Raw genomic sequence first — 144,179 nt, forward strand, 5'->3', positions numbered from 1 at the left:
TAAATATTGTAATTGTACCAACATCCACCACTTCTCAGGAAGTCCATTCAAGTGAACCACCCTATGTGTCAAAAAAATTGCCCCTCATATCTTTTTGAAATCTCTCTCCTCTCACCTTAAAAATGTGCCCCATAATCTTGAAATCCCCCATGCTACGGAAAAGACAACCACTTTCTCCATTAGACATAGTAGGAACTACAGATGCTGGAGAATCTGAGATAAGAAGATGTAGAGCTGGGTGAACACAGGAGGCCAAGCAGCATCAGAGGAGCAGGAAAGCTGATGCTTTGGGCCTGGATCCTTCTTCAGAAATGGGGGAGGGAAAGGGGATTCTGAAATAAATAGGGAGAGAGGCGGAAGCAGAAGGAGGAGAACATAGGTGGAGGGGAGACAGACAGGTCAAAGAAGCAGGGATGGAGCCAGTAAAAGTGAGTGTAGGTGGGGAGGTAGTGAGGGGATAGGTCTGTCCAGGGAGGACAGACAGGTCAAGGGGGCGAGATGTGGCTAGTAGGTAGGAGATGGGGGTGGGGCTTGAGGTGGGGGGAGGGGATAGGTGGGAGGAAGGACAGGTTAGGGAGGCGGGGACAAGCTAGGCTGGTTTTGGAATGCGGTAGGGGGAGGGGAGATTTTGTAGCTTGTGAAGTTCACATTGAATACCATTGGGCTTCAGCATTCCCAAGCGGAATATAAGGTGCTGTTCCTGCAACCTTCTGGTGGCATTGTTGTGGCATTGCAGGAGACCCAGGATGGACGTGTCATCTGAGGAATGGGAGGGGGATTTGAAGTGGTTTGTGGCTGGGAAGTGCAGTTGTTTAGTGCCCACATCATAGTACTGCTGCGCTCCTCTGCAAGCATGCATTTTACATCCAGCCCCTCTTCCTGAACTCAATCCTGTCTCTCCTCTTCATGCTCCATGAGGGGGATACAATCATGTGTCTCTCCTTCCTGACTCATGTGGCTTACTCGGTTCCCACTATTGTTTTTAACCAGTTCCACGTGTCTGTCTCCTAGCAACAATGCAGCCTTACATTTGGCTTGCTGACTGTCCATAATGCCTGTCAGTTGCAAGCTTCCAATAACTGCAGTATTTATGCTGGGAGTGTAATATCACCTTCCCCTGTAGTGTCAAGGGGGAGGATGTTGTTAGCGTTTAGGTAGCATATTGAATTGTTCAAACACACGATTGTTGTCCCATCATGACTGGATCCATTTTGCCTGAGTAGTGTCCCACAGGCAAGAGCTTGTCTCCCATGTCCCTGTGGCACTACTGCAAACTGATAGAACATAGAACATAGAAAAGTACAGCACAGTACAGGCCCTTCAGCCCACGATGTTGTGCCGTGGAATAATCCTAATCCAAAAATAAAATAACCTCACCTACATTCCTTTCAATTCACTGCTGTCCATGTGTATGCCCAGCAGTTGCTTAAATGTCACTAATGACTCTGCTTTCACGACTACCACTGGCAAAGTATTCCATGCACTCACAACTCTCTGGGTGAAGAACCTCCCTCTGACGTCTCCTCTATACCTTCCTCCTAACACCTTAAAACTATGACCCCTCGTGGCAGTCAGTCCTGCCCTGGGGAAGAGTCTCTGGCTATTGATGCTATCCATGCCTCTCATTACCTTGTACACCTCGATCAGGTCACCTCTCTTCCTCCTTCTCTCCAGAGAGAAAAGTCCCAGCTCAGTCAACCTCTCCTCGTAAGACAAGCCCTCCAGTCCAGGCAGCATCCTGGTAAACCTCCTTTGCACCCTCTCCAAAGCCTCCACATCTTTCCTATAATAGGGCGACCAGAACTGGACTCAATATTCCAAGTGTGGTCTCACCAGGGTTTTGTCGAGCTGCAGCATAACCTCGCGGCTCTTAAACTCGATCCCCCTGTTAATGAAAGCCAAAACACCATATGCTTTCTTAACAACCTTATCCACTTGGGTGGCAACTTTGCTGCAATGATTGTCCTTGCTTTCACTGCAAAGGGGGTAAAAGGGTTTTATCAGGTCAGTGAGCCGTAGAGCTGGTGCAGAGTCCAGTGTCTGTTTTGACAAAGACAGTCGCTCTTGCTCAGGTCCCCATTCTATTATCTCTGAGCTAGCTCGCCCTGCCTGCACAACACCCCACTTTCATAAGGCCTTGCAGGAGTCCAGTTATTTCCCTGTAATTTTTGACAAAATTTCTGTAATAGTTAAATAGTCCTGAGGCTTGACTTATCCCTTTAAAAGTCCTGGTATTTTCATTCTTGATAATGCCACCTGACTGAGGGTACCAGAATATCATTTACATTTTTCAGTTAATTGCTTTAAAATTCAGTGTATTCCAGATTCGGATTCCTTAATTTTTTTTAAAAAATCCTCCAGTCTCCTATCTACGAATCACTTTACTCAATAACAGTAAAATAGCATCATACATAGACTCAAAATTTCTCGAGATCTCTTCACCTGTATCTGTCTTGAGGATACTTCTTCAATACGTTTTCTTTCTTGCCTATTTTAGATATTAGAAGATAGAATCCCTACAGTGTAGAAACAGGCCCTTTGGCCCAACAAGTCCACACCATCCCTCAGAGCACCCCACCCAGACCCATCTCTCATAATCTATTTAACCTGCACATCCGTGAACACTATGCGTAATTTAGCATGGCCAATCCATCTAACCTGAACATCTTTGGACCATGGAAAAAAAACTGGAGAACCTGGAGGAAACCCACGCAGACATGGAAGACTCCACACAGACAGGCACCTGAGGGTGGAATTGAACCTGGGTTCCTTGCACTGTGAGGCAGCAGTGCTAACTGCTGAACCACCATGCCACCCTCAAATTTTATGAATGATTGTATTGTTGAGTGGTAACTACCTCAGTATGCAAGTGCCCCTTTTGAGCTACAATATACATGATATCAAATGATGCTGTGCTAACATTCATCAGGCTTTTCCTTAAGCTTGTGCTTCCAGCCTTTTATTTTTCCTGGGGTTTCCTTATCACAGATTCATATTATCATTCATGTCTTGGCTTCTCCTTTTCTCACATACACTAACTTCCTTAACACATTACAATTTCACCTACTGGTTTAAACACTGGAGTACTTGCATCTTACAAGCACTCAAGGTGGGGAATCTGTATGTCATCCAAAGGGACCTTTTACTCAGTCTACTATTACTTCTCCCAGAGTTCATATTCTTTAATTTCTGTAACGTTCTGACACAGTAGCCAATCACAACTTTGATTTTGATTGTAATTCTTTTCACATCCATTTCACTAATACTACTTACATTGTTTTAAAGTCAGTTTTTGCCTCTCTAAAAGTCCATAAATCTTATCTTTTAAAGTCACCTCCAAAAATTTACCCACAACCAAAATCAGACTCATATGTTGATAGTTCCTCAGTTTTTCATTTGAACCTTTCTGAAACAAAACTACAACATTAGCTACCTTCCAGTCATCAGGCACCTCATTCATAGTTATGGATAATGCAAATATTTCTGCAAGAGGTCTTACATTTTCCTCCTTTAGTTCCCACAATGTTCAGGGATGTATTAGATCAGGTCCTGGAAATTTATGCATCTTTATACTCTCTATGACAACCCAAATCTCCTTTTCAGTAATGTGAACTGTTTTTAAAACAATAAAGTTTATTTCTCCACAGTTTCTAGGCTAATTTCTTTTTCCACAGGAAACATTGATGCAAAATATTCATTTAGTACCTCTCCAATCTCCTTAGGTTCAACACCAAGATGACTTATTTGATCTTTAAGGGTGTACAGGATGGGCTGAAAAGCAAAACTTAGCAAAGCAAAGCTTGACAGCTGCATGACCTTGAATAAGTCCTATAAACATTCCCGCAAGTGCTGAAGACAGCACAATCAACATGTTTTTCTCTAGTTGTTATTCCATGCCTTGCTGTTTGTTACATTGTATAAAAGAAAGAAGAGTTCATTCCAACTTCACCTCGGACGGGGTTCACAAATGGTGCCAGGAACAAACCTAAGCCTGCAGATCACCCATCGAGCGAGGTGTCCCCGAAACACAGGATGGTGTGAGGCTTATTATTTCTTTTCCTCTATAACAAAGTGTGGAGCTACAGGACACAGCAGGCTAGACAGCATCAGAGGAACAGGAAAGCTGATGTTTTGGGTCGGGACCCTTTTCTGAAGAAGGGTCAGAAAAGGGTCCCGACCCAAAGCATCAGCTTTCCTGTTCCTCTGATGCTGCCTGGCCTGCAGTGTTCCTCCAGCTCCACACTCATTTATCTCTGACTCCAGCATCTGCAATTCTTGCCATCTCAATGGTTTATTTCTTTTCCTTCCTTTTTTATTACTTAATAGAAGGTAATATTTCAGGGGTTTTTTTTTCTCTTTCTCTTCCAGTTTTTATGACTTGATAAATTTTTATATTTAAGCAAATTGTTGTTGTTAAGTCTTCTCTTAACTATATTTAACTGAATCCGAAAAAAAACCGCTTGGATACCCTCTTGTTCTGAATGTATTTATTAAATCTCTTTGGATTATCCTTAACCTTGTCTGACAATGCATACTCATGTCTCCTCTTTACCTTGCTGATTTCCTTTTTAAGAATGCCCCTATGCTCTTTATATTGATTAAGAGATTCAATTTAACAAAGTTTTCGGTATCTAAAATAAGATCCCCTTTTATTCTTGACTAGAGCCTCAATATCTTTACTTATCCATTATTCCTTAATCTTACCAGCTTTACTCTTCACTCTAAAAGGGAGATAATTCCTATGAACTATTGTATTCACAATATTGAAAGCCTTCCACTTGTCAAATGTCCTTTTACTTGCGGACAGTTGAGCCCAATCAACTTTTGAAAGTTCTTTTCTCAGAACATTAAAATTTGCCTTACTCCAATTAAAAACATTAACTTTTATGGACACTTCCGCCATTTACAATCCGACCCCACCACCCAAGACATTTTTCCATCCCCACCCCTGTCTGCTTTCCGGAGAGACCACTCTCTCCGTGACTCCCTTGTTCGCTCCACACCGCCCTCCAACCCCACCACACCCGGCACCTTCCCCTGCAACCGCAGGAAATGCTACACTTGTCCCCACACCTCCTCCCTCACCCCTATCCCAGGCCCCAAGATGACATTCCACATTAAGCAGAGGTTCACCTGCACATCTGCCAATGTGGTATACTGCATCCACTGTACCCGGTGCGGCTTCCCCTACATTGGGGAAACCAAGCGGAGGCTTGGGGACCGCTTTGCAGATCACCTCCGCTCAGTTCGCAACAAACAACTGCACCTCCCAGTCGCAAACCATTTCCACTCCCCCTCCCATTCTCTAGATGACATGTCCATCATGGGCCTCCTGCACTGCCACAATGATGCCACCCGAAGGTTGCAGGAACAGCAACTCATATTCCGCCTGGGAACCCTGCAGCCATATGGTATCAATGTGGATTTCACCAGTTTCAAAATCTCCCCTTCCCCTACTGCATCCCTAAACCAGCCTAGTTCGTCCCCTCCCCCCACGGCACCACACAACCAGCCCAGCTCTTCCCCCCCACCCACTGCATCCCAAAACCAGTCCAACCTGTCTCTGCCTCCCTAACCTGTTCTTCCTCTCACCCATCCCTTCCTCCCACCCCAAGCCGCACCCCCAGCTACCTACTAACCTCATCCCACCTCCTTGACCTGTCCGTCTTCCCTGGACTGACCTATCCCCTCCCTACCTCCCCACCTATACTCTCTCCACCTATCTTCTTTACTCTCCATCTTCAGTCCGCCTCCCCCTCTCTCCCTATTTATTCCAGTTCCCTCTCCCCATCCCCATCTCTGATGAAGGGTCTAGGCCCGAAACGTCAGCTTTTGTGCTCCTGAGATGCTGCTTGGCCTGCTGTGTTCATCCAGCCTCACATTTTATTAACTTTTATGGACACTTCCTTTCCATAACCATTTTGAAATTAATAGAATTCTGATTGCTTGACCCAAAGTGTTCCCTCACCTTTACCTCAGTCATCTGCCCTGCCTTATTGCCCAAAACAAGGTTTAGTTTTGCTCCTTCTCTAATATTTTCAATAACTGAAAGGGCAAAAGTACTTTGATCTAAATAGTACATCAACACTTGAATCTAACAGCCACTGTTTGTGATACACATTTAAGAAAATCCTGTCAGAGACAGTAAGAATAGCTGATGCTGGAGTCAGAGATAACACAGTGTGGAGCTGGAGGAGCACAGTGGGCCAGGCAGCATCAGAGGAGCAGGGAAGTTTATGATTCAGGTTGGGACCCTTGGTCAGAAATTTCAGAAGTGGTAATTTTCCTGCTCCTCTGATGCTGCATGGCCTACTGTGCTCCTTCAGCTCCACACTGTGTTGTCTCAGAAAATTCAGTGTCAAGGATATATTTGGAAAAACATGCAGATTGCTGTAATTGCAAATTTATTTTTTTAACAATGTGGAAATTGGTGACAAACCTGAGAGAATATTGCGATAACAGGAAAAATAAAGCATCAATCTATATCAATGTGAAACCTACAGCAGACTTGGTTGGGGTTAGCCATGGGAAATTCAGGATGACATGGATGGGGGTCGATCTGGGTTGGATGTTCTTTGTGTGGGGGTGTGGGTCAGTGTGGGCTCAATGAATAGCCTGCTTCGCACTGTAGGGATTCCACAATTCTATTTGTCAGCAGCTTATGTGCAAACATATTGAGAGTGCTTCAACCAAATGACCATTTCTAAATGTCTAAATTGTATTGTCCATGGTCCAGTCAAATGACCAGTCAGAGGGTGGTACTATGTTCAGTCTTTCCAATCTGAAGATTCAGCCACGGTCAAGCCTGCAGGTCAAGTCCTTGCAGTCCACAATTGCTGGTACATCAGTCAGGGTCCTCAAAAGAAATTAGTAAGGGACCTCTGCCATGCTCAATCGGGGCTGTCTTTAAGTCAATTCAGTCTATGTGTCACAGTCAGAACTGGAGATTTGGACATTAAATGTACAAGGGGTCCTTAGGGAACAGTGTTGTGTTGAGGAAGTTGGGGAAGTTAGGTCTGGAGATTAGAGCCAGTGTGCTGGAAATTAGAGGGTATTATGACTGTGAAGGGGGCATCTTTATATATGAAGGTGGGAGTTGGTATTGGTGGGCATGGAGTACCGCAAGTATAGGTGGATCTTTGGAAGTTACTGCATGCTGGTTTTAAAGTGGGGAACAGTAGATACCAATAGGGGCACGGTTATGCGATAGGTGTGGAATCTGGGGAAAAATATCAACAGATAACTATACAAGTAACTATAGATAACCATTTCTGAAGAAAGGTCCCGACCTGAAACATCAGCTTTCCTGCTCCTCTGGTGCTGCCTGGCCTACTGTGTTCCTCTAGCTCCACACTGTGTTATCTCAGACTCCAGCATCGACAGTTCTTACTATCATTAACTATAGACTGGAAAGCTTAACATCTGCTATTGGGAATTTGTCAGAAGAAGTAATGGCAAACCATTCAAGCAGATTCAGTGTGGCTTCATAAAGAGAAAATCATGCCTGACAAACTTATTAGAGTTCTTTGAAAAGGCAGCAAGCTGTATAGATAAAGAGGAAACAGTCAATGTACTATTTGTTGGATTTTCAGAAAACATTTGCTAAGGTATCGCACATTAGGCTACTTAATTAGATAAGAGCTCAAAGTGTTGAAGGTAGTATATCAGAATGATCAGAGGATTGATTAAGTAATTGAGGGATAAGGAGGGCATTTTTGGCATGGCAACCTGTAATTAATGGTGCGTCACAGGGATTGGTGCCGAGGCCACAATTATTTATATATATTAACAACCTGGATGAAAAAAGTGAATGTACTTTAGCTAAGTTTGTGGATGACACAAAAATAGATGGGAAGACAGGTGGGTGAAGATGATGCAGTGTCTACAAAGGGTTAGACAGATTAAGCAAGTAGGCAAAAACTTGGCAGATAGAATATAATTGAGCAAATGTGAGGTTTGCACTTTGGAAGGAAGAGTAGAGGAGCTGAATATGATTTAAATGGGATAAATCTGCAGAAATCTACACCACAGATAGATTTAAGAATTTTTTTTGCATAAATCACAAATAATCTAGCATAGGTCAGGGATCAATAACAAGCTTTTGGAGCACTGCTTCTTCACCTGGTGAAGTATCTTCACCTGACAAAAGAGCAGCCCTTTGAAAGCTCATGATCATAAATAAACTTGTTAAACTATAATCTGGTGTCATGTGACTTCTGACTTTGTCCAAAACAGTCCAACACTGGCATCTCTACGTCAAGATTAGCGGATAATAGGGAAATCAAATGAAATGTTGACCTTTATTTCAAATGAAATTGAGTATAAAAACAGGGAGGTCTTGCTTAAACTATATAAGGTAATAGCCAGACTACAATTGAAATAATGCAAATACTTTTGCCCCCTTTATCAAAGGCAAGATATGGAGACATTAGCGGCAGTCGAGAAAATGTTCACTTGTTTGATCCCTGGTATGGAGGGATTGACTCATGAAGACAGGTTGAATAGTTTGGGCCTGTGCTCATTGAAGTTTAGAAAAATGAGGTGAAACTTTTTTGAAACATAAAAAAGGGTCCTTTTCAGCATGGCACTAGTGGAATTCCACAGGGGTCCGTATTGAGACAACAACTATTCATATCATTCATTAACAATCTGGATGAAGGAACTAAAGGAATGAAAGACTTGTAATATGATGATTGAATTGAGGGCTCTCATTCTGCACTCCATGGAATTTAGAAGGATGATGGGGTGGGGGGGCTGCGTAGTGCAGAATCTCATTGAAACTTAAAGATTACTGAGATGACTGGATAGAGTGGATGTAGAGAAGATGTTTCCATTGGTAGGAGAGACTAGTACCCAGGGCACAGCATTAGAGTGAAGGGATGATCCTTTAGGGCCAAGTTGAGGAGGAATTTCTTTATGGATGTGAGTTTGCTCGCTGAGCTGGAAGGTTAGTTTTCAGATGTTTTGTCACCATTCTAGGTAATATCATCAGTGCGCCTCCGACGAAGCACTGGTGTTATGTCCCGCTTTCTATTTATCTGGTTAGGGTTCCTTGGGTTGGTGATGTCATTTCCTGCGTTGGTGATGTCATTTCCTGTTCTTTTTCTCAGGGAATGGTAGATTGGCTCCAAATCAATGTGTTTGTTGACATAACACCAGTGCTTCATCAGAGGCTCACTGATGATGTTACCTAGAATGGTGACGAAACGTCTGAAAACTAACCTTCCAGCTCAGTGAGCAAACTCACATCCAGAACCTCAACCTGAGCTACAAATCTTCTCAAAACTCACTAGGAATTTCTTTAGTCAGAGGGTAATGAATCTGTGGAATTCATTGCCACAGAAGGTTGTGGAAGCCAAGTCATTGAGTGTATTTAATGTTGATATATATTGGTTCTTGAAAAATAAGGTGATCAAAGGTTACAGGGAGATGACAGAAGAATGGGGTTGAGAAATATATCAGCAATAAACAAATGATGTAGCAGACTAGAATGGTCAATGTCCTAATTCTATTGCTATATCTTATGATTATATGGCCTTGTAAGAGTATTTGGAGGCTTGCCAGGGTATATGCAGAAAATTAGTACCCCCTATGAAACAGCCTATGACCAGAAAGCATAATTTCAGAGTGAGGAGTCACACATCTAAGACAGAGATGAGGGTGTTTCTTTTCTCTCTCTCAGGATAGTGAATGTATGGAATTCTTTACCACAGAGGGTTGTTGATGTTGAATTGATATGTTTTTTTTCCAGACAGAGATAGATAGAATTTTAATCAGTAAGGATATCAATTGTTATGGAATTAAGGCAAGAAATAATAGCTGAGATCAGATCAGAACAACCAGATCAGTCAAAATCTCATTGAATGGCAAGTGTGACTTTATAGGCCAAGTGGCCTACTTGTATTTCCAGACCTTTGGTCTGATAGTAATAGTCCTACATCTTCACAGAAGTCAAGAGCATAAACGTTGAAGGATATTTGCAGCCTGCTGCTTTCCAAGATGCTATTCAAAATAGGCAATGCTTCACCATTACAACTTCAATTCTCCTTGCAATATTAGAAGGCTACTAATGACACAGTACACTTTTAGCCTTGCCTTACTACTAAAAAGAGAGTCAATCAGGCAGGTGATGATTTAAAGTACATATACATTACAGATGTGATGTTCTATTTTCAATGAAGCAGGTGTCACCTTTGCCACATATGAAATGGCAGAGAGTTTATTTCATTTCCTCGTCATCCCAGTATGTCTAAGTACAGTTCCAGGGTCCAATGTAATGTGACATTTTTCCCAAAAAGAAGGCACATGGAGTGAGAGATATAAATTTGTCTAGAAGGGATGTTAGAGGTGATGCAGGAAAGATGGTGAGGCATCCCCAGTTAATGAGTAAGAAGTGAGCAAGTTTCGTAGAGTGGGCAGATGGGGTGGGTTAGACACATTGAGTGGAGATGCTGCATTCAATAATGAGACTGGTAAACTGTTAGACTTGGGGGTGAAATGTGTGAAGTAACAGAGATTGAGTCAGTGTGAGATAACAGGAAAAAGATGATGGCACTTAAACCTTGCAGAATACAGAAGGTCATTGATCTTCTTGCAGCATTGTTGGGTGATTTTTTTCATTGTGAAAATGACACTAACCCAGGTCTCTTTCTATGATCAAGATCGTCACATCTGGTCGCATGTATTCCTTTAGCAGTCTTTGGAAAAGGGCATAGCCCTTGGCATCACCATCTCAACCACCAGGAATACCAGGTCCCTGCCAGCAAAATGCAGTGCCAACCTATTCTCACAGATATGCCAATGAACAACTGCACACTCTGAAGGGCAGTTCCTGACTTGCAGTGTTAAAATGCTATGCCAATAGGGTTTCAAATATGGCACTCATGGCACAAAAATCCAAAGATCCTGGCACTGTGTGCTTCTGACCATAAGATTGTTCAGGAAAAGTGGCAAGAGGACCAAATGTATAATTACGTGGTGAACAGAAGAAAGTTGTTTGAGAAAAGTGAGAAAATGAGCCCTCCTGGGAACATTTTCATATCTTATGTGTTTGTAAGCCAAGAGAAAATGTTTGACGTTTTATCGTTGTGAAGATCCATTAGTTTGGAATGCTATTATGTTACTAGAAAGTAATATTTTTCCACTTGTTCTTTGTCTGGCGCTGAAAAGCTTGAGATAGGGATCATAAAAACATAAGTTTGTCTACACAATTGCAAAAGAGCAATGTAATAGCTTGTCTACCATTTCACGTCCTGCAGAAATATTAATCTGTCTGAAGGCATGAATCAGCAAGTACATTAGATAAGTTGGCAAAGCTGACATTACATAAGTAACTACTTGTTATCTATATAAAGTGGCCTTAAAATACCTATCAATCTGCACCAGAATGATAGTTTCATTCAGATCTTGTAATCTTTTCTCAGAAAAAGCACATCAGCTGAATGAACTAGTAAGAAATTAACAATAGACTGATGTAGCATCCTAAAATGCCAAACAGCTCAAAGCAATTCATATAATGAATTACTTGTAGAAAGCAATGAGTGATCTAGTGTCAGATCACAAGAGCTATTTTGCACTACCAACATTCCAGAGAGAACAATGAGGTGGCCAGATATCTAAACTGTTTTCTAGTGACATTAGTTTAGAGACATGCTTTGGGCGTCATTGGGAAAACTTGTTGTTTTTTTCTGTGATTGGTGTCAGCAGTACAAAAGAGATGGGTCTTCAGCTGAGCATCTCATAAGATGAATTTTCTCAAACAAGGCAGCATGCGTCCTATCTGTGCCAGATGGTAGGACTGAGAAAATAACCCTGCCTTCAAGTTGGACATGAAGCAGTGCTACTAAACTGAGCTAATTTCATACACAAATTTTTAGTAACAAAACCAAGATGCAGTTTGTGACTGATGAATTTTAAGAGCCAAGAAAGTAATAGAAGAGTAGTTGAAAAAAAACCAGAGTGAATTGGAGTCAGGTCAGAGACAGAAAGTGAGATAAAGAGATACAAAGAGGATTGGATTAGAGTGTGAAAATTTAGGAAAATCTCCAACATAGACAATAGGAGCAGGTGTAGAACTTTTGGCCCAGTGAGACCAGTCCAGCATTCAACATGACCATGTCTGAGTCATTATCCCAATGCCATACTCCCATTCTCGCCCCAAGCCCCTTCAGCCTCTACAAATCAATCTATTTCTTTCTTAAATACATCCAAATTTACTACACATAGGAATGAGACTTCCCAGTTTTAAATGTACTTTCCAGGGAGCCTGATTTTAGAAACACAAAACAAGCCAATAAAACGGTGCTTGCACTATTAAGCATCTGCGTTTTCTGTTACAAGTAAATGTCATAATTAATTTGTAAATGTGATTTTATGATGCTGACAAGGAGATGGGGTGAGTTATTAGTTTTGGCACGTTGACTCAGTGGTTAGCCCTGCAGCGTCAAAGCACCAGGGACCCAGATTTGATTCCAGCCTCAGGTGACTGTCTGTGTGGAGTTTGTACATTCTCCCTGTGTCTGCATGGGTTTCCTTTGGGTGCTCTGGTTTCCTCTCACAGTCCAAAGATGTGCAGGCTAGGTGGATCGGCCATGCTAAATTGCCCGCAGTGTTCGGGTGTGCGTGAGTTATAGGGGGTTGGGTCTGGGTGGGATGCTTCAAGGGGCGGTGTGGGCTTGTTGGACCGAAGGGTCTGTTTCCACATTGTAGGGAATCTAATCTAATCTTAAATGTGTAACGATGCAAATTCCGGCAATTTGTGGTGATGTGCGACTCCTGCCACATCTCTTCTGGATAATTTACAATAACATTGGAAGAATCACTGGACAACTTATGTCTCAAAAGCAACAATCATGTTAAACTAACCATTACTTTGTCAGCAAGTGCTCAATCTAAATGTGTGGAGAACATTACCTGGAACTTTTTAGACAGTAGAAGCTATGGCACAAATGATAAGAATACTTTTTGGCGCTGTTGTAAAGGCCTTCTCCGACTAAATAATGTGTTCTCTTGGCTCAGTTGAATACAGCAAATGCCCTTTTTATTTTTTTTCCTCCAATCACAGTCAACCCAACCAATATGTTTTTTTGCACATTATTCATAGTTACTGGCCATTCAATGATCCTCTCCTCTTTCCTTCCATGGGTGCAAGTTAACTCTGTGAGCACATTCATATAATTAAGGTTTTTAGAGTGACAAGACCATCTCTTAATTTTCCCTCACCTTTTCTGATCCACTAATGTTCTTTTGATGACATACTGCCTATTAATTCATACTAAGAATTAAAATACTACAAATTAAGTTTGCCCTTGGTTACAGTTCTCATCACAACTGTACTTAGTTATATCAATAGGCCTCTTTTGATCAGTTATTTGCCATTAATTATTGACAATCTAAGGCAAAACAAATACTTTTTTTGTCACTTGATGCACATTCATTGTTTCCACAGGTTATACGTTTTTGTTCTAATGACCATTCTGTTACATTTATTTCCATCAAATCCATAGAAGGGTCCCAACTCAAAATGTCAACTTTCCTGTTCCTCTGATGCTGCCTGGCCTGCCGTGTTCCTCCAGCTTCATACTGTGTTGAATCTAACTCCAGCATCTGCAGTTCTTGCTAACTCTCAGTCTTAGTTATTGCTACTATTAGTCAGGCTGAACTTTTTTGAATACTATCAGTACACTCAACACAGTTAACAAACACAAAAAGTAAATTTTAAAATGCTAAAGGTGGAAATGCTCTCCTGTGTGTTCATTATAAGCAGCATGAGCATTGTATCGAAACTATCTATTATTCATCACACTTGTAACCTGTATTCAAGTTCATCTTTAATGTAAATAGATAACTTGCCCAGTCTGTACTTGGAACAATTTGATGCATTTCCACATAAACTTGTTTTATTTGGGTACTATACTTGTGACATAATCAAAAGGGTCAGGTGACTTGCAAATTAAAGCAATTTTACCCACAAAATACACCAAAGAGGTCGTCCAGCTGAATGTTATCTAAAATCCTACTCTTTCACTATCAAATGAATAATTCTTACATTAATTATTCTACCACTCACAAAATTAATTCGCTGTCACGATTGTTATCTAAACTATTACGAGCTACCAGCCACGATTAAGTGCTACCTGTAGAGTTGAACTTGGCCAAGCTATGGAGTCAGTTCTGCTGAACTTGACTAAAATTGGACTCTTGTGTTCATCTTCTCTCTAACTCTCTCAGATAGTTGGAGCTCCACTGCTGGGCCAGGTTGTTTCTTAGATTGTGGTTTCAACAATTTTTCTTCCCACGGACAATTCTGCAATGAAAGAAGCTACCTAAGAAAATAATTACAACACCATTACTTTAAATCTTGAAGACCCGTCTTTAGAGTATTTCTATTTACAAATGTTCATTCTCAGAATAATCTTCTGAGCAAGGTATGCCTGGTTTATAAAGCACTAAAAAGATAAAGGCTATAAAAATGCAGACATTTGACATATCAATAAAACTAATGAAGCCAAAGGTTCTGGAGAGAATTTCCCACAGAGGGAAGAAATATACCTTGTTTATTTGTAAGTTGCTGTTTTCAAATAATCAGCTAAGTCTTTGAAGTAGAGGGAATGGAATTGAGATTGGAAGGACTGTGACACATATTGACAATTTACCAGTGGAATGGACTGTCTTGAAAATCTACGAATCTGTTTCTTTCTGTCTTACCTACTGCTTAGGTATAACAGAGAAGCATATTTTGCTTTTTAATTTATTTTGATTCTGATTTGTGTTAAATATTTAAAAAATGAAGTCTAATTGGTAATGCCTTTATTTTGAGTGTCAAACTGGAAAGTTTAGTCCTTATATGATTGTAGCATATTCATCTACAACAGGCTCTTGAAAGAATAACTGGAACTGGATACCCTCTTTTCCAAGTAAAACCTTCCTTCCTTGTTGAATCCTTTGAAGGTTGCATTCAATGGGATCTGATCTACACTTAAGACAACTCTATGTCCTCACTATTTCTGTCCCGCAGAAATTTTTGGACAATTACGGGTAGCAAGGAATAATTTAATGGCTGCCAGCACCCAATAATTCAATCAGCAGGCAAATAAAGTATGCAAATTATGTCTGATCTTTCATTATTCCAAGTATTTCCTTGCAATGCAGGTGCAGCACACAACATAGAGTATCATTGTTCCAGGGCTACAGTATCTAACACCATAATGATTTGGCTTCCTTCATAATAGAGCATTCCTATTTCTGAGACAAAAGCTTTCTGTTCAAGTTGGCTTCTGAAGTGATGGCTAATGAAGCTGCATTCATAACATGGCCAAACAGGTTAAGTTTCAACACATAATTCCTTTGAATGGAAGGAATTCCTGGTCAACAATATGAAATAGTAGTTACAAATTGAGACAATCATTTTTCAACTTCCATGATCGAACTTTAATATTTTAGACCTGCAGACCCACAAAAAAAGAGAATCGTAAATATAAAATGGCTGCAAAATCACTTCACCACAAATTGAGCCAAATTCTGGAAAGCAATATGAAATAAGCAAAATTGTCTGAGTTGAAACCACCATTTTTTTTTAAATTAAAACTCATTAGCAGAGTCAGGCAGCAAGAAACTTACATGAAATGTTGAACATATTCAAATTGAAAGGGCTGTTTGCAAATATACAGCTTGGAAAGTCAATGAAAACAGACTTGGGAATTTCACAAATTAACCATATTTTAGTTACTGCTTAGCAAACAGTAGAAGAGAAAAAGAAAATGAATGATCAAAGTTAAGAACAGAAGACTCTTTCTCTCTCAGTGTTTTTTTCTTATCATTTTGTAAGCCAGCAACAGTAATTAAATTAATTGGCGAAACATACACCCACTGAGAAACCTGCTGAGGATATGAGATATCAACATGGGTTTCCTCCGGGTTCTCCGGTTTCCTCCCACAGTCCAAAGATGTGCAGGGTAAGTGGACTGGCCCTGCAAAATTGCCCATCGTGTTCAGGGAGGTGTAGATTAGGTGAGTTATAGGGGGATGGGCCTGGGTGGGATGTTCTGCGGTTCGGTGTGGACTTGTTGGGGGCCAAAGGGCCTGTTTCCGCACCGTAGGGATTCTAATTCTAAACAGTCATAGGCCAAAGTTCCACTTTAACAACTCAAGGACTCTGTCAACTTTTCAAACTGCACATCCTTTATATTCTTATTAAATGATTCACCATTGCTTACATTTTATTAGCATATTCTTTTGCGTGTGTGCTTGATGATATCATTTATTATTTTTTGATGGGGTTAGTAACTACAAGAAAACCTTATTAATGTCTTTGTACTTTTGACTCATGCTATATTTTACTTGAAGTGTGACACAGCCATTTACTAAAAAGTATTTTAAAATTTTATTGAAAACAACTAAGAGTGTTAAGAAAGGGGAGCCAAACTCTTTCCTCACCTAGTCATAACACGTATGGTGCAAACTAATTATAGCCCCTAACCACCGTGGTAACCCATAGCTCAGGCTGCAACATAGAAGTACGAATGTATGCAGCCACACATATTTCGGCTTCCTGACATTTCAAAGTGCTAGTTGTCTCAGTCAGTTGGATGACTGGTGTGGAACAGGTTGCATGTGTGGATCAAAGGCATGTAATTCAATCACTGTTTTGGTTGTAATGGATTCATATGCTATTTGCTGCCTTGGTGGACATTGTGGCAGAAACTGAAGAAAAGTTATCTTCTTTCCATGTAGTGTAGGAGCAGAAGTAGACATACAGCCCATCAATTCTACTCCACTGTTTAGTGAAATCATGGCTGATCTGATAATCCTTAATTCCACTTGCCTGCCTGTTCTCCTTTAATGCCCTTATAAATTAAAAAAAAATGACGTATGTCTCTCCTTGTTCATTGAAGCTTACTGAATAAGGAATGATGTACTGCAGCAACTGAATAATTATTTAATAAAACTAAAATGATACAATAAAACAAAGAACTGCAAGTAGTTGGAGCAAAAAGAGGAATTGCTGGAGAAACAATTAATCCAGGAAGTCAGCTGATGGTCTGGGGGCCTGGGTTCAAATCCCACAACTGCAGATCATGGAGTCCAAATGCAATAAAAAAACCATTGGAATGAAGGATCAACTGAAGACCATGAAAAACAATTGTCAATGATAGGAAAAACCACTTTGGTCCACTAATGCCTTTCAGAGAAGGAAATCTGCCATTCTCACTTGGTCTGGCCTGCATGTGTCTCCAGGTCCACAGCAATGTCATTGACTCACAATTGTCCTCTGAATTTGTCTAGCAAGCCATACAGTTGTATCAATTGTTACAATGTCTCAGGAAAGGAGCAAAAATGAGCAGACCAAAAACAAATTTGCTGGGAAAGCTCAGCAGGCCCGGCAGCACCTGTGAAGAAAAAATCAGAGTCACCTTTTCAGGTCTGGTGACCATTCCTCAGAACTGATGGTAGCTGGGAAAAAGTCAGTTGATATGCAAAAAAATAGGGAGGGGGTGGGGTAGAGAGTAAACAATAGGGTAGACCCTAAAGAGAGAGAAGAATGTTTGGATAGACCAAGGAGTTGGTAACGATCAGACTGGGAGAGTGAATAATTGTTAATGGGGGCTATTAGTGACTAACAGCAGGTTGGACGTAATGGCAGGCAATGTGGCTCCAAGGCCTGGTGTGTGGGGTAGTGGGCTGGGGCATGGGAGAGTTTAGGGCATTAAATTATTGAACTTGATATTGAGTCTGGAGGGCTGCAGGGTCCCCAAGCGGAAAATAAGATGTAGTGAATGAACCACCTGGCATCCACTAAGGCACCAGAAAAGACAAAGGCAAAGTCCTTTTGACTAACATCTGGGGGCATAGTGTCAAAATTGTGAGAGCTGCTTAAACATGACTGTTCAAACGACAACCTGACTTGGTCATATTCATGGAATCATACTTGATAGACGATGTCCCAGACACCACAATCACCATCCTTGGATATGCCCTGACTGTCAGGACAGACCCAGTGAGGGGGCAATACAGTAGTTTACAGGTGGTGGGGGGTGGTGGGTTATCTTTCTCAGAGTCCTTAACATAGACTCCAGACTCCTGTTGATTACCATGTAACATATTCTTTCGGCTAATGAATCAGTGTCTCTTTATGTTGAATGACACTTAAGGAAACAGTGAGGGTAGCAAGAGTTCAAAATGTACACTGGATGAGGGATTTCAATATCCACCAAGAGTAGCTCAGCAGCAACACTACTGATCAAGCTGGTCGAGCTCCTAAAGACATAGCTGCTAGACTGGGTTTGTGACGTGGTAATGTGCCAACCAAAAGTGGGAAAAACATACTTGATTTCACTCTTCTTAACCTGCAGGCTGCAGATACATCTCTCCATGATAGTATCCATAACAGTGACCACTACACAGTCATTGTGGAGACAAAATCTGCCTTCACATTGGATATACCTTCCGTCATGTTTTGTGGCACAATCACTTTGCTAAATGAGACAGACTTTGAACAGATCTAGGAGCTCAAAATAGGTCATCCATGGGGTTCTGTGGGCCATCAACTGCAGCAGAATCATATTTCAGCACGATCTGCAATCTCATGGCCCAGCATATCCCCCACTCAATCATTTACATCAAGCCAGCAGATCCACCCAGGTTCAATGGAGAGAGCAGGAGGGCATGCCAAGAACAGCACCAGATATACCTAAAGATGAGGTGTCAACTTGGTGGAGCCAACAAATAAGACTACTTGCATATCAAACAGCATAAAGCAGCAAGCAATAGATAGCTAAGTGATCCCACAACCAATGGATCTGATCCAACCTCTGCAGTTGTGCTATATCAAGTCATGAATGGTGGTGGACAATTAAAAAACACATTGCAGGATGAGGCTCCACAAATATCCACATCCTCAATAATGGAAGACCACAACACATCAGTGCAAAGGATAAGGTTGAAGCGTTTTCAGCAATTTTCAGTCAGAAGTGCTGAGTGAACGATCAATCTTAGCCTCCTCCAGTGATCCCCAATATCACAGATGCCAGTCATCAGCTAATTTGATTCACCCCATATTGTATCACAAAGTCATTGGAGGCACTGGATAGTGCAAAGGCTATAGACCTGACAACATTTTGGCAAAAGCACTGAAGACTTGTGCTTCAGAACTTGCTACTCCTCTACCAAGTGGTTCCAGTACAATGACGCCACTGGCATTTACCCAAAAATGTGGAATATTGCCCAATTATGTGCTGTGCACAAAAAGCAGGACAAATCCGACCCAGCTGATTACCGCCCTATCAGTCTACTCTCAATCATTTGTAAAGTCATGGAGGGTGTCATCAGCAGTGCTATCAAGCAACACCTGCTCAGCAACACCCTGCTCAGTGATAACAAAGGGTAGAGCAAGATGAACACAGCAGGCCATGCAACATCAGAGCAGCAGGAAAACTGATGTTTCAGGTCTGGGCTCTTCTTCAACTTTCCTGCCCCTCTGATGTTGCCTGGTCTGCTGTGTTCCTCCAGCTCTGCACCTTGCTATCTCAGACTCCAGCATCAGCAGTTCCTACTAACCCTGGTCAGTGATGCCCTGTTTTGTTTTATCCAGGGCCTTACAACTCCTAGCCTCATTACAAAATTGATTCAAACATGGACTAAACAGCTGAATTGCATTGGTGAAGGAAGAGTGACAACTCTTGACATCAAGTCTATAGTCGACCACATGCAGCATCAAGGAGCCCTGGTAATGCTGGAATCAATGGGTCTCAGCAGGCAAACTGTCCACTGGTTAGAATTATGTTAGGTACAGAGGAAGTTGGCTGTGGTTGTTGGAGGTCAGTCATTGCAGCTCCAAGATATCTCTGCTGGGCTTCCTCAGTATGGAGTTCTAGGCCCAAACATCTTCAGCTGCTGTATTAATGACCTTCCCGCCATCATAAGGGGATGTTTGCCAATGATAGCAATGTATTCAGCACCATTTGCCACTCCACAGATGTCGAAGAGTCATAGAGTCCCTATAGTGTGGAAACAGATCATTCAGCCCAACAAGTCCACACTGCCCCTCCAAAGAGGACCCCACCCAGACCCATTCCCCTACCACCTGCACTTCCCATGTCCAACAAAGCTAACCTAAACATCCCTGGACACTATGGGTAAGTTAGCATGGCCAATCCTCCTACCCTGCACATCTTTGGATTATGAGAGAAAACCAGAATAACTGAAGGAAACCAAAGCAGACACAGGAAGAATGTGCAGACTCCACACAGGCAGTTGCCCAAGAGTGAAATCAAACCCTGGTCTCTGGTGCTGTGAGGCAGCAGTGTAACCATTGTGTCACCTTATATTCAAATGTAGCAAGATCCGGACAATATCTAGACTAAGCTGACAAGTAGCATGTAGCTTTTGCACCACGCAAAAGCCAGGCAATGACTATCTCCAATGAAGAAAAGTCTAATTCCTGTCCCTTGACATTCAGTGGTGTCACCATCACTGAATGCTCCCACTTTCAACATCTTTGAGGTTGCCACTGACCAGAAAGTGAACTGGACTCATGACAAACACAACGTTTACAATAACAGATCAAATGCTAGGATTTCTGTGGCGAGTAACTCACCTCCTGACTCCCCAAAGCTTATCCACCATCTATAAGATATATATTAGGAGTGTGATGGACCATTACCCACTTGCTTAGATGGGTGCAGCTCCAACAACGTTGAAGAAACTTGACACCATCCATGAAAAAGTAGCCTGCATGATTGGCACCACTTCTACAAGCATCTATTCTCTCACCACTGATGCTCACAAGCAGCAATGTGTACTGTCTACAAGACGCACTGCAGAAATTCACCAAAGGTCCTTAGTCAGCACCTATCAGACCCATAGGCACTTCCATCTAGAAGGACAAGAAGAGCAGATACATGAGAACACCTTGACCTTCAAGTTCCTCCTCCAAGCCACTCAACATCCAGACTTGGAAATATATCACCGTTCCTTCATTGTTGCTGGGTCAAATCCTGTAATTTCATCCCTAAGAGCATTATGGGTCAACCTACAGCAGGTGGGCAGTAGCTGTTCAAGGCAGTAACTCATCACCACCAACTTCTCAAAGGGAATTAGCGACAAGCAATAAAATGCTGGCAAATGAGTAACATCCATATCCCTTGAGTGAATAAATAAAAACTCAGCAGGTCTGGTAGCATCTGTGGAGAGGAAGCAGAGTTTAACAACACAAATGATTAACTCTACTTTCTGTTCACAAAATTAAAATGATCCCAGCAATTAGAACATAGAACATAGAACATAGAACAGTACAACACAGAACAGGCCTTTCAGCCCACAATGTTGTGCCGATCATTGATCCTCATGTATGCACCCTCAAATTTCTGTGACCATATGCATGTCCAGCAGTCTCTTAAATGACCCCAATGACCTTGCTTCCACAACTGCTGCTGGCAACGCATTCCATGCTCTCACAACTCTCTGTGTAAAGAACCCGCCTCTGACATCCCCTCTATACTTTCCACCAACCAACTTAAAACTATGACCCCTCGTGCTAGCCGTTTCTGCCCTGGGAAATAGTCTCTGGCTATCAACTCTATCTATGCCTCTCATTATCTTGTATACCTCAATTAGGTCCCCTCTCCTCCTCCTTTTCTCCAATGAAAAGAGACCGAGCTCAGTCAACCTCTCTTCATAAGATAAGCCCTCCAGTTCAGGCAGCATCCTGGTAAACCTCCTCTGAACCCTCTCCAAAGCATCCACATCTTTCCTATAATAGGGCGACCAGAACTGGATGCAGTATTCCAAGTGCGGTCTAACCAAAGTTTTATAGAGCTGCAACAAGATCTCACGACTCTTAAACTCAATCCCCCGTTAATGAAAGCCAAAACACCATATGCTTTCTTAACAACCCTGTCCACTTGGGTTTTCCTTCTACTGCCACTCGCTGTCTTCTGTTGGCCAGCCAATTCTGTATCCTAGCAGCTAAGTTCCCCTGTATCCCATTCCTCCTGACCTTCTGAATGAGCCTACCATGGGGAACCTTATCAAATGCCTTACTGAAGTCCATATACACCACATCCACAGCTCGACCCTCATCAACTTTTCTAGTCACATCCTCAAAAAACTCGATAAGGTTTGTGAGGCATGACCTACCCCTCTCAAAGCCGTGTTGACTGTATTTGATCAAGCCATGCTCTTCCAGATGGTCATAAATCCTACCCCTCAGAATCCTTTCTAACACCTTGCAGACGACAGACGTGAGACATACTGGTCTGTAATTGCCGGGGATTTCCCTATTTCCTTTCTTGAAGAGAGGAATTACATTTGCCTCTCTCCAGTCCTCAGGTACGACTCCAGTGGAGAGCGAGGATGCAAAGATCTTCGCAAATGGCGAAGCAATTGCATTTCTCACTTCCCAAAGCAGCCGAGGACAAATCTGGTCCGGGCCTGGCGACTTGTCAATCTTAATGTTTGACAAAATTTTCAGCACATCAGTTTCCTCTATCTCTGTCCATTCCAGCATGCACACCTGCTCTTCAAAGGTTTCATTCACTACAAAGTTCGTTTCTTTCCTGAAGACAGAAGCAAAAAACTCATTTAGGGCTTCCCCTACCTCCTCAGACTCCACACACAAGTTCCCTATGCTATCCCTGATCGGCCCTACTCTTTCTTTGACCATTCTCTTATTCCTCACATAAGTGTAAAATGACTTTGTGTTTTCCCTGATTCCTTCTGCCAAGCCTTTCTCGTGCCCCCTCCTGGCTCTCCTCAGACCATTTTTGAGCTCCTTCCTTGCCTGCGTGTAATCCTCTCTAGCTGAACTTGACCCTAGCTTCCTCCACCTTATGTAAGCTACCTTCTTCCTTTTGACGAGAAGCTCCACCACTCTCGTCATCCAAGTTTCCTTTATCTTACCCCTTCTTGCCTGTCTCAGAGGGACATATTTACTCATCACTCGCAACAACTGTTCCTTAAACAGTCTCCACATGTCTATAGTTCCCTTATTGTTTAGAGTAGGCAAAGGTCTTTTGGATGCTGTGAGATTGTGATGACTTTTTTTTTGGTTTTTACAGAACCAAATATTAACTATAGTTACCTTTTCACATTGTCGGCTATCAAGCTACTCCGAATGACTAGTAAAACAAGACACTCGATAAGCCCTGAGATCTATTGGATAAAGGTTTGAGCAATTAGTCACAAATGCAATTCAATTAAGCTATTTGACATCATGATATATATTTCCCGTTTTCAACACGATTGAGAGGTTCTTCAAATCAGAAAAGTGCTGTGAGCATTCTTTGGGCTTTCTGTGAGAAGACCGGGCCTAGCATGGCAAAGACTGATGAAATGTATTCCACTCTACATCAATTACACCTTTGGGATTTTCCGTTCACTGCATTTTGCAAAACATCTTTTTCAAATTACTCAAGGGGATACGATCACCCATGGCTTCTCTCTGGGAATTGTTCAATTTGTCAGCCTGATAATTTCTTTTAAAAACATTCCATCACCCTGATTCTCCCTTGAGTTTCAGGGTAATTAAAAAATATTATAAAAGGAGAGATGTGAACTTGCAGGAAGATTCCTGGGGACTGATGGTGAGCTGGTCACTGTTGGCATCTTCTCTATTGTTGCATGGCTTAAAATATTATTCATCTTTCTCCTGCCTCACACAATAAATGGGGTGGGGGGGAGGTTGTGGTGTGTGCAGCTGGCAAGATCCATTCAGGAGTCAGTGGCATAAGTTGAACTTATAGAAGAGTTTGAAGAACAGGAGCTGAATTTTTGTTAAGGTTTAGAGGCAGATTTCAGTGCAGGAATGGCCATGTTTAGCCTTTTTTTGAAAGACATTCTTTTTATATTTTACACACAGCATTAGCTTCAGACATTTTTGCAGGTCACAAATGGCTTATGTATAGAATGCACTATGGGGAGGTGATGGCCTAGTGATATTATTGTTGAACTGTTCATCCAGAGACCCAGATAATGTTCCATGGATCTGGGTTTGTATCCTGCCACAGCAGATGGTGGAATTTGAATTCAATAAATATCTGGAACTAAGAATCTAATGATGCCTCTGAATTGATTGTTGGGAGGAACCCATCTGGTTCATTAATATCCTGTAGGAAAGGAAACTGCCATCCTTACCTGATCGGCCGAAATATGATTCCAGATCTACAGCAATGTGGTTGACTCTCAACTGCCCTCTGGGCAATTAGGGATGGGCAGTATGAATCAAGAAAAAAAAATCACTCCTGACCTCCGCCACCACCGAACCACTCATCCGAAGTACACTACTGTGGTCAGGTTCTGAGTAGTATGTGTTTATCAGAAAGTGTTTTCACAATTTTAAATATCATTATTCGATTCTGTATTGTAATGTATTTTTGTACATGTATTTTTAATGCAACCATTCATCAATGACCTCTGCCCTTTAAAGATGATTTGGCCATTGTCCAGCCTTATCTGTTTGTTCACATTTTCATTGCAGTGTTTTGTCAATGAGAAGACTTTCATAATGTGGTGAAAAATGTTGACAGACTGGGCCATCATCTCTTCCATTGTATTTTAAAGGGCTCTAGTAGAATATAAAAAAAAGGTCTGATTTTGACATTCAAAGAAAACAAACTCATTTGCTTCTCTAAATTTACCGACATTCTGCTTTAAGAGTGAACTGAGCACTCATTCTTTCTATCACAGAAAGCAAACTAGTATTGAGACAACTATGACTATTATCAATTATAATGGGAACTGCAGATGCTGGAGAATCCAAGAAAACAAAGTGTGGAGCTGGATGAACACAGCAGGCCAAGCAGCATCTCAGGAGCACAAAAGCTGATGTTTCGGGCCTAGAACCTTCATCAGAGAGGGGGATGGGGAGAGGGAACTGGAATAAATAGGGAGAGAGGGGGAGGTGGACTGAAGGTGGAGAGAAAAGAAGATAGGTGGAGAGGAGAGTATAGGTGGGGAGGTAGGGAGGGGATAGGTCAGTCCTGGGAAGATGGACAGGTCAAGGAGGCGGGATGAGGTAGTAGGTAGGAAATGGAGGTGCGGCTTGAGGTGGGAGGAAGGGATAGGTGAGAGGCAGAACAGGTTAGGGAAGTAGAGACAGGCTGGTGTGGTTTTTTGTTGCAGTGGTGGGAGGGGACGAGCTGGGCAGGTTGTGTGATGCAGTGGGAGGAGGGGAAGAACTGGGGTGGTTTTGGGATGCAGTGAGGGAAGGGGAGATTTTGAAGCTTGTGAAGTCCACATTGATACCATTGGGCTGCAGGATTCCCAAGCGGAATATGAGTTGCTGTTCCTGCAACCTTTGGGTGGCATCGTTGTGGCACTTCAGGAGGCCCATGATGGACATGTCGTCTGAGGAATGGGAGGGGGAGTTGAAATGGTTTGCAACTGGGAGGTGCAGTTGTTTATTGCGAACTGAGCAGAGGTGTTCTGCAAAGCGGTCCCCAAGCCTCCGCTTGGTTTCCCCAATGTAGAGGAGGCCACACCGGGAGCAATGGATACAATATACCACATTGGCAGATGTGCAGGTGAACATCTGCTTGATATGGAAGGTCATCTTGGAGCCTGGGATGGGGTGAGGGAGGTGGTGTGGGCGCAAGTGTAGCACTTCCTGCAGTTGCAGGGGAAGGTGCCGGGTTTGGTGGGGTTGGAGGGGAGAGTGGAGCGGACAAGGGAGTCGCGGAGAGAGCGGTCTCTCCGGAAGGCAGACAAGGGAGGGGATGGAAAAATGTCTTGGGTGGTGGGGTCGGATTGTAGATGGCGGAAGTGTTGGAGGATGATGCGTTGTATCCGAAGGTTGGTGGGGTGGTTTGTGAGAACGAGGGGGATCCTCTTTGGGCGGTTGTGGCGGGGGCGGTGTGTGAGGGATGTGTTGCGGGAAATGCGGGAGACGCGGTCAAGGGCGTTCTTGACCACTGCCGGGGGAAGTTGCGGTCCTGGAAGAACGTGGACATCTGGGATGTGCGGGAGTGGAATGCCTCATCCTGGGAGCAGATGCGGCGGAGGCGGAGGAATTGGGAATAGGGTGATGGAATTTTTGCAGGAGGGTGGGTGGGAGGAGGTGTATTCTAGGTAGCTGTGGGAGTCAGTGGGCTTGAAATGGACATCAGTTTCTCGCAGGTTAACTGAGATGAAGACTGGGAGGTCCAGGAAGGTGAGGGATGGCCCAGGTGAACTTGAGGTTGGGATGGAAGGTGTTGGTAAAGTGGATGAACTGTTCGAGCTCCTCTGGGGAGCAAGAGGCGGCACCGATACAGTCATCAATGTAAAGGAGGACGTGGTGGTGTTTGGGGCCTGTGTAGGCGCAGAAGGTTCCACGTAACCTACAAAGAGGCAGGCATAGCTTGGGCACATGTGGATACCCATGGCCACCCTCTTTGCCTGTAGGAAGTGGGAGGAATCGAAGGAGGAGTTGTTGAAGGTGAGGACGAGTTCGGTTAGGCGGATGAGGGTGTCGGTGGAGGGGGATTGGTTGGGCCTGAGGGACAGCAAGAAGCGGAGGGCCTTGAGACCATCTGCATGAGGAATACAATCCGACCCGACCACCCAAGCCATTTTTCCATCCCCACCCTTGTCTGCCTTCCGGAGAGACCACTGTCTCCGCAACTCCCTTGTCCGCTCCACACTCCCCTCTAACCCCACCACACCTGGCACCTTCCCCTGCAACCGCAGGAAGTGCTACACTTGCCCCCATACCTCCTCCCTCACCCCTATCCCAGGCCCCAAGATGACCTTCCATATTAAGCAGATGTTCACCTGCACATCTGCCAATGTGGTATATTGTATCCTTTGCACCCGGTGTGGCTTCCTCTACATTGGGGAAACCAAGCAGAGGCTTGGGGACCGCTTTGCAGAACACCTCCGCTCGGTTCGCAATAAACAACTGCACCTCCCACTCGCGAACCATTTCAACTCCCCCTCCCATTCCTCAGACGACATGTCCATCATGGGCCTCCTGCAGTGCCACAATGAAGCTACCCGACGGTAGCAGGAACAGCAACTCATATTCCGCTTGGGAACCCTGCAGCCCAATGGTATCACCAGCTTCAAAATTTCCCCTCCCCCCACTGCATCCCAAAATCAGCCCAGCCTGTCTCTGCCTCCCTAACTTGTTCTTCCTCTCACCCATCCCTTCCTCCCAACCCAAGCTGTACCTCCATCTCCCACCTACTAACCTCATCCCACCTCCTTGACCTGTCCGTCTTCCCTGGACTGACCTATCCCCTCCCTACCTCCCCACCTATACTCTCCTCTCCACCTATCTTCTTTTCTCTCCATCTTTGGTCCGCCTCCCCCTCTCTCCCTATTTATTCCAGAACCCTCTCCCCATCCCCCTCTCTGATGAAGGGTCTAGGCCTGAAGCGTCAGCTTTTGTTCTCCTGAGATGCTGCTTGGCCTGCTGTGTTCATCCAGCTTCACACTTTAATATTATCAATGCTTTGTTGTCTTTTGAGTGCTCATGGCCATCAGCACCATGGGTTTTCTGCATACCTGGGAATGAGTGATTGTTTCAAGAATTTGTAATAGCAGCTTGCCCATTTGAAATGGTTTTTGTTTTGATTACTTTTTTCCCCCTCTCAATGATTTGCAGCCTTTTACTGGAATGCTAGAGATTAATTTTATTTCTGAGGGAAGTGAAATATTTTCCATTGATATTCTATAACTATTGATACAACTATATGTAAGACATAGTGGGTGAGTGAACAGGGAGAATTTATGGGAGCATTGAGGTAGCATAGGAAATCTGACATGCTGTGGAGGGTAAATGGGAGCATAGAAGTAGTATGGTTGTCCCATGGGGTGGGCTGTGGGAAGTGAGATTTAGAGATCCTGGAAACACAATTATGAGCAAGGATATTGTATTGGAGGAGTAATGTGGGCATTTTACGTGGACTGCCTCCTCACCTGTGCTCTCCCACACTGGTTCATAGCTTACAAACTGCACCATGAACTTAACTCCTGTGCACAAGGACAAAAATAATGCGACACATGATGTCACACATGGATTGAGTGTGTTGTTTGTGAACTGTGGAAGTCTGCAAGTCGGGTTTTACTGGACTCAGGGAACTTTTATCATCTGATGTCTAAATACCTAAGCAGGAACCTCAGGGTTAATAACCCCTGGATTACTAACAAGCATATGCAAATTGGCATGGGGTCAAGCAGATCAAAGCGTTAATAGGATGTCTCAAGAGTATTATTTTTCAATTTATGGAGTACTGAAAACTTCAGGATTGGAAAAGAAGGAGCAGACTCTTATCAGGGTCTTAACAATGAGGGCTATGGCTGAATTCATGGCAGAAATGGGTGAAAAGTCCAGCCAGGCCCATTTTGAAGTGGCAACAACTTGCTGCATTTTTTTGACATTTACTGAGTGTTGAGGTGAGTTGTCAATTCAGGTGGCTGATAGCTTGATCATTTAACCATAACAATGCCATTGCACATTTTATTAACATACATCCTGCTATCTTATCAATAACATTGAACAAGAGAGAAGTGAAAATTCAGAGCAATTGTCTGGCAAATGCAACCCACCACTGGCTGTAAAATGACTTCATGTTGCTAAGCACCAAACAATATCTCAGGGCACAATTGATGGGAAGCAGTCAGACCTGGTGAGGACGAAATTGTTCTTCCTGAAAGGACATTAGTGAAGAGAGTGGCTTTTTACTCCAATGGGTGAAAGTTATGGTCACCATTACTAAAGCCAGCTATATATTACAGATTCATTAACTGCATTTAAATTCCAGAAGTGGCAGAAGAATGACTATAAATCACATCCCCAGAGCATTACATTGGTGTCTCAATTATTAGTCCAGTGACATTATTACGATGGCACCACCTTCAACATCTCATGATTGCAAGATGACCAAGTTTAGAAGATGACTATTGCTGGGCACTTGATGTTTCAAATAGCTAGAAAGCATGGTAAGAAAGGGGTTTAGGAATCACTGTTACTAAATAATGGTACAATACAACAGTGAAAAAGGCTGTTGACTCTGACAATCAGAAAATAACATTTTATTGAAAGGAATAAGGAAAAACCCAGGGAAAGAAAATATTGGTGGGAGTGGTATTTTTGTAGACACATTGTTAGGGAGAGTACAACAAAAGTAAAGTCATAAAGGGGAGGACTTAAATCTCCATATTACCAGGATAGATTAAAATGCAAAAGATCATCAGAGGGCAAATTGATGAAATGCATTTGAAACAATTTTTCAAAGCAATGTGGAACTAACCAGGGATAAGGCTATTTTAGTTTTTTTTTACAGTGTAATAAGGCACATTTAATTAGTAATCTGAGAGCAAAAGATTCTCTGGGAGAGTGTCATAACATAATTGTATTTCACATTAAGTATGAGGATGGTAGCCTGTAATAAAAATGTTAAACAAGGCCAATGATACAACATTATGGGATGAGCTAATGAAGGTTGCATGGGAGAAGAAGGAATAATGGAATTGTTGATCAACAAAGAGAAGACAAATAATTTAATACGTAGTTAATTATTCTCAAGAAAGAAACATTGTGGTGAGACTAAAACTCTCCTGGAAAAACAATGCATATTTGACTGGATAAGAGACTAACATAATACTTGTAGAATGTCTTCAGGTTGGAAGCTGGTCATTTAGCTCAATGAGTCCACATTGACCCTCTGAAGAGCATGAAACCCCTACCCTATAAAGCTGCATTTCCCATAGCTAATCCAACTCGCCTGCACCTCCCTGGATGCTATGGGCAATTGAGTATGGCCAGTCCACCTCAGCTGTACACCTTTGGACAGTGGAAAGACACTGGAGCACCTAGAGGAAACCTACGCAGACACAGAGCAGCAAGAACGTGCAAACTCCACAAAGGCAGTGGCCCAAGGGTGGAATTAACCCCGGGTCCCCGTTGCTGTGAGACAGCAATGCTAACAAGTGAGCCATTGTACTCAATTTAAAGAAACAATTTACAAATTGTCATTAGATTAGTTTACCTACAGTGTGGAAACAGGCCCTTCAGCCCAACAAGTCCACACCGCCCCATGAAGCATCCCACCCAGACCCATCTCCCTACACCCACACACCATTACACTAAACACAATTTAGCATAGCCAATCCACCTAACCTGCACATCTTTGGACTGTGGGAGGAAACCGGAGCACCTGGAGGAAACCCACGCAGACACTGGGAGACTGTGCAAACTCCACACAGACAGTTGCCCGAGGCTGGAATCGAACCCGGGTCCCTAGTGCTGTGAGGCTGCAGTGCTAACCACTGAGCCACGGGGCGGCACGGTGGCTCAGTGGTACTCCATTAAGAAAGCCATCAATAAACACATAGAGCTAGACCCATATACACTCCGTTGTGGAGGAAAATCGGAAGTGAGGTAATCCAGCTCAACGGACACCAGAGTTTAAATAACAGGTGGGAAAACACAACTTCGTCGGAGGCTGCACTGATGATGTTACACAGCATGACAATGAAATGTTTGCGGAACAATGAACCAAATGGGTGAGTCAACCAACCAAAGTATCTTCTCCCATTAACTGCAGTATACTTCCCTTTTTTGGTTATTCGGAGAGCAGTGGTTGTGAAAATTGATAAGGTATGAGGAAAGCAGGGGCATATCTAAGTTGCCAAAAAAAATCCACCCTGGACCTGTGCTGTTATGTCCCTCCCAGTGAGGTATTGAGCTATTGAAAGCTTTAAACCATGCCTGCAGATATCCTACATGGCTGCTTGGAGTCCATGGACTGGTCCATACTCAAGAACTCAGGGCCAATCCAAATGAGTATGCCACCATCTTCACAGACTTTATCAGTAAGTGTGTAGAGGACTGTGTGCCAAAGAAACTAATCCCCAACTGGAAACTATGGATGAACCAAAAGATCCACTCACTACTGAAGTCCAGATCAATGGCATTCAAGTTTGGTGATCCTGCCCTGTACATGAAATTTACCTTCACAAAGCATCGGTGAAGCCAAGAGACAATACCAGAGTAAAAGAGAGTTCCAGACTAACCACACAAACCCACATTGACTCTGACAAGTCTTACGTGATATAACAGGCAACAAAGCAATGTCGAGTAGAATCACTGACATCAATGCATCCCTCTGGTGCAGCTGTATGCACAGTCACTGGCGCAGATGTCATATCAACCTTCTTGAGAGTGAACCCACTGAAAGCGATTGGCCCAGATAAAGTCTCTGGCCATGCCTCAGGCCCTGCACAGACCAGCCGGCAGAAGTATTTGCAGACATCTTTAACCTCTCCTTACTGCGATGTTAGGTTATGATTGCTAACATCCCAGTGCCATAGAAAATCAAGCAGTGTGCCTTAATGACTACTGCCCGGTGGCTTTGACATCCATTATGAAGTGCTCCAAGAGCTTAGTAATGGCACATATCAACTCCAGCCTCCCAAATCATCTTGATCCACTACACTTCACCTACTGTTGTGATAGGTCCATGGCAGACACCATCTTCCAAACCTTATCTTCATCCCTAGACCATCTGGATAAAACGAAACCTCTGGCTGGCTCCTGGTTATTGACTTGAGCTCCACATTCCACACTGTAATTGCAACTAAACTCATCTCCAATCTCCGAGACCCAGGACTCTCATCCCTGCTCTGCAATTAGATCTTCGGCCTCCTGACCCAAAGACCACAATCGGTAAGAGTAAGTGACAACACCTCCTCAGTAATCCTCAGCACCAATGCCCCACAAGGCTGCATACACACCCTTTTATTACACTTCTTGTATACTTATAACTTTGTGGCCAAATTCAGTTTTAACTCCATTTACAAATTTGCTGATGACACCACTATAGTGGGTCAGATCTCAAACAATGACAAGATAGAGTGCAGGAAAGAAATAGCCAGCTTAGTGGCATGGAATAAAGATGCCCTCAATGCCAGCAAAACGCAAGAGCTGGTCATTGACTTCATGAAGCAGAGTGGAGGCTGTACCTTTGTCTCTACCAATGGTGCTGAGGTCTAAAGGTTGTCAAGACCTTCAAGTTCCTAGAAGTAAAATTACCAACAGACTATCCTGATCTATTGACACTGGGGCTACAGTCAAGAAAGCACACCAACACCTCTAAATCCTCAGAAGGATAAGGAAATTCATAAATCCAAGGAAAGCATCCACTCCAGATGCATCACATTTTGGGATGGCAACTGCTTTGCCCAAAGCATCAAGAAATTACAGAGAGTTATGAATGCAACCCAGTCTATCATGAAAACCAGACTTCCTTCCATTGACTGGGTCTATGCTTCACCATTTCTCGGGAAAACAGGCAACAAAATCAAAGACCCTTCGCATCCTAGTTAAACTCTTTTTGACACTCTTCCACCTGGAAGAAGATACTAAAGTTTGCAAACATATACCAAAGAACAGCTTCTTTCCCACTGTTATCAAACTTATGAACGGACCTCTTGTATATTAGAGTCGATCATTCTCTGCTGTAGTGGTAATACTATATTTTGCATTCCATTCTGTTACCCTGATGTACATATATAATGTATTATTTGTCTGGTTAGCGCATTGGACAATACTTTTCACTGTATCTCAGTACATGAGATAATAAAAATATCAAATTAAATTATGGAGAAGCTTGGCAAATAGTGTAATTGAGTTAGCTACTCAAGGTCCCACAGGAAAGGGAAAAAAGCTAGCATTAGCATGGTATATGCAGTAAATATTGTGTGGGAGATTCTTTTAGGATTGGAAGGAAAAATGAGGTTAAAAACATAAAAGACTCAGACAAAGATGCATCTACCAAAGAGGTGAGAGCTGGAAGTTGGATAAGCAAGAAATGTGAAAGGACTCAGCCTTTGATGAATTGAAAGAAGCAAGTTTTCACTGAGCAATTGAAATTCTGAAAGGAGATCAAAAGCTATAATGATGCAAACTCTTTGGCAGTCAGCCCTTCACTTCAATGTTCAGGTGGTTTGCCTGAGGTGTTGAGGAATATTAAGGCCTGGAGTGATGAAAACCATTGGGATCAAGGATACAACAGGGAGCCTGGATGTGTAGTGAAATGTGGCATGATTTAAAAAGCAAAATTGTTTTGAAACCATCTTGTTAAAGCAATAGTGGTGCCTTGAGTGGTTTATTTTAAGACTAAACATGCAACACTAACAAATTATTAACAAGTAAACACTGTATCACTGCTTATTTTATCTTCATGTTACCTTGCATGTTTTCATAATTTATCAGAAGAGACTGTTGTAAATGTTTCCTTATATATTCAAGCAATATTTTCATGTAGAGTGCTTACATTCCAGACAGTTTGAAGTTATGGGTTAAATATGGGTTGACCTAAGACAAGGATGTTGAACTATTATTCCAAACTGTTTAGTTATGATCCTTAAAAATTCTGCACTAGATCATCCTTTCTTTTGTCTCTCGGTGCAAAAAGAAGGAAGACCTAGGACTTGTATAACTTGGTTTCTGTTTTCTACAGAGCAATGTTCTGCTGAAAATGGGATTGTACTTCGTCATTGTTCTTTTGGTGCATGTCAGTGGCCTCCTTCCCTCAGTAATCCTGCTCTCTATAACATTCTCCTTCACCCACTTACTTCTGCATTCATATAGGTAGGGGCACCACAGTTAACTGCAAGTTCACCTGAGAGCTGCCTTGTCCCTCTAGACCCATATGATTCCTACTCATGGTTGAAACTGGGCCTCATTATTCCCAATGGATATCAATTTGGAAATCTGGAAGCAAAGGCTCCTCTACCGTCCCACATAATATCTTCCCTCATTCTAGCCGAGATCCCTTGATGACAATACTCTGCTTTCTTTTCTCATTCATCACAAGCTGTGGTCTTTTTGAGTTTTTATATTGTGTACTTATTTCTCAAAGAAGACAATAATTACGTCATATTATGGCTTCTCACCTACAGTTTATTATTTATTTATTTTTGGGATATAAGAGACACTGCCAAGGCAATAATTATGATGTTGCCTGTCCCTACTTTCTCTTGGGCTTGAAACCTGTAACATTCAACTAAAGGAGGCAAGAAAGAGGGGGTTGGTGATATTTTTGATTAAGGAGTACATTACTGCTGAAACTAGGAAAGATATTTCTGAAATATCATCCAATGAGTACATATGGGTAGAAATTACAAATCAGAAAGATCATGTTGATGGGATTGTATTATAGGCCCCTCAGTAGTAAGAGGGAAATTGAGAAATAAATATTTAGAGAGACCTCAGCTATATGTATGCATATTAAGGTTGTAATAATGGGGATATTAATTTTTTCAAATTAAATTTTTCAAACATTATTTGAGGCTACCATAGTGTTAAAGGTTTGGACGGTGAAGAATTTGACAAAAGTGTTCAAGAATGTTTTTATCTATATATGTGGATGTTCCTACTAGAGAAGGAGCAAAACTAGACCTTCTCTTAGTCAATAACATAGGGCAGGTGAATGGAGTAAAAGTGGGGAAACACTTTGGGTCTAGCAAACATAATTTTATTAGTTTCAAAATGGTTATGGAAAAGGATAAGCCTTCCATGAAAGTTAAAGCTTCTAACTTGAATAAGGCGAACATAAAATGTATGAGGCAAGAGTTTTCAAAGCTGATTGGAGTAGACTGTTCATAGGTAAAAGGACATCTGACAAGTGGGAGTTGTTCAAGAGCATGATGACAAAAGTTCAGAGGCATTATGTTCCTGTTAGAGTGAAGGGTAAGGCTTGTAAGATTAAGGAACAATGGAAGAATAAAGATATAGATGTTCAAGTCAAGAATAAAAAAAAATTAATTTAGATTTAGGCAACTTGATTCAATTGAATTTCTTAATCACTATAAAGATTATAAGAGCATTCTTAAGACAGAAATCAGGTTGGCAAAGAGGGAATATGAGATAGCATTGGTGGACAAGTTTCGGGATAATCCAAAGGGATTTTACAAATAGTAACTAGAGAGAGAGTAGGGCCTCTTAATGACCAAGGAGATCATCTTTGTGCCGAACACCAAGAAACGGGAGAGTTACTAAGTTCATATTTCTTGTCAGTTTTTACTGTGGAAAAAGAAATAGAGTTGAGAGAATGCAGACAAATAAACTTCAATAATTTTAAAACAGTTCACGTTGCCAAAGAGGACATTTGGAGGTCTCAGAGAATGTGAATGTGAATAAATCTCTGAGATCTGATCCAATTTATCCCAGAATGTTGTGGGAAGTAAAGGAGGAAATCACAAGACCCCTTGCAGAAATATTTACATCATCTATGACTGCAGGTGAGGTGCCTGAATATTGGAGGGATGCTAATGTTATATCTTTGTTTAAGAACCTGAGAACTGTAGACCATGAGTCTGACATTGGTTGTGGGTAAATTGTTAGAGGTGATTATAAAATATAGGATTTATGGATCTTTAGAGGGAAAAAATTAATTAGGGATAGTCAGCACAATTTTATGTGAAAAGATATCAGCTCACAAATTTGATTGAGTTTTTTTGAGGAAGTTACCAAAAAGATTGACAATGACAGAACAGTAGATGTTGTTTATTTGAATTTTAGTAAAGCTTTTGACAAGGTTCCACATAGTAGACTAATTAGTAAAGCTAGGTCACATGGGATTTTGGGTGAGCTTGCCAATTGGCTATATAATTGGCTTAATGGCAGAAGATAGAGAAAAATGGTTGAGGTTTATTTTTCGGAATGGAGGCCTGTGATCAGCTGTGTTCCACAGGGATCAGTTCTAGATTCTCCTTTTTTCGTCATTTATATAAATGATTTGCATGAGAATATAGAAGGCATGGTTAGTTAGTTTGCATTTGACACTAAAATTGATGGCATAGTAGACAGTCAAGAAGGTTTTCTAAGATTACAAAGGGGTCTTGATGTAATGGGTCAATGGGCTGAAAAATGGCCGATGGAGTTCAACCTCGATAAATGAGAGGTATTGCATTTTGTTACAATTAACAGGGATAGGGGTTTAAACAGAAGGACCAAGAGGTGCAGGTGCATAATTCTTTGAAGATTGTGTCACATATAGACAAGAAGATTAAAAAGGCTTTTGGCATGCTTGTCTTAATTGCTCAAACCTTTGAGGATAGGAATTGTGAAGTCATATTGCAACTGTTCAGGACATTGGTAAGGCCACTTCTGGAATACCTTGTTCAGATCTGATTGCCCAGTTATAAGAGAGAATTATCAAATGGAAGGGGATTCAGAAGAGATTTACCAGGATGTTGCTGGGAATGAAAGGTTCGTGTTATAAAAAAAGTTTGGGTAGGCTGGGACTTTTTTCACTGGAGCGTAGGAGGCTGAGAGATGACCTCCTAGAAATTTTAAAAATAACAAGGGGAATAGATAGAATTAATGATAATTATCTTTTCCCTTTCATGGGGGATTTCAAGATGGGAGGAGGTGAGAGATTTTAAAAAGTCTTGCAGCAAATTTTCGAAAAAGCGTGTGGTTCACTTGTAGAATTAACTTCCTGAAGAAGTGGCAGATATGGGTACAATCACAACATTTAAAAGACATTTGGATAGACACATCAATAGGAAGATTTTAGAGGGATATGGGCCAGGAACAGACAGGTGGAACTAGTTTGGTTTGGGATTATGTTCGGCATGGATGAGTTGAACCGAAGGGTCTGTTTCTGTGCTGTATGACTCTAACTTTACAGAACTTCCTTTCTAAGAGCAGGGATGATTGGTTCCCTTGCAGTTTTAGTCCTCTTTCCTTAGGAAGGATACGTACAGGGAATGCAATACACATTCATCAGACTTGTTTCTCAGATGGTAGAACTGTCCTATGAAGAAAGATAGGAAAAATTGAGACAATATTCTGTCGGGTTTCTAGATCTGAAAGATGATATCACTGAAACCTGTATTTCAAGAGATCTAAGTGATTCTTTTTTCCCCAATTTTCAGTTAACTGGAATTTCATTCCAGTTTGAAAACTTCTGACATTCTGAATTTACTTTCTCATTCTTTAACTCATTCAAAGTCAAGTATTACTCACAAGAATTTAACTGAGTTACCAGTAGACTTCTTAATGGCTCAGACCATTGTGGCCTAAGTTGCTTTTAGGATGCTTCAGTGTCCCCTGGCCAACAACATGCTCCTTGTTTGTGATTCTGTTTGAAAGTCTACACACTTTGTGAGGAATTGGTGAAGGAGTGGTAATGTCACTGAAATCACAATCCAGCATCCCAACTTGTAGCAGGTAATGGACTTTGAATTCAGTAGAAGTCTTGAAAAAATGCTAGACTTTCCAACCATTCTAGATTGTTGTCAAACCATCACCCGACTCACAAATGCCCTTGAAGGAAGGAAGGGAAGTTGTCACCCTTATTTGGTCTGGCCTGGATGTGATGCCAAGCCCTCTTAATAGCCTCTGAGCAATAAATGCTGGCCCAACCAATGGCACCCCACATCTCATAAATGAATTTTAAAAATGCAACGTGCAATGCTGGGCGTTATATTTTCTGAAACTCTCAATAGCTGCAATATCTGAACTTTTGAAAATAAAACAAAGCTATTAAAATAGGGACTAATAGCTGTGGATTTCAGTACTAAATAAAATATAGGAGTTCCTGAAGCTTCTGTACAGCGAATTATTCAAAGGTCATCAAAACGCTTGAAAATAAAGCTGAATGTATTTGAAGGCAGGTTAAATAAATAAGTAACATTAATTCTATCGAAAGTTTGTGAGGTCAGCTCCATTTCAGGCCTTCAAATGAAGAAGCAAGGCCAACACTCTAATGCAGTACTGAAGGAATACTACACACTTCAATGCATCATCTTTAACAGAAGATGTGAATCCGAGCCTCCACCTAACCTCTCAAGTGAATATAAAAGATCTTCATGGTCACTATTCAAGAAAGAATAGAGGAATTCTGTCTGCATTTTGTCAGTGACAGGCCCAGCTTAGGTTCTGCCAGGGCTACTCACCTCCTGATCCCTTTACAGCCTTGCATGAAACATGGACAAAAGAGCTGAATTCCAGAGGTGAGGTGAGAGTGACAGCCCTTGATATCAAGGCTGCATTTGACCAAATGTGACATCAAGGAGCCCCAGCAAAACTGGAATCAATGGGTATCAGGGGGCAAATTCTCTGCTGATTGGAGTCATACCTGACACGTAGAAAGATGATCATGGTTGTGGGAGATTAATTATCTCAGCTCCAGGACATTTCTGCAAGAGTTCCTCAGGGTAGTATCTCAGGTCCAGCCATCTTCAGTTGCTTCATCAATGACCTTCCCTTCATCGTAAGGTCAGAAGTGAGGAAGTTCACCAATGACTGCACAATGTTCAGCACCATTCGTGACTCCTCAGATCCTGAAGCTGTCTACGTTCACATGCAAGATCTGTACAGTAACTGGCTTGGGTTGACATTTGGCAAGTGATGTTCACGCCACACAACTGCCAGGTTATGACCATCACCAATAAGAGACAATCTAACCACCGGCCCTTGACATTCAATAGTGTTACAATCACTGAATTCCCCACTATCAATATCCAGGGGGCTACCATTGACCAGAAATGCAACTGGACTCACCACATTAACACAGTGGCTGCAAGAGCAGGCCAGAAGCTGAGAATACTGCGGCGAGTAACTTACCTCCTGATTCCTCAAAGCCTGTTCACCGTCAACAAAACACAAGTCAGCAGTGCTATGGAATATTCCCCACTTGCCTGGATGATTGAAGCCCCAACAACACTTAAGAAGCTTGGCACCATCCAGGACAAAAGAGCCCGCTGGATTTCCATTACATCCACAAGTATCCACCAACACTCAGTAGCAGCATTGTGTACTATCTACAAGATGCACTGCAGAAATTCACTAAAGATCCTCAGACAGCACCTTCAAAACCCATAACCACTTCCATCTAGAAGGGCAAGGGCATCAGACATATGGGAACACCAGTACCTCTAAGATCCGCCTGAAGTCACTCACCATCCTGACTTGGAAATATATCACTGTTCGTTCACTGTCACTGGGTCAAAATCCTGGAATTCCCTCCTTTATAGCATTGTGGGTCAACCTAGAGTAGGAGGACTGCAGTGGTTCAAGACAGTAGCTCAACACCACCTTCTCAAAGACAACTAGGGATGGGCAAGAAATGTTGGCCAGCCAGCGACACTCACATCCCACAAATGAAGAGAAATAAAATGTTTATCCCTCAACTATTATTGTGGCATTATATTACCTGCTCATTATGTCCATGCTGTTTGCGGGAGCTTGCTGTGTGAAAACTGACTGCCAGGTTACAACATTAACAACACTTAAAAAGAATTATATTCATTTTGGAACATTCTGTGATGATGTAAGGTGGTGAAGAAATGCAAACTTGTGCTTTTCTTCGCCAAAAGTTTCACCCCTGCATCCCGTCATGAACATAAGGAGCAGAAGTAAAACATACAGCCTTTATGACTACTCAGCAATTTGATAAGATCATATCTGATCTGATTTTAACCACAAATGCACATTTCCACCTACCTCTGATAACCTTCCACTCCATTATTTAATAAAAGTCTATCTACGGTCTTCTGAACTAAATACTTTTTAAACAGCATTACAGCTATGCCTGTAATGCTTATTTGAAAATGAAAATGCCAATTATTCTCTCACTATAAACGTGAATTTGATGTGTGTGGATGTAATAAGCACATGCTCATAAATTTCCCCATGCATCAGCCCCATTATTTGTGTTTACTCATTCCCTGATGGGACAGGGGCAGGGACAGTGGACAATGTATTTCAGTGAACTTGACACAGGAGGCTTTGAATGCATATGACAATAATAACCAAATTTCTTTCTTTTTTTACTGGTACTTAAAGCAACTTTCCTGCATTATAAACATGGGAGTTTCATGGACCATGGCAAAAGTAGCCATCAGATGTAACCAAACTTGTGTGCATGTTTGACATTTTCTGTTCATATCTAAGGAAGTATAGAACATTCAACTCTGCCAGGCAGCTGAGCATTACACTTTATTTGAAAGATGCCTGTGCTGATAGCCAGTTACTTCTGTGAGAGTGAGGTGGTATGTGTTCTGCTGAATGGTGTTGGAAATAATTTCTACAATTTGATGCAGTTTGCATGTTGAGAGAAAGAAACTACGAGTGTGGCTGAGAGGCAAGTTATCGTGAGTGGAAAGCATGATAAGTGCAGTGAAGAGTCTCATTGTATTTGAAGAAGAGGCTTGTGTTTGAAGCAATTAGCAATGGAGGTATTGCTAGCAAAGGTACTACAACCTATTATTTCAGGGTTGCAGAGAGCACAAGAGAGATAGAAAGAGGGATTTATGTCCTGGTCATTAAATTTTTATTCGTTTAATGCTTGGGACTAAGAACTGTTCTTTTGATACTTACTTTTACAACCAAAACCTTTGGCCAAGGAAGGGAGACAATGGTTGTCCATCTGAAAAATGGAGCACCTTCATGACTTTGATACCACCAGAACCTCCATGCCAGTATCTTGTGAGAACCCAAGAAATCATTTGCCTTTTATTGGAAAAATAGGCTTTCCAGTGTATTCAACATTCTGCACTTAATATGAAACTTGTTGCAATCATGCCTTCTATTATCTTTTTGCCTGAAAAATCAATTCACAACCAAACACCTCACCAATAGGTCAGTTTGCTCAGGAGTGGGAGATACATTGGTCTGCAATATATTTTGCCGCTCCCTATGCTATTTCAGCCTGCAAGCCTATCTTTTGTTCTTTCTTATTGTTTCGGATAAAATGAGATTTTCCAATAATAAATTATTGTAGAGTATAACCTAACAATGAGCGATACTCACCAAACCTTTAAGTTTGACTGTGTTTAAGATGTTAACTTGTGACTCAGAAAGACTTTATGAAAATGATTATTTTAATATCAACAAACATTTATTATCATTAAGTTATGTGAATCAAGGTTTACCAGTGGAGCTTGGACCATTTATCTTGTTAGAGCGATGTTTTAAAATTGTAACGCTGCAAATAGTTTACATAATCATATCTGCCTAGTTGTTTAATGTGCTTGTATTTGCATGAACAATTGTACTATTATGAATTAAATCAATGCCCATTACAATGTTGCTTCTTCAAACTACACAATTTGCTCCTATTTTGTATCAGGCAAATGCAACACATCATTATGCCATCTACCACTCGTTCAGCCGGACCAAATAGTTTAACGGTCCTAACCCTACCTGCTTGTTTGCATTCAACTACTCTCTAGTCAAGGGATGACCACGGAGACAGTAGACTGGACAGATTTTCTGTTATTTTAAGGGAAAATGCCTGATGTGTAGGATGGGCAATCTTGGCAGTTCACCATCTTCCACTGGCCTGGATTTAAAGGGTGAAACGTAGATGTATCATATTTTCAGCTAATACAGAGAAGGTTTAGGTTCTCCTTTAGATGTTGTCATTTTCCACAGAGAAATGCCCCCAGTCCATTGCACATCCCCTCGCATCCACCAATGCCTGGCTCTCAAACTGTGCTCAATATGTGAAATGTCTGATAATGATAGAAGATAACAAAGACCCTATAATTAGTGAATTCAATCAAAAAAAAATCATTTGAGCTTGAATTCCAAATTAGAAAAGCAAAAAAACAAACATTAGGGAAGAACGTCATCCAACAGATTAAAAGTGATGCCTGCTAATTATTTTTGAAGAGCTAATTTGCTGTGAATACCACCACTAGGTAGGGAAATGGGCTTGCATGCCAGCTGACATTGTCAGCCTCATTTGCTCAAATGCTGGGGTGAATTTGTCAGCCATTTTGATGCCAGGGCAAGGAGGAGGACCACCACAGGAGGGAGCAAAACCTGCTATTCAATCAGCATCAAGGCAGGATGAGCATAATGGCAGAGAGAACTACCTTGTAGAGCCATTCTCAGGGCAGAGAAACTCTACTTTGTCAGTACCAGCTTCAAACTCTGCATCATCCTCACTCAGTAGCATCCACGACCGATGCATCCCAAGCCTGCTGACATCAGTGTTCTATATGCCTACGCTTACTGCTACACAACACAATCAGCTGACATCACAGCATGGCAAAGATGGCACATTAGCACTGTGGTTAACGCTAGTCCCTCACAGCGCCATGGCCCTGGATTTGATTCCAACATCCTCCCTGTATCTGTGTGGGTTTCTGCTGAGTGCTCTGGTTTCCTCCCACAATAAAAAAATGTAAAGGTTCGGTGGATTGTCCATACTAAATTTTGTCCCATAGCATCCAGGGATGTTAAAAATCCTATGTCAGGCTACAGGGATGGGATGTGAGGGCCAGTCTGGTCGGATGCTGTTTGGAGGGTAAGTGCAAAAATGATGGGCTGAATGTCTCTATCTGCACTGTGGGGATTCTATATTATTAAGGGGCTATTTTGACATCATAGATAATCGCTCTGAGTTTTGAATGCTTAAATGGTGCCTGAGCTCACTTGCATTTCAAAAGTGTACATGGAACATGTTGACTGATTTTCCTGCCTTTTCTTCAAAAGTCTCCTGAATAAATAAATGTCAGTGAGGAGCAGAAAGGAAATGTTTGGAATAGCTGCCAACTCCAGTTCTCTGGAGCTACTTGTCTGGAATGCAGGAGGGTCTAGGCAATATGCTGTCAGACCCAATTGACACCACCATGTGTGCAGGATCCCTTTATAGTGGAGTCCTGACAACAGAAGATTCTCTGGTTCTTTTATATTTCACAAATCAGCGATTGACATCAAGATGACTGAGGCAGAATGCAGTGATAGACAGAGAAATCAGCAATATACTTCCTAAATCTCTTAAACAGTCCCGTTTTGTCTGAAAATATATTGGCACTGCTTGTGATAACAGTGTCAATACAATAGATGTCAATCCTGTGCCTTTGAACAATTTGAACACTGCATTGAAGATATCCTGACATAGTAGGAACTGCAGGTACTGGAGAATCTGAGATAACAAGATGTAGAACTGAATAACCATAGAAGGCTAAGCAGCATCAGAGGAGCAGGAAAGCTGACGTTTCAGGCCTGGACCCTTCTGAAGAAAGGTCTAAGCCCAGACGCCAGCCTCCCTGCTCTTCTGATGCTGCTGGGCCTGGTCTGTTCATCCAGTTCTATACCTTGTTATCCCTATTGAAGATATCTTATTCTCTCAATCCACTATGAATTGGAATGAAGCACAGTCAACATTTATCAAATTGTTTAGCAGCAAAGAGCTCTACAAAAATACAAATCAGGTCTGTGTGATAAATGTTAGTTGATTCATAAGGTGCTAAATAACAATATTTGCTGTGTTTTTGGAAGCAGCTGGTCAAGTATGCTCATCAACTGAATTTCCAATGAATGTATAATGGAAATGTTCACTGCATGCCTCATCATAATTATTTCAGCCAATTTTCATACATGCTGCAATGATGATAAATTGTTTCAGAATATCAGGTTGCCTGAAAGAAATCTTAGACTTCATAGTAAGATGGAAGACGTTTGATTGATATGGCTTTAATGGTGGAAGAATTGTTTTGTAAGGTCCACATACTATGTTCAAATCATTTTTTTGTGATTTTTCCAATGAGCACCTTTAGTACAGTGTACCTCAAAGTCAATTGGTTTGAAACTGAAGTTGCTAGTGTTCACTTTGTACCCAGTAATTTGTTTGCACTTTCTCACAATATCCACTGATCGGTTTAGTCCTAAGAACTATAATTAACTCCATCTTGAAAACATTTGATGTTTTGAATACTCCTGGTACCATCTAACCAAGGCCTTGCACAATTGCAGCAAAACATCTCTGCTCCTCTCGTTATGAAGGCCTACATAACATTTGCTTTCTTCACCTTTTACTGCACATGCATACTTAATTTCAGTGACTGGTGTGCCAGGGTACCTAGGTCTCATAACATCTCCCCTTTACCCAATCTATAGCCATTCAGATAATAATCTGCCTTTCTGTTTTTGCAACCAAAGTAGATAATCTCCCACTTCACCTGTCGTTCATTTACCCAGTTACTCAACTTGTCAAAATCACACTGAAGTATCACTCCATCCTCCTCAGCTTACCTTCCCGCCTAGCTTTAAGTGATTTGTAAACTTATAGATGTTACATCTAGATCCCTCATCTAGATGATTAATATGTATTGTGAAAAGCTGGGGCCTAAGCACAGATACCTGTCAGACCCACTAGTTATTGGCTCCCACTGGGAAAAAAACACATTTTTAAAAAAGGGTGCTCTTGTTTCATGTCTGCTAGACAGTTCTCTACCTATGTCAGTGGACTTTCTGAAAGTCCAAGTGAACCATACCTAGTTACTCCTCCTTATCAATTCCCATAGTTTAATTCTCAAAAAATTCCAGTAGATTTGTCAAGCATGATTTTCCTTTTGTAAATCTATGCTGATTTTGTCCGATCCTATAATTATTTTCTAAGTACTCTGCTGTGAAATCTTTTAAAATGAACGCGAACATTTTCTCCCTGGCTACTTTTTTTTAAGATAGTAGTGTTTCATTAGTTACTCGCTGATCAAAGGAACAGTTCCAGAGCCGATAAATCTTAAAAGCTAACAATTAATATATCCCCTATTTCGATGGCCACTTCCTTAGGTTCTCTAGAATATAGATTATCATACCCAGGTGATTTATTGGTCTTTAATCCTTTCAATATCTTCAATACCATTTTCCTCCTAATTTTGCTTTTCTTCAGTTCTTTCCTCTCACTAGATCCTGTATTCCCCAACATTTTTGAGATTTCATTTGTGTCTTACTTTGTGATGATAGAATGTACAACTTTTATTGTTCTGCCATCTCTTTGTTCACCATTATAACTTCTCCCTTACTGATGTTAAGGGACCTTCATTTGTATTCATTGTTGTTTTTACTCTTCACATACTATAGATCTTTACATACCTATAGACACTCACAATTGTCACAATATCTTGAAATCAAATCATAGTTTGAAATGAACCAAAGCCTGATTTTTTTGTAGAGTTCCAATTATTGCATTTGAGACAGTAACAATGTTGAGGCTTTTCTGAAGATGGCTTTTAAAAGAAGATATCACAAAAAACATAGTTTTCCAATCCGTAAAGGGCATTATGCATTGAAGAGGTGACATTTTATAGAGGAATATTACTGTCATAAAATTCCTCACAGATTTTACAAGCTCAGGAGATATTATTCAAGGTTGCAGCATATCTTGGGGCTATAGATGCATGGCAGATTAACTGTGGACTCACCATAAAGTCAATGGAGGCCACTAAACAAACAGCTGCTTGTTTTGAGCATGAAGTAAGTCAGAAATAAATAGCTAAATAAATGAGCAAGAAAACAACTTGTCTTTGACGAAGTAGTTCAGTGGATAATAATGAAAATACTGGGATATAAGAACAGCCAAAATATTGAGATACAATTAGAACTACAGCATTTTTTCATCTTCTCTGACATTTGCCTTACCATTACTGGAAATGTGATACTTATAGTGATACAGACCTGCTCAAATTCTTGAAGTGATTGTAAACCAAAATCAGATTGCACCTCATGAAATAGACTCTGTTTGTCACACTCTTAAACATTGGTCATTAGAGAAGCAGTCTACAAATACTTACAAAGCTTTCTGGCCACGATGAGCAGAAACAACACAACCTGGACACAATGGCATTGTAGATAATAAAATGTGAGGCTAGATGAACACAGCAGGCCAAGCAGCATCTCAGGAGCACAAAAGCTGACGTTTCGGGCCTAGACCCTTCATCAGATTGTACTGCTTTGCAAATGAAGTGAATATCAATTGAGTGGACCCTGATCTTTGAATCTCTTGAGGAACAAAACATTTTACCCAGTACTTCACACATAAAGCAATAGATTCCGGAAAAGTCTTCCTTTCAGTCAAGTCAGTGTCATACCAACGGCTTTAAAGTGCCAATTGTTTCTTCTGCACTTTTACTGAGGGCACTGGCACATGACAAAGAAGTCTAAAGACTGACTTCACATAAAACTTATTGTGTAGAAACAGGCCATTCAGCTGAATAGGTCTACAAGCAATTGTCCTTCACATACCCCACTCCCCTCACATCTTACTTTATCTTGCCCTATCACCATTTCCTCTCAAACCTTTCCCTCAACTAGTCCATGATTTTCCCTTGAATGCATGCAAACCATTGGCCTCAATTATTGCTTGTGGTACCAAATTCCACATTCACATTGCTCTCTCTTTTAAGAGATTTCTATGCTCCATGGTGTGGTAACCTTCTTAGCTCAAGATCCCTTATTTTGATATCCACAGGTAGAAACATTGCCTGTGCATCTATTTCTTCATAGCCCTTCAGAATTTTAAACACTGAAGCAGGCCATTTCCCTGCCAATGTAGTCAATGTTGATGCTTGTACTCTCCTGGGACAGACTTGTTATGAAGGCAACAGAACACACACTAACTTACTATTCACAAAGGGTACTAACAGCAGAAATGTGAAGGCATTATTTACAGTTATCAAGGCCTTTCTTGAATCTGATCTTGTAGGGAGGCTCAATGCTTATAAAATTCCAACTGATCTTCAATGACCTTGCACTATTATATCGGTGTAAGAAAAAAATTAATCAATATATAGGTTCAGAACATGTACTGAACCAAAACTGTCTGGATGTTTTTGTTTTTATTCATTCATAGATTGTACACATCACTGGTTAGGCCAACATTTATTGCCCAAACTGAAACACTGTTGAGGAGGAGATGGTGAGCAGCCTTGCTGAACTGCTGCAGTATGATGGGTGTATTCTTATAGGCAGCCATAGTGCAATTAGGGAAAGGCTCTCAGGGTTTTGACGCAGTGACACTGAAGTAACGTGATATATTTTCAATGGTGAGTGGCTTGGAAGAAAATTTGCAGTTGGCGATAATCCTATGTTCCAAGTGATAGAGGGTATGTGTTTGGAAAATACTATCTAAAGGAGCCTTTTTGAGTTTCTGCAGTGCAGTTTGTGGCTATGGTCTGCACTGTTGTCAATGTGCATCATGGGTGGAGGATTGATACAATTATTTAATGTGAAAGTGTCCACTAAGTGGGTTACTTTGTCATGGACAGCTTAAAGCTTTTTAAAATTTGTAGAGCTGCACTTAACCAGGCAAGTGAAAATTATTCTCTCACACTTCTGCCATGTAGATATTGGACAGGCCTTGGGTGATAGGACATGAGTTACTCGCTGCAGAATTCCTAGTGTCTGGTTTGCTATAACCATTGTATTTATATACCAGGTCCAACTTAGTTTCTGGTTAATCGTAAGCTAAGATGATGTTGGGAACGGGAGAATTCAGCAAAGGTAATGCCATTGAATATCAAGTGGAGAGTTTCTAATCAACAAAAGAAACTAAGTTGCTGGAAAAGCTCAGCAGGTCTGGCAGCATCTGTGAAGGAGAAACCAGAATTAACATTTCGGATCCGGTGACCCTTCCACAGAAGGCCTGCTGAGCTTATACAGCAACTTTGTTTTTGTTCCTGATTTACAGCATCTGTAGTTCTTTTGGTTTTTATTTGTAGATTTTCTAATGTTTGTTGGGCTTTTCTCATGGTCTGCCCACCCAGTCTTCATGCACATGCATATTCTCAATTATTGTAAGGGTTAATGGCATGGTAGACCTAAGTTGCCTGAATCTATGGTCAAAGTAGGGGTATGTTACTAAGAGAAATATTACTTACAGCTGTTTTTGTGATCAATCTAGAATAGAAGAAATCAGGGTTAACTGTGTTTCCCTCATTTTCTCATGGATTTTCACCAAAACCGTAGTATTAAATAGAGAACTTCTTACACAGAGCTTTATTGCGAATGGGGATCCATTGAGTATTTCTGTAGTCAAAAGTGACAGAACACCAGGTCAGAGTCCAAAAGAACTGCGGATGCTGCAAATCAGGAACAAAAACAAAGCTGCTGGAAAAGCTCAGCAGGTCTGCCAGCACCTGTGGAGAGAAAACAGAGTTAATATTCGGGTCCGGTGACCCTTCCTCAGTGCTAGTTCTGAAGGAGGGTCACTGGACCAGAAACACTAACTCTGTTTCCTCCTCCACAGATGCTGTCAGACCAGCTGGACTTTTCCAGTGGCTTTGTTTTTGTGCCAGGTTAGAGTCCAACAGGTTTGTTTGAAATCACAAGCTTTCAAAGTGCTGCTCCTTCATCAGGCCACTTCACCTGTAGCTAGAGTGACACGTACATCACATGTGGATCCTAAAGGGCATAAATGAAACAGTGGGCTTTTTATTACAATCATTTCATGATCAGCATTACTGCGACTAGTTTTGGTACCTGGATTTAAATTCCATTAGCTGCTGTGGTGATGTGGGGTTTGAAGCCATGCTCTAAAGTTTTGGGGTGGGCTTCTGGGTTTACTAATCCAGTTGCATTACCACGACACCAAATTTTCCCTTACAACAATTTTATTTGGTCAAATAATTGGAAATGTGATAATTGTACTAAAGTTTGTTATTTCTGTAAGCAGTCTAACCTTTTCTGAAAGAATTGGGTGAAATTTTGTTTTCTAAATGGAATTCTGAAACCAATTGAATTGAGATGGAAATAGGATGTCAATTATCCTCCATAATTTGAATACAGTGAGTACATTTTCCACTTTTGTATGTTTGATATGTTGTCTCAAGCAGTGCAGAGTAGCAACTGGCTCATTTTCCTTTGATCATGTAAAAATGAATCTATTATGAAAAATATTCATGCATTCTCACTGTGATGGGCAAACTCCAAAGAAAGCCAACATTTTTGTTAGTGTTATAGTGCTTCCTATTCTAATATTTCTGAAAATTAGGCCGTGGGCGAAGCCACAGTTGCAGAGGCACAGATGCACTGATCACTTTTGGAATACTATGTACAGTACTTGTCACTGTACCTATCTGTTGTCAAGTTCCTCTCTTAAACACATTAGGGCAACTTCAATGAGAACATTGTGAATGAATTTGCCCAGGTGTCCCACAGTACCAGAATGGCCAAATGAATATGAACACAAGATGGTACCAGTGCCAAACAATCCCAACTTTATTGGGAACAAAGTGAAAATAACGTTTGAGACTAAATGTCCTGTGTCTAATCCTATTTGGCCCCTAAAGGTTATAATAATTCCCTAGTGCCTTGTAGATTTATGTAGTTACTCTTTCTCTGGTTCTGACACTGGGTCTGTGTAACTGCTTTCTTCCTGTCTCCCTCTGGATTGTCAGCTGGTCTCTGCCTCTTGCCATACTGGTCTCCTTAGAAGGCCTCAGACAATTCCAGAAATTCCAAGAGAAAGGTTTGCAGCTGAACCCTGTTTCTATTTGGTTTCTATTTTTGTTTCTTTTTGGTTATTTTCTTGAACTTTCTATCGTTCTGGCCAATCAGGGAGATACACCTATTAGCTTGAAACAAGAGTCAATCATTTCTGAAGAAGGGTCCTGGCCTGAAACATCAACTTTCCTGCTCCTCTGATGCTGCCTGGCCTGCTGTGTTCCTCCAGCTCTACATTGTGTTATCCCTGACTCCAGCATCGGCTGTTCTTACTATCTCTCAATCATTTAGATGTCGTGCTACTATTAGTTTCTTTGAGTGGCAGGAAGCAGTGCCTTTCTGCCTGGGACCAACTTTTTTGGTGAATAAGCTGTTGGGGATATGTTTGTCAAGAACAACTGTTGCCTTTTACATTGCAAAGTGCCTGGTGTGTTGGTTTTGTGATTTTAGAGTTTTACTTGGCTAGTGTACCCAGCATCCCTAGCTGTTCAGACAACTTAACAATCTATAGGTGTTTTAGCAACCAGGAGGCTGCTACATATGGGAAAATGTTAATCTGTTGGAAGTACTTCAGAGAAAGTTTGCTGGACGAATACTTGGAATATGCAAATTGCTTTAGGAGGAAAGGATAAACAGGCTAGACTTGTATGCTCTGGAGAGGGCCCTCTTGTGGCACAGTGGTATTGCCATAAACATGGGCTAGGAGGCCTGGGTTCAAGTCCCACCTGCTCCAAAAATGTGTTGATACATCTCTGAACAGATTATTAGAAAAATAGAACATTCAGAGGTGACTTAATTGAAGTGTGTAAGGTCCTGTGGGGACTGAAACAGATGAATGTGGAAAGCATGTTTTCTCCTGTGAAGAACCTAGAACTAAGGATCATAATTTAAAAATAAAGCCTTCCCACTTCAACAGAGATGAGGAAATATTTTTTGTTTCCTTCTGATGGTTATGGGTCTTTGGAAGTCCATTCTTTAAATGTCAGTGAATGTAGAATCTTTTTACATATTTCTAAGGCAGAGATGGATACGTTCTTGATTAAAATGTGTGAAAGATTAGGGGATACGTAGTAAAGCCATGTTGAGGATAAAATCAGATCAGCCATAATCTTGCTGAGTGGCAGGAGCAGGATACATGGGCAGAGTCATGGACCTAGTCTTGTCACTTGTTCTTACTTTCATGTGATGGTGAAAGATTGCTTTGTCAGGTCTCTCAGCAGGGTACTTTCATTTTTGAGGGCTGTTTTTTGAGTGTTACTTTTCAAGTTACCTTTTCTTTGTACAGGTAATACAATTAGATAGTGACGTTAGCTTCTGTATTTGTGTTGATACATGGGTACCTGGGCTTACTCAGAGGCAACATTATAAAAATCTATAAATATCGTAAAGAAGAGTCAACTCGATAAACTTAAAGCCTTAACATGGAAGGAAAGCATTACTTTTCTCAATAACACAGTATTTAAATATTCACAATTTTTAAATAACTGACCAATACTTCTACATAAAAGAATCTATCACTTTAAGCAAGAAATAACAAGGTTCTGGATGTGAGTTTGCTCGCTGAGCTGGAAGGTTAGTTTTCAGACGTTTTGTCACCATTCTGGGTAACATCATCAGTGAGCCTCTGACGAAGCGCTGGTGTTATGTACCGCTTTCTATTTATCTGGTTAGGTTTCCTTGGGTTGGTGATGTCATTTCCTGTGTTGATGATGTTAGGAAATGACATCACCAACCCAAGGAAACCTAACCAGATAAATAGAAAGCGGGACATAACACCAGCGCTTCGTCAGAGGCTCACTGATGATGTTACCCAGAATGGTGACAAAACGTCTGAAAACTAACCTTCCAGCTCAGCGAGCAAACTCACATCCAGAACCTCAACCTGAGCTACAAATCTTCTCAAAACTCGCTAGATAACAAGGTATAGAGCTAGATGAACACAGCAGTCCAAGCAACATCAGAGGAGCAGGAGATTTCAGATCTGGAGCCTTCTTCGGAAAGCTTGAATGATTTCTGAAGAAAGGTCCGGACCCAAAATATCAACTTTCCTGCTCCTCTGATGCTGCTTAGCCTGCTGTTATCTCAGATTCTCCAGCTTCAGCAGTTCCCACTATCTCTGTATCACTTTAAACAGACTTTCTGCAGACTAGTTAAATTTCACTTTATGTGTTTTCACCGTATATTTACAAAGTTGCACTACTTTAATAGATGGATACTAGCCTGTTTACTGCATCTTAGGCTTAAGTCTTAGACATACATCTAACAATTAACACAGTACTTATTATGAAAAGAAAACTGATATTTCCCATAGAATGTCTCCTGAACACATGCAGCCTTCAACTAAAAGTATCACATTAATTACTTTGGTCATTTCAAATTTTCCTAATCCTAGTTATATGAGTGTTCTTTTGTGATAGATCGGAAACTGTTCTCCCTTCTTAACAAACGCTTTCTCAGTTTCTTTCTCTCGCAACTATCGCGTTCTGATACTCTTGAAGTTTCTCTCTTTCTTACTCTCTCTCTGTACACCTTGAAGGATCCTGTCCTGATACTTCAGCTTTTCAGTGGTCTTCCTCTCTCACATAAACACCTGACAGCCTCTCTCTATTTCCCAAGCCCTGTCCCATGTGTACCCATCTTCCTTGCAACCAATCACATCTCGTGAGCCCCTTGCCAACTTTCTCTGCACCCCCACCATTACACTGGATCCCATGTGTTCCACCCTTTCATTTCCCACCAGGGGCCCCTTTGTGCTCCACTACTAGTCACAAACACCAACAGCCCTCCACACCTATTTCCCTTGTCCATTTCTGCTCAGCCTATTGCAGTTCCCCAAGAACCTATGAGCAGCCAGCATAGCATAAACCAATCTATGAGTAGAGGTGCAGATCTCTACCATTTCCTTCTATTCTAATTATTATAGGTGAGAGCAAACTTCCTCACTCCAGACAATGAATTTCCCAGGGAGATTTCAGGACATTCAGGGACCTGAATGTTACCTTGCTGCCATAAAAAACATGGAAACTATGGCATCCCTCAGGCTCAAAGCCTGATACAAAATGTAATTGCATTGCATTACCTCAGAGTCAAACCTGGTGTGTGATGTAAAATTTATTTATATTGAACTTTCTATGATTTTCAGTTTCAAATAGCTTTCCTCAGACTGTATACCTGACTTGCAACGTTTAACTGCAAGGATTATGAGTAGTGCAATTAAGCTGAACCACCTAAGTGTGGCGTGTGCTCTATGGAGACAAGTTGAATTTCATTCCTGCAATGTTTGAGCTGAAATATTTAGTCAATTCACTTTTACACACACATGAATGAGGTATGCTTTAGGAAAGAACAATAGTTGGGAACAGATTTATAAACAGTGGGGAACGTAGAATCAGTCTAATAGTTCAAACAAAGAACTGTCAATATTATTGTTCTAACAATGTTACTGTATTAACACTGAACATAAAGTTCTTTGTGTACTATTTTAACAGAGATGCTTTCAGTGAAATCGACTAGAACTCTGCTAAGCAGCAGACTAAAGAATCACGTACTGAATTGTTAAATAGTTTCATTATTGAAGTCATTTGTAATCAATGGACATTCTTTGGCTGATATATTCTGAGGTTATTCATAACTTTATTATTTTAGATTATTATGTTCTTGCATCTTATATCAAACATGACAATAAGTCATAATCTTCAAGAAAGTCACATTCTTGGGATTTTGATAAACTGACAACTGTGTAAAACTTAAACATTGTTTTACAAAAAGTACAATAAAATTGGTTGATCTGCTAAAAAAAAAAGTTGACCTGGGTTTTGCACTATAAATTACATGGAGTGGTCTCTTGAGCAATGTGGGCTGCAGCTAAGAGAATTCGAGCAAGGCCTTCCTTATTTCAGAAGCATTTATTTGCATTTTCTAACAAAGTTCCATGCGTCAAAACAAGATTCTTGCTAAGGAGAGGCAACAGGTCTAATTGAACAGGAGTGCCTCCTGTAGTCAGCCTCAATAACTGCAAATCTTAACCCATTAACAGGAAACTTTCTATTACAGAAGGAAGCTAGACACTGAGAATTCCTGAAATAAATGTCAGAGCAGGTACTGGCATGTCTGATTTGCTGCTTCCACAGCTGGACTTTTGTTTTGGATACCCAGCTCGAGCTCAGTCATCTCACATCCATGGATTTTGGCACTGGGCACTTTGTAGCGTCTCCACATCATTATGATACATCTACGATCCACTTGAGCCATGCAGCAGCCGAGCCATGCTGCAGGCTACACTCGTAGAGGTAATTGTAATACTGCTCTAGTACACTTTGTATGTAGGGACAACCACTCAGCCCAGAGATTATACCAAGCTGTATCTAACATCTCTGCTTGGCCTCTTAGCACTCAACTACTTAGAACCTAGTTGGATCTTCACAGAGTCCCTGACTTGCCTTGTGCTGTTGCATTGTGATTTGCTTCCCCAGCTATAACTCCCAGTGTTTCTGGCTTGCCTTGCTGTTTAGCACGCAAACAAAACCCGGAAGCTGGTTATAGTTGTTAGCAGTCCCCAGTCCAGCCAAGGGAGACTACCCCACAGTTAAAATGTTCTGGCACAGTAAGTCAACAGCACTCTCTGATACATGTCTAAGGACTTGGGCACAGTCAGTCAGCCACTCAGGCTGGTGAGAGTCAGCATCCTGTGCTCATTAGAAGTGAAAGTGAGGGTATCCCATAACCTGTCTTGGCTCTGTCTGCCTTATTGTGTTTTTTTTTTCTCCTGTAACGAGAGAAAAGGAGGCATTAAGGATGACAAAAGTACATCACTCAGCTGATGACACTGGTGCATATTGGAGTGGTGAGGAGTCCCGAGAGTGTCAGTAGCACAGAGATAGGTGAGGGTTTGCAGAGTAGGGGATTGGTTGCTGAGATTAAGTGAGGTTAGGTTTTGTTTACAATAGTGTATGTGGTAGAGCATGAGTAACTTCCTTGTTGGGAGGTGCATGCAGTATCAGAGATAATGTGAGTTTGAGATAACAGAAAGAAAATGGTAACACATACACTGGTGGAATGGAGAAGGATACTGACTTTCTTCCTACAATGCTAGGCAACCCTTCACATGGCTGAAACTGCACTGATCTGGGTGGCAACCACAGTCCAGGGCTGGCAGTTCTGGTTCCTGCCCTCCTCCGCCTGTCCTAGAGAAAGAGAACAGCCCATTTTTGCACCATTCTATCAACCAGTTCTTCTAGGTAACTTTCTGCAAAGGGGGTATCAAATTCTCCTTATCTGCCAAGCCTTATACAAATGTCAGGAACAGTGAAGGCAACCTTAATATTTCTAGGAAGTGTTGAATTTCTCTGGCTACAATCAACATAGAATCAGGCTAGCACCAGATGACAGGGTGCCATTGGTGCACGGTAGTGGCTAAATGAGGTGTGTTTGGCAGAATAGTGCGAGAAAATTTACTCAGTCTTACAGAGAGAAACCCTCCATGAAGTATAATAAAACTAATACTTCATCAAAAGCATAAAATTAAGCTGAATATTCCTAAAGAATTGAGCGGACCGGTATTTCCTGCATCTGCAAACATGAAAACTGAAAAACTACAGTCCATGTTGCCTTGTTCGTCTCAAAGCTTCACTCTAGGAGCATCCAGCTAATTGAATTATGATTGAAACCCACAGGAAGAAATGAGTAATAAAAATAAAATTTTGGAGAACATGAAAGTCTGAAACAAACAGGCATTACTGGATAAAAACCAAAAGCACTGCAGATGCTATAAATCAGAAACAAAAACAGAAGTCGTTGGAAAGCTCAATGGGTCTGGCAGCATCAGTGAAGAGGAATCAAAATTAACGTTTTGCATTTGGTGGCTTTGTGGTTAGCACTTCTGCCTCACGGTGGCAGGAGTCTGGGTTCAATGCTATCCTCGGGTGGCTGTCTATGTTGAATTTGCACATTTTCCCCATGTTTGCATGGGTTTTCTGCCGGATGCTCTGGTTTTCTCACACAGTCAAAAGTTGTGTAGATTAGGTGGATTGGCCATGCTAAGTTTCCTATAGTGTCTAGAGGTATGTAAATTAGGTAGATTAGCCTTGGGAAATGCTGAGTTACAGGGAAAGGGCAGGTTGTCTGGATGACATGCTCTTCAGAGGGTTAGTGAAGACTTGTAGTATTGAATGGTCTGTTTCCACACTCTAGGGATTCTATGATTCCATGAACATCACATGGAGCTGTTTACTAATGCTTAAACAGTAAAACCTATGCATAATTTCTCAGTTATTGAAACACAGTATTTCTGTTTGCAGCAGAACTTGGACAATGTTTAGGCTGGAACTGATAACTAGAAAGCAACATTTACACCATACATGTGCCAGGCAATGAACATCTCCAACAAAATTGAGTCAATATTCATGGTCACCTGAATGTCTCACTCAACTGAATTTCCCATTATAAACATCCTGAGAGCTAACATCATTTAGAAATTAAACTGGATCATCTGCATAAATACTGTAGCAAAAAGAAAACCAAAGTCTGGGAATTCAGCAATAAGTAATTTCATGACCCCCCAGAGCCTGCACACAATCTACAAGGCACAAGTGAGAAATGTAATGGAATACTTTTGCCTGGATGAGTGCAATTCCATAACACTCTAGAGGTTTATCACTATCCAGAACAAAACAGTTCACTTGATCAGCACACTCAACAGCCATACAATGACAATTACCTAGGAAGGTTGTTGATGATATCACTTGAAATGTTTGTATTTGATTTTTACTTCTGATGTTTTATGGAGCGACTGACACTTAAGATACTAAAAGCCTCTCCTTCCGTCACCAACACATTGGTTGCAGCTGCACTCTCCATCTCCACATCAAAGTTTTTTGATAGCATGTCCCAAAAACTCAACCATCTAAACAAACAAAAAGGCTGATACAAGAAGTCACGAGCAGCTGCAAGTTACCGTCCAAACCAAACAATTTTGTGAATTGAAATACCTCACTATTCCTTGTTGCTGAATCAAATTCCAATTCCCTTCTTGACAACACTGCTTGATTGATTTAACTGACTGATTTTTTTTTGTCTCATGTACCAAAATACAGTGAAAAGCTATGCTTACGTGTGGTAGAGGCAGATTATAGTAAGCAAAGGATGGACAGATCAAAAAGACTTAGACAGAGGAATACAGGTTGGCCCAGGGCGTGCACTAGGTGAGATTAACATTAGCAAGATCAGCATTATTTGAGGCTAGAGAGTCCATTTATCAATCTGATAACACCCGGGAAGAAGCTGTTCCTGAACCTGCCTGTGTGTGTGTTCAAGCTTCTGTACCTTCAATCTGGACAATGGTGTTGAAGGCAGAGCTGTATTCAACAAGCAGGAGTCTGATGTGGGTGTTTTTGATATCCAGATGTTCCAGGACTCAGGATATGGTATCCGCTGTGGACTTTTTATATCAGTAGGCAAATCATAGACGGTTGAGGCAGGCTGGGAGATGGGAGTTGATGTAAGCCACGACCAGCCTCATGGAGCACGTCATGATTATTGAAGTTGGAGCTATTGGGCAGTAGTAATTAAGGCATGTTGCATGTGTTTTCTTAGGTACAGGGATGATGGTGGCCTTCTTGAAGCAGGGGTCTTTGGTTTGTAAGATGGAGATACTGAAGATATCGGTGAGTACCTCCACAAGTTGGTCAGCATAGGATCCAAATGCTCGGCCAGGGGCACTGTTTGGGGCCATCACTTTCCTTGGGTTGAGTCCTAGGAAGATTGATCTGAATTTTGAAGTAATAATGGAGGGAACAGGTGTGCCTGGGGCTGTCGGGGCAGGTGTGACCACACCGCTGGCATTCTGCTCAAACTGAGCAAAGAAAACATTGAACGTGCCAGGGAGGGAGTAAATGTCTTTACACCAAAATCTCACTGCCATTTTTTAAAGTGCATTTAGGAAGGGACATAAATGTTGGACTGCCAGCAATGTAACCAATGTGAAAAGTAAGTAGCCAACACACTTGCCAAAAGAAGTGGGACTTTATCATTCGAGTATAAGTGAAATATAAATGCGCAATATATCTTAATTAGCTTGAAACAAACTCTCTGATCATGAAATGTAAGTTTTATAAGTGTGGTGTCTCATACTTTCAGACTAATTATTGCCACTTGCCTGTGTGAACTCTCATAGGCAAACAATTAACAAAATGCTGGTGGAGCACCGTTTAATTAGAGACAGTGGTTTAATTTGCAGGGTGGAGCATGGCACTAATTGGAGTGCCTGAGGCCTGGTTCTGTTATGGGCAGCCCCACATTGAGATGTTTTTGCACTTTCAAGGTAGATGGTAGACCTTGAGGATACCTCAAGTGGCCATGCTTTCTGCAGATTTATGAAATTATTAAAAATAGTTGTAAATTTAAGTGCTCAGACATCATTGTGGAGGGGAATGCATTCCATAATTACTTGTGTCTCGAATCCTCCCCCACTTCCTGCTGAGGTATGGAAATCATCAAGAGATAATTAAACATATTACTTATGACATATGGCATATGACAGCATCCTAGCCTGCCCCTGGGAGGCCACGAATGAGTTAATAGCTTCTGCATTTGGTGGGGATGGGAAAGGTCTGCTTCAATGGCAGGAAAAGCATGGCTATTGCAAATGGGCTTCATTAGTGACTTCAAAGAGAACCTTCCTTACCCTCTGTGGCTGAGCTAGTGTTGCCCACCATCTGGGAAAGTGGCCCAGGGTGATAATGCATCAGACAGCTATCCTATTGTAGCTTGCTCCATTCATCCTTCCATCTTCTGATCGCTGCATCCTCCCCCACCCCACATCCCCACACCCCTCACTCCAAACCTCCTCCAATTCCTCAGCAGGGGGAAATACAATCTGGCATATTTAATAATGTATTTATAATTCTGATTCCTTAAAGACAAACACAGTTTCTTGTGTTGTTTAACCATGTTGCAGGTACTCTGTGGATGGCCCCACACTGTTTGACTTTTCTAATAACTACATATTCCAATGTAAAAGCTCGTAAGATGTGAGCAAATTCAATGCTAATGATTGGTTAGTGCCATTTGCTCCCCATTGACTGCAATAGCTGAGGGATTATTTATGATTGTTAAGCAAAGTGACAGACTTGATGTACTCAGACTAACTTTGTTTCCCTATGTTGTATGTGTTTTTGTTTAATTATTCATTCAGGGACAGGAGTGTCATCCTGGTTAGGTCAACATTTTTGCTCACCCCTAACTTCCCTTGAGAAGGTGGTATTGAACTGCCTTCTTGAAATGTTGTATTCCATGATCTGTTGGAAGGAAGGAAGTTCCAGGATTGTGCTTTAGTGACAATGAAAGAACAGTGACATTTTTCCAAGTCAAAACTTTGTGACTTGGGGTATCTTGGTGGTGATGTTTTCATTAATCTGCTGGCTCTTGTCCTTCTGGCTGATCAGGGTGGTGAGATTGGAAGATGCTGACTGAGGAAACTTGGTGAGTTGTTGCAGTGCATCCTGTATATGGTACATATGGCTGCTACTGTGTATCTGTGATAGAGAAAGACAATCTTGAAGCTTGTGGATGGAGTTCTGATCAAGAGAGCTGCTTTGTCCTGGATGATATCAAGTACATTTTATAGCTGTATTTATGCAGCCAAGTGGCATGTGTTCCATCACAGTCCTGACGTGTGCCTTGTGGATGGTGGGCGAGGTCATCTTGGAGGGTTCAGAAAGTGAGTTACTCACTGAAGAATTCCTAATCTTTCACTTTGTCTTCTACCCATGTGTAAGCCACTTCAACTTTTTTTTAATGAGAAAACATTTTTAGGAGTGGATTTATTAAGAACAAGAAATCTTGTCCAAACTTTGTTTTATCTGCTTGACTCACCATATACTTCCAAAAGATCTCATTCCAGCCTTTGAAATTGTTGCAATATCACACCAGACCTCATTTTAATTTAAAATATTCAGCAAACCTATTCAACATTTGTTGAACAAGCATGTCAGGAACAGTTATATAAGAATTGAATGAAATATTTTTAAGCCTTATTTATCTCTTCTCTGTAAATGAAAATGGAACAGTGAGCTAATGTTCTTGGGTAATAGTGAATACACTATTATTAATGTTTTGCCTTCCTGTCGGGATGTCAGGTGCCTTGTCATTTTTTAAATGATCCTGTGCAGTCTCCGTTTGTTTCGAATGAACCTTTTATTTACAGACTTTCTACTTATACTGTTAGAGCTCTAAGTGAGCTTAGAGTATTTCTTCCATAAACTCTCTCTCCAGCTGCTGTCTCCCCTTGTAATCTTTCATGATCTCTGCACCATCATCTCTTTAATTTTGAACCCGCATAATGAGTTCACAAATGAAAAGCACAATTTGAGCTGTGAATCTCTAGAACTCACAAGTATATAGATCATTGAATCCCTACAGTGCTGAAACAGGCCCTTCAGCCCACCAAGTCCAAGCCAATCTAAAATCCACCTAACCTACACATCCCTGAACACTATGGGCAATTTAGCATGGCTTGCACATCTGTGGGAGGAAACCAGAGCACCTGGAGGAAACCCACACATACATGGGGAGAATGTGCAACCTCCACTCAGACAGTCACCCAAGGCTGGCATTGAACCCAGACCCTTGGTGCTGTGAGGCAGCAGTGCTAACCATTATATCATCATGCATTTAGTACATTTAGATCTCTTTCATTATTTTCTCCACACAAATACTATGTCTCACTTAACTACCCCATTGTTCACAAGGAATTGCAAAAGCAAATTAAGTCTCACAGCTAAAAATAGAAGTACTTTCTTAGTATTGTGGAAGTTATTTATACAATGTCAAAAAGCCTCCCTGGCCCAGAAAAGAAGCAATTTAACTTAAGAGTGCGATCTATTCTCCAAGTTTGCAACACGGCATTTTTTGAAAACATTTTTCTTACTTTTGTTTCTTTGTATCTCTCGCTTAATCCAGATGTTTCTTAATTTAAGTGACTGCTTTGACTGTAATTGTCCATGCCCCCACAATTCACTGTTCCTCATTTTTCTTTCTCAATCTTTAAACCTCATCAGCTGAGGAGCTGGATTTTTGTTACCCATGTTCCTTGAGCTGCCAAAGATCTCAAATATCTTTGTCATGCCTCAAATGATATTTAAATTTATTGTGAATGTGACAAAAATTGAGAGAACTGTGGATGCTCTAAATCAGGAACAAAAACTGAAATTGCTGGAAAAGCTCAGCAGGTCTTGCGGCATCTGTGAAGAAAAATTAGAGTTAACATTTCATGTCCAGTGACCCTCCCTCAGAACTTCAAAGTGGTAAACTTGGACTATCAAATTTTAACTACCTTTATTTGATGGCTGCTATCATGGCGCAGTGGTTAACATTGCTGCCTCACAGAATCAGGGACACAAGTTAAGTTCCAACCTCAGCTGATTATCTGTGTGGAGTTGCACATTCTACATGGGTTTCCTCTGGGTGCTCCATTTCTTCCCACAGTCTAGGAAAGTGCAGGCTAGTTGGATTTGCCATGGGAAATAGGATAGAGGGCATAGATCTTGGTAGGATACTTTTTGGAAGGTTGATGTGGACTTAATGGGCTGAATAGCCTGCTTCCACACTGTAGTGATTCTATGATTGTTATACCTGAGATCTTCTATGGAATAAGATTTTTTAAAAATGAATCCTGGCAACAGAGTCAACATGAAAACATTAGCATCTCTTGATACATGTGTATGATAAATGTATTTATTGGACATCAAAGGTTATCTGCAACTTTTCAGCTTGAGAAAACAAGGGAGCCATATTTGGGTATATGTAAATAAACTACATTTCAGTTATTGTCACTGAGCAGCTGAATGGAGGAAAGAATACCAAATTTGAAGCAGCAAGAGCTAGAAATTTCTTTCTCTTCCTGTTTCCACATGTCATCTTGAAAATTGCACCCAGTGAGCAAGGGAATTGGAGAATCAACCATTTTACTGGCAATCAAGGAAATCTCATTCTGAAGAAGGATACCTGGACCTGAAATGTTGACTTTGCTTTCTCTTCACAGATGCTGTCAGACCTGCTGTGTTTTTCCAGTAATTTTTGATTTTGTTATTAGAGACCAATGACTACCTCAACTTTGCTGTTCCTAACTTATTAGCTTGTAAACAGACAGATGCAATAAAAATAATCACCAAGGCCAGGCCAAAGGTAAGCTGCCGACTCATTTGAAACAACTTCACAGCAAGATTCAATAACAGGAATGGAATTATGTGTTTTCTATATATGCCAACTTGTTCATGTTTAGAGGTTGAAATAGTTAACTTAACTAAACCTCTCCTGGCTGAAAACATTCATGTCTTACATGTCAGACTAATCTCTGTTACAGAGATTGCAAGAACTGCAGATACTGAAGTCAGAGGCAACACAATATTGAGCTGGAGGAACATAGCAGGCCAGGCAGCATTAGAAGAGCAGGAAAGTTGATGTTTTAGTTTGGGACCCTTCTGCAGAAAAAAAACAGAAGGGCCCTTATCTGAACCATCAACTTTTCTGCTCCTCTGATGCTGCCTGGCCTGCTGTGTTGTTCCAGCTCCATGCTGTGTTGTCTCTATTCTCTGCTACGTATGGGATTTGTTGAATGCTTGTGGAATAGCATGACTATGCTTGAATATTCAAGTGCGCACTGCTTGAAATTCTCTTCAAGGAAGGTTGTAATGAAGTCAGAATGATTAAGTATTTCCCAGGCCCTGTCTGTGAATATTTCTTTTTGAACAAGTCATAGTTTTCTATAGGCAATTAGTTGATCAAGTCTCAGGAAGATACAGCTTCACACATTCCTTTCCACAACTTCAGGACATTCCAAAGAACTTCATAGCCAATTCAGTTGTCATGTAACTGCTGCTATGATATAGGAAAACTGCCAGCCATCTTATGCACAGTAAGGTCTCACAAATTGTAATGAGGCAAAGATGAAATAATCCACTTTTTTTTTGCAAGATATGAACTAAAGGAGCAATATGGACCAGGCCACTGCAGAGGACATCACGGGATCTTATCTATAACTCTGCAAAGGTAGATGATGTCTTTTTTTAACATCTCAACTAAGGGGGAGCATCTCTGACAGACAGCAACTCCCTCGGTACTGGAGTGTCAACCTAAGTACTTGCTCCTGAGATAATGGGAACTGCAGATGCTGGAGAATTCCAAGACAACAAAATGTGAGGCTGGATGAACACAGCAGGCCAAGCAGCATCTCAGGAGCACAAAAGCTGACGTTTCGGGCCTAGATCCTTCATCAGAGAGGGGGATGGGGAGAGGGAACTGGAATAAATAGGGAGAGAGGGGGAGGCGGACCGAAGATGGAGAGTAAAGAAGATAGGTGGAGAGAGTGTAGGTGGGGAGGTAGGGAGGGGATAGGTCAGTCCAGGGAAGACGGACAGGTCAAGGAGGTGGGATGAGGTTAGTAGGTAGCTGGGGGTGCGGCTTGGGGTGGAAGGAAGGGATGGGTGAGAGGAAGAACCGGTTAGGGAGGCAGAGACAGGTTGGACTGGTTTTGGGATGCAGTGGGTGGGGGGGAAGAGCTGGGCTGGTTGTGTGGTGCAGTGGGGGGAGGGGACGAACTGGGCTGGTTTCGGGATGCAGTAGGAGAAGGGGAGATTTTGAAACTGGTGAAGTCCACATTGATACCATATGGCTGCAGGGTTCCCAGGCGGAATATGAGTTGCTGTCCAAGCAGAGGTTCACCTGCACATCTGCCAATGTGGTATACTGCATCCACTGTACCCAGTGCGGCTTCCTCTACATTGGGGAAACCAAGCGGAGGCTTGGGGACCGCTTTGCAGAACACCTCCGTTCAGTCCGCAACAAACAACTGCACCTCCCAGTCGCAAACCATTTCCACTCCCCCTCCCATTCTCTAGATGACATGTCCATCATGGGCCTCCTGCAGTGCCACAATGATGCCACCCGAAGGTTGCAGGAACAGCAACTCATATTCCGCCTGGGAACCCTGCAGCCAAATGGTATCAATGTGGACTTCACCAGTTTCAAAATCTTCCCTTCTCCTTCTGCATCCCTAAACCAGCCCAGTTCGTCCCCTCCCCCCACTGCACCACACAACCAGCCCAACTCTTCCCCCCCACCCACTGCATCCCAAAACCAGTCCAACCTGTCTCTGCCTCCCTAACCGGTTCTTCCTCTCACCCATCCCTTCCTCCCACCCAAAGCCGCACCCCCAGCTACCTACTAACCTCATCCCACCTCCTTGACCTGTCCGTCTTCCCTGGACTGACCTATCCCCTCCCTACCTCCCCACCTACACTCTCTCCACCTATCTTCTTTACTCTCCATCTTCGGTCCGCCTCCCCCTCTCTCCCTATTTATTCCAGTTCCCTCTCCCCATCCCCCTCTCTGATGAAGGGTCTAGGCCCGAAACGTCAGCTTTTGTGCTCCTGAGATGCTGCTTGGCCTGCTGTGTTCATCCAGCCTCACATTTTGTTGTCTAAGTACTTGCTCCTAATAGGTTACGAAATAATAACAATTTTCACTTAGATGTGCAGCAAAGAGCCGAAGTTAAATTTGCTGATGGCACAAAGATAGATAGTAAAACAAGTTGTGAGAAGTAAATAAAGCAAACACATGTTGATAGGTTACATGAACAGATAAAAATAAATGGGCCAATAGCGTATAACATCTGCTTTGGAAGGAAAAATTAAAAAAAACAGCATCTTATTTAAATTGGGAACGATTGCAGAACATAAGGAGAAGCTGGATAGACTGGGACTTTTTTTATGGGAGAGTAGGATGTTTATAAAATCATGAAGGGTGTAGATAATGTAAATAGTAGGTATCTTTACACTAGGCTGAGGGATTTCAAGACAAGGAGGCATAATTTTAAGGTAAGAGGAGAAAGGCTTTAAAAAGACATCAGGGGAAATCTTTTTAGACAGAGAGTAGTTTGTGTGTGGAATAAACATCCACAGGAAGTGATGGATGCAGGTACAGTTACATCACTTAAAAGACATTTAGGTAGTACATGAAGAAGAAATGTTGGAGGGATATGAGCCAAGCACACACAGATGGGACTAGCTTAGTTTGGGATATGGTCAGCTTGGATTGGTTGGACCAAAGGGTCTGTTTCCACCCTGTTTGACTCTGACTCTGACTGACTCTAGTTCTAACTCCGACATACAGAGGAGTCAGTGTCTACCTGAATCTTCACATGCAAGTATAGCAAGTGTTCAGCAAAACAAATTGAATTTTGGCATTTATTACTGCAGTTCTACAGAGCATTGGTCAACCACATTTGGAGCACTTTGTACAGTTTAGGTCTCCTTGTTTAAGAAACAACGCAATTGCATTAAAATTAATTGTACAGAATGTAATCAATGGAATCCTGAAATGAAGAGGACATCCTATATCCTGTAAATTCAGGTTGCACAGACTGAGTTTGTATGCATTAGAGTTTGAAGGAGTGAAAGGTGATCTTATTGAAACATAGAAGACCTAGACGAGATGATATTTTTTTGTTTTAGTCATTTGTGGGATATGAGCATTGCTGACTGGATGACATTTATTGCTCGTCTGTAGTTGCCCCTCGGAAAGAGGTGGTGAACTGCCTTCTTCAGCTGCTGCAGTCCATCTGCTGTGTTTTGATCTACAAAAGTATTTGGGAGAGAATTTGAGGGAAAACTGAAAGAATGTTTCCCCATATGGGAGGGAATAGAATGAGGGAACATTGTTTAAGAATCAGATGGAATGAGAAAGGGGAAGTAGGGGCTTAAAATGTGTGTGAAGAGTTCAAAAATACCTTGTTCACTGTTTCCCTAAGTGCGTTGGAACCAAATTGACACATCATACAACTACTTAGTAGTTGTGAAAATTTAGTTTTGATGTATGTTAAAAATTTAGCACTAAAGCAACGTCATTGGCCATTAACATATTGCTGATTGTGGGAGCTTGCTGTGCTTCCATATGCTGCAAAAGTGACTACACTTGAAACATGCTTCATTACTTTCCCCCACTTATTTTATTATTGGTGGTATAATCTGATGAATAGTTATAAGCACTGGTAGAAGGTTGTTACAGAAGCTTCCATTGTCGAGGAAGATCTGCCTACTGAGTCAGTATGGGTGGAAATTAGGAACAGCAAGGGAGCAGTCACCTCGTTAGGGGTTTACTACAGGCCCCCCAATAGCAGCAGGGAGATTGAAGAAAGCATAGGTCGAAAGATTTTGGAAAAGTGTGGACGCGATAGGGTTGTTGTAATGGGTGACTTTAACTTTCCTAATATTGATTGGAACCTCCTTCGAGCAGAAGATTTGAATGGAGCTGTTTTTGTAAGGTGTGTTCAGGAAGGTTTCCTAACGCAGTACGTTGACAGGCCAACGAGGGGAGAGGCCATTCTAGACTTGGTGCTCGGAAACGAGCCAGGGCAGAGATCAGATCTTGTGGTGGGAGAGCATTTTGGTGATAGTGACCATAACTGCCTCACATTCTACATAGCTATGGAGAAGGAGAGGGTTAGGCAAAATGGGAGGATATTTAATTGGGGAAGAGGAAACTATGACGTGATTAGACATGAGTTAGGAAGCATTGACTGGGAGCAATTGTTCCACGGTAAGGCAGCTATAGACATGTGGAGACTGCTTAAGGAACAGTTGTTGTGAGTGATGAGTAAATATGTCCCTCTGAGACAGGCAAGAAGGGGTAAGATAAAGGAACCTTGGATGACGAGAGCGGTAGAGCTTCTTGTGAAAAGGAAGAAGGTAGCTTACATAAGGTGGAGGAAGCTAGGGTCAAGTTCAGCTAGAGAGGATTACACGCAGGCAAGGAAGGAGCTCAAAAATGGTCTGAGGAGAGCCAGGAGGGGACACGAGAAAGGCTTGGCAGAAGGAATCAGGGAAAACACAAAGGCATTTTACACTTATGTGAGGAATAAGAGAATGGTCAAAGAAAGAGTAGGGCCGATCAGGGATAGCATAGGGAACTTGTGTGTGGAGTCTGAGGAGGTAGGGGAAGCCCTAAATGAGTTTTTTGCTTCTGTCTTTACAAAAGAAACGAACTTTGTAGTGAATGAAACCTTTGAAGAGCAGGTGTGCATGCTGGAATGGATAGAGATAGAGGAAGCTGATGTGCTGAAAATTTTGTCAAACATTAAGATTGACAAGTCGCCAGGCCTGGACCAGATTTGTCCTCGGCTGCTTTGGGAAGTGAGAAATGCAATTGCTTCGGCACTTGCGAAGGTCTTTGTATCCTCGCTCTCCACTGGAGTCGTACCTGAGGACTGGAGAGAGGCAAATGTAATTCCTCTCTTCAAGAAAGAAAATAGGGAAATCCCTGGCAATTACAGGCCAGTAAGTCTCACGTTTGTCGTCTGCAAGGTGTTAGAAAGGATTCTGAGGGATAGGATTTATGACCATCTGGACGCGCATGGCTTGATCAAATACAGTCAACACGGCTTTGTGAGGGGTAGGTCATGCCTCACAAACCTTATCGAGTTTTTTGAGGATGTGACTAGAAAAGTTGATGAGGGTCGAACTGTGGATGTGGTGTATATGGACTTCAGTAAGGCATTTGATAAGGTTCCCCATGGTAGGCTCATTCAGAAGGTCAGGAGGAATGGGATACAGGGGAACTTAGCTGCTTGGATACAGAATTGGCTGGCCAACAGAAGACAGCGAGTGGCAGTAGAAGGAAAATATTCTGCCTGGAATTCAGTGGTGAGTGGGGTTCCACAGGGCTCTGTCCTTGGGCCTCTACTGTTTGTAATTTTTATTAATGACTTGGATGAGGGGATTGAAGGATGGGTCAGCAAGTTTGCAGACGACACAAAGGTCGGAGGTGTCGTTGACAGTATAGAGGGCTGTTGTAGGCTGCAGCGGGACATTGACAGGATGCAGAGATGGGCTGAGAGGTGGCAGATGGAGTTCAACCTGGATAAATGCGAGGTGATGCATTTTGGAAGGTCGAATTTGAAAGCTGAGTACAGGATTAAGGATAGGATTCTTGGCAGTGTGAAGGAACAGAGGGATCTTGGTGTGCAGATACATAGATCCCTTAAAATGGCCACCCAAGTGGACAGGGTTGTTAAGAAAGCATATGGTGTTTTGGCTTTCATTAACAGGGGGATTGAGTTTAAGAGTCGTGAGATCTTGTTGCAGCTCTATAAAACTTTGGTTAGACCGCACTTGGAATACTGCATCCAGTTCTGGTCGCGCTATTATAGGAGAGATGTGGATGCTTTGGAGAGGGTTCAGAGGAGGTTTACCAGGATGCTGCCTGGACTGGAGGGTTTATCTTATGAAGAGAGGTTGACTGAGCTCGGTCTCTTTTCATTGGAGAAAAGGAGGAGGAGAGGGGACCTAATTGAGGTATACAAGATAATGAGAGGCATAGATAGAGTTGATAGCCAGAGACTATTTCCCAGGGCAGAAATGGCTAGCACGAGGGGTCATAGTTTTAAGCTGGTTGGTGGAAAGTATAGAGGGGATGTCAGAGGCGGGTTCTTTACGCAGAGAGTTGTGAGAGCATGGAATGCGTTGCCAGCAGCAGTTGTGGAAGCAAGGTCATTTAAGAGACTGCTGGACATGCATATGGTCACAGAAATTTGAGGGTGCATACATGAGGATCAATGGTCAGCACAACATTGTGGGCTGAAGGGCCTGTTCTGTGCTGTACTGTTCTATGTTCTGTGTTCTATGTGTTGTGGTATTTTAGTTGTATTATTTAGTCTGATTAGTGTGTTCCTGTTGTCCTTTGTGTACACGTGATTTAACAACCATCACTTTTCTTTTATTAAGTACACAAAACTGTCCTCAGTTCCATGATGCAATAACTGCCTAGGTGCATAATGCAAATGGTTTAAATAGAAATTCTGAGATTAATAAAGAGTTTAAAGGTATCAATCTTGTGGAGGATTTTGCCAACAAAGTAATGAAATTTTTTGTTTGTGGAGCATGCAGAATTAAAACTAAGACCCGAGAGATTAAACAACATCCCAGAATTTCATTCTGTAGGGTATTACCAAACAGAAAAGAGGTTGGCAACCAAACAGGAAGAGGATTAGAAATTAATTTGAATAGGCTTGCACCATTCCAGGCAGAAGGAGCAGTATCATTGTAATAGAATTGAACTGTGTAAAAGTTCATGATATATTACCTTGAATGGGTAGGATCTGTAAAATGTATCTGTAAGTGACGTGTATTATTTCTCAGCAGGCTGCACCCATCTGAAAATCTGGAGGAGCTCAGGTAATCCTGTTGAATTCAACATGAGAACTAAAATTATTCATCCCATCCTTGACATCACTCTTTCATTATCTCTCGTATTTCTGCGGGATTACAGAATGTAATTATAAAGCACAAAATCTACAAACTAAATCTCAATCAAGAGAGTTGCTTGAGACTTCAGCAAGCTTAAGAATCATGAATAAAAACCAAAAGAACTGCAGATACTGTGATCAGAGATAATGGGAACTGCAGATGCTGGAGAATTCAAGACAACAAAATGTGAGGCTGGATGAACACAGCAGGCCAAGCAGCATCTCAGGAGCACAAAAGCTGACGTTTCGGGCCTAGACCCTTCATCAGAGAGGGGGATGGGGTGAGGGTTCTGGAATAAATAGGGAGAGAGGGGGAGGCGGACCGAAGATGGGGAGAAAAGAAGATAGGTGGAGAGGAGAGTATAGGTGGGGAGGTAGGGAGGGGATAGGTCAGTCCAGGGAAGACGGACAGGTCAAGGAGGTGGGATGAGGTTAGTAGGTAGGTGGGGGTGCGGCTTGGGGTGGGAGGAAGGGATGGGTGAGAGGAAGAACAGGTTAGGGAGGCGGAGACAGGTTGGACTGGTTTTGGGATGCAGTGGGTGGAGGGGAAGAGCTGGGCTGGTTGTGTGGTGCAGTGGGGGGAGGGGACGAACTGGGCTGGTTCCGTATTTCCCGCAGCACGTCCCTCACACCCCGCCCCCACCACAACCGCCCAAAGAGGATCCCCCTCGCTCTCACACACCACCCTACCAACCTCCGGATACAACGCATCATCCTCCGACACTTCCGCCATCTACAATCCGACCCCACCACCCAAGACATTTTTCCATCCCCACCCCTGTCTGCTTTCCGGAGAGACCACTCTCTCTGTGACTCCCTTGTTCGCTCCACACTGCCCTCCAACCCCACCACACCCGGCACCTTCCCCTGCAACCGCAGGAAATGCTACACTTGCCCCCACACCTCCCCCCTCACCCCTATCCCAGGCCCCAAGATGACATTCCACATTAAGCAGAGGTTCACCTGCACATCTGCCAATGTGGTATACTGCATCCACTGTACCCAGTGTGGCTTCCTCTACATTGGGGAAACCAAGCGGAGGCTTGGAGACCGCTTTGCAGAACACCTCCGCTCAGTTCGCAACAAACTACTGCACCTCCCAGTCGCAAACCATTTCCACTCCCCCTCCCATTCTTTAGATGACATGTCCATCATGGGCCTCCTGCAGTGCCACAATGATGCCACCCGAAGGTTGCAGGAACAGCAATTCATATTCCGCTTGGGAACCCTGCAGCCTAATGGTATCAATGTGGACTTCACCAGTTTCAAAATCTCCCCTTCCCCAACTGCATCCCTAAACCAGCCCATTTCGTCCCCTCCCCCCACTGCACCACACAACCAGCCCAGCTCTTCCCCTCCACCCACTGCATCCCAAAACCAGTCCAACCTGTCTCTGCCTCCCTAACCGGTTCTTCCTCTCACCCATCCCTTCCTCCCACCCCAAGCCGCACCCCCATCTACCTGCTAACCTCATCCCACCTCCTTGACCTGTCCATCTTCCCTGGACTGACCTATCCCCTCCCTACCTCCCCACCTATACTCTCCTCTCCACCTATCTTCTTTTCTCCCCATCTTCGGTCCGCCTCCCCTCTCTCCCTATTTATTCCAGAGCCCTCACCCCATCCCCCTCTCTGATGAAGGGTCTAGGCCCGAAACATCAGCTTTTGTGCTCCTGAGATGCTGCTTGGCCTGCTGTGTTCATCCAGCCTCACATTTTGTTGTCCTGCAGATACTGTGAGTCAGGGACCATCATAAAGGAAGGGCCACCTGACCAAAATGTTAACTCTAATTTTTTTCACAGGTGCTGCCAGACCTGGTGAACTTTTCCAGCAACTTCTGTTTTTGTTAAGAATCATGAAGTTGTGAATAAATGGGACAGGCCACCAATGCAGTCTTTGTAGAATCATTGAATCTTTCAGCTCAGAAGGAGGCCATTCATTCAATTGTAATTGTGCCATCATCTTTGGAAGATGTTATCCAACTAGTTACTTGCTGTCTTCTCTCTACCAAAGTACTATAACGAAAAGCTAATCAGCATGCAAATGCCGAGGTGGTTTGTGAGGTAAATGGAGAATCTTTTAATAATAGATCAGAATTATAGAATATTGCAATACAAAGAACAAAGAAAATTACAGCACAGGAACAGGCCCTTCAGTCCTCCAAGCCTGCACCAACATGCTGCCCATGACAACTAAAACTGGCTACCCTTCTGGGGACCACATTCCTCTATTTTATTACTTATTTTCTAAATGGTGAGAAAATTTGCAAAGCAGAAGTACAAAGGGATCTGGGAGTGTTGGTCCAGGATTCTCTAAAGGTTAACTTGCTGGTAGAATCCGTAATTAAGAAAGCGAATGTAATGTTGTCGTTTATCTCAAGAGGGTTGGAATACAAAAGCAGCGATGTGCTTCTAAGGCTTTATAAAGCTCTACTTAGGCCCCATTTAGAATACTGTCCAATTTTGGGCCCCACTCCTCAGGAAGGACATACTAGCCCTGAAGCGTGTCCAGCGGAGATTCACACGGATGATCCCTGGAATGGTAGGTTTAATGTATGATGAACGGCTAAAGATCCTGGGATTGTACTCATTAGAGTTTAGAAGGTTGAGGGGAGATCTAATAGGAACTTACAAGATAGTGTATGATTCAGATGGGTGGACGCTAGGAAGTTGTTTCCGTTAGGCGGGGAGACTAGGACCCGTGGGCACAACCTTAAAATTAGAGGGGGTAAATTTAAAACAGAAATGAGACGATATTTCTTCAGCCAGAGAGTGATGGGCTTGTGGAATTCATTGCCACAGAGTGCAGTGGAGGCCGGGACGTTGGATGCCTTCAAGGCAGAGATCGACAAATTCTTGATCTCAGAAGGAATCAAGGGCGACGGGGAGAGTGCAGGAAAGTGGAGTGGAAATGCCCATTAGCCATGATTTAAATGGTGGAGTGGACTTGATGGGCCGAATGGCCGAACTTCCACTCCTATATCTTATGGTCTTATGGTCTATTTCCATCCTATTCAGGTACTATCAAAACGCCCTTTAAAAGTCATTATTGTATTAGCTTCCACTACCTCCCCTGGCAGCGAGTTCCATGCACCCACCACCTTCTGTGTAAAATACATGCCTCGTACATCACCTTTAATCCTTGCCCCTCACATCTATAACTTATGCTCTCTAGTTACTGACTCTTCCACCCTGGGAGAAAGCTTCTGAATGTCTACTCTGTCCATGACCTTTATAATCTTGTAGACTTCTATCAGGTCGCCCCTCAATCTCCGTTGTTCCAGTAATAACAACCCAAGTTTTTCCAACATCTCCTCATAGCTAATGCCCTCCACACCAGGCAACACCGTGGTAAATCTTTTCTGTACCCTCTCCAAAGCTACCGCATCCTTCTGGTAGTGTGACGACCAGGATTGAACACAATATTCCAAATATGGCTGAACTAAGGCTCTATAAAGATGCAACATTACCTGCCAATTTTTAAACTCAATGCCCCGGCCAATGAATGTAAGCATGCCATGTGCCTTGTTGACTACCTTCTCCACCTACATTGCCACTTTCAGTGACCTATGTACCTGTACACCTGTACTCTGCCTATCAGTACTCTTAAATGTTCTGCCATTTTCCATCTGGATTAGACCTTCCAAAATTCATTGCCTCAATTTTTTCTAGATTAATCTCAATCTGCCATCTCTCTGCACAAGTCACCGACCGATCTATATCCTTTGACAATCCTCATCACTTTCCTTTGTGTCATTTGCAAAATTACTAATCAAACCAGTTACATTTTCCTCCAAATTATTTATATATATTACAAATAGCAAAGGTCCCAACACTGATCCCTGAAGAATGCCACTAGTCACAGCTGCCTATAGGGTGGACAGTGAGAGTCTTTTTCTGAGGATGATGGCTTCAGCTTGTACAAGGGGCCGTAGCTACAAATTGAGGGGTGATAGATTTAAGACAAATGTCAGAGGCATGTTCTTTACTCAGAGAGTGGTAAGGGCGTGGAACGCCCTGCCTGCCAATGTAGTTAACTCAGCCACATTAGGGGCATTTAAACAGTCCTTGGATAAGCATATGGATGATGATGGGATAGTGTAGGGGGAGTGGCTTAGATTAGTTCACAGGTTGGCGCAACATCGAGGGCCGAAGGGCCTGTTCTGCGCTGTATTGTTCTATGTTCTATTCAGAAACACACCCTTCCACTGCTACGCTGTCTTTGATGACCTATCTAGTTTTTATCCATCTTGCAAGCTTACCTCTGACCCTTTGTGACTTTACCTTCTGTATCAGCCTGCTATAATGGACCTTGTCAAAGGCCTTCATGAAGCCCATTTTGACCACATCAACTGCCCTACCCTCATCAATCTTCTTCATCACTTCCTCAAAATAAAACTCAATCAAGTTAGTGAGACACGGCCTCCCCTTCTCAAAACCATGTTGCATCTCACTAATAAGCCCAGTATTTCCAGGTGCGAATAAATCGTTATCTTGAAGAAGCATCTCCATTAAGTTTCCTACTACTGGCATAACGCTCACCGGCCTGTAATTCACTGAATTATCCTTGCCACTCTTCTTAAATAAGCGAACAATGTTGACTATTCTCCAATCCCCTGGGACCTCCCCTGTAGTCAGTGAGGATACAAAGATTCTCTCAAGGCCCCAGCAATTTCCTCCCTTGCCTCTATCAGTATTCTGGGGTATATCCCATGAGGCCCTGGGGAGTCGTCTACCTTAATGTTTTTCAAGACCCCTTATACTTCCTTCGTTTTGCTCTCAACATGACTCACACTACCTACACTCCCTTCCCCACACTCATCATCCACCAAATCCTTCTCTATGGTGAATACTGACACGAAGTGCTCATTTAATATTTTGCTTATTTCCTCTGGATCCACACATAAATTCCATTCCCCGTCCTTGAGTGGGCCAACCCTCTCCCTGGCTACCCTCTTGCTCTTTATATATATATATATATAAAATGCCTTGGAATTTTCATTAATCCTGTTGGCTAACGCATTTTCATGACCTCTTTTTGCCCTCCTGACTCCTTGTTAAAGTTTCTTTTGACTTTCCTTTTATTCCACCCTTGCTTCGTGAGCTCCCAGCCTCCTAGCCTTGTTAAATGCTTCCCTTTCCTTTTTGATTAGGATCACAATATCTTTCTTGATGCAAAATTCCCTAAACCTGCCATACTTATCCATTTACACTCGTCTTTATCCATCAGTACCTTAAAACTTACAGTGATTGTGATCACTGTTCCCGAGCTGCTCCCCAACTGCGATACCAACATTTGGTCAGGAAGTTGAATTAGATTCACCCCATTTTAGGGCACCACAAGCAGTCAGTTGGTGGAGACAGTGAGTTCTACACAAACCTTTGTAGGAAACAGATGTACAGCTCCTCAGTAATTTTACCTGACAAGTAATGTGCTAACTGGTCTCATTACAATAAATCACCTTGTTAGTTGCCTCTTCTGTTTTGGCGCAGCTGTGGTCTACTGTCTACGAATGATCATTAGATAGCCCTAGACACAGTAAAGATGAAGTGTATTGCCTTGCAGCCCTTACCCTGTGCCACATACTGTTAAAAGAGTCAGATATCACAAAAAAAGATAATCAGAACAAAATATTGTCTCAATCAACATCACAAAACAGATTTCTGGTCATCATCCCGTTGCTATTTGTGAAAGCTCATAAAGTACAAGTTGGTGGTCTTTGTCTTCTGCTTGTTCTAAACCAAACGTTACCTTTACAAAGTACTCCATCAATTGTAAAGTGCACAGGGATGACCTGATATTGTTGAAGGTGGTATAGAAATGTCAATCTTTCTTTCTTAAGCAGAATCATCTGGAAGAGTCATGTGGCCTGCTGCTACTGTGTTATACATATTACAGTCTGTCTTACTTAACCACCCATAAACAAAAAAAACAATTTCCTAACAGAAACTTTAATGGTTTACAGCAGCTTAAAAAGTGGAAAGCTAGATCAATCATAATGGACTTGGCATAATAACTTTTTAATACATCTCAAGTAAGGTGCAGATTAAAGTAGCACCAGAATTAAAGAACTTCAGTATCATGGAGAGAGTACAGATACAAAGGCACTGCAGTCCTTAAAGCAGAGAATTTTGAGAGGTATACATTATTGTAAATGATAAGAAATTGTTCTCATCATAGAAATGGTTAACTGGAGGATATGGATTTAAGATAATTGATAAAACAAAGAAGTTAGAGAGGTTAAAAATGATCACTTCATTTTAAGCAGCATGTTGATATGATCTTAAATGCATTGTTAGAATTGGTGGTCAGAACAGGTTCAGCATTTTATTTCAAAAAGGAATTTAGATCTATACTTGAAAAAGCAAAATTTGTGGGGCAATGGAGGAAGAGCAGGTGAGTGGCTCTAATTAGATAGCTTGGTTTTAGAGAGCCTACACAAGCATGATAGCCTCCTTCAATGCTCTATTATTTTTTGATTTTATCTCCACTTAAGCCACTTTGCTGGTAAAAAATGTTAAAACTTTATTGACTAATTGTCTTAATAGCAAAGGGTCATTAAAGTTTGAGGCTTCTAAGGTCCCCATCAGTCTCACATGCATTCACACTCATACATGCGATGCAAATGCAAACTCCTGTGAGGACCTGGAGCAGGATCCTGAAATAAATTTTACTTGTTAGGACTTAGTACTAAGATGCAGTAACACAATGCCGGCAAAAGTCAAAACAAAATGTGTTTTGATGACGACCAAGCAAAGGTGCCTGCTTTATTTAATCCATTATCTAGTGATAAAATGAAATGGCCAACTTAATTGCTCTAGAGGAGTCAAACTAGAATTAGCTTGCTCTCAGTGCTAATTGGCAAACACGTGATGCAAATATCTGGACATTATTAGTTAATACATGTGACCCTCAATTCTGGAAATCTTCTAATCAATCAATTCAGAGCTGGTATTACACACCTCTGAAATAGGTAGAAATGGGGGGAGGCATCCTGGTTCAGTGTTGTGGCAATTTATGGCAGAAGCAGCAACCAACAGTAATGTAATGTGTATGTAACAAAGTGTAGTTATGTAATGTGCTAAATAACAAAGTGTAGCCACATGTCATGCATCAAAGTGGAGTAATAAATACACAGATATTACAGGATTTAACTGCAGACTTGTGGATATTCAGTTTTAGGTGGCTAGAAAAGGTTCACCTCCTATCAGCAGGGGATAGGATGGCTCAGTGGTTAGAACTGCTGCCTCACAGCACCAGGGGACCCAGGTTCTATTCCACCCTCAGGTTACTGTCTTATGTGGAGTTTGCACATTCTCACTGTGTCGGCATGGATTTTCTCCAAGAGCTATGGTTTCCTCCCACAGTCCAAAGCTGTACAAGTTGGGTGGATTGGCCATAGTGTCCAGAGACGTGTAGACTAGGTAGGTTAGCCATGGGAAATGCAGGGTTACAGGGAGAGGATATTGGGGTGGGTCTCAGTGGGCTGCTCTTCAGAGTGTTGGTGTAGACTTGATGGGCTGAATGGCCAGTTTCCCTGCTGTAGAGATTCTATGAAAGTGATGTATAGCTCTTACAAGAGTCTGTAATTATAAATATATTGTGAAGGCCCAAGGATAATTGATAAGGTGGGTGCCTGGTAAACATCAGGAGATCACAAGATGACATAAAGCTGTCTATAGGCTGATCACACAGCTGCATGATGAAACTGATTGGATGTGTACATTACCAAGTAACAATATGGTTAGTTTGTGACAGCCAAAAAGTATTTTTTTTTCCCCTTTGCTCAGTGGCAAAGTATCTGGACTGACCAGATTCTTCTCCCCACCCATGTACAGCAATAAACTCTTTGATGATTGTTGGGTGTTGAGTGATATATTCAGACATTTTGCCCTTCAAGAAATAAGGACACTATCATTGCTTTACAAGAGCTCTCCATCAGTGATTCTGTCACTGTTTCAAGTGCAGCCAACCTCCCACCCCATCATCATGCTCCTCTGTTATGTTCCATGTGAACCAGCAGGTGTTCCAGTCCAAATATGAGCAACCAGTCAGTTGCCAAAGTACACAAGTGTGCTTGATAATGCCACCACTCACAATTATGAGGTCAAATCTACCTAGAACAAGCCAAAAAAGTATATTTGAATTCAGTCCTCAGGACCAAAAATATGGTAACAGGGTACAGAGAATCTTGACCCCAGTCTAGCAGTTCTGCTCTCACAGAGAGAGAGGGTGTGGATCCAGGAGGTGCCCAGCTGGAAGAAGAACCACATACAGGCCTGTTTGCTCTTTTCACTCAGGACATTCCAGAGGTGCTTGGTCCCACCACCTCCACGTGGTTGTGCCTCTCTGACCTTTAAAATCTCAAGCCGAGGAAGGTCAACTTGGCTCTGGAAGATATTTCCTTATATGTCTGGTTCATTTAACATAAACACCCCAGGGTTACATGGCCAAACCTCCAGGTCCAGCAGGGTCCACTCCTGAACAGGTTCCCTCCATCCCAGCTATGCGACGAAGGGGCGAACTAAGCTGTAGTGGGAGAGAATGAAAGAAAAAAGTATGTTGAGTGCACTTTGTGGCACAGCGTAAAAGTTCTCATACATTTCTCAATTTCTGAATATATGGCCTGATCATAATCTTCATGTGGTTGTGAAACTGCGTGTGTACATGCTAACATGTTTTCAGACTATCCAGTGACATTTCATGGTCACAGAGGAAGCTCAATGGTTGGCAGCCTACTGCACCATCTGGAAACAAAGGCAGCAATGACTACACATGGCATTGGGTCATGATAACATCTTTGTCCCTCCTCGTTGAACATCCCTAATGTTTAGCTCCCTTTGTGTGCAAAGGATTGGTTGTCCATGAATTGAAAAGTAGTATCAGGACCTGGGAGGACCTGCACACTAAGGAACTTTGCTGGGTGACAGCCAGGAGGGAGGCAGTCTGTGTGCCCTTGTACTTTACATTGCATAGACCTGTGGGAGAAAGTTCAGCAAATCATTCATGGGATGCTGATCTACAGATCCGAGGTTGCCAGGTCACAGTTGAGGAAAATATTTAAATCTTCTCTCTATGCAGTGCTGATGGAGTCACCGTCTGTGAGTAAGATGAAACTGTTAGCAGCAAGCGCCACGATGGAGGCAGATGGGTGCTGAGTGTAAATGTGATTTATGGTTTAGTGGAAGGCTTTTAAGTCATGAGTGCCAGCTGAGACCAGCATGATATAGGCTTCTGAATTGTACTGATGTTATCGAGGCTTATGTCTACAATGGAATTGTAATTGATGAATGTGGACAAAATAGACTATTTTGTGGAATGGAGTTCTGGTGCTCAAGAGCCTAGTTAAATGTATGCATTCAAAGGTGCATTTTGCCTGAGGAACTTTGCCCAAGGGAGGGGTTGGAGGGGAGACTATGCTACAGAATCCTATCTCTCCCATGTGTGTGGCTGAATCAAGTGGCCATAAACCCCAAAGCGCTCCTCAAATATTTTGCAGGCCCCTTAGTCCATATCAAAAATGCAAAGATGATTAATTATGAGTTAGCACACCATGTTTTATGAGCAGGTCTCACAAGATGAAATACCCTGAGTTAGGCAACTGAAGTAGTCCATGCTCTGGCCAGCAAGCACTCTGTGGATTTAAGTGACACCTTCAGCTGAACACCACAAACACATGCAAAACATCACCTAAGTGTCTGCAAGTAATCAATAATGGCAAACACTATCAAATTAAACAGAAATGACTTTTTACAGGCTGGCTTCCATGCCTCTCAGCAGACTTAATGACATTTTGTGCAGGTTTTATGTCAATCACAACGCAAGCAGATATGTAAATTTACCATCCCTGGTAATTGTGTAAAATACTTTTGCATATTGTATTTCCTATTAGCCTCAAAATGGTTTCACAATTCGAAACTAATAGACCATTCACTGACCATAACTCAAACAGCTCAAACCACAGAATCCCTACAGTGTGGAAGCAAGCCATTCAGCTTACTGAATCCACACCAACCCTCCAAAGAGCATCCCACCCAGACTCAACCCTATAGCCTTGCATTTCACATGAACAATACAGCTAATCTACACACCCCTGGACATTATGGGCAATTTGGAATGGCCATGCACATCTTTGGACTATGGGAGGAAACTGGAGCACCCAGAGGGGACCCAAGCAGACACAGGGAAAACATACGAACTCCACACAGACAGTCACCTGACGCTTGTATTGAACCCAGGTCCCTAGCACAGTAAGGCAGCATTGCTAACCACTGAGCCACCATTGCCACCCATGTATTCATGCCCATTCATTCATAATAAACTCATACAAGACATCCAACTCCAAGCAGTCCTACAATTACATGTTAAATATGCTCAATACCATAGGCAGTTTAGAAAATCTCCAAAGGGAATGCTCATGACTTTCCAGATATCCATGGAATATATTAAATGCCCTGGCAATGAGACTACAGTTTACAAAATGAATTCTCATAGACACTTTAACAGTATATGTACTCAAACAATACTATAATCAAACACTGCATGAAATTAGTTGACCTTTATTCAATCATGTCAGTCAATCATCCTGTACAGCAGAATAAAAAAAAATGTTTCTCGCTGCTTGATTAAATTCCCTGTAATCTCCCTGATGTTATATTTCAGGGATTCAGAGCCATAAGTACCTCATGTACTTATCGTCTACCACCTATAATAAATTTTCAGATGGTTTGTTCAGTTGCAGCTGTGTTGCTATGATACATTAGGAGAGCAGATAGAACTAGACTACCCAACTTGTAACAGGTTTGCCATGGGTGAAGAGCTTCTTTCTCCCTTCCCGTTTGAAAAAGGCAGTTGTCTGATAAGGACTGTCATGTGGCAAACACAGCCCCCTGACAAAGTCTGCCTCCTGATGAGGACTGTCTCCTGACAAGGTTTGCCCCTGATGACAACTGCCCCCTGACAAAGTCTGCTCCCTAATAAGAACTCCCCTCTGATGAGGACTGCCCAGTGTGCAGGACTGCTGCCTTATTGACGCACTTGTTTCCAAGGAGATGGTTCTTCACCTTATGCCAATCAACCAGTTAAATTATTCTGGCAATAAGATTCGGGAGAACTACTTCCATTTCAGGATTACCACACACATCTTCGTTCACCTTCATCTGATGGTGCATTTCCATTTTTCAAGGAACAAAGCTTTTATTTTCTTAAGCAGCGCACACATGACGCCAGAAAGATCTTTGAATTCAGCTAATGGAACAGTGTGGCCTCAGTGCCCCTAATATTCACCTTCCTTTTATCTTTGTTCATTATAAATTGTTTGTATTCTGGGAAAAAAAAGTAACAACAGTTCCATCAGTCCCAGGCTGCATAGAAAATCCTCAAAGCGTTCAGTTTTAAATGGATCTCAATTTCTACCATGAGGAACATTTTCTGTCCTGACACTTTTGTAAATTCTTTCTCAGGTCACTATCTGCGGCAATATTGTGCATTACACAATATAGAATTTGTCAACATTCTCTGATTTCTTTTAAGTTCACCCATGGAATATGAAAATCTATTGCCCATCCCTAGTTGTCCTTGAGAAGATAGTGGGGACCTGCCTTCTTGAGCTGCTGCAGTCCGTTTAGTGTATTTAGACCCACAATTCCGTTAGGAAGGAAATTCCAGGATTTTAACACAATGCCACTGAAGGAACAGCAACATATTTCTGAGTCTAGTAGGTGAATGGTTTTGAGGGGAATTTGCAAGTGGCGGTGCTCCGATGTATCTGCTGCCTTTGTTCTCTAGATGGTAGAGGTCAAGGATTTGGAAGCTGCTGTCTAGGGGTCATAATTGAGTTCCTGCAGTTGCATCTTGTAGATGATATACACTGCTGCTATGAGATATCAGTGGTGGAGGGAGTGAATGCTTGTGGAGCTGCTTTATTCTGGATGGCGCCAAGCATCTTGAATGTTGTTGGACCTGCATGCATCCAGGGAAGTGGGGAGCACAGCTACCATCATCTGAACCTAAAATACGATCCAAATAGAGTTTGGATATTCTGTATTTCTAGACTTGTCTGCTCTCAACGTGTGTTTACTGGATTGATACAATCTAGCAGTGCTTTTATTACGTGGCCCATGACTCCAAGGAGACATCTGAGCCATTGTGTACCTTTTATATTTTCAAGGAATCATGGCCATTATCACGTTGGAGTGTAAAAATCAGAACATTTCTGTTCCATAATTAAATTACCTCTTGGCTGATCTTTTATAAGTTCCAAATATCCCATCTATCCAACCCTTCCAATGGATGTGTACATGTGGTTGGACCTGCTGCTAACACTGATCAGGGATCTCAGCACACAGCACAGTGGAGTGAAAGCAAGTTATCCTCAATCACAAGGGGCAGCCTATGGAGGAAATTACATGGAAGCCTTAAACTGCAAAGAGATAATGAACAATCAAAATTGTAGCATCTGGATTTCAATGCAGGCACCAGCATTAAGCAAAACAGAATATTTTCAACAACATGAAAAGCTGATAAAAGTGGAGATTCACAGAAGCTTGTGGATCTTTGTACATATTTCATTAAAAATGACAAGAACAAAGAAAATAATCAAAAAGTCTAATGGAATGGAAGCCTTTACGTCACAAGATTTAGGTAGAAGTCAGGCGTCAGGTAAACAAATGGCCTGGTCAAATCTTACCTAAAATATACTGAGCAGCTCAAGTACAACTGCTAAGAAACAAGATATCCAGGATGGTGATAATAAAATGTGAGGCTGGATGAACACAGCAGGCCCAGCAGCATCTCAGGAGCACAAAAGCTGACGTTTCGGGCCTAGACCCTTCATCAGAGAGGGGGATGGGGTGAGGGTTCTGGAATAAATAGGGAGAGAGGGGGAGGCGGACTGAAGATGGAGAGAAAAGAAGATAGGTGGAGAGGAGAGTATAGGTGGGGAGGTAGGGAGGGGATAGGTCAGTCCAGGGAAGACGGACAGGTCAAGGAGGTGGGATGAGGTTAGTAGGTAGGAGATGGAGGTGCTGCTTGGGGTGGGAGGAAGGGATGGGTGAGAGGAAGAACAGGTTAGGGAGGCAGAGACAGGTCGGACTGGTTTTGGGATGCAGTGGGTGGAGGGGAAGAGCTGGGCTGGTTGTGTGGTGCAGTGTGGGGAGGGGACGAACTGGGCTGGTTTTGGGATGCTGTGGGGGAAGGGGAGATTTTGAAGCTGGTGAAGTCCACATTGATACCATTGGGCTGCAGGGTTCCCAAGCGGAATATGAGTTGCTGTTCCTGCAACCTTCGGATGGCATCATTGTGGCACTGCAGGAGGCCCATGATGGACATGTCATCTAGAGAATGGGAGGGGGAGTGGAAATGGTTTGCGACTGGGAGGTGCAGTTGTTTATTGCGAACCGAGCGGAGGTGTTCTGCAAAGCGGTTCCCAAGCCTCCGCTTGGTTTCCCCAATGTAGAGGAAGCCACACCGGGTACAGTGGATGCAGTATACCACATTGGCAGATGTGCAGGTGAACCTCTGCTTAATATGGAAAGTCATCTTGGGGCCTGAGATAGGAGTGAGGGAGGAGGTGTGGGGGCAAGTGTAGCATTTCCTGCGGTTTCAGGGGAAGGTGCTGGGTGTGGTGGGGTTGGAGGGCAGTGTGGAGCGAACAAGGGAGTCACGGAGAGAGTGGTCTCTCTGTCAAGGTAAACTTGTATTTCCTGAAACGGAAGGGGCTGGGAAGTATTGAATTGAATTCAATCTGACATTAATTTGACATTGGATATTTTAAGTATTTTGAGTGAAAACGATATTGCAAGTACATACTCTGCTCAATCATCAATACCATTGAGCAGTCTATGCCATCAGGTTCACCTTCCCCATCTGCACTGGCTCTGCCAGTTAGATCTGCTACAGCATCTGTAGGAACATGAGAACCTGAGAGCTTTGTCAACTTGGAACACTGCAATGTTTGTATTAACTCAGCCAGCTGTGCCAGCTTCTGTGTATCATTGCCATGGATGTCTGCAAGGTGAGATAACTGCCAAAAGCCCCAGCTGTGTCAGCAATGCCACCTGTGCTAAATGGGCCAACAATATCAACAGCTATATCTATACTGTCTCCGTATTCTATTGCACAGAGGTCATAAAGTAAGCAGCACATGATTTATTTTGTCACCTTGTCATAGGTATGTGATTACACTACCTGCACAGAAAATAACACACTTTAGACACAGATATTTTATGTTTAAAAAATATTCTGCTTTAGTATCATCTGTTCTTCATTCTTATGTCTCCTTCACATACCAAGGGAAAATATGCTAAGGGAAAAAATGATCTCATGTTGGACAGTGGTTTTCCACTGTGTAATTAAATCAGTAATGATATCCTGTTCTTATATGCTTGACAGAGTTGGCTGTTGTTTTGCATACTGAATGCTGACTTCTCAGTCAATATGCATAAAAGATCGAATATAAGATACTTAAAACATATTGAGACAGGAGAAGGGATGATGGGGCACTCTACTAATTACAGAGAATGTAACACAATATGATAAAGAAATGTGACATTAAGATAGAGGTGGAAGCCTTTTGGATTGAGGCAAAAGGTCAGAAGTGTTGAATCATGTTAATGGGATGTTCAATAGGCTACCTAAAATTGGTAGAAAAATGGAGGCAGAATAGTGTAGACAAATCTATGAAATGGGGAAAAAGACAATACACAACCAATTGGATTCCAATTACCTCTAAATAAAATGGTGGGAAGAAGACAGAAAAGGGAGTAAAGGAATGTTTGTGTTATAAATGTCTTGTTTTCCCAATACACAAGTCCCATTAACTGAAGGTTCATGACTAGATGTGAGAATGAAGAATGAATAAGAGCAGATCAAAGAAGTAGGCATAATGGAGCATTTAATTAACAGCAATCATAGCATGCTGAATTTTAAATAATAACTTAGAAGGACATATACTTTTGAAGGGAATGAGAATGGATTAAGAAAAGGCAAACTTCAGCAACCCTCTAATATTGACTTTCAGTCTCTTTCTTTCATTGTCTGTTTCTCAGATGACAGGTATGATGTGCTGACTTATTCCTTCAGACCTTTACTATTAAGTGATATGCAAATTAGTCATAATCACCAGCAGATGGTTAGATCACAGTATATATACTACCAAAAAGTTTGCTTGTGAGCTGTTTGCAAACCCCATGAGCTTTATTTACGTCCTTTGAGCTACCGATGATTTGCTTCATCATATTGTGTCTGTATCCAAATGGATTAATTAATCAGTCCTCTGTGAGAGAAAAAAAACACAAGGTTAATGTCCCCCAGTTCAGCAATGTGGCAAGTTCTTCAAAGAATTTCTTAAAGCCTATCAGAGCCACTGCCAGATTTTCAAAGCACGTCGATAAATTTAGTCAAATATTTAGCTTTTGAGAAAAGGCAAACTTCAGCAACCCTCTAATATTGACTTTCAGTCTCTTTCTTTCATTGTCTGTTGCATTCAACAATATTATCCTTTTTCCAAATAATTGACTTGGGAAAGTTTAGTAGGCTGGATATTGTTGGCTGTTTGGTATCAGAGAATTTGAGTATTATGAGAAAAATATACATTTAAAGTTTTTCATCTTGGGCTGATCAGAACAATTTGCAAGAATACTCATAAAGGGGAAAATAATTGGACTAATTGCAAAAAATCAGCACTGTCCTTTCACACAAAAGTAGAAATTGCTGGAAAAGCTCAGGCATCTGTGAAGAGAAGTCAAAGTTAACATTTCAGGTCAAGTGATCCTTCCTTAGCACTCTTCACTCATAAAGCTTAAATATTGGTTTCCCATTTATGTATGTGGTCTACCTCTGCCTACTTTGTACCAGCCCCTCATGATTTTAAACATATTTCTTCAGTCAACATTTAATTCTTTCAGGGGATCATCTACAGATTATCTAATTTATCTATGTGACTGCAGTCTCTCATTCTTGGAGCTGTACTCATAAACATTTTTCTAACCATTTCCAAAGCCTTCTTAGCCATTCTAAAATGTATTGCCAAGAATCAAAAACAGTGTTCCAGTTGAGACTAAATCAGTGTTTTTCAGAAGTCCATTTTTTAAAATTCCACATCAGTGTTATAAAATCCAAGATTCTCTTTGTCTTTTTAACCATTTTTCCAACGTTTCCTGCCGCCTTCAAGGATTTGTGTGCACGTACCTTTAGGTCCTTCTGCTCTTGCACTCACTTCAGAGCTGCAGCATTTATCACCTATCCCCATTTTGTCTCGCATAAAGTACCATATTTTGGATGTGAGTTTGCTTGCTGAGCTGGAAGGTTAGTTTTCAGACGTTTCGTCACCATTCTGGGTAATATCATCAGTGAGCCCCTGACAAAGCGCTGGTGTTATGTCCCGCTTTCTATTTATCTGGTTAGGTTTCCTTGGGTTGGTGATGTCATTTCCTGTTCTTTTTCTCAGGGGATGGTAGATTGGCTCCAAATCAATGTGTTTGTTGATGGAGTTCCAGTTGGAATGCCATGCTTCTAGGAATTCTCGTGTATGTCTCTGTTTGGCTCGTCCTAGGATGGATGTGTTGTCCCAATCAAAGTGGTGTCCTTCCTTATCTGTATGTAAGGATATGAGTGAGAGTGGGTCATGTCGTTTTGTGGCTAGTTGATGTTCATGTATCCTGGTGGCTAGCTTTCTGCCAGTTTGTCCAATGTCGTGTTTGTCACAGTTCTTGCAAGGTATTTTGTAGATGATGTTCATTTTATTTGTTGTCTGTATAGGTTCTTTTAAGTTCATGAGCTGCTGTTTTAGTGTGTTGGTGGGTTTGTGGGCTACCCTGATGCCAAGGGGTCCGAGTAGTCTGGCAGTCATTTCGGAAATGTCTTTGATGTAGGGGAGAGTGGTTATGGTTTCTGAACCCGTTTTGTCTGTTTGTTTGGGTTTGTTGCTGAGAAATCGGCGGACTGTGTTCATAGGGTACCCATTCTTTTTGAATACGCTGTATAGGTGATTTTCCTCTGCTCTGTGTAGTTCCTTTGTGCTGCAGTGTGTGGTGGCTCGTTGGAATAATGTTCTAATGCAGCTTCGTTTGTGGGTGTTGGGATGTTTGCTCCTGTAGTTCAGTATTTGGTCCGTATGTGTTGTTTTCCTGTAGACGCTGGTTTGAAGTTCCCCATTGGCTGTTCCCTCTACTGTGACATCTAGGAATGGCAGTTTGTTGTTGTTTTCCTCCTCTTTTGTGAATGTTATGCCAGTAAGGGTATTATTGATGGTCTTGAATGTTTCCTCTAATTTGTTTTGTTTAGTGATGACAAAGGTGTCATCCACATAGCGGACCCAAAGTTTGGGTTGGATGATTGGCAGAGCTGTTTGTTCGAGTCTCTGCATTACTGCCTCTGCTAAGAACCCTGATATCGGAGATCCCATGGGTGTACCATTGGTTTGTCTGTAGGTTTTGTTATTGAAAGTGAAGTGGGTGGTGAGGCATAGGTCCACTAACTTGACGATGTTGTCCTTGCTGATGAGTTTGGTGTGTCTGGTGTATGTGTCTTCTGTTCTTCTAATAGTGTCATCAGTGTTTCTTTGGCCAGGTTGATGTTGATGGATGTGAACAGGGCTGTTACGTCAAAGGAGACCATTATTTCATCCTCTTCCATCTTGGTGTCTTTGATGGTGTTCAGGAATTCTTGGGTGGAGCGAATGGAGTGGTGCGAGTCTTCTACTAGGTGTTTTAGTCTTTGGCGTAGTTCCTTGGCTAATCTGTAGGTTGGTGTTCCAGGTAGCGACACTATGGGCCTGAGGGGGGCTTCTGGTTTGTGAATTTTTGGTTGTCCGTAGAAGCGTGGTGTGTTGGATCCATCTGGTTTCATTTTTTGGAAGTCTCTCTTGTTTAATTCTCCAGATTTTTGAAGTTTTTTGAGTAAGGCTGTGATTCGATTCTCGAGTTGTGGGGTCGGGTCTATCGCCACCTGTTGGTAAGTGTTGGTATCTGCAAGCAGTGCGTTCGCTTTCTCAATGTAGTCTGTTCGGTTTAAGATGACTGTCAAGCGTCCTTTGTCTGCAGGTAGACCCAACACCCACAAACGAAGCTGCATTAGAACATTATTCCAACGAGCCACCACACATTGCAGCACAAAGGAACTACGCAGAGCAGAGGAAAATCACCTATACAGCGTATTCAAAAAGAATGGGTACCCTATGAACACAGTCCGCCGATTTCTCAGCAACAAACCCAAACAAACAGACAAAACGGGCTCAGAAACCATAACCACTCTCCCCTACATCAAAGACATTTCCGAAATGACTGCCAGACTACTCGGACCCCTTGGCATCAGGGTAGCCCACAAACCCACCAACACACTAAAACAGCAGCTCATGAACTTAAAAGACCCTATACAGACAACAAATAAAACGAATGTCATCTACTAAATACCTTGCAAGAACTGTGACAAACACTACATTGGACAAACTGGCAGAAAGCTAGCCACCAGGATACATGAACATCAACTAGCCACAAAACGACATGACCCACTATCACTCATATCCTTACATACAGATAAGGAAGGACACCACTTTGATTGGGACAACACATCCATCCTAGGACAAGCCAAACAGAGACATGCACGAGAATTCCTAGAAGCATGGCATTCCAACCAGAACTCCATCAACAAACACATTGATTTGGAGCCAATCTACCATTCCCTGAGAAAAAAAAACAGGAAATGACATCACCAACCCAAGGAAACCTAACCAGATAAATAAAGTGGGACATAATACCAGCGCTTCGTCGAAAGCTCACTGATGATGTTACCTAGAATGGTGACGAAACGTCTGAAAACTAACCTTCCAGCTCAGCGAGCAAACTCACATCCAGAACCTCAACCTGAGCTACAAATCTTCTCAAAACTCGCTAGTACCATATTTCACACTTTTCAGTATGTAGTTTCATCTGCCACATACCCACCCATTTCACCAGCCTGTCTTTACTCTCCTCAAGCTTTTCTTTGATGTAAGTGTACCAATCACACAGCCATATTTGTGAAACAAAAATGTTAGTTCTTTATTTGAAGATAAAAATATCTGGAAATAATATTCATTGGGAAGCTGTGAGCAATGCTGCTTAGTACAAAGAAAGGTTATGAAGTTACTTCTGCTTTGCAATTAAGAACACAGAGCTGACCTTGGCCAAAACTCATGGGGCTACTGCATCATACCTTATTGAGTTAGATATTAATTGACAGTAGCATGACATATGCTGCCTTAACTATACGTGCAGATCATGTCACAACACTTATTTGCCTTGCAGCTGTTTAAAAAAAACTAAATGTGCCTGTATGCACTCTAGCACAGAGGAAAATACTTTACAAGCTTCAAAACATTTTACAGATCTGTTTGTCCATCTAGACTTCATTATGGTAATGTTTGTTGGAGGCTTCTGCACATTTTCAGAAAGACGGATAGGTTTGTTTTATTTATATTCCTCTCAGAATGTACAAATGATTACAACAACTTGAAAAATGCAAGCTACTTTAATTGAAATAGAAGGTCTACTGCACTCTATATTTTCTGTTGAAGCCTGTTGATTATATGCTGCCAACTCAACTTCATTAAATTCTCAATCATTTACATTCTATTTAAGCACCTTAATTTGCCTTCAACACATCCATGTTACTTTTCCTCAATTAATCTTCACTTGTCTGAGTGGCTGTTAATCTTATTTCAGATTATCTTCTTTAAAAGCTTTCCAACCATTCAGTTTGAACTGAGTGATCTGTGTTTGATGGTATGATCCACTGCTTTTGTAAACAGGAGTGTAAAATATGCAGTTTTCCAGTCATCTTTGTATCCAAGGGGAATTGAAGATTTTGGCCAGTGCTTCTGCAAGTTCCACTGTTACTTCCCTTAGTATCCTTGTACCTGATCCAGACTTTGGAACTAATCAATTTTAAGTGTGGCCAGCCATTGTAAAAACTCATTTTTATCAATCTTTAATCCAACCAGTATCTTGACAAGTTCTTCTTACACTATGACTTTGGCAACATCTTCTCTTAGTAAAGATAGTTGCAACATAGTCATTTAAATCTCATCTGTGCTCTCTGCCTCTGGATATAAATCAAAATTTGGTATCTAATCAGTCCCACCCTCCTCTTTCTAACGTTTTGCTATTGATGTGCCAACTGTGAATACATTTATGTTTGCAAACTTTTGGAGTACTGTGTACAGTTCTGGTCGCCCTGCTTTAAGAAGGATATTATTAAGCTGGAGAGGGTGCAGAAAAGAGGGTGCACCAAGTAAGGGGACAAAACATCTGCTCTCATACCTCCCAGCTCAGCAAACGCACCAAAATCTAAAACCAGCCCCCGAGCTACAAATCTCCACTTAAACCCTAAGCAGAAAAGATTTACAAAGATGTTACTGGGAAGGGAGGGTTTGAGTGATATGAACAGTTTGCATAGGCTAGGATGTCTACACTGCAGGGTGACCTGATATACATTTACAAAATCATGAGGGCATAAATAAGGTGAAAAGTAAAAGTTCCTTTCCCGAGCATAGGAGAGTTCAAAACAGGAGGGCATATTTTTAAGATAAGAGGAGAAAGATTTAAAATGGACCTGGGCAGCAACATTTTCATGCAGAGGTGGTTCATATGCGAAATAAACTTCCAGAGCAAGTGGTACATTCGGGTATAATTACGACATTTAGAAGACATTAGGACAGGTACGTGAATGGGAAAGGTTTAAATGGTTATAGGCCAAATGCAGGCAAATGGGACTAGTTTAGTTTGAGAAACTTGGTTAGCATGGACAAGTTGGACCAAAGGGTCTGTTTGCTTGCAGCACGGCTATGGATCTACGACTCCATGACTATGAAAAACTGGAATATGGAACTGATTGCACATTTCTGGTTGAGGAGGCTTAATCACTTTTTATTTGTCTTAAAACCATATAATCTTGCACAGATAGTAAGAACTGCCAATGCTGGAGTCAGAGATAACAGTAGCACTCAGCCCTGCCGGGTCTTCACCATCCCCCCAGACCTCCTTCTACTGAGGGCGAGCGGTCAGTCCTCAGGAAAGGGCTCACCTTTGTCCCCCCTCCACCCAAGCATCAATGAATACCACTAATTCTTGGATGTTGAACAGTTTTTCCACCACCTCAGAGCTTACTTCTTCAATTGTGAGCCTAACCTTCCCTCTACTGACCCCTTCTCCCACCTCCAACACACCATGTCCTCCTGGACACCACCCTAAGGCCTCCTACCCTTCCTCGAACTCTTCATCTCCATTTGCCATCAAGACATAAATTGCCTCAACCGCTCCACCCTCTCACCCACAGAACGTGCAGACCTCCGCTCCCTCCGCGCCAATCCCAACCTCACCATAAAACCTGTGGACAAGTGAGGCGAAGTTGTAGTATAGCGCAATGACCTCTACATCACCGAGGCCAGACACCAGCTCTCTGACACATCCTCCTACTGCACCCTTGATCATGACCCCACACCTGAACACCAAACCATCCACAACCTCACCACTTCAGGTGACCTCCCACCCACAGCCTCCAACGTCATTGTTCCCCAACCCTGCACTGCCTGTTCCTATCTTCTTCCCAAAATCCACAAACCTGATTGCCCTGGTCGACCCATTGTCTCCGCCTACTCGTGCCCCATCGAACCTATCTCTACTTATCTCAAACCCATTTTCTCCTCCTTGGCCTAGCAACACCCCACCTTCGTCCGTAATACCACCCACACCCTCCACTTCCTCCAAAGCTTCCAAATCCTGGTCCCCAACATCTCATCTTTACCATGGATATCTAGTCCCTATACACCTGCATTCCCATGCAGATGGCCTAAAAGACCTACGCTTTTTCCTGTCCTGCAGGCCTGACCAGTCTCCCTCCACTGACACCCTCATCAGCTTAGCCAAACTTGTCCTCATCCTTAACAACTTCTCTTTCAATTCCTCCCACTTCCTACAGACAAAGGGGCTAGCCATGGGAACCTGCATGGGCCCAAGCTATGCCTGCCTCTTTGTAGGTTACGTGGAACAATCCCTCTTCCACAGGCTACACTGGCGCTATTCCCCACCTCTTCTTCATTGATGACTGTATCAGTGCCTCCTCGTGCTCCCACATTGAACAGTTCATCCACTTCACCAACACCAACCTTAAGTTCACCTGGACCATCTCTGACACCTCTCTCCCCTTCCTGGACCTCTCTGTTTCCATCTCTGGCAATCACCCGGAAACTGATATCCATTTCAAGCCTATCGACACCCATAGCTACCTAGAATACACCTCCTCCCAACCACCTTGCTGCAAAACTGCAATCCCCTATTCCCAATTCCTTCGCCTCCACCGCATCTGCTTTCAGGATGGGGCATTCCATTCCCAAACATCTCAGATGTCCTTGTTTTTCAAGGACCTCAACTTCGCCCCCTCAGTGGTCGAGAACACCCTCAACCGTGTCTCCCGCATTTCCTGCAACTCATCCCTCACAACCCATCTCCGCAATAACAATGAATACAGAATCCCCCTCATCCTCACATACCACCTCACCAACCTTCGGATTTAACGCATCATCCTCCGACGCTTCTGCCATCTGCAATCCCAACCCACCACCAAAGACATTTTTCCCTCCCCACCATTATCTGCTTTCCAGAGGGACCACTCTCTCCGTGACTCCCTTGTTCGGTCCACATTCCCCTCCAGTCCCACTACACCCGACACTTTTCCCTGCAATCACAGGAAGTGCTACACCTGCCCCTACACCTCCCCCCCTCACCCCCATCCCAGGCCACAAGAAGTCCTTCCACATCAAGCAGATGTTCACTTGCACATCTGTTAATGTGATATACTGTGTCCGCTACATCGGGCCTCCTCCACAGTGGGAAACCAAGCGGAAGCTTGGGGACCGCTTTGCAGAACACATATACTCGATTCGCAACAAACAACTGAACCTCCCATTCGCGAACCATTTCAAAGCCCCCTCCCCTTCCACAGACGACATGTCCATCTTGGACATCCTGCAGTGCCACAAAGATGCCACCAGAAGTTGCAGGAACAACACCTCATATTTCACTTGGGAACCCTGCAGCCAATGGTGTCAATATTGACTTCATAAGCTTCAAAATCTCCCCTCTCCCTACCGCATCCCAAAACCAACCCAGCTTGTCCCTGCCTCCCTAACCTGTCCTTCCTCCCACCTATCCACTACTCCCACCTCAAGCCCCACCCCCATCTCCTATCTACTCGCCTCATCCCACCCCCTCGACCTGTCCATCCTCCCTGGACTGACCTATTTCCTCCCAAATTCCCCACCTACACTCACCTTTACTGGGTCCACACCCATTTCTTTGACCTTCCTGTTTCCTCTGCAACTATCTTCTCCTTCATCCATCTTCTATCCGCCTCTCCCTCTCTCCCTATTTACTCAGAATACCCTTCCCCTCCCCCATTTCTGAAGAAGGATCTAGGCCCGAAAAGTCAGCTTTCCTGTTCCTCTGATGCCACTTGGCCAGCTGTGATCATTTAGCTCTACACCTCATTATCTCAGATTCTCCAGTATCTGCAGCTCCTACTGTCTTGGAGATAACACATTGTGGATATAGTCATCTGTGGATCAGTGTGGTCACCCCCACCCCTGGCATCATCCCGTGACTAACCCCCGCTCTCGTCCCTGCCTCCTTGACCTGACACAACCTGTCCATCTTCTTTTCCACCTCCCTCCTCACTGACCAATCCCCACCATTGCCTAGCTGCATTCACCTATCACCATCCCATCTACCTTCTCCTACCCTACCCCTCCTCTGTCTATTTATTTTGGTGCTTCCTTCCCCATCCCTCATTTTTGAAGAAGGGTTCTGACCTGAAATATCAACTTTCTTACTCCTCTGATGCTGCCTGGCCTGCTGTGTTCTTCCAGTTCCGTTATCTCATCTCTGCAGAGTTGTGTTGTGTTGTCTTGTTTTGTCCATGGTTGCATTGAGGAACAAAGTCCTTCAAGCTTTTCCTGCTATTGAATATGATCACAGCTGATTTAACACTTCAATGCCTTTTACCCACATTATCCCCATATCTCCTCGTGCTGTTGGTAACCAAACATTTATCAACCTCTATTTCTAATATATCCATAAACTGAGATTCCACAATCCTCTGGGACAGCGAGTTTCCAAGGTTCACAACACCCCCTGAGTAAAAGTTTCTTTTTCCTCATCCTGGTCCTAAATGGATTCCTCCTTATTTTAAAATATGTTCCCCAGTTACAGAATCCTCAACCAGGGCATGCATGTTGCATCTACTCTGTCTATGGCTTTAAGTATATTTTAAGTTTCGATTAGATCACTTCTCATTCTTTGAAATTCTTGTGAAAACAGGTCCAGTTTGCCCAATCTCTCTTTAAGGATAGTTCTGCCATCCAGGGAACAAGTTTGGTGAACCTTCGTTGCATTCCGTCCAAGGTAGTATTATTTTCCAGAAAATAAGAAAACAAAAACAGTGCATAGTTTATGATTAAAAAGGGGATATATTTAATTCTGGATAGTAGCTTAGTTGATAACCAGTTTTGTACTTATTTAAATAATAAGTTTGTTTACAATAAATGTTGTTCTTGGGATTCATCAAGAAATCTGGTGAAAGTCTCTTTTGTTTGCGATATTAGCATTAGACATTTTCTTTCACGGCCTCAAAAAGGATTGCCGCATTTTTTTAACCAATAATTATGAAGGAACCCATGTTCTTGATCAAATTAATGGTGATCCTCAACTCTTTGTTGTCTTTTTGGGCTTCCATCTCAGATGTGACTCGACTGGACTCCATCAGATGCATGCACCATTCCAAAAAACAAAATGCCATCTTCACAATGGAACTGATTGTATTTTTCAACTTTATACATCAAATTTTCCAACTCTGCCAGTTTTTTTGCTTCTCTGTTTGGCTTGTAGATGATAATCATGATCTGTTTCAATTACATCATAGATTGGGATAACATCACCTCTAATGAGTGCGCCTCTACATCCTAAATAAATCTCCTTTCCTCTCTGCTGGAGCCATTCCTGGCTTCCTTTCAGGCTAAAGGTAGAACTAGGAAGTTGAACTGACAAAGTGCATGCTCACTGTTGTCAACAACATAAGGTTTCTTCTCAAGCTCTAGATTCCAATATCCATTTTTGACACCAAGCCTATTATATCCTTTTGGCTCTGCCAATGCTAGTGTGATCCTTCCAGTGTTGGAATGCGGTAGTGATCGCTCTTTCTGACTAGGTTAAAATCTTTCAGATCTAGGTAAATTATTATCCATTCACTTGTCTTATCTTTGCCTTGATGGAATTTATCTAATCTGTACGTTCTGTTGCTCTGACAATAACCTTTTATTACATCTTGAAGCACTTGTTCAAGATTTCCTTTGAATTATATTGACACTTTATGTGAGTTGTATTAATACTTTAAGCATTTCCTTACTGTCTTATCATTGCCTTCATGCTGAAAATGTACAAATCATTCAAATGGCTTGTTGAATCAATAAGGTGCATTGTTGCAAGATCTTCATTGTTTCTGCTTGGCATGTACTTTCAATGTGTGTTCAGCTGTCAACCCTGAGTGTCGCGTTTTTCTCAAGGTAGATTACTGAGAAAGGTACTGAAATCTTAGGTAGGCAGACCTATCTGTTTCATTAATGTAAATGTTAACACCTTTCTTTTTCTGTGTTTAGTCATGTCCAGTAAATATTTCTTGTTTCCAATTTTCATGCCATGGACTTTGTGAAACTGGTTTTAAAAGGGGATTACATTTTGTAAAGATGCTTGTTGATGATCAGATGATCTTTTATGGTTTCTGCACAAATAGTTAATTCAAGTTTCTGGAAGGTTCTTCTGAAATATATGACCAGAGTTGCAGACTGTCTCTGGAAAAGGGATTTAAAATATTGTTAAGTTTTCATATCTCACTGACTTACTGAAATTCAAAGTCTATAGCCTTGTTACAGATTTAATGTCTCCAAGTTCTGCACTTAGCAACGTGGGTTTGGAGAAACCAATTTACTACTAGCAGCTGTGAATAATCACAATTCTTCCCCAGTTGTACAGCAATGCCTCATAATTTGGAATCATTTATTTGGACATTAAACATATTGATTATGTAGTCACATGATCTAAACTGACTTTAGGTAGCAAATCTTATCGCTGTAAGAACCAAGAAGAAACAAGGCATTCTTAAAAAGAACTCCTATTTCAGTAGGAAGAATAATACCTAGCCTGAGGTATTATTCAAACAACCCAGGCGTGAGGTTGAGAGGGAGAGAGTGCGAATTGATCTTTGTCTGCAAAGATACATCTCTCCTGAAGTTCATCCAGGGCTTCATTGGTAGATCAGGGTCTTCAGACTTCATTCGATACAAAGAACCAGGAGAGAGAGTCAACCAGGTCTGCAATACATGCATCTTAAAGGGCGAAATTTAAAAACAAGATCTGCTTCTTGTATTTCTGATAATAGTCTAAATGCATGCTTTCTCTCTAAGATCCATCTTTACAAATGTAAATATGTAGATGCAGATGCTTGTAGAGAAATGTGCACAAGTGAATGTATGTTTGTGTGTGTGTGAGAGAGAGAGAAAGAGAGTGGGAGAGACGCTGTGAGAATGTGTGAGGATAAGCATTTTGTTGCATTTACAAACCAGAATGTTGCACAAATAAAATGATCTTTTTCTTCTGCTTACACAAAATCTTGCTTCATATTTATAATTGAATATCACAATATTCAGAAGGTTTAGGATGCTCCTTCTGAAACAGAAAATGTTGTGAACAACCGGGAGGTTGAGATGAAAGGGAAAAGATTATTCCACTATTATTACCTTGGACCTAGCTGGTTCTATGTTGTAAAATTTCATTTTCCCTGAATAGTGCATTGTTGCTCAGTTTCAGTGCATCTTCCATTTCCTTTCAAAATGTTCAGGAAATATATTTTGGTACTATTGGAGTGAGATGACATTACTCTATGCTCTATTAATCTTTGCTTTCAGATTTATGTTTGATTTGAACAATTGTGCAATTTTGTTTACCCTCTAAAATCACTCTCATACTGTTATCTGGTTTGTATGCTTATTGGGTCCTCAAAATCATTGTCATCTTCAAGGGTGTGTATCTATCAGTTTCTTTTTCTTCTCATTCATCTGCTGTACTGTCCTTGATCTATTTCTTTCTTTATTTATTCTTTTCCCAAGACTTTTCACAAACTCTGCAATTTAATTCATTGGCAAAACATTTCTTTATTCTTGTGAACTCATCTGGTCACTCATAGCTCTTGTATATCCACCTCTATTTTGGGTTGTTTTTTGACTGTAAAAGACATGCTGCCTTTCTCTTGATTCAACCTGAAGGTGAGCTGTTTGGATGGTCAATGTTTTACCTATCTGTTCCTTGCATTATCTGTTCCAGCAGTGTCTGTATATGTAAGTTTATCCTTCCCAATCAATTCATTTTGTATTTTAAAGTTTGCCAAAGCCCAAATGAGCTGACCTAGCAGCCTGCCACCCATGTCGTTAAGTTGACATTTTCTGGGTTCAGTTTTCCTTCTTGTTATGAAACTATTAGTGGACTCACTTCATTACTGCCTCAGGTCTTGAAATTCATACCTGTCAGTCTAAAGATTTGACCTTGGCTGGGGATGAATGTGGAATAATTCAAAGGTTTTGCAAAACATTTGACTTTTGTAAGTGAACCAAATTAATCCCTTATCTCCTGCCCACCAAAGGTAGTAGTTGATCCTTTCCTCCTAACTGGTGTTTTTTCGGAAAGCCACTATATATTGGTCCATCCTTCTGCTTGATCATTTCAAATGAATCTACAACAATGTGAGTCCCCCGATTTATCCTGTGTGCTTATTTGCCGAGGTGTCTCTTTCATTTTCATGATATTCACTCAACTTTTCAATCTCTCCCAAACATTCAGATAGATCTTTCAGTCTATTTTGGCATTATATTTGCTTAAATTATTTGGATTTCCTGAAAGATCACTCACTGTCACCATGTTATGTCTCCTGGTTCTCATAAGTTGAAGTACTTTCAACCTAAAATGTTGAAACTTCATTTCAGTCGACTCTTCATGTGATTTGCAGACTAAGTGGTACTCTGTTACTCAGCATGAATACAGTGTAGCAGTATATTGTGGCAACCAGGAAACATAATCAAATGACATTTAGTTCCTGGCAGTTTACAAATAATGTAATACGGCAATACCATGCCAGTTTTCTGTAGAGAAGTCCAGCCAGTCCCATTCCCCTAGTCTATTGTTGTAGGCCTTTAAGCCTATTTCTTTCTAGTGGCCATCCAACATTCTTTTGAAATCATTGTTTTTCCTCCACATCCACTACCCTTGTGTGCAACAAGTTCCAGATTATTATCTCTTCCCGCATAAAAGAAGTTCTTCCTTATGCCCTGGGTTGTGAAAGCCACTCTATAAATGCACAATTTTCTTTCTGTACAACATTTTACTTCATATTTTATGTACATTTCTAACTATCGTGGGGTATATTTGCACTGCAGCCTCCTGTGTTCGGCATATAGAACTGACTATTTGTCACAACAATAGGAGGAGATTGCAAAGTTATCACTAGTGATTTGTCAAACACACTGACATTTTTGAGCAGTGAGTGCACATGAGCAAAATCTTCTCATTCAGGCCTAGTGCTCATGAGTTAAAAATTGTGTTCTCTATTTAAAGGAGTATTCCCACTAATTAATAGAACATAGAACATAGAACATTACAGCACAGTACAGGCCTTTCGGCCCTCGATGTTGTGCCGACCTGTCATACCGATCTCAAGCCCATCTAACCTACACTATTCCAAGTACATCCATATGCTTGTCCAATGACGACTTCGATGTACCTAAAGTTGGCAAATCTACTACCGTTGCAGGCAAAGCGTTCCATTCCCTTACTACTCTGAGTAAAGAAACTACCTCTGACATCTGTCCTATATCTTTCACCCCTCAATTTAAAGCTGTGCCCCCTCGTGCTCGCCGTCACCATCCTAGGAAAAAGGCTCTCCCTCTCCACCCTATCTAACCCTCTGATTATTTTATATGTTTCAATTAAGTCAGCTCTCAACCTTCTTCTCTCTAATGAAAACAGCCTCGAGTCCCTCAGCCTTTCCTCGTTAGACCTTCCCTCCATACCAGGCAACTTCCTAGTAAATCTCCTCTGCACCCTTTCCAAAGCTTCCACATCCTTCTTATAATGTGGCGACCAGAACTGTACGCAATACTCCAAGTGTGGCCGCACCAGAGTTTTGTACAGCTGCAGCATAATAATGAAGCCAACAGGGAAATCAGGGCAAACATCTTTACCTACAGAATAGCATGAACATGGAACTCTTTACATAAGGAGTTAAGTGAATAACGTATAATAGTCTATGAATTACGATCAGGCAGTTCAGCTTCTCTAGCCTGCTCCGCCTGTCAAAATGATCACAGTTGATATGATTATGCTCTCAATTCCTCAACCGTCTACGGCCGATAAGCATTGATTCCGCTTGTAATCAGGATATCTTTAAGGGATAGTTAGAAACATTAATGAGGCAGAAAGGAATACAAAGATATGCTGATACGGTGAAAGTAAGCGTAGGGGCAGAAGGTTTATGTGGACGATAAATACCAACACAGAGAAGCTGGGTTGAACATCCTGTTTTCGTGTTTTAGACTGCATGTTACGGAAAGCACAATTCCTCCAATTCCAAAGTCAGCAGAATATTCCAAAATAAATCATGCTGCATAACACTGCCAGATCCAATATGCATTATCAGTTGACTGGGCTCAAAAACTGAACTCATTTTAGCAGCATACATCCATAAACAGGAAACTTAAGGCTAAATAGTGCACACATTAATATATATAAAACATATGATCTTGTATTCAAAACATACGCTTTAAATTATGACATTTCAAGCCATTTGAAAGATTGTATCTTAATTCTATTTGTTGCTGTTCAGTCTCCCAGGAGTAAATAGTGTGTGCTCCCTACATAAAGTGATATATTCTATAATTACAGGATTTATGCTTATTACCTAAAGAATTGTGCTTTCTGGATAAAGTATTGTGCTCTCTGCTAAAGGGGCACTGACTGGTTAAAAAGGTTAGATACCTTTATTAAAGGGATATATTTTGCTGGCTGAAGGGGTGCTGGTTAATTGAATGATGCACTCATAAATATGGTGCCTTCACTTTTTAAAGGAGATGCTGGCTGTTTAAAGGGGTGTGCTGACTGGATAAAGAGGTATGCTTGCAGGTTAAACAATGTGATTACGTGTTAATTGGTATTGTTTCCTTGTTGAAAGGATGCACTCACTGAATAAAAGGGATACTGATAGGTTAAACATGTGCTCCCACTGGTTCAACAGAAGTGCTCACTTGTAAAATAGGTGTGCTGACTGGTTAAATTACACACTGATGGAAATGAATGCTCACTGTTTAAAGGGGTGTGCTCCTGATTAAAAGCATGTGCTGACAGGTTAAATGGTGTGCTGACTTATTTATTCTATGGCCACTGAAAAATCACAATTGACTGGAGTAGAAGATGCTGAAACACAATTATTTATTTGGTCAGGAAGTTGCCAAGTTGATACGATTAGAATCAAGGCAACTGTTTGTTTCCTCCTCTGCTTCCCAGTCTTTGTTGCATTTAGTGCCTTAGAATATCACTCTGTGTTCAGTTTGAACATCAGATTCAGATTAGTCTTGTGACAGAAAAGTTTTGTGTTTTATAATTTTATTGCCCAAATCTTATAACAGGCACATCATGCTAGAACCTCACCTGATACAAGTGTTAGAGAGAGAGAGAGAGAACAACCATCATGGTCTGTAATGAAAGTAGAGAATTATCAATGATTGCCTTTTCCTTGTAAAAGTCTTGGGTCTCTGTTGAAGATTTTAAATGACAAATTTCCAGATTTGATTCTTAATTCCTTTCAATTTGCCTATGCCAAGGATTTATGCCAAAGAAAGCTGCTATAGGATGGAAACAAAAAATCAGGAAAATTCACAGGTGACTAGTCCTTGAGCAATTCACAGGAAAGGCCTATTGGCTGCCTTTTGATTTATGACTGTCCTGTATACAGAAGTACAGTGAAAAGTGTTGTCCTATGTGCTTTGCAGGCACACCATATTATACAAATGCATTAGGGTATATGAACAGAGTACAGGATACATTTTTTACAGCTGTTGAGAAGGAGTAGAGAGAGGTCAATATTAACATTAAAGAAGCCTATTCAAAAGTCTGGTAATGGTAGGGAAGAATCTGTTTGTACATGTATACAAACTTTTATAACTTCTGCCTGATAGAGGGTAGAAAAGAGTAGAAAGTGGGATCGTTAATTATTTTGGCTGCTTTCCTCATGCAGAGTGAAGTATAAAAGAAGCCAGTGGAATGGGCGTTTGGTTTGTGTGATGGACTGGGCTGCCTTTATCACCACACCAAGTCAGATTTATTTTGAATGACTATAATGCGCAGAGATAATTTTGACTATTGTGTTGCTCTTCAAAAGATTAATTTACACAGTGCCACTCTTCCATTTCCTCACTATAATCTAGCTATTTCTTCCTTTTTAGATAAATATGGTGAAGTGAGTCTTGTTGCAACTTTATAAAGCTTTGGTTTTAAAACACAATTGGAAGGACATGCTTGCATTGGAGGGGTGCTGAGTTAACAGGATATTGCCTGGATGGGATGTCTCAGACGTGAGGAGACACACTGAACAGTATTGGCCTGAATTGTATTCCTTGGAGTTAGGAGGCTCAGGGGAGATATGATTGAGTTACATAAAATCATGAGAGTTGTTGACCAAGTAGATTGTTAGAATCATTTCCCCATATCAAACATACCTATGACTATAGGGCATATATTTAATGTAAGGTGTAAGTAGCTTAGAGGGGATATGAAGAAACACTTTTTCATATGACAGTAGAAATATGGAATGTACTGCCTGAGAATATGATAGAGGCAAATACTCTCACAAAATTTAAGAAGAATCTAGGTAAGTGCTTAAAATGTCATAGCATAGTAAGCTGTCGACCAAGAGAAGGTACATGGAATTAATGTAGTTTGGTGTTTGTTGGTCAGTATAGACACAGTGGGTAGAAGCACCTGTTTCTATGTTGTTTGACTCAATAATTATCCAATTCCTACTACCTAAAAGCCTCGATTGAACCTGCCTCCTCCACATTGTAAGGCAATATATTCCAGATCTCAAAGTGTGTGTGAAAATGGTTCTTGTGTGTTCATTGTTTCCCTTGTTAATTAGCTATAATCTGTACCTTCTTGCTTTTGATTCTTCCACTAATGGGAGCAGTTTTACCAGCTGTGTTCTGGTAGATCCTGAAATGATTTTTGAGTCCTCTATCAAATCTCAACACATATTTCTCTTTTGCAAGGAAAAGAGTCTCAACTTCCCTCATCAATCTACATTACTAAAGTTCATCCTCCCTGGAGCTCCTCATGTGAAACTTGTCTGCACTCTCTGTAATGCCTTTGCCTCCTTCAAAATTTGTGGCACCCAGAACAAGAAGTTGAGGCCAACCAGTGTTCTTTTACAATTTTAACCATTCTTGCTTTACTGTTGGTGCCAATGTCTTTGTTAACCAGTCTCTCAACCTGTCCTGCCACCTTTGATGTTATGTGTATGGATAATCCTCATGCCCCTCTGTTCTAGTACCAATTTCAAAGCTTTGCGTCCTTTATACTGCATCTCCTCTTTTCTTCAATCAAAATGAATCACGTCACTCTTCACACTGCAATATTTTCACCTTGAAATCAAGTTATAACACACTTCCTTCCACTGGACATGTTTTGGACACCTAGAACATCAAATCCATCTTGTACCATAATCACCAATCGAGTTTAGTTTTATAATAGTCACTCAGAAATCTATTTTTTTATATGCTACATAGCAGCACTTTCCGGTTCAAAGAAGAGGCGGGATGCTATTAATCTTCCCGATTGTTAGTATCAGTGCTGGGTGCAGTTAGTCAGCTAGTCTTGCTTTGAAGCGTAGGGAGTACTGCCAGGTTCACTGTTTATCAGCTCCCTAATTCTGACACTGGGCTTGTGTATGATGTGGTGAGGTGGAATAACACTGGAGGCAGACATTTCAGAGGCCAAGAAAACTCTGATTTTATTGAACAAACAAGCAAAACTGATACACTAACAAAACAAGAAAGTGAATATCAATTGAAACCTATCTCTGAGACTGTCTCCCAGCTAGTTACTGCAGTGGGTAAAATAAATACAATGGGTGACCGTTACTATACTATAGGGAAGAGAGAGCGTGTAAGTTACCTGTTCTAATCCATTTCCCTTCCTCAGAGGTGCCCTACACCATTGTCTCCAAACCTCATTTCCATGTCTATGGCTAGCCCAGCTGGGTTAGAGGTTTTGATGACTTTAGGCTCACACCAATGTGAAAACCTCAAATTTGACCGGCTCTTTCTGTAGTCATTTGCCGTAACTGGGACTCCATGAAGGGCCGCACGTACCGATGATAGGCAATCCGGCGTTGTTAGTCAATGCGATTGGACGCATGGGACTGGCCTGGTGTTTTTTTGTTAACCAGTGTGAGCAGGTTGTTGTTGCAGCTGATGGAGAATGTTGCTGGTGTTACCCAGGTTTGTGTGTCATTTCTTAAGATACCTTCGGTCGCCTCCAAATGCCGGGTAGAAGTTCATAGTTAGTTTTCAGTAATTGGTCTCGCTGTACTGGTTTCGTGGTGCTCCACTCACTGTGCAGGATTCTCACTCTCTTTTCTTGTTCCTCTCTCCTTTTTCCTTCGCTTTTCACTGCACCTTCCAGTTCACTGTTTCCCTTGTGCTAGGCTCGGGGTCTGTAGTTATACTTCACTGCGGGACCCCCTTATCTCCCGCCAAATCTGTGAGCAATTTTTCCTCTGTTCAGAGTTGAAAAGGTTTCCTGAACCCTGGAGTGAGTGATAATCGTTTGTCGATTGGAAGGATTAGTTTTGATGAGTTTGGAATGTTCAGCATTTCCTGTTGGATGGGAATCTGTTCAGTCTCCATCATGGTGTGAAGGTTCCAAATGAAACAGGTTTTCCTGTAACGCAATATTGTGAAATGTTCAGTACTTTTTTGCCTGAACACTAGGGTCTAGAATTGTTGAGGTTGTTTATTTCCTGTAGACTGGTTTGCATTGTTTTAGCTGAGGCATGAATGGGATTTTTCCTTTTGTTTTTTTTCTATTCACTTGTGTGATGTGGGGTTGTTGGCTGGCCAGCATTTCTTGCTCATCCCTAATTGCCACAGAGAAGGTGGTCGTGAGCTACCTGCTTGAATCACAGCAGTCCTCCTGCTGTGGGTTGACCCACAGTGCTGTTAGGGAGGGAATTCCAGGGTTTTGACCCAGCAACAGTGAAGGTACTGCAATATATTTCCAAGTCAGGATGGTGAGTGACCTGGAGGGGACATTGGAGGTGGTGGTGTTCCCATATGACTGATGGCCTTGTCCTTCTAGATAGAAGTGGTTGTGGGTTTTGCAGGTGCTGTCTGAGGATCTTTGGTAAACTTCTGCAGTGCATCTTGTAGATAGTAGCAGCATTGTGTACTGAGTGTTGGTGATGGAGAGAGTGGATATTTGTAGATTTAGTGCCAATCAAGCGTGCTGCTTTGAGTGTTATTGGAGCTGCAGTCATCTCGGCAAGTGAGAGTATTCCATCGCACTGCTGACCTGTGCTTTGTCAATGGCGGTCAGGCTTTGAGGAGTCAGGTGGTGAGTTACTCACTGCAGTATTCCTAGCTTCTGGCCTGATCCTGTAGCCACTGTGGTAATGTAGTGAGCCCAGTTGAGTTTCTGGTCAAAGGTAACCCCCAAGATCTTGACATTGGGGGATTCAGTGATGGTAATACCATTGAATATCATGTGACGTGGTTAGATTGTCTCTTATTGGCGTTGGTCATAGCCTGGCATTTGTGTTGCATGAATGTTACTTGCCACTTGTCAGCCCAAGCCGGAATATTGTACAGATCCTGTTTCATGTGAACATGGACTGCATCAGTATCTGAGGAGCCATGAATGGTGCTGAAGATTGTGAAATCATCAGCTAACCTTCCCACTTCTGACCTTATGATGGAGGGAAGGTCATTGAAACAGCTGAAGATGGTTGTGCCTAGGACACTACCCTATAGAACTCCTGCAGAGATGTCCTGGAGCTGAGATGATTAACCGCCCACAACCATGACCATCTTCTGATGTGTCAGTTATGACTCCATCCACCAGAGTGTTTGCCCCTGATAACCATTGATTCCACTTTTGCTAGGGCTCCTTGATGCCACACTTGGTTGAATGTAGCCTTGATAGCAGGAGCTGTCACTCTTACCTTGCCTCTGGAATTCAGCTCTTTTGTCCCTGTTTCAACCAAGGCTGTGATGAGATCAGGAGCTGAGTGGCCCTGGCGGAATCCAAATTGGGCAACTCTGAGCAGGCTGTTGCTGAGTAGGTGCTGTTTGACAGCACTGTTGATGACACCTTCCATCACTTTACTCATGATCGAGAGTAGATTGATGGGAGGGTAATTGGTTGGGTTGGATTTGTCCTGCTTTTTACGCAGAGGACATGCTTGGGCAATTTTCCACATTGTTGGGTAGATGCCAGTGGTGTAACTGTACTGGAACAGCTTTAAGTTTTGCAAAGTTAGCTCCTGTTCCAGACATCTGCCCCTGGGCTTGTGTATTCCCCAATCTGTTCCAGCCAGCCTTTCCCTGGCTCAGTTGCGGCCCCTGGTTCCTGCAGTCCTAGTGACTTTAGTCCAATATGCTATAATTCCCATAATTTCTCCCTTGAGAGGGTTTTTACATCCAGAGTATGTCCAACAACCGGTGGGGATTTTTGGCCCACCTTACATGAGTGAGAATGTCATGGTTACATTGCATAGGTTTGATCACATCATTTAGGCTGATATGCAAGTGCAATGCTGAGAGTGAACTGTTAGTGTTAGTTTTCAAATTGGATCCTTTCTGCCCTCTCAGTGGTGCAAAACAGACATTCAGCATTGCTTGAACTGCTAAGGAATCCTATTTTATGTCTTGATCAATGGTGATCCTGGACCCATTAAAGCAAAATGATAATTCATCTTCTCCATTCCTGTTTAAAGAGCCGTACTGTGTGGGAATTAGCTCTCGGATTTTCTACAACGGTTACATTTCAGATTCGGAAGGTTTGCAAGGTGACTGCGGACATTATGAAAGATGTTATGAATACAGGAATTTCCTCCCTCTCTTCAGCCATGACTGGATTGACTGGTGGAACAGGCTCAATGGGCTGCGTAGTCTGCTCCTACTCACATTGAAATTTCTTAAATAACTCGGTACTGTTTGAGAGGAATGAAATAAGACATTACTGCAGGCACATTATGACCCTGTCAGCTCCCTGTCACTTCCAGAAAAGCAAATTATAATATTTTCATTCAGCTGACTACAGTCAAATTTCTGATCCTAACAGCCAGAGCGTTTTCAATTTTAAAAAACGGGTTGGAAAGAATGAAAAACTGTCCAAGGATTAACGGATAGCTTGACACATGAAAGGCTCATTAGTGTACATTGATTTGAAACTGCGTGCTCTGGCATAACACAAGCAGAGGTTAATTCTCCCTACAACCCAACTCCCTCTCACTAATTTGATTTCCTGAAACTTGGGGTTTGTGAGGGGGCAGAAGCTGATGTCATTGAAACAGTAGGAAGGCAGGGTCAGATTGTATATTGCCTTCCTGACTTCATCCATTTGATGCAGGAATGGGGAAAGAAAATCAAGGATAACCTTTCCCTGGAGGGTTCTTCAAATTGCAAAATAATGTTTTCTTTTTAATTCTTCAGTAATTCCTCAGAACTGTGGGCATTTCTGGATAGGTCAACATTTCTGAAGCAGCTCTGATTGCCTTCATGGTGGTGAGCCACTGTCTTGCATCTCTGCAGTCTGTGATGTAGGAAGAGTTAGAATGCTGGCAGGAAGAGAATTCAGGATTTTGACCCAGCCGCAGTCAAGCATATCTCCAAATTAAGATGGTAAGTACCTTAGAGGGGAACCTGAGAGTGGTTTCGATGCCAGGTATCTTTTGTTCTCGCCAACAATCGGGGTGAGTTATATGCCAAGTCCAGAGGTTGCCAGCAAAAGCTGTGGTCTCCTTATGCATTTAGGGGGAGGAGAGTGTATCCGTCATGTTTGAGAACTCTCTACCATTTTTGTCTCTCCACAGAAAGTGCTGGAGAAATTCAGCAGATCTGTGGTTAAAAGATATAAGTAGTCAACTGGTCTACTGATGCTGAAATCTACTGGAGCTTGTCATGAATCTCGAGTACATTGGAAATCTAGTACCAGTATTCCATGGGTTGTCACAAATGTTTGAGTGACAAGTTGAAACAGCAAGGCCATTAATTCCCCTCAGTTTGACAGCTACCTAGATCAAAAGAAGTTTTGTCTATAAACATCCTGTATCAAGTGGCAACATTGATTATTAACTACTACTCTTCAAATTTAAATTACATTCCCTTTAAACTGAAAGACACACACAGTCATTCAAACATAGGACAAATCAAGACAGAACACTGTGCAAAAATTCCACGGGCGGATTATAAAGACAAAAAAAAAAATTCTGTTGATCTCGGGGTCCAAATGATGGGGCTGGTGTGAAGAGATTTTTTTTCCCACAATTGTTTTGATTTTTGGCAAGAAGATTGCTTTGGTGTTGACGTCAGTGATACATAATTCTCAATTCAATAGCTGGTTAATTTGACCACTATACAGATTGGGCTGAATGACTAAACTTGTCGATGATATTCAACAGCAGCATGACCTTGAATGAGTCCTGTGAACATTCCGGTACGTGCTTAAGCTGCCAGAGCCAACCTGTTTTCTGTGCTGGCTGTTTGCTCAACTGCATGAGAGAGAGAGCTTTGTTCCAAGTCGCTGGACTTCACCTCAGACTGGGATCATGAACGGTGCCAGGAACAACCTAAGCCTTCAAACCAGCCATCATTGAGGGGTCCCTGACAGGCAGATGGGCATGATGCATTTTTATTCCTTTCCTTTCATTCTTTTTTTTATTTACTTAATAAATGTTCTTTTATTTTTCAACTTTTATTATTACTGAACAAATGTTCTCTTAACTGCATTTAAACTGAATCCAAAAAGAACTGTTTGGATACATCCTGTGATCCAAGACCTTTTTGGTGACGAGGATGGGCTTTGGGAAAATGTTTAGGGGAAGGGGAAAACAACCAGATGCTCCACAGACCTTCTGTATTCCAGGGTGGAATGCGGCAGTCTCTGGGTTTGGATCTGTAGCTAATATGTTCGCACAATTAGGATCACAAAGGGATGGAGGATGGTTATAACCAGAAAAGACATGGGGCACAGTTATAACTGAAAAAAGAGAGAACTGGAAGCCAGGTTTCTGTGCTGTGCATGTGCACTGAACGTTATAGAAGTGTTAACTCTGTCCTGGTTTAAATGCACCTTTGTCTATTGCTAAATGTCATCTTGTACCGTTTATGTATTTTTGTTCCCTTGAGATCAAGATCTGGGTACTTTGAAGTTTTAGTTTGCATTTTGAGAATGAACGGTGATTTGAAAGTGTAGTGTATGCCTATGTGTGCCTGCATTAGTGTGGAATATGTATGGTTATTGTAACGTCTGTTTTGAGAAACCATCGGTGGTTGTGTAAAGCAAAAAATCTGGGATAAAATGTTGATTCTAAAATTTTGTTCGTAAAGGTTGGGTTAAAAATTATCTTTTGGAATTGGCTCTGTGTTGTGTTTGGACTTAGTAAATTTTATTTCCAGAAATTACCATGTTTGAAATTGGATAGTGATAAGAACATTACAATGTTGAAAATACAGCTCCCTGAGTGTGGGGAGTTTAGGAAGAGCAAATTTAACAAAGGGGTGGGTTTTCCTTCCTTTAAAGGAGGAGGAGAGATGGATAATGTAATTACATGCAAGTGTAAACATGTCACCCTCCTTTTTGAATCTGTAGTAGATACTAATTAACCCAGTCTGCTTAACATAGAATGGTTGCAGCTTGTTTTATTTTTTTTCCAGAATTAGAGAAAGTGAATGCAGAACCTGTTAGCAGAATTACAATATTGCAACACACTGGATAAGGCAGCTTCAAACCATCAAGCTATTCATCAATAGTACATTTCAGTGTTGTAGAAGTACTGTAGAAATATGAAATGTAGTGAGTTTCAGGAATCTTAGCCAAGCTCAGTTGTTTCAAGTGTCCAAAGCATGGACAACATTTGTGTCCCTGTGTGGCCCTATAATGGAAATATTTATATAACCACTGAAGCTGACCCCACCAATTCTGAACACTCCGACATCCAGACTGAGAATGAATTAAGTGGGCAGTGGCACCACGTGATGCCCAAGATTCAAGTGGGTGAAAGAGGTTCAAGGTTTTTGATCAGCATTTGGGCCATAAAACAAGAGTGTGTAATGTGAGAAGAAAAAACAACCAGAGTTAATACAAGGTCAGAGACCCATTGGAAAAGAAAATCTAGCATAGTCTAGTACAGGGATGAGACCTGTGGAAAACAGAGGCAGGTGCCAAACATAGAGTCAGAGGACCCACGAGCTGGCAAGAAGTCAGATGTTAGGGTAGGAAACCCACAAGGATACAGAGAAGCTAAAATTGGGCTTAGGACCCATGAGGTAAGGGGTAGATCTGAAGAAGGGTCATTTGACCAGAAACAGTAACTCTGCTTTCCCTCTAACCACTGAGCTGGCAGCCAAAACTACATAGTGCTCTGGACCTTCACATAAAAGGATCGTAAAATTGTGGCTCAATGTACCAAAGAGATTACCTTCCTAGCCGATAACTTGAGCTATGGAGGAGAATCTCATGAGTTTCAGGTAGTGGCAACAAGTGTCATCAAGGGACCATTTGTGCCAATATACAATGGCAGAATCCAAGGGAAACTGGGGAGCATAAAAGATACCCAAAATAAGAATATTTGTAGATGGACCTTCTATGGGGAGGATGGATACTGAAAGGCAGCATGTGGTGTGTGTATATGGAGAGCCACAATGGTGATCCTCTAATAGAGTTAGTGCTGAAGCTCCCCAACAAAATAAGCACTCGGGCCATTGAGCTCGCACTGTAGCTTATGTGGCCAACCAATCTGGAAAATGTCCCCCACCAGCAGTCAAACACTCAGACAGAGTTTTTCTCTAAAACAGTTTAACTGACTTTCTGTCACTGTTGGAAGTTAGGGGATTTGGCTCAACAGATGGAAAACCACTACCTTGTTCTTAAATAGAGATGACAAAGTGTGGAGCTGGAGGTGCACAGCAGGCCAGGCAGCATCAGAGGAGCAAGAAAGTTAATGTTTCGGGTCGGGACTCTTCTTCAGAAATGGGATAGTTGGGGGAAGGGAGCTCCAAAATAAATCATTGAGGAGAACCCAATCTAGGTTCGTGATCTCGATCTAGAACCTGCTCCTGTTATTGATCCAGGCCAAGATACTGGACCAGCCTGGACACTGTCCCTCCTGAGGCCTCAACTACCAGAATAGAATCACAGCTGGTTCCACCAATTCCAGCCAGAAGAGACAGGCCTTGATGTGCAGCAGCCCCGAAGTAAAAGGGAAGGCTAGAGACAGTCTGTCCAAGAAAGCACCTTTATGTAGCATTCCAGATCAGAGACAGGGACAATGACCGCCTTTACTAAGGCAATCTTTCCAATGCTCCCATGGTAGAGGAAGAAGTCCCTGACAACCACAGCCCTCCCACCTCGACACAGTAAGATAGATAGCCACCATCGTGATTTTTTACTTTTGGGCCATTTCCATCCTTTGGCTATTTTTCATCTTCATCTATTCAAATCGAAGACCATTTTGCTTTCTGGCTATTATACATCTTGTAATATACCTGACAATGAACTAAAAACATCAGTGAAAATAGTTATAGGATAGACGTGAGTGGTGGGGGTGGAGGGAGAAAATCCAAAAAATCTAATTAACCTTTCAAATGACCCTGCCAAATAATTAATTTTAGATGTGTCCACTTCCTTGGGCCACTGGGTATCATTTAATTAAACTGTTGAATATTCTGATTTCATGCTTCAGACGATGTGCAAGGACTGACATGCTTGCATGTTTGTCAAAGTGAATTACTCTTTATTGTTCATTGTCTTCATTGGCAGAATAAAATGCATAGTTTCCAGTTGGTGTTTGCTCGACTTTCTCAATTGACAACAGAATCCTTGACTGGCTTCTGCCTTGAATATTGGGACAGCATTATTTTAATGGCACAAGTTAAAGTCATAGCCAGAATCATAGAATTATGGAAGCTTAGCTAAAAGTCATTTGACCCATTGAGTCCATGCCAGTTCTTTGCAACGCAATTTAATCCAATCAGTTCAATTTTCCATTTTGACCTCAAGGTTACACAGTTCAAATGACCATCCAATTTTCTTTTGAAACTGTCTCTGCTTCTACCATACGATCCTGATGAGCAAGGTGTTTCAGGTCATTTCCACTTGCTGTGTTTTAAAAAAATATCCGGCTCTCGTTTGACTTTTATCTTGTGCCTATCTGTGGCCCCTAGTATTTGTGCCATCAATTAATATGAACAGTTTCTCTTTGTCTATGGTACATAAACATATCCGTATCTTGGCCATCTCTTTTGCATTAACAGTTGAGTTTTCCCATTTGCAGCTTAAATGCGTAGGCAAATGCTGTCTAGTCCGCCATTGCCTGGGACAAGTTATCTTGCACCATCTTCCACTTCTTACCTCCTTAGTTATGCAAGCACAATGCCGGTGTGTTACTGGCCTGAATCACATGGAGTGGAACGGAAGTACTCACCACTGTTGCAACCTTCAAGATTCTACATCTTTAGTGCCACATTTAAAGCCCAACTGTGCACCACTTCAGACACTGCCAGCCAGGAGCAATCTATCACACTGTGCAACTTGACCCTAGGTACCAATGAGATGGCCTAGAAGAAAGGAAAGTTCACTCACTGCTTCACAAGTAGAAATTTGGAAGGAAGGGCAGAATTCTTCCCAATGGACTGTTTCACCAGCCGACACAGTCAGCTGGAATAACAACTCATGTCAGTGTAGGGTCGTGCATCTAGCAGTGCCATAAAATGGTTCGTAATCTCCTTTCCTCCATGAAGGAAATGTGCCATTATCATTTCCTTGTAATATCACACTCCAAGGATCAACGCTTCGTTTTATTTTGCCATCACACACACCTCTCTCAAAGGCTGATCGACTGCAACCTTCAGTATCACAACACATCAACAAAATGACTTCAGGGAAATAATGATAAGTCTTAAGACACAGAAGCAGAAGTAGGCCACTGAGCCTACTTCACCATTTGTTGAATCACTGCTGAGCTGATAATTCTCAATTCTACTTTCATGCCTTTTCCTGATATCCCTTAATCTCCTTACTGATTAAAAATTTGCCTATCTCGACCTTGACATACTTAATTAAACACATTCCACAGCCCTTTGTGGTAAAGAATTCCAGAGATTCACTACCATCTGACAGAGGAAATCTTCCTCATCTCTGTCTTAAGTCAATGGCCTCTTGTTCTGACATTCTGTCCTCCAACATTAGACTCTTCCACAAGAAAAATCACCCTCTCTGCATCTAAACTGGCAAGTCCTCCAAGAATTCTGCATGCTTCAATAAGATCACCTCTCATTCTTCTATATTACAATGAGCACAGGCTCAAACTACTCAACCTCTCCTTCATTCTCTTTGAAGTAGAGACCAACATTCCATTTACCCTTCCTATTATCGCTGAACTTGTATGCTAACTTTTAGTGATTCAGATAAGGAATTCCAAATCCTTCTCTTCTGTAGCTTTCTGCAGACTTGCATCATTTAAATAATATTCAGCTTCTCTACTTGTCCAGCCAAAGTGGATAACCTTACATTTTCCTACATTATATTCTCTTTGCCAAGACTTTTCCCACTCGCTTAAGCTACCTATATCCCTCTGCGGATTTTTTTGTCATCATTACTATTTGCTTTCTATCCATTTTTATGTCAGCTACAAAAGTGTCTTCATTACATTTACTTTCCTCATCTAAATCATTAATATATATTGTATGTAACTCTGCCCCAGCAGTGGTCCCTGTGACACGCCACGAGTTACAGACAGCTATCCTGAAAATGCTCCCTTTATTCCAAGCCCCTGCCTTTGGTTAGTTTGTTAGTCATTTATCTTTCTAGTATCCTACTCCAAACCCATGAACTCTTATTATGTAACCTCGTATATGGCACTGCACATGTCCTCAGTTATTCCTTGGAACAAGTTAATGACGTAAACTAGAAGAAGGCTCACATAAAGAATAATCATAGGCACGGACAAACTGGACTACTTCTTTGACAGCTGTGTTATATTATACATATGTACTATACATATTTAAACCAGGCTTCACGATTCAGTGGTAAAATTATTTTGGGATTTGAATGGACTAGAATCAAATAGCTGCCAGAGTCCAAAATTGCTGATATCGATTACTCAAAATGTCCATTCCTTTTCACTTCACCTACATAACCAGCTTCATCTTGAAGATATTCATGCTATAGTGTGGAAGCTGGCCACTCAGCCCATTGAATCCAGACTGACCCTCCAAACAGCATCGCAGGCAGACCCACTCCGTCCCTGCAACCTTACATTTCCCATGGCTAATCTACCTAATCTACACATTCCCTGGCACCGTGGGCAGTATTGCATAGCCAGTTCACCTAACCTGCACATCTTTGGACTGTGGAAGGAAGCCAGAGGTCCTGGAGGAAATCAATGCAGACTTGGGGAGAATGTACAAACTCCACACAGATAGTTACCTGAGGGTGGAATTGAACTTTGGCTCCTGATGGTGTGAGGCAGCATCACTAATCACTGAGCCACTGTGTTGCCCTAGTCTTCCTCTCAACTACCCCATTCCGTATTTGAACCACTTTGAGTGAGAGGTTATACCTGAAGTGCTTGGTAGATTTATTGATGAAAATTGTAGATTAAGACTACGTAGATCAATTTATGTAATTTCTTCAATGCAACTTGGAGTCTTATCTGAGCAATGGAAGAAAGGAAAGAAAGAATGAAAGATTTTTAGTTTCAAGACAGCTCATCATCACAATTGTACTGTTGATGGAAAGTTTAACCTTGAGGGTGAATTCATGGTTTGATCCTTTCAGGCTTTTGCATTGCTTGCTGCGTAGCTATACAGCTTTCTGAAAATACTATTGCTTTCATTCTTGACTTTGCTGTTCATTGAATCATTAAGTGACACAGCTCAGAGGGAACCATTCAGCCCAATGTACCTGTGTAGTATCTTTCATAAACCTATTCAATTGATCCTCTTCCCTGGCTCTTTCCCTACAATACTGTTTTTTTTTTGCCTCCCCAGCAGGTACTTACTCAATTCACTTTTGAAAGTATAATTGAACCTGTTTCTTTTCAGGTCGTTCATTTCAGATCATAATGACTGGTTCCTCATGTCAACAACTCCTTTTGTCAACACTAGTTCTGTTGACAATTACTATAAATGTGTGTGTTCTAGTAACTAAATCTTTATCTGTGCAAACAGTTTCTTATTTACCCCTTCATGATTTTCAGCACTGATATTAAATATCCTCTTAAGCCTCTCCACTCTAAGGAGAATCACCTCAATTTCTCTGGTCCCTCCACTTAATCGAAAACCCTCTTTACTCAACCATTTGTAAAGGTATGGAAAAAGGTCATGTTAACACATGAGCTAGTGAGTAATTGATAGAGTGAGCACAGGACCTGGGCAGAGGCACAATCAGAAATAGAATGGGTAAGACACGGTGATTACAATGAAGCCATGGTCATACTCGCGGTGTGTAAAGTGTTTAAGGAAAACCTATAACATACACTACTAGGCAATGCATCCAGACTGGTCTACCTGTTGCACGAAAATATTTTCCTCCCCCTTATATTTGCTACTTTTTTTTCAAAACAGTTTAACTCTGTGCCCTTTGTTTTCTCAGTCAGTCAACAACTACTTACCAGGATAAGGAAAAATCTAATTAAGCCACAATTTACAGAATGAGGACAAAGCTCCCAAAACACCATTCGGAAATTCTTTCTCTTTGTGTTTCAGATATTCAGCATACACAGTTCTTTGTTTATACTTCTTACAAAACCTCTTCTGTACCTTTAACATGATCTCAATCCTACTACACCACAGTTGTGTGTCACTTGCACCTTTTTAATTGTTTATCTTATGGAATAAGAAAATAGTTAATTACAAGGGTTGGGTTATTGCAGAATGACAGAATTACTCCAATACAGACAAATTCCATCGAGCCCATTGTATCTATTATGTTTGTGGTTCACTACAACCATAGATCACGAGCTAGACAGATGCTAAACTCCAGCAGGCAATACTTTATTGTATGTCCGCTTGGCTTGACAGTCAGTTTTAGGCTGCACGTCCCCTAGCACCCGCCTCCAGGTCCTATGACCCACTCTCTTAAAGGGCCAACACATACCCATCTACATACATAACACCCCTCCCCTTTTTATTTTAATACTTCCTTGAACAATAGAAAAATATTCTACATTTATAGCTATTATATAAGCTAACATATTTGGATTGTCAGAAAAAATTACAAAAGAAAGGAAAAAGAAAACTACCCTTCTGTAGTTTACATTGACATGATCAGTCTCTCGGGGGGGATGGCAATTCCAAGAAGGCCATCTCCTTGCCTCAGTGTACACTCCCAAGCTTCTGTAAACTCCTGTTGTTCTACAATACATCCACTCTGACTGTTGATTCCCTGAGATGCTCCTATTGTCTCCTCCCTGGGTATAGCCAACCATAGCTCAGAAAACATGACTTGGTCAAAAGTATTGGCACATCTGGACTGGCTCAGTATTCTGAGGGACCACCCCAATTGGTGAGGTGCATGACCAGCTCATCCATGTGTCTCCTTCCCACCAGTCTATCCGTAGCCTGTAGCGTATATGACAGCAATCCTGTTTGAGCCACCAATGGGATTCATTTTTCCTCAGATGTACAGTTCCAGGCCAACATATTTTCTCCTGTTTGGAATACCTTCAACCTTGAGGTTCCAATCATTCTGGCCATTGTCACAAATGACACGTTCAGGCGTCCAGAATCTGGCAAATAAAATTTGCCAGGTTCAGGAGCCCTGAGGGGACTCTGGCCACAAACAATGGATGAAGAAGGGAGTACTCAAAGAAGTGCTGTCGTGGTGCAATGGTAGTGCCCCTTACATGATGGAACAGGTTAATTCAAATAACTGCAAAATCAATATGACAACAACTACAATATACATTGTGCTTCCCTTACAGTAACATCTCCCAAACTTTATAACAGTTTAATCTGACAGAAGTTGACACTGAGCCAGATGAAGATCAGGCGCCATGGTGGCTCAGTGGTTAACACTGCAGCCTCACGTCGCCAGGGACCCGGGTTCAATTCCAGCCTCAGGTAACTGTCTGTGTGGAGTTTGCACATTCTCTCCGTGTCTGCGTGGGTTTTCTCCCGGTGCTCTGGTTTCCTCCCATAGCCCAAAGATGTGCAGGCTAGGTAGATTGGCCATGCTAAATTGCCCACAGTGTTCAGGGGTGTCTGGGTTATAGGGGAATGGGGGTGTGTGGGATGCTCCAAGAGGCGGTGTGGACTTGTTGGGCCGGAGGGCCTGTTTCCACACTGTAGGGAATCTAATCTAATCTAAGATGCTGAGTTTGGCCAAAGAGGTTGGTTTTAAAAGGATCTCAGGGAATGAGAAAGATGGAGGCAAAGCCTAATCATAGGCAGCTGAAGGCTTAGCTGCACGATGAACAAAGGTGAAATTACGTGGAGAACGAAGATGATCGAGGGAAGAAAAAGTGGAATGTGACCGCACAATGATATTAGAGCATAGACCATAGAACATAATAGCACAGTACAGGCCCTTCAGTCCTCAATATTGCACCGACCTGTGAAACCAAACTGAAGTCTATCTAACCTACACTATTCCATTATTATCCATACGCTTATCCAATGACCATTTAAATGCCCTTAAATTTGGCGAGTCTACTACTGTTGCAGGCAGGGCATTCCATGCCCTTACTACTCTCTGAGTAAAGAACCTACCTCTGACATCTGTCCTATATCTATCACCCCTCAATTTAAAGCTATGCCTCCTCATGCTAGCAATCTCCATCCAAGGAAAAAGGCTCTCACTAGTAGTCAAGCACAAGAAACTGTGAAGAAAGAAAGACCTCGGTATTAAAGAGAGAAGTATTACATGCATTAGAGTAAGGGAATGTTTTCAGGAAATTCTAAGCATCAGACATCAGTCATTGATTGATAAAGAGAAGTCATTATAGGCTACGTACTGCAGTATCTTGTGCTCTAAGTCCATACTGCTGCCTAAACATTGAGATAACAGTCTGGCGCATCTCCAGCTATAATGTCTGAACAAGCACTGTTCCTGAGGCTGCTTGCTGTCATTTTGCTGTGTAAGGGTCTTCTATTCTGCAAGTACAGTACTACTCCTTTATTTGTATCTGTGTATAATATATTCTCAAATGCAACTTTCCTGTGTCAGTTCTAAGATCTTTCTCTGCACCTGCTCATTCTGGATTGGCGTCTTCCCCCTTACGGATGGCAAAGTCTTCTGATGATTTACACCATCATGATTGACAAGACTAATTACTGAATACATTATACCACACTTACCACTAAGAAGAGACATGAGTAACCATTTCTCCAAAGTGCAGTGTAGAACTCAGTGTCACAAGTCATGTGGTAACTCAAACTAAAACACGACAGGCCAGAAATGGAGAAAGGCAGAAGTCATGAAAGGTTACAGAGTTGGACGAAATTACACAGATGGGGAGGATAGAAACCTGGAAGGCTTTGAAAGTCCAGGGTAAGAATTTTTATACTGAGCCTCTCGGAGACTTTAAGGTTTGTGAGAATGAAGAGTGTTGATTAAAAGCAATAGGATTAGAAGAGAACTGGACAAACACATATATGCTTCCACTTCCAAAGTTAGTTATGAAAGTAGAGAGTGCATCATCATATAAGATTACATTGGATCAAAGGAATCACATATTGGGTGAACATTGAAAGAAAGCAGCAAGGCCTCTGTGAATCCAACAATGAAATATTTTCATTGCAGAGATGGGTCATTGGCCTCTAACGCTGTACGTTGCTCAGTAGTTGGTAAAATTGTCATCTGTGTTTCTAATCCATCACACCAGTGTGACATTTGGTGTAAGTAAGATGTTCATGATGAAAATACACAAAAGAAAAAGGTAGTGAATATGTGCACAAAAGCTAAGAACATTTAAACTTTCTGTTTTACCTGTAATATATATTTGGCACACCATGTCTGAGCTGCCTTTTTGAAAGAGTTACCAATTCATCCCAAACACTACAGGACCTGCCAATTGCTCTTTTCTTTCAGTCAGATATACAATTCCCTTCAGAAAGTTACTACTGAATCAGCTTTCAGGCAGTGCATTCCTGAATGTAACAGCTCGCCACATGAAAGGAACTTTCACATCTCCCCTTACAGCCAATCATTAAACTGAAATTAAGGAGTATTTACCCAGAAGCACAGCAAGCATGACATACACATAACAAAACAAACACTTCCCTTGTACACTTTTCACAAGTAGCCAGCTGTTCAAAAGGACTTACCATGGTTGACTCAAAAAAGTCATCTCACAAGGGAGCGATTTCTAAAAATTCCTTCATGGGATGTGGGCATTGCTAGCTGGGCCAGCATTTATTGCCCATCCCTAACTGCATTTAAGAATATGATGGTGGGATGCCTCCTTGATCTGCTGCCATCTATGTGCTATATGTTGATCTACATTGTTAACTGCTGTGGAATTCTGGAATTTTGACTAAGGGTCACTGAAAGAAAGGTGAGAAATGCTAGTCCGGATACCAATATCCCATGAATGAATAACAACTAAAACTGCAAAATTTGCAGGAAAATATCCACACATGATTCAGAGATGGTTCAGGAGGTCCAGAGTCTTCAATGAAATTTTGTCCAGATGAACAAGGTACTGTCCCACCACTGAAAGATTATGTCTTGAAGCAGTGTGACAGAACTGTGACATCTGCGGAAGGACAGCAGGGCAGGATTCTCAATACTATACATACAAAACATTAAAAGATCCATATTATAATCCAACTTCATTAATAGGGCAGATTTTCATCTAATCAATGTCCAACTCATCTGTGATTATCATGACCATTTCTCAGAAGTCTGTACCTAGCCAACGTATCAACCAATGGGTCACTATCAGAGTTCGAGGAGAGTGAAGAAGGCAGGCTTCCCAGTGCTTCCTCTGAGGAACCTGTATCTTCTTTTTCAGAAATGGATGACTAGAGGGACAAGCCTCATACACTTAGATGAAGTGTGGATGTTGCTTGTGCCAGTCAGAGACAAATGAGGGAATGTGTTGCACAGTGGAGGTGGAGGCTTGAGCTTCTTAAGAATAATTTCATAGTGGTTTAGATTAGTTTAGATTCCCTACAGTATGGAAACAGGCCCTTCGGCCCAACAAGTCCACACTGCCTCTTGGTGTGTCGCACCCACACCCATTCCCCTGTAACCCACATACCCGCTGCACACTATGGGCAATTTAGCATTGCCAATCCACCTAGCCTGCATACCTTTGGACTGTGGGAGGAAACCAGAGAAAACCCGTGCAGACACGGGGAGAATGTGCAAACTCCGCACAGACAGTTATCCGAGGCTGGAATTGAACCCGGGTCCCTGGCACTGTGAGGCTACAGTGCTAACCACTGAGTCACCGTGCCGCCCACGTGGTGGCACTGTGAATGCAGTGCGGCATTTAACAATGAATTTGACATGGTTACTGAGACATGGACGTCTCAGCATCACCACATGAGTAGTCTCTATCTGGCCAAATGTTGCAAGGATACTCTTGTATATCTGCTTGAAAGAAAAAAGAACTTGGCACCGTCATGGAGAGTATGGAATAAATTGGTAACTCTTTCAAAAAGGCACAATGTACTAAATACATAATAAAGAGAAAACAAAATGTTTAAATATACTTAGCATTTTTGCACCTATTCTCTCATTCTCTCATTCGAGAAAATGGTATGGGTGAGAGCCATCAAAGGAAGATGTTGAGTGCAACAGTCAGGGTAGTACACCACAGGCTTTGTTGGAAGGAGGGTGCAGCAGCAGAGATAGAGAAAGTGTGACATAGCAGAGAGAAGATAGTGGTATTTACTCTGGTGGAGTGCAAAAGACCTTTTTCTGCAGAATTGCACATTTGTCTGGAATGTGAACACCACACTGACCCAAGTAGCAATTCCAGATCAGGATGACAAGGTTCTCTATTGTTCCCTGGGGGAAAAGGACAGTCCTCCTATCCACCAGGATCTCCAGGTTTCTATACTCGATCTGAAATGTGAATTTTCCTTAATGAGCCATTGTCTGTTGTGAGATTCATCACACACTCAAAGAGTGAAAGGCAATTTCTGTCTAGTAACATTTCCTTAGCAGTGGAACCATCAGGAAACTGCAGAAACTGGCAAGCACGTCTGGCACCAATGAACACTAGATAGTGCAAGAGCAGTTCTGTGCATATAGAGTGCATACAGGGTAACCCTTAATGAGATAAGCATCTTTAATTCACATGAGAGAAATTGCTGGAGCTCATGTAGCGAAATCTCCAACAAACTTCCCAAAATTGACATTCTGGGGAAAATTCAGCCCCTAAAGACTTCGTACTTGATATCAGTGTTGCTGAAGCCAAATAACATGCTCACCATAACATTTAAGCTACAACAGACTGGTTATTGGAACAGTGAGGGCAAACTGTTAGCAATAAGACGTGGCAATGCTAAGATCGTAGAGAAAGTCACCAAAAGTTAGAGATAAGCAATAATGAGATAATTTACTGCTGACTCAGTTTTCCCAGAATTCAGTGAAGAATTAATTTTTGTTGAATTCCATAGATGGTTTCTCTCCTTGCAGCCTCAGGAGGTTTCTCTCTCAATTTTGCAACATTCACCGTATTTCTTATGTTCTATGTGGCAACCTACTTGTTGTATTCACGACAGGTGGAAGTACTTGTCCCCAGTGGGAGCTCCTTGGATTCCTGGCACCAGTGCCATATTTAAACGGCATTTGTGCACTAGGTCAGGTTCTGTCAGTCCAGAGCTTCCCTGCACGGTTTGTGTGAATCACCTTAGATATGCCAAACAGGCAGGAATTGGCACCTGCTTTACAGACAGAGCCCTGTTAAACAGGATGATACACAGGACAGCTCTCCCCTTCTCCTAAGGCCACCAGTCGAGACCATGATACCAGATGCTGCCAGTCTACTCCGGGATTGCCACCTGGATCATTGTGATACCTTAGCTGCCTCTTGCAAGCCTTTCAGTCTGAAGTCAGGGGTGGGCAACACGTATTGTCTTTGCCAATAGAAATCAAGAGCCAATCATATTGCTGTAGCTCTGGAGTAAAATGTACACCAACCAGGTAAGGACAGCAGATTTCCTTCCCTAAAGGGCATCAGTAATACAACAGGTAACATCAGAATGTCTCAAAGTTTGCAGGCTACAAAGAACACCAAGAAAAAAAGGAATTTTATGTACATCAGATTTCCCCAGTGTTGCAGAAGAACATTACCCCCTTGCAAAGTAAGCAACTTTGTCAATCAAAGGATTTTGCCCATTTGAAGGCTTAGCTGGTTTGTCAACACAGCAAATACCTCATGCACCACTCATTGCTACACCATGTTAGCCAATCAAGTCACAGACTTGTTAAACTCAGGTAGAAATAAATGCAGTACCATATGTTGCAACATTGAAACATGCAACGTTCCTACATTCTTACTTTTAAAATAAATTCTCATTACACAGTTTTCTACTTTAACTCATATGGAGTCATTCCAACTTTGGGTCTTCTTGAAATATGGATGATGTATGTTGCATATGTTCCTTGCCTTTCTTCCTTCTGAAATCACTGAAGAACATGAGAGGTATATAATGAGTAGTTGCATGGATAGCACACTTGTTTTAAAACATGACCCAGAGTTGACCTTATTACCAAAGTTCTGCAGAACCATTCCACAGACTAAGATTGAACTTCAGTTTCACCTAATTGACACTAATGAATTCTCTCTACTCAGTTGTGATTGATTTAAAAAATATGCATTATTTGGCCAAAAAATAAAGAAAGACGCAAGGGATATTGAGGGTAAATATACTCTGTCATTTTGATTTCACTGGAGATTCACCTCATGGAAATCCAGTAATTATGACCAAAAACTTTCATTGTTCTTACACATCTGAAAGCTCAAACATTAAACTATTTTCAAAATTTTACACATTTTGCAATTTGCACCAAGCAACAATGTCATAATGGGTAGATCATCTATTTGTAGATGTTAGTTGCAACGTAATTATTGACTAGACACAGGAAAGAAGTTGCCTGTTATTTTCCAGAATTGGTCATAGGACCTATTAATGGTGGCAATCAGAAGCCTTGGGTTAATGCCTCTTTAGAAAGAAAATGCTGCAGTGCCTCTGTAATGCACTGAAATATTGGCTTGGATTAATGCTCAAGGACAAGATTGTAGCTGCTTAACTTCAACATTACCTTTTTAACAAGAACAAACAGAGGAAAGACAACCAGAGGTACTATGGAAGGATGAAAAATAACTGGTAGACATGCCATTTCAAAATCAAATTGAAATAAGGTTTGTAAAATGTCTGAATAGCAAACCCTATAAATACAATCCATTAATAGGCCAATCACATGCATGTCACTAGGCTTAAACAGCTATAAACAGCTCAAACAAATTCAAACAGAAAGTTTTTAAAAATGAGATGTCAGGATTCTTAAAGTTGCTCGTGGTTTTATGGCACAAACAACATTTATATCAGCATTTATTTTAGAACATAGAACATAGAACATTACAGCACAGTACAGGCCCTTCAGCCCTCAAAGTTGTGCCGATCTGTGCAACCAATCTGAAGCCCATCTAACCCACACTATTCCATTAATATCCATATGTTTATCCAATGACCATTTAAATTCCCTTAAACTTGGCGAATCTACTACTGTTGCAGGCAGGGCATTCCATCCCCTTACTACTCTCTGAGTAAAGAACCTACCTCCGACTTCAGTCCTATATCTATCATTCTTCAGTTTAAAGCTATGCCCCCTCGTGCTCGCCATCACCATCCTAGGAAAAAGGCTCTCCTTATCCACCCTATCTAACCCTCTGATTATTTTATTTGTCTCAATTAAGTCACCTCTTAGCCTTCTTTTCTCTAACGAAAACAGCCTCAAGTCCCTCACCCTTTCCTTGTAAGACCTTCCCTCCATACCAGGCAACATCCTGGTAAATCTCCTCTGCACCCTTTCCAAAGCTTCCACATCCTTCTTATAATGCGGTGACCAGAACTGTACGCAATACTCCAAGTGCGGCCGCACCAGAGTTTTGTACAGCTGCAACGTGACCTCATGTCTCTAAAAGTCAACCCCTCTACCAACAAAACTTAACACACCACACACCTTCTTAACAACCCTATCAACCTGGGTGGCAACTTTCAGGGATCTACGCACATGGACACCGAGTCTCTCTGCTCATCCACACTACCAAGAATCTTACCATTAGCCCAGTACTCTGTATTCCTGTTACTCCTTCCAAAGTAAATCACCTCACACTTTTTCACATTAATCTCCATTTAAGACTATAAGACATAGGAGTGGAAGTAAGGCCATTCGGACCTTCGAGTCCACTCCGCCATTTAATCTGGCTGATGGGCATTTCAACTCCACTTCCCTGCACTCTCCCTGTAGCCTTTGATTCCTTGCAAGATCCAGAATTTATCAATCTCTGCCTTGAAGACATTTAACCTCCCGGCCTCCACTGCGCTCCATGGCAATGAATTCCACAGGCCCACCACTCTCTGGCTGAAGAAATGTTGTCTCATTTCCATTTTAAATTTACCCCTTCTAATTCTAAGGCTGTGCCCACGGGTCCTAGTCTCCCCGCCTAATGGAAACAACTTCCCAGCGGCGACCCTTTCTAAGCCATGTATTATCTTGTAAGTTTCTATTAGATCTCCCCTCAACCTTCTAAACTCTAATGAATACAATCCCAGGATCCTAAGCCGCTCATCGTATGTTAAACCTACCATTCCAGGGATTATCCGTGTGAATCTCTGCTGGACACGCTCCAGTGCTAGTACATCCTTCCTGAGGTGTGGGGCCCAAAATTGGATTTTGATTATGAATGTTTTGTATTCTTACGTTATTTTACTCATACAGTTATGTGTATGATTATGTGAGCACGAAAGTCAAAGACCAATGAGCTATGGACAATTAAACATAGATTCACAAGGAAGAATAGTATTATTTTCTGGTTGAATCAGTGAATTAAGTATTTTACTTAACAATTCTTTGTGCTTTTCTTATGTTTATGTCATCAAACCTGGTGAAAGGCAAAGAAACAATATGCCAGAGATTAGGAACTTTGACAGATGACAAAAATAAATCATAAAATAGTAATTATGATAGAGTTTTAAAAGCCTGTTGATGGTTGAGGTTTAGGAAGATCCAAAGAGAATTAATGGAAGTCCATAGCTTGAGAAGAAAAGATGAATGAGGTAGCATAGGCCTTTGAGCTGAGTATGAATTCAGTGTTGTGAGGAGGAGAAGTATATGTGATAATGTTGTTAAAGTTCAGGAGGAAAGAAAGAAGGAAGTTAAAAGCTACAATGATCACTAAATATTGGGAGAGAAAAGAAAATTTCCAACTGTTAAGAGGTTGGACTTGAGAATAGAAAATTATTTTTTATTCAAATAAGCTCTTTGCTTTTTTTCTATGTCAACCCCCAACAATTCCACTCCACTGCAACATAGCTAGGAATGTTTCCTCAAATAAGTTTTAATAATTATAACTAAGATTAAATTTATATTGTAACCTATTGATGCCTTCGGAATATAGTATTCAGTTGGTAGATCGGAGTTAAACCACTGAATAGATTGATTACATAGTCATCAGTGTTTGTGCATGCTTGAATATACAGCCGAACGAAAACTCCCCAGATATACACTGATAATGTATGAGAGACTGGCAGAATTGAATTTGCAGCTATGCCAGAACCAGAATGAAGTTATCTTCTGGAGACAACCTGACAAATGTTAGCTTTAGTCAAACAATCAAGCTTACTCCGAGTTTTACCTTCTCTTGGAAATGTACATTCACATATTTCACTTATAAATGTAAGTGATTTGTACTTTATTGCAGTATTATTTCCAATGACTTATTCTAGCTACAAACTTCCTTTTTAATAATCAATGGGCTGGATAAAGATATGCAGTAGTTGTTATGTATGTGGATTCTCAGAGGTATTCAGATAGGATGACTCACATTCAACTTGGAAGAAGAAATGAACATTCAAGACAAACATCTCCATCTTGTCTGATGAAAGTTCCATAACTCAATCCCTGATCAATTCCTATGGCTCCAAGTTTGAAAAAGTCTCTCAACTGTGAAATCTTTACCTCCTCTGCAAAAGCAAAATATTGCAGATGCTGAAATTCTGATTTAAAAACAAAAATTGCTTGAAACACTCAGGAGCTCAGCAGACACTTCAGCATCTATGGGGAGAGAGGCAGATTTAACATTTCACAACAATGGTTTTTCATCTTTTACAGGCTTCCTTTTGACTGATTTATCCTTCTTTTGCATGGATATGCACATTTAGGGCAGGATTCTTGCATCTCCTGAACGAGGTAGACTTTGGTGATGATGTTGGGAAAATAGGCTGAGATCAGCAGTGAGCAGATTCTCAACATTGTGAGTAAAATTCCCATTTTTGCAACCAGGTTTGGATGTGGCAAAGATGTGCTCAACAACGTGTGCTCCTAAACATTATTCGAGCTAAAATGTCCACTGACGTGTCAGAATCAAAGATGGTGGAAGCTAGAGGCAACCTTGCCAGTGCTTCTCTAAACCATTTGTGTCTTCTTCCTCAGAGGTGGGGGAGGGATGTCTTGTGCAGCTGGCCTCTTGGTCACATAGACTATACAGATTTCACCTGTACCTAGAAGAGACAAAAAACAATGCATTGCAAACAAGGAGTAGAATCTTAAGCATATTAAGAATACATTGACAGTACGGGCAATGGGAGAGTCATGTAGCAATGTACACTAAACCTTAGTTTCTGGGACATGGAGATTTTGGCATCACCATATCTTTGCCAATGACACCCACATTTGATTTGGATGATCAACCGTGGTCATATCCACTGGCAAAACAGACGTGAAGGGCTAACTGGCCTACGTCTGCTCCTATTTTCTTTGTCTATGTTATTTTATGAAAACATAAAAGTGCAGTAATATCGAAGCCATTTATATTGAATATTAGAATTTTCAAATGACTGGCACATTTTACTTACTTGTAAACTTATATAATTGTTTCATTGGTTCCCTTTTTCCTTGTCTATCTGCAGATAAAAATGTGTAAAAGGTTTTAGCATTGATGTGTCAAGTCTACAATTTTTTTAATTCATTCATGGAACATGAGCATTGCTGGCTTGATCACATTGATTGCCCATTCCTATTTGCCCGTGATAAGGTGGTGGTGAGCTGCCTTTTTAAACTGTTGTTGTCCATATGCTGCAGGTAACCCTACAACACTGTTAGGGAGGTTGCTGCAGGATTTTGGCCAGCGACAGTGATGGAACAGTATTTTATTCCCGAGTCAGGACGGTGAGTGGCTTGGAGGGTAACTCAGTTGGGGCTAAATGATGAATATGAATGCAAATTGTAATAGGGACTTGCAGTCAGCAAAGAATTTGGCAATAGGAGGAACAATAGCGGAACAGTGACAGAAAACAGTGACAAAATGTGGCAGAAAGAGTGTAACATTTCAGGAGATGTTTGTTATAGAAGTAAGTGTTATACAGCAGAGTGGTGTTGTTATCCAGCATGAAGTAACTGTTCTTCAATAATGAAGTAATGTGTACTTTTAATAAACGCACAGCCCTCACTGGAAAAATCAACATTTCCCAGTATGCATATCTTATATCATGTGTTTTTTCTTAATACATCTTTTAATTTTAAGAATTAATTTTTTAACTGAAAAGACTGCTTTAGAAATTTGTGGGCGTTTCAAGTGAATTCAATTCCAATACCTGCATTTGTGTTGATCCCAAGAAATCTTTGTGAACACTCAAAATATACTTTGAGGAACTCCGAGCTGAAGTGAAACTTTGAACTGAGTTTCTATCTTTGATGTTTCTAGCTATAGAAATAAATTAATAGCATTTACTTTGTATATTTTTTCAGATTTTCAACTAAGTTGGTTTTTACTTGAAATTGTGGTATAGTTCTGACAATTAAGTGTTGGTTTCCTTTGTAAGTTAACAGCCCCTAAAGGACTGTTACACCTTTCTAAACTGTAATTGAAACTATTTCAAATCAAACAGTCTGTTTAGGAAGAGCCATTGTACTGATGACTGAAACTTTAAAAGTTAGCACATGTTGACTTGATTGAAACAACGTGTCAGTGAGAGAAAAGAAATCACAAAAAGAATAAACAAACAGTTGGAGTACAGCTTACCTCTAGATTACAGCTCCTTCTGTTAAACACTGAAAGGCCATGACAGCAGAAATGCTTACTACATTACAGTTCAGATGTAGGCCCGAAGCCAAGGATGCCTGGAGGAGTGAAGCCTGTCAACAGTAATTGGACTTTTGGAAGGCAGCTCCAGTAATGTTCCATCAAAGGACATCACTTGAATAGCATTCTTATTCTTGTCAGTGAGAAGACAGAAAAAAGACAGCCTTGAGTTAGTGACTATTTTAGATATAGGGGAGGGGAGGGGGAGCAAATTTAGATGGTTCCGTGAAAATATTCACAAGGAATATGATTCCATGCAAAGTCAGACTGCTGCCATCATCATTGTGAATTGCTGTGTCTAAAGTGGTTTGAAAGCTGTCACAGTTATCATCTCATGATGAAAGTTTGGATAGAGTCTGCTTGTATTCATTGGAATTTTGAAGAATGACGGGTGACCTTATTGAAATATAGCAGACCCTGAGGGGACTCGAGAGGATGGACACTGAAAGGACGACTCCTTTTGTGAGACAGACTAGAACTGGGAGACAAGGCTTCAAAATAAGGCGTCTCCCTTTAAACTATTTCAGGTACAATTTTTTTCTTCACAAACTGTATGTTAAATTCTACCATGACATGGTTGCTGTTTCTGAGGAGATCTTTTACTCTGATATTATTTATTAAACTTGCTTCATTACATATAACCAGATCCAAAAAGTCTGACCCCTGGTTGAAACCATTTGAGGAAATTATTCTGAACAGACTCTAGGAGTTTATTTTCTGTCTAATCCTATAACTACTGTTAGGGGCCTCTAGACTATCTGTAACTTCTTCCTCTTGTTATTCTGTACCTTTACCGATATGGATTCTATGTTTTCTGATCCAAGACCCTTTCTTGCTAATGAGCTTATTCCATCCTGTTCCAAGAATTTTTTTCCATCATGCTTTCCTTCCTATCTGATTTTTTGGAGAAGTCGCATACCACTGAACATTTAGTTCCCAAGTTTGATCTCCTTGTAACATGTCTCCATAATTACTACAAGATCATATCCATTAACCTCTTTTTGTAAATAATTATTTTATGTTGTTCTGAATGCCACGCACATTAAAGAGACATTAATTTTGGCTTGTTAATATGTGTTCCAATTTAACATTATTTACTGCTGTTTTCTTTGTTTGTACCCCCTACCCTTTTCTGTTTATCACTATCCAAATGCTGCTATATTTTCTTTCTTTTTGTTAGTCTACATTCCCTCTTCAAAACCCTGTCCTCCAACTATTTTAAAGCTCTCTGTAGTTAATCAATTTGCTGGGAAGCTGATCCCAGCACCATTCAAATGAAGTGATCCTCTTAGAACTGCTCCCTTCCTCCCCAGTACTTATGCCAGTTCTCCATGAACTGAAACCCATTTCATATAATCCCTGAGGGGTGGAAAGAAGCCATTTGGCACATCAGGCTGCACCAAACCTCCAAATAGCATCCCACACAGATGCATAGCCCAACCTTATCCACACAACACCATACTCACCATTGTTAACCCATCTAGTCTGCACATCCTGAACACTATGGGGCAAATTAACATGGCCATTCTACCTAACTGGCACAGCTTTGGATTGTGGAAGGAAATTGGAGCACCTAGCAGAAACCCACACAGACATAGGGACAACGTGTAAACTCCACACAAACAGTCGCCTGAGGCTGGAGTCGAACTTGATCCCTGGCACTATGAGGTAACAGTGCTAACCATTAAGTCACCAGGCAATCCACCTTTCATTCATCTTTGAGCCTCACATTTAACTCCCTGACTTTACCTACACTATGCAAGTTTGCCTTTGGTTCAAGTAATTATCCAAAGGTTATTAAATAGTCAAAAAGCTGTGGAGTCATACAGCATAGAAACAGGCCAACAAGCTGACCAACAAACACAAAACTACAATAATCTCATTTAATTCTTTTGGTTCATAGCCTACTATGCCCTCTGCTAATGTGCTTAACCAGATAAAATGTTAAATGTTGCGAGAGTACCTGCCTACACCACCCTTTTAGGCAGTATTCCATATATTTGCTACCCTATTATTTATTTCTCTCTCAGATCACCTCTAAACCATTTGCTTTTCACCTTAAAGTTTTGCCTTCTGGTCTTAGACATATCTGCCATGGGGAAGAGACTATAGTATCATAGAGTCGTACAGCATGGAAACAGATCCTTCCATCCAATCAGCCCATGCCGACTAAGTTCCTAAACTAAAACAGCCCCACCTGCCTGAACTTGCCCCATACCCCTCCAAACCTTTCCTATTCATGAATGTATCCAAATGTCTTTTAAACATCGTAACTGTATCTGCTTTGAACACTTTCTCTGGCAGCTTATTCACTCACAAACCACTCTCTGTAAAAAAAAAGTCCCTCGTGTCCTTTTAAAATCTTTCTTCTCTCACCTTAAAAATACCCCCCTGAGATTTGAGCTCTCCATTCTAGGGAAAAGACCTTTTGTCGTTCTCCTTATGCCTCTCATGACTTCATAAACCTCATTAAGGTCAACCCTCAAGCTGTTATTCTCCAGTGAAAAAAGTCCCAGTCTTTCTAATCTATTTTTATTCTCATGATTGACTCTGTGTCTCATAATTTTGTTAACCTTAATCAGAACCATCCTTACCCTCCTCTACTACAAGGAGTACAAACCCAGCCTATTCAGTCTGTTCTTGTAACTGAGACTTTTCATCCGAGGTAACATCCTGGTGAATATTCTCTTCACCTTCTCCAGCGCAATCACATCCTTCAAATAGTGTGACGACCAGAACTGCACACAGTATTCCCATTGTAACCTAATAAGTCTTTTATAAACTTATAGCAAGGCCTCCTTGCATCTATGTTCTGCATCTTGTATGCCTTTTTCACTAACTTGTCTACCTGTGTTAACATCTTCAGGATCTATTGACGTGTACAACAAGGTCTCTTTGTTTCTCAGTACTCCACAGGGATATATCATTCATTGTGTTTATCCTTCCCTTATTAGACCTACCAAAATGCATTACATCACACTTATTGGAATTAAATCCCATCTGCAGATGGTCTGCCCAATTTACCAGCAGAACAATATCGGGCTGTAGCCTAAGATCATCCCCCTCACTATCAAAAATATTCCCAATTTTCATGTCATCTACAAACCCTCTAAATTCACCATGAATCATCAGTGTACAGAACAAACAGCATGGGTCCCAGCACTCATCCATGCACAACTGCTCACAGGCTTACAATTATAAAAACAATCCTCCCCTTTACTTCCTATTTGTAAGCCAGTTTTTGATGTAGTTTGCCATCTTGCATTGGTTCCCATGGGCTCTTACCTTTTGGACCAGCTTTCCATGTGGGACCCTGTCAAAGGCCTTACAGGAGTCCATGCAAACCACATCTACTTCACTACTCTCAACAAAATATTTAGGCACCTTTTCAAAGACTTAGCCAAATTAGTCTGACAGGATGCCACTCAAACAAATTTATGCTGACTATCCCTGATGCATCCCTGACTTTCTTAGTGATGATTAATCCTGTCCTTGGACAGCTTGAGTTTTTCTGTTATAATTTCTTTCCAAGTCTATTTGCATGATCCTGTCACGGTACAGAGGCCTAAACATTTTCAGTTTTAAGAGCGAGAAGACTTCAATACAAACCTCTTGGCTTGGAAATTGCATATTATATTCCCTCAGTTAGGGCACCAATTTCTGTCTTGGATCCTCAGCATCTGCAATTGTGTTTTACTTCAGCTAAGGTGACTGCTTTCCTTGAACTGACTTGACTCTCTTCCTAATAGAAACTGTTTCGTCTTCAGATCTAAACTCTGAGTTCTTCCAAACTAAAAGTTGGAACTTGCCATTCTGAAGTCAAAACTAAACCAACTGTATTAATCAAAAAATGACAAAATTGTCACACTGCAGAAGGGAGCTGTTTGGCCCATCGTGCCTGCACTGGCTCTATTGTCTTGTGCCAAATTCCTGCTTTTCCCCTTTTTACATGCATAACATCACCAAATAAATAACCATCCATTGCCATCTTCAATGCCTCAATTGAATCTCCCAGCATCGCATTTCCACATTTTTCCACTTAATGGGTTTACTCTGCTTGTCATAAACCCAACAGTATTAACACAGTATCTACTAATACTCCAAAAGATGGGCAGGCACTCTCCTGCAATCACCTACTTTCTCAAAACTGATTTATTTGCACCACCCTTCAAAATTGTGAAGTGTGAATTGTGAATCTGTGTCTATTTTAATATCCAGAAATATACTACATACTATATGAGATAACAAAGTGTGGAGCTAGATGAACACAGCAGGCCAAGCAGCATCTTAGGCACACAAAAGCTGACGTTTCGGGCCTAGACTTTTCATCGGCTGGATTCTCCAGCATCTGCAGTTCCCATTATCTCTCTACATACTACATGACTCCGGGTTCAATTCCAGCTTCAGGCAATTGTCTGTGTGGAGCACGCACATTCTCCCTGTGACTGCGTGGGCATCCTCTGCATGCTCTGGTTTCCTCCCACAGCCCAAAGATGTGCAGGTTAGGTTGATTGACAATGCTAAATTGTCCATTGTGTCCAGGGATGTGCAGGTCAGGTGAATTAGCCTTGGGAAAATAGGTAGGAGGGTAGGTCTTGTGGGATGCTCTTCAGAGGGGCAGTGTGGACTCGACAGGCTGAATGGCTTGTTTCCACATTGTAGGGATTCTATAATTTTATGAATTCAGTTTTCATCACAGAATGCAGATATCCAACACAGATAATAAGCCTGGGAATGATGATTGAACTAAAGGGTAAAATTTTGTGGGGATGGTGAATGTTCAATGTCGTAACCATTGTGTCACTGCCTCCGTTTAACAACTGGATTGTTATTCATGGGAGTCAAATGAGACTTTTCAGTGGTGATCAACTGACTACTTAAGGACATTCAAATTGTTGTGAAGTAGGAAGGACAACCAGGTGGGACTGTGATAGAGTGCTAACCCAATACTTTATTGTTCAGGTAAATGCCCTCTTTGCTTCTAAACATGCTTTTGGAGAGGGCAGAAGAATTTATCCAGGGAAGGGACAGGAATGGAGGGAACCTAAAATGTGGACATGAACTTCCCATCTGTGATGGGGAGCCAGTGTAGGTCAATGAGCACAAGGGTGATGAGTGAATGGGATTCAGCATGAGTTAAGATGTAAATACCACAGTTTAGGATGACCCTAAATTTGCAGAAGGAGAAATCGACCTGGCATAGTCACATGAGGGGGAAAACCCTTGAAGAAACTTTCAGCAGAAATAAGAGTTTCATAACTTTCCGAAATGTAAAATGTACTGGATAATTAACATTTATCAGACAGGTTTTCATCGGGATATTGACTAAAAATATGTAATTGCTGAAGTTCAATTCCATTTATTAATGGAAGACAAATGTCAAGCTTTAGCAATGGTACATGATCAATAACACCCAATAGATCCAGTATTTTATTTTTATGTTCGTTTATGGTATTTGGGCATCATTGGCTGATCAGCATTTATTCCCTATCCCGAGTTGCCCTTGAGAAGGTAGTGGTGAGCTGCCTTCGTGAACTGGTGTAGTCCCCCTTCTGTAGGTTGACCCACAATGCAATTAAGGACGGAATTCAGGATTTTGAACCAGTGACAGTGAAAGCAATGTACTTCCAATTCAGAATGGTGAGTGGCTTGAAGGAGACCTTACAAGTAGTAGTCTTTCAATGTATTTGCTGACCTTGGCCTTCTAATTAGAAGTGTTTGTGGTTTTTGAAGGTGCTGTCTAAGGATTTTTGGTGAATTTCTGCAGTGCATCTTGTTGATAGTACATACTGCTGTTATTGAGCGCTGGTGGTGGAAGAAATGGATGCTAGTGGATGTAATGTTTATCAAGCGGGCTGCTTTGTCCTAGATGGTGTCAAGCTTCTGGAGCTGTACTCACCCAGGAAAGTGGAGACTATTCCATCATACTCCTGACTTGTGCCTTGTAGATGGTGGACAGGCTTTGGGGAGTCAGGAGGTGAGTTGCTCGGTGCAGAATTCTTAGCCTCTGACCTGCTCCTGTGGCCATTGTGTTTATGTAGTGAGCCCAGGTGAGTTTCTAGCCAATGATAATCCCCAAGATGTTGATAGTGGGAATTTAAGTGATGGTAACGCCATTGAAAATAAAGTGGCAGTGGTTAGTTCATCTCTTATTGGTGATGGTCATAGCCTGGCATTTGTATGGCGCGAATGTTACTTGCCACTTCTCAGCCCAAGCCTGGACGTCGTCCAGATCGTGTTGCATTTAAACATGGACTGCTTCAGTATCTGAAAAGTCACAGATGGTGCTGACCACTGTGAAATCTTCGGCGAACATCCCCACTTCTGATTTTGTGAAGGAGAGGAGGTCATTGATGAAGCAGCAGAAGATTGTTGGCAGTAGGTCACTATGCTGAGAAACTCGTGCAGACATATCCTGAGGTTGAGATTACAGACCACCGACAACCACAATCATCTTCCCATCTGCAATGACATGACTCCAATGGGTGGAGAGTTTGCCCTGATATACATTGTTTCCAGTTTTGCTTGGGGAATTTGATGCCACACTCAGTGAAATGCATCCTTGATGCCAAGGGTTGTCACTTTCACTTCACCTCTGGAATTCAGCTCTTTTGACCATGTTTGAGCCAAGGCTTTAAAGAGACCAAGAGCTGAATCACACTGGCAGAACTAATACTGGGCATCTTTGAGTAGGTGTTGCTTAATAATACTGTTGATGACATCTTCCATCATGTTGCTGATGATCAAGAGTAGACTGATAGGGCAGTAATTTGTGTGGTTGCCGTTGTCCTGTTTTTTATGCACAGGGCATAGATGGGTAATTTTCCACACTGTCGGGTGGATACCAGTGCTGTAACCATTCTGGAATAGCTTGCTAAGGGCATGGCATGTTCTGGAGCATAAGTCTCCAGTCCTATTGCAGGAATGTTGTCAGGGGTCAGTGTCTCCAACTATTTCTTGATATCACATGGAATGAATCAAATTAGCTCAACACTGGTATCTGTAATGCTGGGGTCGACTGAAGGAGGCCGAGTTCGTTTATCTACATGGCACGTGTGGCTGAAGATTGCTGTGAAAGTTTCACTTTATCTTTTGTACTGAGGTCCTGGGCCCTTCAGTCATTGAGAATGGAGATATTTGTGAAGCCTCCACCTCTAGTGAGTTGTTTAACTGTCTACCACCATTCATGACTGAATATGACAAGTCTTTAGAGCTTATTTATGACCTGTTTGTAGTGAGATTGCTTAACTCTGCCTTTCACTTGGCTGCTTATGCTGTTTGTTATGCAAGTTTTACTGTTTGGTAACTTCACCAGGTTGAAATCTCATTTTTAGGCATGCCTGATACTGCTCCTGACATGCCCTCCCGCACTTTCCATTGAGCCGGACTTAATCTGCTGTCTTGATGGTAATGGTTGAGTCGAGGATATGTTGGAGTACAATTCTGCTGCTGTTGATGGCCCACAGTGCCTCATGGAGTGGCTAGATCAATTTGAAGTCTGTTCCATTTAGCATGGTGATAGTGCTGCAAAACACGATGGAGATTATTCCAATGTGAAGACCGGACTTAGTTTCCACAACGACTATGCAATGGTCACTCTTACCAAAACTGACATGTACAGATACGTCTGCAGCTGACAGATTGCAAAGGATGAGATCAAGAATGTTTTTTTCCCCTTAGTTAGTTTCACTTGCCACAGACCCAGTCTAGTAGCTATGTCCTTTAGGATCTGACCACCTCGATCAATAAACTGTTGCTGAATCAGTCTTGATGGTGGACATTGAAATCCCCCACTCAGGGTACATTTTGTGCCCTTGCCATCCTCAGCACTTCCTGTAAATGTGGTTCAACATGTTGAAGAACCAATTCATCAGCTGAGGGAGGACAGTACATGGTAACCTGATGCAATGAGACTTCACGAGTTCTAAAGTCAATGTTGAGGACTCGAGGGCAACTCCTTCACAATGGTTCACTACTTTGCTGCCACCTCTGCTGGGTCTGTCATGCTAGTGAGACAGAACATATCCAGGGATGGTTTATTCTTTATTCATTATTAATTAACAGGATGAGGGTGTCGCTGCTTAGGCAGCATTTATTGTTCGTCACTAATTGCCCAGAGGACAGTTAAGAATCAATCATATTGCTGTTTGTCTGGAGTCACATGTAGGCCAGACCAGGTAAGGATGGCAGTTTCCTTCCCTAAAGAACATTAGTGAACCAGATTGGTTTTTCTGACAATTGACAGTCATCATTAGATTCTTTATTCCAGTTATTTATTGAATTCCAATTCCGCCACTGCTTGGGTGGGATTCAAATCCGGGACCCCAGAACATTATCTGGGTCTGTGAATTAACAATCCTGCAATAATACCACTAGGTCATCACCTCCCCTAAATGGTAGTGATGGCGGTATCTGGTACATTGTTAGTAAGTTATGATTCTATGAGTATGACGATGTCTTTTTGACTAATCTGTGAGACAGCTCTCCCAATTTTGGCGCTGGCCCCAAGATTTTTGTAAGGAAGAATTTGCAGGGTTGACAGGGCTTTATCTGCGATTTTCTGCATCTTTTCCTGGGGCCTAGATCAATGCCAGGTGATGTGTCCAATTTTATTTCTTTGAGATTTGTAGTGATTGGTGCAACAGAATTGCTTGCTAGGCCATTTCATGGGCAATTGAGAGTCAACTACATTGCTGTGGGTCTGGAATCATGCAGGTCAAACTAGGTGAGGATGGCAGATTTCCTTCCCTGAAGGATATTAGTGAACAAAACCCAGAAATTGCTGGAAAATCTCAGCAGGTCTGGCAGCATATATTGTGAGAAATCAGAGTTAATGTTTCAGGTCCAGTGACCCTTCCTCAGGACTGAATAGTGAACCAGATAGGTTTTTCCTGATAATCAAGAATGATTTCATGGTCATCAGCAAATTTTTTTTTTATTGAAGTCAAATTTCACCATCTGCCGTGGTGGGGTTCAACCCTAGGTCTCCAAAACATGAGCTGAATTTTCTGGATTAATAATCTAGTGATAAAATCACGGGGCCTTTGTCTCATGCATTGCTTTGTTGATTTTGAAACTCTCATTCTCGTCTTCAGATAACACCTTGACTTTACCACTCCTTTCTCTGCAACTTTCTTAGCTTTACAACACTCCGAAATTATGATGCCCTTCTAATTCAAGGTGATTGAGCATGGCCAATTCCAATCTCTTCTCGATTGGTTGCCATGCTTTCAAGTTGTAATCTCCTGGAGTTCAATGACTAAACATCAGTACTTCTCTCTTTGACTTTAAGATGCTCCTTAAAACTAACCTCTTTGACTAAACATTTGATCATCTCCCCTGAGACATGCTTAGTTTCAAATTTTTCTTGACAATATGGAACATTGTTTCGTGAATGCAAGGTTTTGTGTAATGCTGCAAAAACCAGTCACAAGCTATGACAAAGAGCCCACCTATACATCTTTCACTGAAGTACAGTCCCATGGGCAGATACTCTCACTGTGGTGTAAACTCCACAGAAACCGAGGTTAGAAACTTATAGAGGTATGAGCAGCATAGAACCAAGAACAAAGAACAAGCACAGGAACATGCCCTTTGGCCCTCCAAGCCTGCACCAACGCATTTCGCCCTTTCATACTGAAACTGTCTTCACTTACAGGATATGTAGCCCTGCATTCCCTTCCAAATTCATGTATTTGTCCAGGTGTTTCTTGAATGCTGCTATTGTGTCTGCTTCCACCACCTCTTCTGGCACTGCATTCTAAGTACTTACCACTCTTTGTGTGAAACATTTGCCTCACACATCTCCTTTAAAATCCCCTCCCACCTTGCCCGCACCTTGAACCTAAGTCCCCTAGTAATTGACCCCTCCATCCTGGGAAAAGGCATCTGACTTTTCACTCTATCCATGTCATTCACAAACTTACAAACTTCCATCAGGTCACCAATTCACCCTCCTGCATTCCAGTGGAAATGAAACAAGCCTATCTAACCTTTCTTCATGGCTAAAATTCCCCGTACCAGACAACATCTTGGTAAACCTTTTCTGTATCCTCCCACCCTTCATATCCTTCTGGTAGTGTGGTGACCAGAACTGTATGCAATATTCTAAGTGTGGCCTAACTAAAGTTTTATAAAGCAGCAGCATAACTTGTTTATCCTTATACTCAATGCCCCTTCCTATGAAGGCAAGCACACCACAGGCCTTTTTTTGCTACCTTATCTACCTATGCTTCCACCTTCGGTGATCTGTGGCCCTGCACCACCAGATCTCTCTGTGTATCAATACTCTTAAGGATTCTGCCATTCTCTGTGTAATTTTCACCTATACTTAACCTTCCAAAATGCATCACATCACATTTGCCCGGATTAAACTCCGTCTGCTATTTTCTGCCCATGACTCCAATTGATCTATATCCTGTTGTATATTCTGATAATTGTCCTCATTATCCGCAATTCTACCAATCTTTCTATTGTCCGCAAAGTTTCTGATTAGATCAGCCACATTTTCCGCCAAAGCATTTATATAGATGACGAACAGCAGAAGTCCCAGCACTGACCCTTGTGGATCACCACTATTCACAACCCTGCATTCTAAAAAGCATCCTTCCATCGCCAATCTCTGTCTCCTATGATTAATGTTATGGTGATAACCGTGGCAGCTTCAGGTATTAAGTACAGCGAGGCCCATCTTGAAATTGGGAGTAATTCACGGATCTTATGTGATTTTCACACGTGGCATGATGAGATCCGAACTAAGCAGTGGCAAGACACTAATTGATGGTCATTGTTGATTGTTTAGTTAATAGCATAACACGCTTTATTAAAATTCAGCTTACCAAACTCACTAAAAAAGCTCAACAATGGAAAAACAGACAGGGAAACCAAAGAAATAACTAGCAGATTCAGCTCACCATTTGCTCTGAATGACCTTGATGTTGCCTGCAACTAGGGGGTGGCACGGTGGCTCAGTGGTTAGCACTGCAGCCTCACAGCACCAGGGACTCGGGTTCGATTCCAGCCTCAGGAAACGCTGTGTGGAGTTTGTACGTTCTCCCTGTGTCTCTGTGGGTTTCCTTCGGGTGCTCTGGTTTCCTCCCACAGTCCAAAGATATGCAGGCTACGTGGATCGGCCATGCTAAATTGCCCATAGTGTTCAGGAGTGTGTGGGTTATGGGAGATGGGTCTGGGTGGGATGCTCCAAGGGGCAGTGTGGATTTGTAGGGCCGAAGGGCCTGTTTCCACACTGCAGAGAATCTAACCTAACCACAGCCCAGGGCACAAGCCATGGACACCAGCTGCACACACTTGTCAACCACGATTGTTGACACATAGCATCTGTAAACTCCTCACGACTATCCTAGAATTGCTTTGACACCCTGGCAGTGTGTTGGGACAGGCAGACAGAACCAGGATACATTTCAGGCTGCTCACTTGCTCTCTTAGCATTTTTTCACTTGCTCTCACCATCCCTTCTTTGATGTTTAGTATCATTACACAACCAAGCAACTTACATTGATGGTCAGCAGTCCTCAGTCAAGAGGGCACACAATTTGCTATTATGGCAGTGTACAACATTAGATTAGATTCCATACTGTGTGGAAACAGGCCCTTTGGCCCAACAAGTCCACACTGCCCCTTGGAGCATCCCACCCATCCCCCTATAACCCACACACCCCTGAACACTGTGGGCAATTTAGCATGGCCAATCCACCTGGCCTACACATCTTTGGACTGTGGGAGGAAACCCATGCAGACACGGGGAGAATATGCAAACTCCCCGCAGACAGTTAACCGAGGCTGGAATCGAACCCAGGTCGTTGGCGCTGTGAGGCTGCAGTGCTAACCACTGAGCCACCGTGCCGCCCTAAGTTCACATCTGCTCCATATGCCAGGAGCTTATGCAGCAAACACACATGATATACAGCAAGCAGTGTCTCAGGAGTGCAGTCCTCAGTGATGTCGATGGAGGCGTACGTCAGTCAGGAGTCCTCGTATAGATGGATGGATAGATAAAGAAGGAAAGGACCATAACCAAACTCTTATAAACATCCTCTCTCTCGAAATGACTGGACTACCGCCCCCCCCTAACCAATTAATTCCCGCAACCACATGTTTATACCTCCCACCACCAGACTACCTCCTCATCCACTCTACCAACTCACATCCAGCCACTCAGCCACCTTACCCATTTACTAACCCATTCACTCACTGATTTAAACCTAAAATGTTACTTTAATGCAAAAGTGAATGCCTCATCCTCTCCTTCCTGGAGAAGTTTTGCTGGCTCATCCTTGCTTCAGCCAGGGTCAGAAGTCTAGGATCATCAGTGGTGCATTCCATCAGCATGCAGAAAATGTCTGTGGTTGCCATTCTTGACAGATATTCTTGACCTTACCTAATGCTTCATGCCTCCTGTGATACTGTGTGTTGTCAGTAATGTACAGGGGTGCATTGAGGCATGTGACTACCTCATTCTCTTCCTTTCACCAAGTTGTTGACTGAGTTGTATTCAGAGCCACAGTGGTACACTGAGAACAATGAGTCCTCCTGGAATCATACAGTACAAAAAAGGCCCTTCGGTCAATTAACTTTGTGCCACCAAAAATTCACTGAATCTATAACTAGTTCCACCTTCCAGCGCTAAACACATAGCTTTATATGTTATGACTGTTCATATGCTCATCTAGAGTTACTTGTCTTAGCTATTCTCCCAGATGGTGTATTCCAGTCCTGTACAACCACCTGGGTGATATAAAATTTTTCAAGTTTTCTCTAAACCTTGTGTCTTTCACCTTAAAAAGGAGGTCCCTTGTTATTGACCCTTCACCTAAGGTGAACAGCAGCTTTCAATGTCCATCATCATCTTGTACACCTCTATCATGTACTCCCTCAACCTTCTCTGCTCTAAAGACAACAACCTGACCTTATCCAGCCTCTCTTCTTAGCTAAGAATCTCCGTTCCGGGAAACATCCTGGTGAATATTCTTTGCAGCCCATCCAGCACAATCATATCCTCCCTATAGCGCTGTCATCGGAACTGCACACAGTACTCCAGCTGTGGCCTAACCTGTAAAGTTCCAACATAACCTCTCAGCTGTTGTAATCTTTGCATCAACTAACAATGGCAACTGTCCTGTGTGCCTTCTTTACTACTCTATTAGCTTGTTCTACAACCTTCAGGAATTTGTGGACAAGCACCCTAAGGTACCTCTGTCTGAATTTCCTAGTGTCCTGCCATTTGTTGAATACTCCCTTGTCTTGTTGCTTCTTCCAACAGGCATCTTCTCACATTTATCAGTGTTAAATTTAATCTTCCATTGATCTATCCATCTGGCTAATCCATTTATATCCTCCGATAATCTCATACCTTCCTCCTTACTGTCACCAACTTGGTCAACCTTGGTCCAATCCACAAACTTCATCCTCCCCCATCTCACTCCCATAATCCGCACATTCTCATTTATACAAATTATGAAAATCATAACCATAATGGACCCCGTACTGATCCCTGTCAGACACCACTGGACATCAGGTTCCAGTCACACAAAAAACTACACTCTGTCTGCTGCCACTTAGTCACCATAAGGTCAAAGGAGTCACTGAAATCCATATAAACTACATCAATTGCACTACCTTCATCTACATACTTGGTCACATCCCTAAGAAAATTCAACTAGATTTATTAGGCATGATATTTCTCAATGAAACCATGCTGACTACCCCTGATCAAACCTTCTCTCTCTAAATGGAGATTCACTTTCCCTTCACTATTTTCTATAATAGTTTTTCTACTCCGACGCACTGGTCTAAAGTTCACTGGCCTATCTCTGTCACCCTTCTTGAAAAATTGAATCAATTAGCTGTCCTTCAGCCTTCTAGCATCTTCCCTGTGGCCAGAGACAATTTAAACACTTGATTCAAGGCCCCTATGACTTCCTCCCTTGACTCCGACATCAGCCTGGGGTACAGCCCATTTAGAGCTGGGAATTTTATCCACTTCTAACTCGCCAAAGTCTCCAATACCTCCTTGCTTCTTTTATCAAATTATTCACATCCCATCATTTACCCAAATCCTGTACCTACATCTACTTCTTCTGAATAAAGAGAGACGTAAAGTACTCACTTATCACTCTGTCAATTTCTTTTGACTCCCCACAAACAGACTTCCTCCTTTGCCCATAATAGACCCTACTCTTTCCCTGGTTATTTTCTTCCCCCTGATGTACTTGTAGAATATTTTGAGATATTCCCTATGCATGCCTGCGAGTGTATTTTGATGCCAGTCTTTATTCTCTTAATTGCTTCCTTAAATTCCTAATGTGCATGTTTGCTCTGAGTACACTGAGATCTAAGTGATCACTTTGGGCATTAGTGGATAATTTTCCCTTCCATTGACTTCAATGGAAAAGAGAATCAGAAGTCCTGAAAATTAAACATCAAGTTCAATCTTATGCATTTTACAGTATGTCCCAAAGTTTGGTTTAGCCATCTGCTTCTTTGCAGTTCTTTTGCGTGGAAAATTCCAACACTCAGAGGCCTGAGATCAAACTGAATTATTTATTATTTCAAACTGAAACAATTAATATAATCAATCTGTGAAAGAGAATGAGGCTAAATAATGGTTTCAAAACACTGATGTCCATATCACCTAATTGCTACAAAACATAAAATGAAGTATTTGAAGTCAGTTGTGTTTCCATTGATATATTTTGACTAGTAACAGTCAATTTTCATTCAATTCTAAGTAAAATTGTCAGATCATGGATGATGCTGAAATGCAGTTATATCTTCTGTTTTCATGTTAGATTGTGTCAGTGATGAAATTAGTTGTGAATGCTCACCTTCTCTCCAATGTATACTTTTCCTCCATCTCACATGCTCATTTGCTTTGCTCATTCTTTTACTCATTCACTTACTCTGCCTCCCTCACTCTCACTCACTCATAGCCACCATCAGTCACACTCACTCAAATTGTTCCCTTCCTCATGCTCACTCAGTCTCCCTCCTTCACACTCACTCACTCATGCACACTCTCCTAGCCTTACATTCACTTTGTCTGTCTCATATACGGCACTGTCACTTCCTCCATCTCTTTTTTTCTTCACAACCCTCATTCACTAGTCTTCTCACTCACTCTCTCTCCCTTATTCATACACTCACTCACACAATTTCTCTACCTGCCTGACAGCCTTGCCATTTCCCTCTCTCTCACACTGTATCTCTCACTCAACATCTCTCACTGTCTCACCAACTCTTTCCCTCACTGACAGTCCTATGGTTTCAGAAGCTCACTCTGGAATCTTGACTGCAGGTCACACATGCTTTTGTGTGATGGAGAGATCTTCATAGTGCCTTAAATAAGCTTCTTTCTGCAGCCTTGTTTAATGCTTTCTGCCCACCCAACCTTCTCCCTCCTTTCTATAGTCTGAGGAGGCTTATCACCACCACTGTCACTGCACTTGTTGCACAGACCTCATTGTGAATCAAAGAATCCTTTTACTCAGCGCACTGCTCTTCCAATCAGAGGCTATTATTTTTCCACCTTTGTGGCTGATAGGCTGAGCAGTGAGCCAAACATCACAAAACAAGGAAGATGACTGCCTCTAATTGGAGGCTGGTGCTCGGACATAGCAACCCTGGCAAGCCATTGCTCCCTTGATCTAGCCCGTCCCTACTATCTGCCATGAGAATTCACCTCCACCATTCTGACAGCAGTTTACACACCACCCCAAGCCGATGTGCTAAATTCCAAAGATTAAATTTACACTGCCACACTCTAGAGACAAAATTCCCTGAGACCCTATTCATCCCAGACGGCAACTTCAACCAAGCTAACCTCAAGAGGTTGCTGCCAAAGTACCACCAACACATTTCCTGCTCCACCTGAGGACCGAACACCCTGAAACGATGTTACACAACCAACAAAAACACTATCCATTCCATGCCCCCTTTGGAAATTCAGATCACTACACTGTGTTCCTCCTCCCAGCTTATAAGCAGAAGCTGAAATGGGAGGTCCCTTCACAAAAGAAGTTCAATGCTGGTCAGTGGCAGCGGAAAACTGTCTCTGGGACTGTTTGGAATCAGTGGACTGGACTGTATTCAAGTACTCAGCAGAAAACCTAGACAAGTATGTCGCCACCTTCACTGACTTCATTAGCAAATGAATGGAGGACTATGTACCAAAAAATTCAAGTGGAGTGTTCCTCAACCAGAAGCCTTGGATGATCTAGGAATCCATTCCGCACTGAAGACCAGATGTGCAGCATTCCAGTCAGGTGACCCAGACCAACACAGGAAATGCAAGTATGACCTCTGCAAAGCCACCATGGATGCCAAGAGGCAGTATCCAAGTCCCAATACCTAAAAAAGCACATGCAACATGCCTTAATGACTACCATCCAGTGGCTCTGATTTCAGTAATCATGAAGTGCTTTGAGAAGTTGGTCATGGCCTACATCAACTCTAGTCTCCCAGCCTGCCTTAACCCTCTATTATTTGCATGCCAACATAACAACAGGTCCACAACAGCTGCCATTTGCCATCCCTGCACTCATCCCTGGATCATCTGGATAACAAGGATATCTGCAGCTCCAGTTTCAATAACAGATGGTTAGGCCTTGGCCGAGTGGTATTTTAGCTTAAATATTAATCCAGAAACCCATCTAATGTTCTGTGGGCTGGGGTTCGATCAGATGGTGGAATTTGGATTCAATAAAAAAAAGGGATTAAGAATCTACTGATCACCATGAAACAATTGCCAATTATCAGAAAAACATACCTGGTTCACTGTCCTTTAGGGAATGTAATCTGCCACCCTCACTTGCAGCAATGTAGTTGACACTCAATTGTCCTCTGGAATAGCCAAACAATTCATTCAGTAGTACTACAAAGTCTCAAAAATAAAACCAGACAAATCACCTGGCATTGACTTAGGCACTGGAAAAGACAACGGCAGGAACAGCCCTGACGACCCTGCAAAGTCCTCCTCACGAACATCTGGGGACTAGTGTTCAAAATAGGGAGAGCTGTCTCATAGGCCAGTTAAGCAGTAGCCTGACATTGTCTGTAAGGTATGATTCTGTTAATGTGACAATGTCCAGACAATATTATCACCATCCCTGGATATGTCTTGTCTCACTGTCAGGACAGACCTAGCAGAGGTGGTGGCTCAGTGGTGTACAGTCAGGAGGCAGTTACTCTGGGAGTCCTGAGCACTGACTCTGGACCCCGTCAAGTCTCATGGCTTTTGGTTAAACATGGGGGCAAGTAAACCGCCTGCTGATTACCACATACCATCCTCCCATAGCTGAAGAATCAGTACTCCTTCATGTTGAACAACACTTGGAAAAAGCACGGAGGATGGCAAGGGCACAAAACATACTCTAGATAGAGGATTTCAATGTTCACCTCCAAGAGTGGCTCTGCAGCAGTACTATTGATTGAGCTGGTTGTGCCTTCAAGGGCATAGCTACAAGATTGGGTCTGCAGCTGGCTGAGGGAACCAACAAGAGGGAAAAACATACTTGGCTTTATCCTTACCAATCTGCCAGCTGCAGTTGCATCTGTCCATGACAGTATCAGTAAGAATGACCATCACACAGTCTTTGTAGAGACAAAGTCCTGCCTTCACATTGAGAATAACCTCCATCGTGTTGTGTGGCACTATCACCGTGATCAATGGAACAGACTTCGAATAGATCTAGCAACTCAAGAGTAAGCACCCATGAGGCACTATGGACCATCAATAGCCACAGACTTGTACTCCAGCACAATCTGTAACCTTATGACCCAGCATAACCCCCACTTAACCATTGCCATCAAGCCTGCAGATCAACCCTAGTTCAATAGAGATTGCATAGGGCATGCCTAGAGCAGCACCTGGCATACCTGAAGATGAGATGTCAAACCGGTGAAGCCACTAAACAGTACAATGTGCATGCCACTCAGCAAAAGCAGCAAGTGATAAACAGAGCTGCATGATCCACGACCAATGGACCAGATCGAAACTCTGCAGTCCTGCCTCATTCATCATGAATGGCAGTGGACA

Source organism: Stegostoma tigrinum, chromosome 4 (assembly GCF_030684315.1).
Source record: "Stegostoma tigrinum isolate sSteTig4 chromosome 4, sSteTig4.hap1, whole genome shotgun sequence".
Classification (NCBI taxonomy): Eukaryota; Metazoa; Chordata; class Chondrichthyes; order Orectolobiformes; family Stegostomatidae; genus Stegostoma; species Stegostoma tigrinum.